At 45.8% G+C, this 144,179-nt stretch overlaps 1 long non-coding RNA gene across 1 annotated transcript; it reads left to right on the forward strand.

Annotated features, from left to right (window-relative positions):
• The first annotated feature begins 47,827 nt into the window (after positions 1 to 47,827).
• Positions 47,828 to 117,606, forward strand: LOC143975217 (uncharacterized). Its single transcript, XR_013272341.1, has 3 exons — positions 47,828 to 48,026; positions 106,169 to 106,241; positions 117,545 to 117,606. It is a non-coding gene; the product is annotated as an uncharacterized LOC143975217 (long non-coding RNA).
• The last annotated feature ends 26,573 nt before the right edge of the window (positions 117,607 to 144,179 follow it).

Raw genomic sequence — 144,179 nt, forward strand, 5'->3', positions numbered from 1 at the left:
AGCTTGAGCCATGCCCGCATCGCCCGGGGCCATGCCGATCGCTGCTAAACAGTCAAACCATTCCTGCCACACCCTCGAATAAGCCTTCCATGTAGTCCTGCTCACGGACAATTCAATCCACCTTGCTGCCACTCCAAAGCTATTCGCCACATCCACACCGGGCAGCTGATGCTCTGCCTCTGGTGCCAGTCCCCCGAAACCTGTCCCACTGAAAACGAGACAGAGCATCAGCCACCGTGTTTTCAACCCCAGGCAGGTGCACAGCATATATGAAGGCATTCACCTGTAAGCAACGCAAAACCAAATGGCGTAAAAGCCTGACCATCGGCCCAGAAGCCGCGGACAGCCGATTGACCACTTGTACAACCCCTTGGTTGTCGCAAATGAAGCACACTTTAAGGTTCCGAAACGACTTCCCCCAAATTTCCAATGCCACCACAATGGGAAATAGTTCCAACAACACTAGGTTCTTCAGTAACCCGGCCGCAGCCCACTCCTCTGGCCATGGTGCCGCGCACCACCGTCCCTTAAAGTAGGCCCCAAATCCAGACGACCCTGCAGCATCTGTAAACAAATCCAAGTCCCAGTTACTAATGGGACCTGCCATCCAAAGTGCCCTTCCGTTATATGACACTAAGAACTCTTGCCACACCCTCAGGTCTTCCCTGTGATCCCGCGTCAGGGTCACAAAATGCGTGATATCGGGATAATCCAACACGCAAAATTGAGCTTGCCCAAAAGTGATTGCAGCTGCCGCAACTGCAGCTTGCGGACCCCTATGGTCCCCCGTATTTCCTCCTGTAACGCCTCCAATTTGTCCGAGGGCAATCTGCATTCCATTTTGATCAAATCAATCTCAATCCCCAAAAACGTGATGCAGGCCTTGGGCCCCTCCGTCTTACCAGGAGCCAAAGGGATACAAAAACGGTCCGCCAGGTATTGCAGCGTTCCCAACAGGACCGCGCAGACGTTCGAGCCAGCCGGGCCCACACACAGAAAATCGTCCAAATAATCCCTAACCGCCCACTCCAAAAAGGAACTGAATTGTTCAAACAGGGCACAGGAAATCGAACAACCCATTGGAAGACAACGGTCCACATAAAACTCCCCTTCCCAATGACACCCCAGCAGCCAAAAGCTGTCCGGGTGCACTGGCAGAAGCCGGAATGCTGATTCGATATCCGACTTGGCCATCAGCATCCCTCAGCCGTACCTCCGAACCCACGACACCGCCACATCAAAGGAGGTGTACGTGACCGCGCATTCCTCAGGCGATATAGCGTAGTTTACCGACCCCCCTTTCGGAAAGGACAGGTGATGTATCACCCGGAACTTGTTTGGCTCTTTTTTAGGCACCATACCCAGTGGAGAAACCACCAGCTGCGGAAGGGGTGCCCAACACGACCTCTTTGCCCAATTTTTCTGACACCACCGACGCATGCTGCAGAGCCGATTTTAAGTTTTTTGCCAAGGGAGGAACTGATTTTAGGGAACAGGGAATCCGAAAACCGGAAGTAAACCCCGCCTCCAGCAATCGTGCCCCTGCCCTGTCGGGGTACCTATTGAGGAAAGGCAGCATCCTTTCCACCCGAACCGGAGTCCTCCCTTTTGTTGCCAGAATCTCCGGGACGCCCCTTCCCTTTCTTGAAACATTTATTAAGGGCGTGGGACCCACCGCATCCCAAGCACAAGTGCTTGAAACGACAGTTGGACCCAAATCTACAAGACCCCTCATTGAATTGCCAGCAATACCCCATCGCTTTTCGTCCGGTTGTCCTGGGGCGGCAGAACCTCCGACCCCTGGCTGAAAAAACTGGTTGGGAGCCCTCACTGCCGTCATCAGCTTCATCCACAAGCTAATGTCCTTATGGTCCCAGCGAAGAGAAGGTCGGACTGCCATCCGCTGTCTAAATTGTTCATCATACCGGAGCCACGCCGTGCCGCCATACGTACGGTGTGCCTCGCTAATGGCTTGCAGATAGACAAACAACGCCGAGCAATGTTCCCGCGCCTTCTCCCCCACCACACTTGCATATATGGCAAATGCTTGGAGCCAGTTCAAGAAGGTCCTGGGAATTAACCTGTACCTCCGCTTCTCCTCGTCTTTCTTCTTCCATCCCTCGGGCTTCACCCTATCAAGGTTGAATTTTTCCAGCTGTAGCAAGGTGAAGATCTCAATGTACTCACCCTTCCATATCTTCTCCTTCACTTCTGGCTTCTAACGGTCCCTCGAAGCATACGTATACCTCGCTCCTTGCCGCATCCGCTAACTGCACTTGTTCTGCACCTTTGTCGCCCGCCTTCTCAGCCTTTCCATCGGTCACAGGGGGAGAAGAACTGGCTGACTTTTCCTCTTCAGCCACCGGTGCCAGCGGGTCCACCGCGGGCGAAGGTGTCACGCCCTTCGCCCCCGTCATGGCAGCCGCCGTGACTAGGGCCGGTGTCCACGCCTGGGCCAGCTCCCGCTCACCGCCCCCCTCTCAAACCTCTGAACCAAGTCCTTAATGCCCGACAACAAATCCCCTAAACCTTCCTGCCCTCTTTCCCCCACCGAGGCCCCGGAGGCCGGGGGTTGCCCTGCCAGCCCTGCCGTCACGCTCCCCCTACTCCCCACATTCTGCCCCTGTACGCCACACCGGCCCAATAAATCATTTAACAACGTAGAAATCATAGAAGAAGGGTTACACTCACCGGGCTGCCCAGGAGCGGGCCTCGCAACCGCCGTTCTTGGACCCATCGCCGCGTCCTCTCCACGATCCGTACCACCATCCGACTCCGACAGCTCACCTTCCGATCGCCCACTCTCCACAGCCGACATGCTCGGTGAAGTATTACGCCCAGACGGGGCCCGCTCCACTGCCAGGGGTTTCCCGGTGCCGAGCCCTGGAGTTCCGGCTCCCCCTGCCGCCTGCTCTGTTTTCCTGTCCGGGTGAAGGGCTCCTGCGTCTCGCGGTTCCCCGACTCCTAGCTCCGCTCGTCCCCTCAGTGACCCCTACTGGGACCTGGCACTCCCTTTGACCACCTCCATTGCCCCTGGGACTGGGGGGCACCACACCGGGCCAAACCCTCACCCGCTGCACCTCTGATCCTCCCAGGCCACTATCCCCTGTTCCCGCCGCCTGGTCCAAGCACTGTCGCCGTACGGGGGGCGCAGACTCCAGCGACGCACCAGACCCCCCAGCCAGGCTCCCTTGTCCCCTCTTCCTTGTGCCACTCCTGGCGGCATACCTGCTGCTCCTCTCCCCTGATGAGGCGGAGGCCAGGGTTGTCCTCTCCCTCTGCGACCTCCGTGTCCTGCCTGTGTCCCGACCGGGGGTGCTGAGTGCCGTCCGCGGGGGCCCCATGTGGCCTGCATCTGGGCTGAACCGCTCTGGCGGCCTGGATGTGTCTCTGCCGTCCCCCCTCTCTGCTGCCTCCCATTCCGCCGCCACAGCCGCTACCTGTGCCTGAAGCCATGCGGCGCCTTCTCTCTCCATCGCAGCCCAGAGCTGTGCCACAAACTCTGCTGACGCCATGAGGGACTGTTGGAGCGGCGAGGGTGTGCGTGCAATCACTTCCTCCTCCACTCTCCGACTATCCCTGGCTTCCTCTCAGCCTCGTGATTCCTCTGCTGGCTCCGCCCACCGCTCGCCCACTAAACTCTTAAAGCAACCTCTTCTGTTCCTAAAAACGGCGACAGTGCATCCAAAGCATCTGTCATGCCGTCCTGCGCTCACAGCCTGCAGCTGCAGCTCCTTAACGCTCTTTGCGCCTCTACCACACAACTGGATGATTAGATAACTGCATGACTAAGTAGATGTATGCTTGTGCTAATAATTTTCTCAGTGCATACATTAACTTAAATACATAAATTGTAATATATGGTAATATGGTTGTAGCTGTATACCAAATGATACTTTAATACAAGAGATGCAAGTGCTGGTTTTAAAATGCTCCAATGTACTGTTTATTTTAATGCTGTGAATGTCAGTACTGCAATACATTTTTTGTGATAATAATGCACCAAAAACATAATGTATATGCTTGAAAAAATGTTCTCTTTTGGTTGGAGTTTATTGTAAGCATTGATTTAGCTGTGGATTGGCTGTTTAGCTATCTGAATAGAGCATATTGTGAATAAATATTCAAGCTAAAACTAACACAAGGAGGCTACAAAGGCAATATATTTAGGAAAGGTCACATGAGAACACGAACAAGGCAATAAAAAACGTATAGAACAAAACTCCTTAATGCTCTTCTGTGTCGGTAGTACTTGTATCCTGGCTATTGCTTCATTTGAAAAATGGTATTAATTATTAGGGGTACAATCAAATGAACACATCTGTGTATAAAGTGGTTGTAAAGGCTCAAGGTTTTTACCTTCATGTATTCTATGCTTCCCTGTGCGGCAGCCCTCCTAATACTTATCTGAGCCCCATCTCGATCCAACGATGTGCACTAGAGCAGCCGCTCTCTTGGTTCTCTCCCTCCTCATTAGCTGAGACATTGGCTCCCACTACTGTCAATCACAGCCAGTGAGCCAATGAGAAGGGGGCAAGGACGGGGCTGAGCCATGGTCTATGTGTGAATGCAAATAGAGCAGCGGCTGGGAGCGGGTCTGCTTGGGTGCCCCATGGCAAGCTGCTTGAATGGGGGCATAGAGAAGGTCTAGGAGCGCCTAGAGTATCAGAGCTGCTCTGTGCAAAACCACAAGTATGACATGTTTGTTTTTGTAATAAGAAAATAAAACAACGTTTTAGTATCACTTTAACACTTACAATCCTAAGGTTTCTTGTTTTTAAATGACCAGTTGATGTCATCTATTTACCAACTGGCCGACCGCCGCCTGTACATTTACGTCGACAGAATGGCACGGCTGCGTAAATGGGCGTACCGGTACGTCTCTTTGAATTTGCCACCATGCCATCGCGTGAGCACCGCTGGTGAGCTCCATGAGTAGGATCGCGGGATTCCTGCAGACTCAATGTCCGCAGGGATACGCGCGATGGTCTCACGGAGAGGAAAAACTTGGAGATGCTAATGTAAACAAGCATCTCCCTGTTCTGCCTAGTGACAGTGTCACTGATCAGCGCTCCTTGTGATCGGGAGCGGTGATCATTGATGTGTCACTCGTAACCACGTCCCCTAACAGTTAGAATCACTGCCTAGGATACACTTAACCCCTTCCTAGCCAACTAGTGGTTAACCCCTTCACTGCCATTTTTACAGTAATCAGTGCAATTTTATAGCACTGATCCCTGTAAAAATGTGAATGGTCCCAAAAATGTGTCTAAATTGTCCGATATGTCCGCCAGTCACGATAAAAATCGCAGATCGCCGCCATTACTAGTAAAAAAAAATTATTAAATGCCATAAAACAAACCCCATTTTGTAGACCCTATAACTTTTGTGCAAACCAATCAATAAACGCTTATTACGATTTTTCGAAATCAAAAATATGTAGAAGAATATGTATTGGCCTAAACTGAGGGGAAAAAAAAATTTAGATATTTTTTGGGGATATTTATTATAGCAAAAAGTAAAAAATTATGCGTTTTTTTTCTAAATTGTTGCTATTTTTTTGTTTATAGCGCAAAAAATAAAAACCGCATAGGTTATCAAATACCACCAAAAGAAAGCTCTATTTGTGGAAAAAAAAGGACATCAATTTTGTTTGGGAGCCACATCGCATGGCCACGCAATTGCCAGTTGAAGCGACGCAGTGTTTAATCGCAAAAAGTGCTTTGCTCTTTGGCCAGCCAAATGGTCCGGGGCTTAAGTGGTTAATGAAGCCTCTAAAGCAAATCCACAAAACAGTAAATTGCTGCAGCATAAGTTGGGTTCTTTTTTGTCCACACGGTACCAAAAACAACAAAAATGTTTACACTCCTGCAATTCAAACCAAATTCATAGGGAAAAAAAGAAAAAAAAAAGACTTGCGTCATTAGGGTTCACAAATGATTATTGTAATCTATTCGAAGACCTTGATAAGTCTCTTCTCCCACTGACTGCCGTATCTTGGACACCGAAACTTAAGAGTTTTGTTCTGGCCTTGATACTATTTTAGGCAATGGTATCGTGGCTGTGCATGAGTATAATGCACAACAGTATAATAAATGTTTCATATGCCTCTTATGCCTTTGGATGGGCAAGACAAAGTTCTCAAATAGACTAGGAAGAGTCTAAAGCCATGGTGCCAACCTGTGATCCAGGGCCACATGCAGCACTTTGGCACCTATTCAGCTGCCCTTGGGGCCCCAGTAGACAGTAGACTGTTTTCCTTGCCTAGATACTTACTACTGAAGGAAACATATTATTTAAACTGGATTGTAGTAGTTACATGGCTATCTTTTAGCTCTCACACTTGAGGGCCCCATATCACAAAGGTTGACCACCATTGTTCTAAAGGGTTGAATTATCTTGGGTACATAATAGGAAATCATATTGTCTTTTAGTGTACCTATACCGAAAAAATTTGAAGATCTACTGTTTTATAGGGGATATCTAGTAAGGTAAATTGCATAGTTGCCAACATTGTAAAAAAAAAAAATTCAGGACACTTTTTTGGCAGTAGGTGGAGTCGTGGTATAATTAGGGGGCGGTGTATGCGTTTTTTAGGTGTAGCATAAGAAAAGGTAAAAATGCGGCACGCTTCGCGTGGCGTGGCTTGCATGGGGCATGGCTCAAAGGGGTGTGGTTAGAGTCTGAGATGAATGCGGGATGGAGAGAGGGAAAGGAGGGGAATGGAGAGAGGGAAAGGAGGGGGGGAGGGAAAGGAGGGATAGCAGACCCCCAATCCTACACCACAATAGCAATATGTGATTTCCAGAGTTTGACAATCAGCAGATAAAGATACTCCAAATACCTGATGTTGGCGCTTCAATCATCCCGGCGCCATGATTGTTATGGTGTCAGGATGATTGAAGCGCATTATTTCTATTATTACATTGTAATATGAAATGAAATCATTCAACTCACCATAATGCAGAATCAGTGGGAGCCATGAGCGCGTCACTAGCCACGTTGCCTGCCACCAGATGCCATCAGGTGTCCAAGCGGAGTCTGTCCTTACATCAGGTGCCCCATCAGAGGTACCTTCCTCACATCTGTGTCCATCAGCGGAGCCCCTCCTTACATCTGGTGCCCCTCTGACATCCACAGACCGCCCCCCCCCCCCACATCCACAGACCGCCCCCCCCCACATCCTGCACAGACCTGCCCCCACATACTCCACAGACCTGCCCCCACATACTCCACAGACCTGCCCCCACATACTCCACAGACCTGCCCCCACCATCCACAGACTGGCCCCCGACATACCACTGGCCTCCGACATACCACTGGCCTCTGACATACCACTGGCCCCCAACATCCACAGACTGGCCCCCGACATACCACTGGCCCCCAACATCCACAGACTGCCCCGACATACCACTGGCCCCCGACATACCACTGGCCCCAACATCCACAGACTGACCCCTAACATCCACAGACTGGCCCCCGACATACCACTGGCCCCCGACATACCACTGGCCCCCAACATCCACAGACTGGCCCACGACATACCACTGGCCTCCGACATACCACTGGCCCCCAACATCCACAGACTGGCCCCCGACATACCACTGGCCCCCAACATCCACAGACTGGCCCCCGACATACCACTGGCCCTCGACATACCATTGGCCCCCAACATCCACAGACTGGCCCCCGACATACCACTGGCCCCAACATCCACAGACTGGCCCCTAACATCCACAGACTGGCCCCCGACATACCACTGGACCCCGTCATACCACTGGTCCCCGACATACCACTGACCCCCGACATCCACAGACTGGCCCCCCACATCCACAGACTGGCCCCTGACATACCACTGGCCCCTGACATCCACAGACTGGCCCCCGACATCCACAGACTGGCCCCCACCATCCACAGACTGGCCCCCACATCCACAGTCTGGCCCTCACATTCACAGACTGGCCCCCGACATCCACAAACTGGCCCCCGACATACCACTAGCCCCCACATTCACAGACTGGCCCCCGACATACCACTGGCCCCCACATTCACAGACTGGCCCCCGACATCCAACTGGCCCTCGCCCCGACATCCACAGTGACAGACTGGCCCCCTACATGCCGCCGTTGCCGCGCGGAGAGTCATTTAACTGTGGCCGCCCCCACTGCACTTTACACATACACACACTGGCAGCAGGGGTGGGCGGCGCCACAGGTACTCTATTGTAGACCAACTTCTGGTCTTCTTAAAAATGGCCGTGGACCTCTAGCGGCCGGTGGCAAAAAAACAGGAAATTAAATTTCCCGGAACAAACCGAATTTTCCGGGACATTTCCCGGGACAAAATTAATTTGTGACAAATGTCCTAATCCCGGGAAATTCGGGACAGTTGGCAACTATGAAATTGTAGTCAAGCAGTACCCAGAAAGATCTAATATTTGCTTTCACTTCTCTTGAGATGTCAATAAGCACTTCATTAAACGGGACTGTGGTTAGTAGGGATGGGTTGAACATCCCCCGGTTCAGTTCCCACCAGAACACCTGGAACAGGCAAAAAGTTCTAGCGAACATACGAACCCTATTAAATTCTAAGGGAAAAAACACAAAAGTCCTCATTTTAACCACTTAAGGACCGAGCCTCTTTCTGAGATTTGCTGTTTGCAAGTTAAAAAAAAATGTTGGGATAGAAAATGAACCCCCAAACATTATACTTTTTTTTATAACACCCTAGAGAATAAAATGGTGGTCGTTGCAATACTTTCTGTCACACCGTATTTGAGCAGCGGTCTTACAAGCGCACTTTTTTTGGAAAAAATACACTTTTTTGAATTCATAAATAAGACAACAGCCCAATTTTTTTTATAATGTGAAAGATAATGTTACGCCAAGTAAATTGATACCCAACATGTCACGTTTCAATATTAAGGCCGCTCATAGAAAGGCAACAAGCTTTTACCCTTAAAAAAAAAATATATATATATATATATATATATATATATATATATAAATATTGCTCTCGCTCTAACGATCATGGCGATACCTCACATGTGTGGTTTGAACACTATTTTCATATGCGGGCGCTACTCACGTATGCGTTCACTTCTGCACGCAAGCTCGTCGGGGTGGGGCGTGTTTAAAACATTTATTTTTTTCTTATTTATTTTACCTTTTATTTTTACACTGTTTTATTTTTTATTTTTTTTTAAATGTGTCACTTTTATTCCCATTACAAGGAATCCCTTGTAATAGAAAAAAAAAAAAGGCCTTTTAACCTTTTAAGACGTCGATTACGCCCTGCATTGTTATGGAGATGGATGTAACTTGCTCCCGGCTGTATTGCTGGCTTCTGGAAATATAGATGAAAAATCAATGAAAAAAACGGCGTGGGGTGCCCCCCTCACACAAAGCACCTTGTCCCCATGTTGATGAGGACAAGCACCTCTTCCCAACAGCCCTGGCCGGTGGTTGTCGGGGTCTGCGGGCAGGGGGCTTATCAGAATCTGGAAGCCCCCTTTGACAAGGGGCACCCAGATTTCTGCCCCCTCCCCCTATGTGAATGGGTATCAGGTACATTGTACCCTTGCTCATTGACCAAAAAAAGTGTCAAAAAGTAAAAACCACAAGAGACAGTTTTTGACAATTCCTTTATTAACCACTTCAATACCAGACACTTTTGTCCCTTCCTGCCCAAGCCCATTTTTAGCTTTCAGCGCTGTCGCCCTTTAAATGACAATTGCGCGGTCATGCTACACTGTACCCAAACAAATTTTTTATCCTTTTGTTCCCACAAATAGAGCTTTCTTTTAGTGGTATTTGATTACTGTTGGTATTTTTTTTTTTTTTGCAAACATTTTGAAAAAATTTAAACGTTTTTCTTTGTTTCTGTTATAAAATTTTGTAAATAAATACATTTTCTCCTTCACTGATGGGCACTATGAGGTGGCACCAATGAGTTGGCACTGATTATAGGCACTGATAGGTCACACTGGTATGCAGCACTGATGGGCATTGATAGGCGGCACTGATGGGTAGCACGGGTGGGCACTGATGGATGGCATTGATGGACATTGATAGATAGCACTGCTAGGCATCACTGATGAGAAGACATCTGGCAGGCAGACTGACTGGCACTGACTGGTAAGATGTGTGGGCATCCCTGGTCATCCGTCTTTTGTGGGCATGCATGGTGGTCCTGGCGGTTTACCTGTTGGTCCAGTGTGGGCATCCGCGAGTGGGCTACGCGCATCTGTCAGACGCAAGTGAGGAAAAAGCCGATCAATGGCTCTTCTTGTTTACATTGTGATCAGCCGTGATGGAGGCGCTTTACCGAGATCGGTGCAGCGGTGTGTTAGACTGACACTCCACACCACCGATCGCCGAACCGGCTGTTATCCTACTGGACGTCAAGATAACTGAACCACTGACCGGCTGTCATTCTGCTATAGGCTGGGCAGGAAGTGGTTAAAAAAGAAAAAAGAAAAAAAAAAACATCATCATGTAAGTCACATGATGTCAGAAGGGGGCGCACACCAAAGCACCCTCCCCATGTTGAGGGCCTGGTATGGTCCAGGATGGGGGGTGGCGCTTGTTCATCCCCTCCCTTTCCTGGCCTGCCAGGCTGCATGCTCGGTTAAGGGTCTGGTATGGATTTTGGGGGGGCCCCACTCCATTTAAAAAAAAAAATAGGATTTTTTAAAACAGCTTACCTGTAAAATCCTTTTCTTGGAGTACATCATAGGACACAGAGTCTCAAGTAATTACTTGGTGGGTTATAGGCCCACCTTCAGGTGTTGACACTGGTATAACCAATACAGGAAGTTGACTCCCCTATATAACCCCTCCTCCTTCCAGGAGCACTCAGTTTTTGCAGGCAAGCAATATAAGTAATATACTCTCAACCCATAAAACAGAGGGGTGGGAGCGCTGTTTCCTATGATGTACTCCAAGAAAGGGATTTTACAGGTAAGCTGTTTTAAAAATCCTATTTTCTTTATCGTACATCATAGGACACAGAGACTCAAGTAATTACTTGGTGGGATGTTCCATAGCAATGCTACTTGAGGGGAGGGAGACACAACCCGTAGGGTAACCCCCAGACCTGAGCACTTACTGTATACTGCTGCTTGAAGCACACTGCACCCGAAGGCGATATCCTAATTCCATCTTACATGCACTTGATAAAATTTTGTAAATGTATGTACTGAAGGCCAAGTATCGGCCTTGCAGATTTGAGACCTGGAGGCCTTGTGACGCACTGCCCAAGAAGCACTAACCGCTCTGGTAGAGTGCACCTTAACTTGAAAAGGGGGAATCTTTCCCTTTAAATCATAAGTTTGAATTATAACTTGCCAAATGCACTTAGCGACAGTGGATTTTGACGCTGCCTGTCCCTTCTTAGGACCTTCTGGCAGAAGAAATAAGACATCAGTCTTATGAATCGGAGCAGTTTTCTTAAATACATTTTCAGTGCTCTCACTACATCAAGACAATGTAGTGACCTTTCTTCCCTGGAACAAGGTCTTGGGGAAAAAACCCTGGCAGGACAATATCTTCATTCAGATGAAAGCCTGAAACCACCTTTGGCAAAAAACCTGGACGAGGGCGTAATACCACTCTGTCCTCATGAATAATCAAATGTGACTCCTTACAAGAAAGAGCAGCCAATTCTGAAATCCTCCTTGCTGAGGATTTAGCAAATGAAAATATCAGCTTCCTAGTCAGAAGGACTAAGGGAACATGCTGCAGCGGTTCGAATGGCTGTTTTTGTAACACTGACATAACTAAATTTAAGTCCCAAGGGCTTAAGAGTGATTTAACTGGCGGATTAATCCGCAGCACTCCTTGCATGAAACCCTGGACTAAAGAATGCATTGCACCCTTATAAGCATATCAATAAAAATTGATAAGGCTGAGACTTGGCCCTCAATAGTACTCAGGGCCAACTTCATCTCTACGCTTAATTGTAGAAAGGTAAGAATTCTGCCTATGATATATCTCTGAGGGTACCAACCCTTGGACTCACACCAGGAAACATAAGCTTTCCAGGCTCTATAATATATAGCTCTAGAAGCTGGCTTCCTAGCATTAATCAAAGTAGAGATAACTGACCTGGAAAGCCCACGTTTATTCAGAATGTGGGTCTCAATAACCAAGCTGTTAAATTTAGCGTTCGTAAAGTAGAATGGAATATCGGCCCTGAGATAGCAGGTCTGGCCTTAGTGGAAAGAGCCCTGGACCCTCCACTGCCATCCCTTTGATCTCTGCGTATCATGACCTTCTGGGCCATGCTGGTGCTACCTGTATTACCAATTTTCTTTCCAGCTTGATCCTGCAAAGAACTTGAGGTAGCAACTGAATCGGGGAAAAGTGCATAGATCAGTAAAAACTGATCCCACGGGGTCGCCAACGCATCTGTTCCATATGCGAGTGGGTCCCCTGTCCTGGATGCAAAGTTGACTAGCTTAGTGTTGAATCTGGACGCTAGAAGGTCTATCTTCGGAGTCCCCCATCTTTGGCAAACAGCCTGAAACACATTGGGGTGAAGAGACCATTCTCCTGGGAATAACTGCCGGCGACTTAGATAGTCCACCTGCCAATTCTCTACTCCCGGAATGAAAACTGACGATAGGAATGGGACATTCTCTTCTGTACAAGTTAGAATCTGGTTCACCTCTTGCTGAGCTGAGAGACTCTTGGTGACCCCTTGGTGATTGATATATGCCACGTCATGGCATTGTCAGACTGGATCCTGGCAGGACAATTCTTTAACCTGGAGGTCCAGGTTTCTAGAGCCAGATACACTGCCGGAATCTCTAGGATGTCGATGGGCAAGGCTCCTACTCCCCCCCCTTTCATGGAAATCCTTTTAATTATTGTGGGCAGGAGATGCAATTAGATTTCCCCAAGAACTTAGGTATTGATTATGGGTTGGGCTCTCTTCATTGTCTACCCCAGCATGGGTTCCTTTGAAGTGAGTAGGTGTAAAACAATGGAGTTGTCCATTGTTTGTATATACAAGCCTCGGTCCTGCATTGTCTGCTCTTAACAAACGCTTGGGGGAAGCCCTTTTTTCCCGGCTTTCATAGATGCAAGCCAAATGAGATATATTCATAATTACAATATTTTAAAGATATTAATGGAGATTCACATAAACTCATAAGGCAACACCGTGACTGGCGGCTCTCGTGGAAGTGACGTCACGCGACTCCGGCCAGTCACAGAGCCGGAGTTTGCAGCCCCGGAAGAGGGGTGAAGATGGAAGCTCCATGCGATGCATAGTTGCCCATTATGCTTTACCTTTGCAGGGAAATAATGAGGAAGTAAAACCCACCAGGGTTTACCTCCTCTTTAAAGCCCAAAAATAAAATTATAATATATTGCAGCTTGCAAGTCATTAGATGTTGTCAAATAACAGGTAGAGCTTAAAACAACCTCAAAGTGCCACATTTTGGACTCTGAGATGGTGGCAGTAAATTGGGCATTTTAAATGATCAGTAATATAATAAATTGTGCCTATGTATGAAAAAGTATTACAAATGTAAAAACAGAAAAAAAAAATAAGATTTTCTTTTCAAAGAGCTTGGATAAAGTGGGGCTAAAGCCCTGTACACACAATCGGAAATTCCAGCAGCAAAAGTACGATGAGAGCTTTTGGTCGGAAAATGCGATCGTGTATATGCTCCATCGGACTTTTGGTGGCGGAATTTCGGACAGCAAAAGATTGAGAGCATGTTCTCAATTTTTTGGACGGAAAAAGTTCCTATTCGAATATCCGTTCGTGTGTATGCAATTCCAACTTGCAAAAACTCATGCATGCTCAGATTCAAGTACGAGATGGAAGCGCTCGGTCTGGTAAAACTATCGTTCGTAATGGAGATGGCACCTTCGTCACACTGAAATAGTTTAATGCAGCGCATTCTCTTCTTCTTTAGAATGCTAGAAGAATGAAGTTGTTTTGCTGCTCATATTCATGCAGTTCTCACAAACTTCTTTCTTTATTATTTCTGGTGATCTCATGAATAATATTTTTTTTTGTCACATCTCCATAATAATGTTATGTTTTGTTTTTTTAATCAAGATCTGCATTTTTTTTCTAGTGATCTCCATAATATTATTTCTTGTTTTGTGTGTCAAGTTACCACAACACCATTATTATCTTGTATTTTTTTAACTCAAGGAAGTTGGTGTAGGTGTCCCTTGTTAATTTGACCTTGTATTTTTGAAATGTACCTGCCTACTCACAAACTTCTCTTTTTGAAGAAAAACACATAGGAAAGTATTTTCAGATAAAAAAAATCTCCATTTATTCTGGCTTATAACAAAATAAAGAGGAAGGCAACGCTGGAGAAACTGCTGGAATTTGTAAAGCCTTTCTACCCCAGGGCACACATCAACTATTTGGAAAACATAAATTGTTAGCTTGAGAAGTCCATATAATGGGGAGCACAGTCTGGTCCAGGACTCCCAGAGATCAAGAACAGTAGCAGATGACATATATGTCCCCAGGCTGTGATACTACAACAGCCTGTGTCTTCTGTCAGACCAGACTGAACCCAGGCAATCACTTTCTTGTCTTCCCTGCACCCTTCCCTCCACACTCCCCTGCAGCCTTCCTTGGAAGCTGTGGCTCTGGATGTGGACTTGTGGCAGGAAGAGGATGGGCAAGTGCACATAAGTGCATGTCATCACTTATTTGGCCACTAAACACCTTCTGAATGGCCTCAAAAATACATTTCTCCCACCTGAGGCATTGGCCCTCCTCCATTTGCCGCAATTTAGCAGCTACATAGCAGCCATAGGCCTCTTCAGCATCGGGGGGCTTTTCAGGACCGCATTAGCATCATTAATGAGGCCCAGTGCTGCCTCCTCCACGTTACTCCCCTTCTTGGCCCTTTTTGTTGGAAGGCGGAAGGGGAGGCACCTGGGATTGGGTGAGGTTACAGGGCCCCGCCACCTCCTGGCTCACACATTCCAGAGCCTCGTCCTGGCTGAGGTCTTCCTGTGTATGAAAAAGGGACATAGTTTTAGTTTTTGGTTCATCAATCACACACAATTTTCAGCTCATGACTATTGCAAATTCAATGTTAATAAATAGAAAAGACTATCATTCTGACCCCAGCATTTTTCTTTTTTGTCACACTCATTTTTGGCCCCTACTGTCTATTAATAAGTCAAACACTTTTTGTTAAATCATTCATTTGTTATCAATAATAACATCTAGTTAACAACAATCATTTTCAGACAAATAATATGTTAAAAAATACTATACTTGGCTCCAGCAAGGCTCCTCAACTTCTTCCAGAATGGAAGGCCCAGGTTGGTCCTCAGAAGCCTCAGCCGGTGTTGAGGAAAGGGTTGAGGGCAGGGTGGATGGAAGTGTCGAAAGTGATTCCCTGGCTTCACTCTGGTCTTCCATAAACCGCAGACTGGGTACATAAACATACTCTGCTGCTGCTCCTGATCTCATGGAAGCCTGGACCTTATTAAACTCCTTCCTATACGTGCTTCTCAAGCTACCAATTTTCTTCTCCACAAACTCGATGTCTGCATTGGGGACCTGCGTCTTCACAAATTCCAGCAGTGTCAGGTACTCACCAGGGGCCGAAGTGCTGAGAGCGGCTTCCCTTGCAACTGGGTGCACAGTACCCCTGAGGGTGGAACAGCGGGTACAGGGCACTAAGGGGCATGGGTTGCCAGCAGGTGACTGGTATGCAGGAAGTCTTCTGAGGGAAGAGATGCCCGTGCAGATGGCCTTGGGATGTACTTGAAGAGAACGCCCGGCAGGGGTTCTAACATCTGACTTGTGTGAAGGTCTGGAAGAGGGCTTGTGCAGGAACAGGCCGAGGGTCAAACACAAGTAATAAGTCCGGGAGCCAGCAAGGCTGAATGTAGAGGCTAATCCAGAGGCAGGCTGGGGGTCAAACACATGTAATCAGTCCGGGAGCTAGCAAGGCTAAATGCGGAAGACAGAGGGTATTCCAGAGGCAGGCCGAGGGTCAAACACATGTAATCAGTCCGGGAGCCAGCAAGGCTAAGAGCAGGAAGTCCGTTAAACAAGCCAGGGATCAGGTCAGGAGAGAATCAGAGTAGTCTTCAGGCAATCCGGGTCACAACAGGAAGTGGCAAACAGGAACAGGAAGCAGAGGAACACAGGTGAGCTGAGGAGACAAACCAGCAAAGACACAGAGCAAATGGTTGCCTTTTATAGGCCTGCCAGAGTGATCAGGTGATGTGCAAACCCACCGTATCGCGTACCCGTGTGCGCCTCTGCGCTGGTCTACCACGCAGGCGCACAGGGAAGCACCGACATTGAAGTCTGTTGATCCTCTGACAAGCAGTTTCTCCAGCGACGCCTATCTAGCTGGTTTATTGCGATAAGGGGTTTTTAACCGCCCACAAATTTTGCATATCCCTGTATTTGTCTATGAAGTGGCCCATGAAATCAGGTTCTTTAAATTGTTTCATATTTGCTGCAAGACAAAACACAAGACAAAAACACTAATATCAGGCTAAACTCTCCTAATCTTATGCCAATATAGGCCTCTAACTCGAATCAGTATAGGCCACTGATGTACCAAAGTTAAAATGTTACCTTTGTTAGAACGTTCGTCCTCCTTCCTCAGCACACCGAATGTACGTACAACACATGCGTGTTAACTTTATATACACTGTGCATGCATGACACTCCGTCCGCGTTGTCCGCCCCTGACATTCTTTATACAATATTTCCCGCCCCGTCTCTTTCATCGCAGTGCAGAGACACAGCAGGTGCTTACTGCTAATAGTAACGAGGAGGAAAGCCCGGAGGCCAAAAACGTCCCAATCCAGGAGAAGGTTTAAGGCCTCCAATATGTCCTTTGGTGAGATGGTGGAGATGGTCGACATATTGAAGAGGGCCGACTATGATGGCAAGCATGGACCGTAACTCAAATGTGAGAAAGACCAAAATCATGACTAAAGTTGTGAAGAATCTCCGAATTTTGAGGTACGACGATCCAAGGAGCAATTAAGGAAAACGCTGGTCAGACCTCAAATTGAGGGAGCAGGATCAGTACAGAAGGATCAAGAAAGTTCTTCTAAAAAGTAAGTACTTGTCGTGTGTTCATATTATGATTATTACTTGCATGCTGCTCCATGTGCTTTTCTTTACTGTTGTACAGTTTAAAATGGCTACTTTCCTGTTCGTGGGCACAGTAATCGTTGATAGGAAACATTGTTCATTTGCAAACTAAATACAATGTTTTTGGCAGATACAGGGTTAACAACAATTGGTGATGCTAATTTGTATTAAAAGAAGTTTAGGACATTGTTGTCTAGATGTCTTTGAAACTACAATGAATTGCAAACTTGATTCAGTGTAATGTAAGGAGAGGACACTCAGCAGCTGTTTACACATCTGGACTCAAGGGCACTAGTGTGGGACACCAGAGCACATTTTTTAGGGTGTCCCACACAGGTACTCCAGTGGATACTTGGGGTGTCTCCATATGTGAAACTTGTCCAAAAAGGTAAGTATTCCAGCTTGGTAAAAAGGGAATTAATCAATGTCTTCAACTTGGAACTCTGCCCAAACAGACAATTGTACCCCACTCCCAAGCAATGTTTCACATTCATCTTTCTGGCCACAAATATCTGTGTGCTAAGTATGCCTTTTGTTTCATTCTCATAGGAGAGAAAAGACTTGGGACGTCGGAGGATAACAGGAACCCCACACCTCCAAAAGAAGGGGAGCAGAGGTCATAACCACCTGAGGATGTGGAGGAAGGAGAGGTGGAAGAAGTGGTTGAGATTGTCACAACAGGTAAGTGTCTGACAACACAGATTCAGGTAATAGATATATGCCTGCACATTTATAATACATGGTGTGCATTTTTATTTTAGGTGATGTGCAGGTTGTGGAAGAACAATCTACTAATTTCACCAGTGACAGTGCACAACGGCTTATCCAGGACATAATGCATTGTAGTCGGGATTTAGACCTTATAAAAGAAAAAAATAAGGATATTGAACAAAGACTGAAGAACATGATTGTTGTACTAGGGAGAATCTAAGTCCAAAATGTCAGGTCAGGTGACAGATGCACTCCATATAAGTCAGAAGTGCACCGCTAAGGTAGTGGACTCTAGGACTGACTGCTGTGGATAGTACCCAGGGAGGTTCAGGAAGAAGGTCTACTGGATCACTAACACAGATTCCAGTGGGAGCTAGAGCATAGATCCCCCAAGATGCGGAGTCTGAGGCCGCGTACACACGCGCGGACTGTTTGCCCAACCTTGTTCGTCAAACAGTTTCGGCAAACAGTCCGCTCAAAATTTGCATGAGCGGACTTGCCCACACACGAGCGGACTGTTTCAGCAAACTGTTTGCCAAACAGTTCGCTCAACTTTTGAAATGAACGGACTCGCCCACGTAAGGAGGAGGCAAATCCGCCCATTTCGAGCGCGTGTACAGGTAGGCGGGGCCCGCGAAGGAGACGTCGCGGGCTCCGCCGCCTGGAATGGGCTTAAAGGGGAACCCCAACGCCGAAAAAAATCGGCGTGGGGGTTCCCCCAAAGTCCACACCAGACCCTTGTCCGAGCACGCTACCCGGCCGGCCAGGAAAGGGGGGCGAGCGAGCGCGCCCCCCCTCCTGAGCCGTACCAGGCCGCGTGCCCTCAACATGGGGGGGTGCCTTGGGGAAGGGGGGGCCGCGCGGCCCCCCCACCCCAAAGCACCTTGTCCCCATGTTGATGAGGACAAGGGCCTCTTCCCGACAACCCTGGCCGTTGGTTGTCGGGGTCTGCGGGCGGGGGGCTTATCGGAATCCGGGAGCCCCCTTTAAGAAGGGGGCCCCCGGATACCGGCCCCCCACCCTATGTGAATGAGTATGGGGTACAATGTACCCCTACCCATTCACCTGTGAAATAAAGTACAAAAAAAAACACAACACAGGGAAAAAATATTTTATTGCACAGCTCCGGGGGGTCTTCCGTCTTCGGGGGTCTTCTCGCCGGACTCCTCCGCTATCTGTGTGTAGCTCTTTTACTAGCGGAGGAGTCCGGCTTTCTTCCTCCCCGCCGCCGGCCTCTTCTCCCGACTTCGGGGGTCTTGTCCCCCTCTTCGGTTCTTCTGCCGGGCCACCGCGCCTTCTTCTAGCTCTTTTACAGGCGGTGGCCCGGTCTTCTGTCGCCGCTGCCTTCCGTTCTTCTGTCGCCGCCTTCGGTTCTTCTGCCGGGCCACCGCGCCTTCTTGTAGCTCTTTTACAGGCGGTGGCCCGGTCTTCTGTCGCCGCTGTCGTCGCCGCCGCCGCCGCCTTCCGTTCTTGTTCTTCTTCTTGTTCTTCTTCTTCTTCCCCAGGAGATGTTGACTCGACGAGCTCTCCGGCCGGAATGCCAGAGCCGCGCTGTGCGGTCACTTATATAGTGACAATGGGGCGGTGTCACATGGTATATGTCACATGGGTTGGTCACATGGTGACCCCGCCCCCTTACGATGTCATAGTCCCCATGTGACATCAACCCATGTGACCAACCCATGTGACATATACCATGTGACACCGCCCCATTGTCACTATATAAGTGACCGCACAGCGCGGCCCTGGCATTCCGGCCGGAGAGCTCGTCGAGTCAACATCTCCAGGAGAAGAAGAAGAAGAACAAGAAGAAGAACAAGAACGGAAGGCGGCGGCGGCGGCGGCGGCGACGACAGCGGCGACAGAAGACCGGGCCACCGCCTGTAAAAGAGCTACAAGAAGGCGCGGTGGCCCGGCAGAAGAACCGAAGGCGGCGACAGAAGAACGGAAGGCAGCGGCGACAGAAGACCGGGCCACCGCCTGTAAAAGAGCTAGAAGAAGGCGCGGTGGCCCGGCAGAAGAACCGAAGAGGGGGACAAGACCCCCGAAGTCGGGAGAAGAGGCCGGCGGCGGGGAGGAAGAAAGCCGGACTCCTCCGCTAGTAAAAGAGCTACACACAGATAGCGGAGGAGTCCGGCGAGAAGACCCCCGAAGACGGAAGACCCCCCGGAGCTGTGCAATAAAATATTTTTTCCCTGTGTTGTGTTTTTTTTTTGTACTTTATTTCACAGGTGAATGGGTAGGGGTACATTGTACCCCATACTCATTCACATAGGGTGGGGGGCCGGTATCCGGGGGCCCCCTTCTTAAAGGGGGCTCCCGGATTCCGATAAGCCCCCCGCCCGCAGACCCCGACAACCAACGGCCAGGGTTGTCGGGAAGAGGCCCTTGTCCTCATCAACATGGGGACAAGGTGCTTTGGGGTGGGGGGGCCGCGCGGCCCCCCCTTCCCCAAGGCACCCCCCCATGTTGAGGGCACGCGGCCTGGTACGGCTCAGGAGGGGGGGCGCGCTCGCTCGCCCCCCTTTCCTGGCCGGCCGGGTAGCGTGCTCGGACAAGGGTCTGGTGTGGACTTTGGGGGAACCCCCACGCCGATTTTTTTCGCCGTTGGGGTTCCCCTTTAAGCCCATTCCAGGCGGCGGAGCCCGCGACGTCTCCTTCGCGGGCCCCGCCTACCTGTACACGCGCTCGAAATGGGCGGACTTTCCGAGCGGGAACAGTCCGCTCATTTCGAAAGTACAGCGGACAGGCCCACACACGGGCGGACTGTTCGCTCAAACACAGTTTCAGCGGACAGTTTTTCGGAATTTCCGAAAGACTTTGTCCGTCCAACTGTCCGCTGAAACTGTCCGCTGAAAGCCCACACACGAGCGGACTGTCCGCCCAAACACTGTTCAGCGGACAAGGTTGGGCGAACAGTCCGCCCGTGTGTACGCGGCCTAAGAGCTAGCAGGTGTTCACCAGAGCCTCTAGTGGTGAGGATGGACTGCGCTGCAGTCTGTCTCCAGGTCACGGCCCCCAGGGTCTTCCAGCTCACGCACACGGTAGACTACAGGAGAAGGAAGCAGCAGACTGGAACAACAAGGATAGTAAGGGATAAGGCAGAGGTCAAGGTGACTAGCAGACAGGTACAACAGAGTACACGCCAAAGGTTCAGGGTCACAGGCAAACAGGGATATTTGGGGGACATGCCAAAAGGTCAGGGTCACGAGCAGACAGGAATAGTCGAGAACACGCGAAGGTCGTTAATGGAGAAAATGAAGAGCACACGGCAAGCAGGAAACAGGAAGCCAAACACACAATGAATACACAATGGTTGATCAGCACCACTGGCCAGCAGTGCACAGGTTAATATAGGGTTCTCCGATAGAGCCTGGGGTGGAGCCATGCTTAGAGGAGAGGTTATAAACACAGCCAGGTGAGAGTGGCTGGCCTCTTAGTCTGAACACATTAGGAGAGGTAAGCTGACAGCGAAAGATTTCTGCATAACCATGACACAAAAAAGATTACATTTTTTTTTCTAATGTTTTAATACAGTTTAATAGCTAAATTTGGAAGATGCACACAGTGTGTCAACATGTGCTATCTGCCATCAGGAGATTTCAATGTAGGCAGTTTGTGGGTGCAACCCTTTCCTTCCAACTCTAGTAGGTGAGAGGAAGTGGTTGCACCTCCAAAACACGTCCATTGATCCCCCATGATGGGAGATAGCACATGTTGACATGAGGTATGGGATCAGAAAGGAAATACCCATTTTGACTCACAATTTGTGTGCACCTTCTAAAGTTGGCTTTTAGAGGGATGACTGCACCCTTACCTGATGAAGGCAAAATCAAGACATTTTTGACACTATAATGTCTGATATTGCCTTCATTTTAGAACATGTTGAACTTTGTAAGTTCCAGAGTTGTCTATGTTTTGGACAGGTAAACCTCTTCACTTCAATTTGTAAAGCACAACAATGTAAAACACAACAATGAAGCTGACAAAATACATTGTTAAGTGACTAAGCTATAGGTGTGTATGGGCCCAGGATAGCATGCTGGGGAGATTAGTGAAGGGAAATATGCATGTAGGCCAAAAAAGGAGCATTAGAAAAATCCAGCATGCATGAGGATAAAGGGGACATTCACAGCATATTCCAATTCTGGTAATTAGGGAATGATGAAATAAATACAATATATTAGCAAACATTAAATACATAGAATGTGATGTTAAGAATAAGATAAAACTTACTCTAATATAGTCCTTCTGCAGGGCCTGAATGATGGCAGAACAGGTCTCTGGAATAATGATCACCACAGCCTGGGGGGAGATGCCTGCCGAGAACTTGAGGTCCTGCAGACTTCTCCCAGTCGCCAAGTACCGCAATGTGGTGACTAGCCTCTGTTTCGGAGCGATGGCTTGCCGCATGCAGGTGTCCTGCCTGCTAATATAAGGGGACAGCAAAGCCAAGAGATGATGAAAAAGGGGTCCGTCATCTGGAGATAATTCCTGAAATCATCAGGGTTGTTCTCCTGTATCTCGTGCAGCAAAGGCATATGAGAGAGAATTGGTCACTCTGGAGTAACCAATTCTTGGTCCATGAACTCCTCCTCACCCTGTTCATGGACTGGGCCTGGGTCAAAGTAAGAACCCCAACACCAAGCCCCCGCACAGCGCAAACTGTACACCGAGTACGTAACCGCAACATGGCTTCAAAGCAGTCGGCTGGTCAGAACGAACTAAACAGAATGCACTGAAGAACAGCAAGGCCTGTGAAAAGCGAGCTGAAAATCAGTAATGAGCGGACAAGAATGCACTGAAAAACAGATACGAATTGACTACACGCAATGAAAACCGATACAAACCCACAAGCACAAACTGAACAGCAATAGAACGATCTGAAAAGGCACGAGTCTGAAAAGCGTAAATCGTCTCTCACCAAACTTCTACTAACACGAGATTATCAGAAGGAGCCCAAAGAGAGGTGCACTGGCTATTGAACTTCCTTTTTCTAGTCCCGTCCTACGTGTTGTATGCCATCACATTCTTGGCAGTCGGAATTTGGTGTGACCGTGTGTACGCAAGACAAATATGAGCAGAATTTTGTTGGAAAAATCATCATAGCTTTTTCTGACCTAAATTCCGATCATGTGTACGCGGCATAAGACCTCTGAGCTGAAAGGTTATTATAATGTAGCTTTTTTCAGCTTTTGCTTGCAGCTGTTGCCCACTGCCATCTGGAGCTGCACTGTCCAGCCATATTTGTGGTTATTGTCTCTCAAATACAAATAATTGAATTTCTCTTTCAAGATAAAAACTGTTCCGTATTTCCCTCTTATGCCGCGTACACACGATCGGAACTCTCGTCGGAAAAAGCTCTGATGGTTTTCCTGACGAAAGCGGTCTTGCCCACACACTTTCACACCAAATTCCGACAGCCAAGAACGCGGTGACGTCCACCATGTACAACGAGACTAGAAAAGGGAAGTTCAGCACCATGTGCAGCACCCTTTGGGCTCCTTCTGCTGATCTCGTGTTTATCGCGTGTTAGTAGAATATTGGTTAGAGACGATTTGCACTTTTCAGACTTGTGCTTCAGATCGTTCCTGCTCTACAGTTTGTGCTTGTCGGTGCATATCTGCTTATTAGTAGGGATGAGCTTGGTGTTCGAGTCGAATGCATGTTTCGACTCGGACACCGACTGTTCGCCTGTTCGGCAAAGCCAAAACTCTGTGGGCCGTTCGCGCCAAATTCGTGTGGCGCTCATGGCCCACAATGCACTGCGCCATCGCAGTGCATTGCTGGCTCATGATTGGCCAAGCATGCACTGTGACCCTGCATGCTTGGCCAATCACAGCGCCGGCAGCGAGGAGAGCCATAATTGGCCACAGGCAGGATGCCTGTGGCCAATTATAGCTCAGGGGGTTTAGTACACGCCCCACACCATATAAGACCGCCAGCGCGGCGGCCTTGTGTAGTGTGTTCCGGCATGCAGGGAAAGAGCTAGATAGGCAGGGACAGTGTGTTCTTTAGTTAGTGGGTGTTGTGTGCCTCCAGCGCAGTATACACCTGTATCTACCCTTTATTGCTGTTGTTCTCTAATACAGCCTTCTGCAGGAGTTAGTGGGTGTTGTGTGCCTCCAGCGCAGTATACACCTGTATCTACCCTTTATTGCTGTTGTTCTCTAATACAGCCTTCTGCAGGAGTTAGTGGGTGTTGTGTGCCTCCAGCGCAGTATACACCTGTATCTACCCTTTATTGCTGTTGTTCTCTAATACAGCCATCTGCAGGAGTTAATGGGTGTTGTGTGCCTCCAGCACAGCACAATATACACCTGTATCTACCCTTTATTGCTGTTGTTCTCTAATACAGCCATCTGCAGGAGTTAATGGGTAGTGTGTGCCTCCAGCACAGCACAGTATGCACCTGTATCTACCCTTTATTGCTGGCGTTCTCTAATACAGCCATCTGCAGAAGTTAGTGGGTGTTGTGTGCCTCCAGCACAGTATACACCTGTATCTACCCTTTATTGCTGGTGTTCTATAATAAAGGCATCTGCAGGAGTTAGTGGGTGTTGTGTGCCTCCAGCACAGCACAGTATACACCTGCATCTATGCTTTATTGCTGGTCTAATACAGCCATCTGCAGGAGTTAGTGGGTGTTGTGTGCCTCCAGCACAGCATAATATACACCTGTATCTACCCTTTATTGCTGATGTTCTTTAATACAGGCATCTGCAGGAGTTCGTGGGTGTTGTGTGCTTCCAGCACAGTATACACCTGTATCTACCGTTTACTGCTGGTGTTCTATAATACAGGCATCTGCAGGCGTTAATGGGTGTTGTGTGCCTCCAGCACAGCACAGTATAAACCTGTATCTACCCTTTATTGCTGGTGTTCTCTAATACAGCCATCTGCAGGAGTTAGTGGGTGTTGTGTGCCTCCAGCACAGCACAATATGCACCCGTATGTACCCTTTTTTGCTGGTGTTCTTTAATACAGCCATCTGCAGGAGTTAGTGGGTGTTGTGTGCCTCCAGCACAGTATATACCTGTATCTACCGTTTATTGCTGGTGTTCTTTAATAAAGGCATCTGCAGGAGTTAGTAGGTATTGTGTGTGTACAGCACAGCACAGTATACACCTGTATCTACCCTTTAGTGTTGGTGTTCTCTAATACAGCCATCTGCAGGAGTTAGTGGGTGTTGTGTGCCTCCAGCACAGTATACACCTGTATCTACCCTTTATTGCTGGTGCTCTATCATACAGGCATCTGCAGGAGTTAGTGGGTGTTGTGTGCCTCCAGAACAATATACACTACCCAATTACTGGTTTTCCCATCTCCCTGCAGGCCATTACTGTGTCTGGAAGGCCAACAAGGAGAGGCAGACAGTCACTAGCCAATTAAAGAGGGCAAGCAGGCTCTGTGTCTAGAGACAACAGTGCTGGTCATGGACGCGGTGCATAGTCATCAGCACGTGGTCATGGGACACGCCTGTCCTTATTTTCGGCAGCTGGACGTGTTGAGCCGCATAATGCCGAAGACTTGGTAGAGTGGATGACCAAGCCCTCTTCATCCTCCTCATCCTCTCTCACCCAGGCTCAGGGTACTAGCAAAGCAGCTGCCAATGCATCCTCTTCCCTTGTCTCAATGTCATCATCAGTCACTCCTTCCCTAGACCCACCATGTCCTCCTGAGGAGTCCCCCGAACTGTTTGAGCACAGTGTTGCTCCAGGAGGATGCCCAGTGTTTTGAAGGCTCTGATGATGATACCCAGCTAGAGGAAGGCAGTAGCGTGAGCACAGAGAGAGGGGATGCTCAAGAAGGACAGCAATCTGACAGTCATGTTCCACCAGCTGCAGCATACTGCCAGGTTTGTTCCAGTGATGAAGAGGAAGGGGATGATGAGGTCACTGACTCAACGTGGGTGCCTGATAGGAGAGAGGAGGAGGAGGCACATCTCCAACGAGGCAGGATGCCCTCTGGGGGCCAGCTAAGGGGCAGCACACCGACTGAATCCTGTGCAGGACGCTGCCTCTGCGCGTTATTCCAAAAGTTCTTTGGTGTGGCTGTTTCTTTGAGGCAAGTGCATCAGATCACACTGCTGCTACTTGGAACATATGTCATAAGCGTATCTCACGTGGCCAAAACATCAGCCGCTTGGGCACCACATGCACCACATGCTTGACCAGACATAAGTTGACCTGCCATGCAGCTCGTTGGCAAGCGTACCTTAAAGACCCACACCAAAGAACAAAGCGGTCTTCTCCTTTCTCCTCATCAGCTGGGATCTCCAACCCCACAAGACCTTCAGACCTCTCGGAAACCATCACTGAGAGGAATGAAGGTGTAGAATTAGGTGTGTCACAGTCAAGTACTTGCGTTCACTCTACTAGCAGTACACCGACGTCCAATTGTAGCAGGCAAATTTCCCTGCCCCAGCGAAAGAAGTTCACTCCCAGCCATCCACATGCCAAGCGGTTGAATGCTAACTTGGTTAAATTGCTAGCACTTCAACTGCTGCCTTTTCAGTTGGAAGACTCAGCCCCCTTCCGTGAGTTTGTGCAATGTACGGTTCCTCAGTGGCAGGTCCCCAAATGCCACTTTTTCTCACAGAAGGCGATTCCTCTCTACCAGCATGTGAAAGGCAATGTTCTTGCCTTGCTGGACAGGGCGGTCAGCAGTAAGGTGCACATTACCGCTGACTCATGGTCTAGTAGGCATGGACAGGGACATTATCTATCTTTCACGGCCCATTGGGTCACTCTTCTGGTAGCTGGGAATGATGTAGGACAAGGTGCAGTAGTGCTACTACTGGTTGTGACACACCTCTCTCCTCCACCCCCTCCTCTTCTTCTTCTCCTCTTCTTCTTCCTCCATGGTCTCTTCCAGTGCTCTATCCTCAGAACCAGAGGTGCTCCGTAGGCGTTCAAGGGGCTACGCAAGTACGCAGGCAAAAAGATGCCATGCTGTGCTTGCGCTGGTTTGTTTGGGGGACAGGAGCTACACTGGGGCAGATATTTTATCAGCTCTGCAGGGGCAGGCCGAGAGGTGGTTGACACCAGCTTAAGCCAGGAATGGTGGTTTGCGACAATGGCACCAACCTCCTCTCCGCCCTTCGACAGGGACAATTGACCCATGTGCCCTGTGTGGCTCACGTCCTTAGCCTGGTGGTGCAGTAGTTCTTGGGCAGGTACCTGGGCTTTCAGAATGTCCTGAGGCAGGCCAGGAAAGTCTGTGTGCATTTCCGCCGATCATTTAATGCCAGTGCTCAGCTGGCTGAGCTCCAAAAGGAGTTGAACCTGCCCAAGAACCGCCTTATATGTGACATGCCCACCAGGTGGAACTCAAAGTTGGCCATGCTGCAGCGACTGCACACGCAGCAGAGGGCCATCAATGAGTACCTGTGCGACTACGGCACCAGGACAGGGTCAGGGGAGCTAGTTTTTTTCCCACCACGCCAGTGGGGCATGATCAGGGATGTCACAAACTCCTGGTCCTGGACAACGTGTTGCTGAGGCTTCGGTCAGTCACAGAAGGAACGGTGGAGAAGATGGCCGTCTGACCGATGCATTCAGACAATTTTTTAGTCCGCAGCCCCAAGGTATGATCGGTTCCAGCATCCATCGCCAGCGTCTGATTTACATGGTGCAGGAATACCTAGAGGCAAGGTCAGACTTGGACACCTTTCCCACCGAAAATCCTCTGGCTTACTGGGTCTTGAGGATGGATCACTGGCCAGAGCTTGCACAGTATGCAATTGAGCTACTGGCCTATCCTGCATCCAGCGTTCTTTCGGAACACACCTTCAGTGCTGCGGTGGCTTTGTAACCGAACACAGGGTGCGCCTGTCCACCCACTCGGTTGATCGACCGACCTTCTTAAAGATGAATCAGTCTTGGATCACCACCAGCTACCAAGCACCTTCAAGACTGCCTATGCTGATGCTGAGTGACTGTCCTGTTATGTTGGCTGACTATCCTCTTCCTCCTCAATGATCCCGCTGATATCTTGGAAGAACATTTTTGATTCTGGGGGATGCCACCAGCCCAATTTTTCAGACCCTGTTTAACCACTTAACAACCGGCCCATAGCCGAATGACGGCTACAGGGCGGTTGCTTAACTTCCCCTGGGGCGCGCACTCGAGAGCATCCGTGACCGCCGGGGGCAAAGGGCGTGGCGCATCACGGATCACTGTAAACAGCCGCAAATGACGGAGCGATCACTTGTAAACAAGCTTATTCCTCCCTCCCCTCTCTGTACCGATCGGTAAAGTGAGAGGGGAGAGATCGGTGTCAGCAGCGCTGTGGGCTGGATCTTCAGTGCCCACAGCGCTGCTCACCGAGAATTAACCCCTCAATTCCCTGGCAATACTCTGCAATACCCAGCAATTCCCTGCCAATACTCTGCAATACTCTGCAATGCCCTGCCAATACTCTGCAATACCCAGCAATGCCCTGCCAATACTCTGCAATGACCTGCCAATACTCTGTAATACCCAGCAATTCCCTGCCAATACTCTGCAATACTCTGCAATGACCTGCCTAAACTCTGCAATACCCAGCAATGCCCTGCCAATACTCTGCAATACTCAGCAATGCCCTGCCAATACTCTGCAATACCCTGCCAATACTCTGCGATGCCTTGCCAATACTCTGTGATGTCCTGCCAATACTCTGCAATACCCCGCAATGCCCTGCCAATACTCTGTGATGTCCTGCCAATACTCAACAATACCCACCAATGCCCTGCCAATACTCTGAAATACCCAGCAATAATCTGCTAAACCCAGCAATAGCCTGCAATACCCTGCCAATACTCTGCCAAAAATTGACTTACCCAGCCATACTCGGTGATACCCAGCCATACTCGGGGATACCCTGCAATACCTAACCATACTCGGTGATACCCTGCAATACCAAGCCATATTCTGCAATACCCAGCCATACTCGGTGATAACCTGCAATACCCAGTCATAGTCGGTGATACCCTGCAATACCCAGCCATACTCGGTGATACCCTGCAATACCCAGCCATAGTCGGTGATACCCTGCAATACCCAGCCATACTTGGTGATACTCTGCAATACCCAGCCATACTCGGCCATGCTCAGCCATACTCTGTGATACTCTGCAATACCCAGCAATGCCCTGCCAATACTCTGCAATACTCTTCAATACCCAGCAATGCTCTGCCAATACTCTGAAATACTCTGCAGTACAGCGCAAATACAAAATAATACAAAAAAATTTCATAGAGTGAGAAATAAAAAGTCCATATAGTGAATAATAAGAGAAGTTCAGAAAGAGTCCACTTGTGCAATGTGTCTTCAATCAATATATCAAGTGACGATGTGATCCCTTCACCATTGAGCAAGTTGAACTCTCACCTCAACAAGTGGACCCCTGATATATCAGATAGGTCAGAAACGCATGTTCCCATCAAGGGTAAATCATAAGGTTACAGCAGACCAAGCGGAAGCATTTCCAGGTGAGGTTCTCATCCGTATCGTCAGATCAATGTGATATCATATATGAAAAAGAACAGGCAAATCTAGTGCTCTCCGTTGATGCCAATTTATTAAAACAAATAAATTAAAAAGACAAATACCACTCACATTTGTAAGCACTGATCTCCAGTGCTGAGTGCTAAGACAGAAAAATACCATGCATGGATCAGTGTGTCAGCTGGCGGATGACGTCACGACGCAGGTTACGTGGTCCGTACGCGTTGCGTCCCAGAAGGTAGGCGGGACTTCATCAGCGGTGACGAAATGACGTCTGACGGCCGCTTTTATACCAACACACTAATATAGAACCAATCAAGAGCGGAGTTATGCGCAAGACAGATACCTTAGACAACACGTATCAAATGTGACACCGGAACATAAATCTGCGCTCACTCCAAACACAGGAAGGAGAGAGAAAATATTAAAAAATGCTATGGAGAAATGAAAACCAAACCAGAGAGAAACATAAATATATAGTCTGCTAATTAGCAACAAGATACAGTCCTCTAATTATTCTCACATAGACTACGTGGAGAAAGAAAGAGGATATTGCTTAAAAAAAGCAGTACAATATAATCTCCTGGTAAGTCAAATATAACCAAAATAAAAACCTAATAAGTATACCCGCAGTGCCGCTGACACCATCAGAAAGCTACACTGATCCACACATGGATTAATAAAAATGAATAACAAAATATAAATCATGACAAAATAATATGAAAATAAAAATAAATGTAAAAATGAAAATAAAAATAAAGATAAAAACAAACCAAATTAAGATAAAAATAAAAATAAATATAAAAATAAAAATAAAAATAAAAATAAAAGTAAATATACATAAAAATCACAAATACAAGTACAAAAGGAAAAAATTCTAATACAATAGAATAATTCAATTATCTGTCCGAAATGAAACAATTTAAATCAAAATCCACGTTTAGACCTCTCGGGGCAAGAACCCTTGTTTCATGGATCCAATAAGATTCACGTTTGCTTAATTGGCGTATGAAGTTACCTCCACGCCAATGTTTGGTTACCTTCTCAATCCCCCCAGAAGCTCAAACCTCTGGGATTCTGGGATTCATTTCAAGCCAACTGATCGGAATTCGTACATTCCCCTGGGGAGCTGCCACCATAAGTCTTGGTTATGCAATATCCCCAGGGGACAGTATGTAAGATTAAGACGGAACTGCTCTCGTATGGATGATTTTGTGCATCAAGCCCATACTCTATCCTCTAAATTCCAGGAAAAGGGATATGATCGCTCTGTTCTTGAACATGAAATTTCTTTGGTCCAACAGATGGATAGATCCCTTTTGGTTAGAGATAAGATAAAAGAATCAGGAGTGGAAGGGGTTAATTTTAGAATGGTTCTTGATTATAACGTACAGTATAAGAAATTCGAAAAAGTTGTTGCTAAAAATTGGTTTATATTGAAACAGGATCGAGTGTTGGGCCCTCTGTTACCTGCACGGCCCTCTTTCATATATAAGAAGGCTCCATCAATACGTGACCAAATAGCACCGAGTGTTATTGATCCCCCTGTACAAACTGAAAGTAGACTTTTCTCTTTTTTATCCGGCTTCTATGCGTGCGGTAGATGTACGGCGTGCAGACACTCCAGATGCAATGTAAAAAGGAGAAAATCTTTTATAGCTACAAGTAACAATAAGGAATATAAGATCGATAAACTTATTACCTGTTCTACCACAGGGGTGGTATACATGTTACAATGTGAATGTGGTCTCCAATATATTGGCAGAACCTCCAGACCCCTACATGTGAGGTTGGGTGAACACGTAAATAATATCAAAAAGGGTCTTAAGACCCACAATGTGTCTCGCCATTTCAAATTGGTGCATTCTCAGAATCCCAGAGGTTTGAGCTTCTGGGGGATTGAGAAGGTAACCAAACATTGGCGTGGAGGTAACTTCATACGCCAATTAAGCAAACGTGAATCTTATTGGATCCATGAAACAAGGGTTCTTGCCCCGAGAGGTCTAAACGTGGATTTTGATTTAAATTGTTTCATTTCGGACAGATAATTGAATTATTCTATTGTATTAGAATTTTTTCCTTTTGTACTTGTATTTGTGATTTTTATGTATATTTACTTTTATTTTTATATTTATTTTTATTTTTATTTTTATATTTATTTTTATTTTTATCTTAATTTGGTTTGTTTTTATCTTTATTTTTATTTTCATTTTTACATTTATTTTTATTTTCATATTATTTTGTCATGATTTATATTTTGTTATTCATTTTTATTAATCCATGTGTGGATCAGTGTAGCTTTCTGATGGTGTCAGCGGCACTGCGGGTATACTTATTAGGTTTTTATTTTGGTTATATTTGACTTACCAGGAGATTATATTGTACTGCTTTTTTTAAGCAATATCCTCTTTCTTTCTCCACGTAGTCTATGTGAGAATAATTAGAGGACTGTATCTTGTTGCTAATTAGCAGACTATATATTTATGTTTCTCTCTGGTTTGGTTTTAATTTCTCCATAGCATTTTTTAATATTTTCTTTCTCCTTCCTGTGTTTGGAGTGAGCGCAGATTTATGTTCCGGTGTCACGTTTGATACGTGTTGTCTAAGGTATCTGTCTTGCGCATAACTCCGCTCTTGATTGGTTCTATATTAGTGTGTTGGTATAAAAGCGGCCGTCAGACGTCATTTCTTCACCGCTGATGAAGTCCCGCCTACCTTCTGGGACGCAACGCGTACGGACCACGTGACCTGCGTCGTGACGTCATCCGCCAGCTGACACACTGATCCATGCATGGTATTTTTCTGTCTTAGCACTCAGCACTGGAGATCAGTGCTTACAAATGTGAGTGGTATTTGTCTTTTTAATTTATTTGTTTTAATAAATTGGCATCAACGGAGAGCACTAGATTTGCCTGTTCTTTTTCATATATGATATCACATTGATCTGACGATACGGATGAGAACCTCACCTGGAAATGCTTCCGCTTGGTCTGCTGTAACCTTATGATTTACCCTTGATGGGAACATGCGTTTCTGACCTATCTGATATATCAGGGGTCCACTTGTTGAGGTGAGAGTTCAACTTGCTCAATGGTGAAGGGATCACATCGTCACTTGATATATTGATTGAAGACACATTGCACAAGTGGACTCTTTCTGAACTTCTCTTATTATTCACTATATGGACTTTTTATTTCTCACTCTATGAAATTTTTTTGTATTATTTTGTATTTGCGCTGTACTGATATTTTTTAATACCCAGTAATGCCCTGCCAATACTCTGCAATACCCGCCAATACTCTGCAATACCCGCCAATACTCTGCAATGCCAGCTAATACTCTGCAATACCCGCCAATACTCTGCAATACCCGCCAATACTCTGCAATGCCAGCTAATACTCTGCAATACCTGCCAATACTCTGCAATACCCACCAATACTCTGCAATACCCACCAATACTCTGCAATGCCAGCTAATACTCTGCAATACCCGCCAATACTCTGCAATACTCACCAATACTCTGCAATACCAGCTAATACTCTGCAATACCAGCTAATACTCTGAAATACCCTGCCATAAATTGCCATTCCCGGAGATACCCAGCCATACTCAGAGATACCCAGCCATACCCAGCCATACTCGGCGATACCCATGCCCAACGGGGTGAGAAAATTTGAGGGGACTCGGACGTCTGCTTTCCTTTTTTTTTTTTCTTTCCCCCTTTGTTCTTCGTAACAAATTCCCCTACATCCCTTCTTTTTTGTAAATTTAATTGTATATTCCTTTTGATTTTGCTTATTTTGCGATATATATCTATATGACTGTATAAGTATATGAATAGGTATGAATTCTCTAATGTATATTTTAATTCTTAGACTACCTCCAGATGAAGCGGATAAAATTCAGCGAAACTAGTCGAGGAATCTCCAAAATGTACTCCTAGAACGGAACTCGATTATGAGAAACTGTACACAAGAAATCTGGGATACACTAGCTTTTTAAATATAATATGTTTCGCTGTATCAATATATTGTTTTTTGTTTGTAAAAAAATTATTTCCTTGTATTAAAATTTGTACTATTTTATTATATATTTTCTGAGTTTTATGTATCAAATTAAGTACCGGTATAGTCCAACATGTTTTTGGTATGATTGAATTTGGAATTGGTATAGGGAGCTCTTTACCACATCTCCCCTACCTTCACAATTTTCAATCTACCTCCTTTCCCCTTGGATACCCTGCAATACCCAGCCATAGACACCCCCCCTCCCTTTGCCCTCCGGTGCTTCTACCAACTCGCCAATACGATCAAAGCCAGAATCTTTTTTGTTTGTTTTTTTATTTCAGGCTTCCCAGCCTAGAGGTGAGATGTGGGGTCCTATTGACCCCATATCTCACTGTAAAGAGGACCTGTCATGCCTATTCCTATTACAAGGGATGTTTACATTCCTTGTAATAGGAATAAAAGTGATCAAAAAAATTATTTTTGGGGAGAAAAATGTCAAACTAAAATAAATAAAGTAAAATTAACAATAAGATTTTTTTTTTAAAGTGCCCCTGTCCCCATGTTCTCGCATGCAGAAGCGAACACATACGTAAGTCCCGCCCACATATGAAAACGGTGTTCAAACCACTCATGTGAGGTATCGCTGCGAACGTTAGAGCAAGAGCGATAATTCTAGCCCTAGACCTCCTCTGTAACTCAAAACATGTAACCAGTAAAAAAAAATTAAAGCACCGCCTATGGGGATTTTTAAGTAGCGACGTTTGGCGCCATTCCACGAGCATGTGTAATTTTGGAGAGTGACATGTTAGGTATCTATTTACTCAGCGTAACTTCATCTTTCACATTATGCAAAAATTGGGCTAACTTTACTGTGTTTTTTTTTAAACACAAAATTGTTTTTTTTTTCCAAAAAAAAGCATTCGAAAAATTGCTGCGCAAATACCGTGAGAGATAAAAAGTTGCAACGACCACCATTGTATTCTCCAGGGTGTTTGCTAAAAAAACATATATAATGTTTTGGGATTCTATGTAATTTTCTAGCAAGTAAATTATGATTTTTACATGTAGGAGAGAAATGTCAGAATTGTCATGGGTGCTCCAGAACGCCTGATGGTGCTCCCTGCATGTTGGGTCTCTGTATGTGGCCACACTGTGTAAAAGTCTCACACATGTGGTATCACCATACTCGGGAGTAATAGCAGAATGTGTTTTGGGGTGTAATTTGTGGTATGCATATGCTGTGTGTGTGAGAAATAAACTGATAATATGACAATTTTGTGGAAAAAACTCATCATGCCTCTTACTAAATACCTTGGAATGTCTTCTTTCCAAAAAGGGGTAATTTGGGGGTATTTGTACTTTTCTGGCATGTTAGGGTCTCAAGAATTGAAATAGGCCATCAGTACTTCAGGTGTGATCAATTTTCAGATATTGGCACCATAGCTTGTGGACTCTATAACTTTCACAAAGACCAAATAATATCCACCAATTTGTACTTATTTTTACCAAAGATATGTAGTAGTATAAATTTTGGCCAAAATTTATGAAGAAAAATTACTAATCTGCTAAATTTTATAACATAAAAATTTTTTTTACAGAATTTTCTGTCTTTTTTCTTTTATAGCACAAAAAATAAAAAACCGAGCAGTGATTAAATACCACCAAAAGAAAGCTCTATTTGTGTGAAAAAAAGGACAAAAATTTCATATAGGTCCAGTGTTGCATGACTGAGTAATTGTCATTCAAATTGTGAGAGCACCGAAAGCTGAAAATTGGTCTGGTTATTAAGGGTGTTTAAGTGCCAAGTGGTCAAGTGGTTAAAGGAATATTTCACTTTTTTTCACTTTAATCATCATTAAAATCAGTGCTCCCGAAAAAAACGTTGTTTTTAAAAACTATTTTGGCATTGCCCCATGTCCCCTGAGGCAGGAGCCAGGTCCCCAAACCCTTTTTAGGACAATATATTGCATATTAGCTATTAAAATTAGCACTTTTTATTTGGAATGTTTGAGTCCCATAGACTTCAATGGGGTTCTAAAGTTTGCACGAATTTTCGGTCCGTTCGAAAGTTCTGGTGCGAACCGAACCGGGGGTGTTCAGCTCATCTCTACTTATCAGTGCATGTAGTCAGTTTGCATTTGTTTTTCATTGCGGCCTATATATTTATATAGTACGCTTTGATTTTCAGTGCTTATTGTCCGCTGGTTGCTGATTTGCATTTCATTCTTTCAGGCCTTGCTGTTTATCAGTGCATTCTGTTAGTCTGTTCTGACCAGCCGACCGTTTTGAAGCCATGTTGCGTGTACATACTCGTCGTAGAGTTCGTGCTGTGCGGGGGCTTGGTGTTGGGGTTCTTACTTTGACACAAGCCCAGTCCATGAACAGGGTGAGGAGGAGTTCATGGACCAAGAATTGGTTGCTCCAGCGTGACCAATTCTCTCATTATTATTATTATTATTATACGCGATTTATATAGCGGCAACAGTTTATGCAGCACTTTACAATGTATAGGGGGGACAACACTATTACAGTACAATACAAAAGGTACAGGAGGGCCCTGCTCGTAGAGCTTACATTCTAAAGGGAGGGGGTGGTGGTACAAAAGGTAAGAGCTGCAGAGAATGATTTGATGGGGGTGGCTCTCATATGCCTTTGCTGTGTGAGATCCGTGAGAATAATCCTGATGATTTCAGGAATTATCTCAGGATGACGGACCCCGTTTTTTACCATCTGTTGGCTTTGCTGACCCCTTATATTAGCAGGCAGGATACCTGCCTGCAGCAAGCTATCACTCCGGATCAGAGGCTAGTTGCATCTTGCGGTACTTGGCGGCAGGGAGAAGCCTTCAAGACCTCAAGTTCTCGACAGGCATCTCCCCCAGGCTCCGGGGATGATTATCCCAGAGACCTGTTCTGCCATCATCCAGGTCCTGCAGAAGAAATATATGAGGGTAAGTTTTATCCTTTAACTTCACATTATATTTATCTACTGTTTGCTAATGTATTGTATTTCTTTCATCATTCTATAATTACCATAATTGTAATAAGCTGGGAATTTCCTCTTTGTCCTCATGTATGTTGGATTTTTGTATGCTCCTTTTTTGTCCTTCATGCATATTTGCCTTCACTAACCCCCCCCCCAGTATGCTATCTGGGGCCCATATACTCCTAGTCTAGTCACTTAATGTATTTTGTCAGCTCCATTGTAATGCTTTACCCTAAATATCCCCTAAAATGTGTACAAATGTTATTGTTGTCCTTAAATTCATGGAGAGTGCCAGAGGCTTTTTTTGGGGGGCCAAAAATCATTTGGAACCCCCAACCGCTAAGTCAGCTGATACCAATCCTCTATCTGCTGACTTTGCCAAACCCAAACACACTATATCTACCTCTTTTGTGGTCAGATTTATGGATGGAGTTCTCAAAGCATGTAGTGCAAGGGCCTGCCTCAATACTTTCAAATGCTACTGTTTAAATTTTTCTTCTCCTATTATTATCTTGATAGGTAATTGTAGAATCTAAAAATGTGCTTACATTTATTAATTTGTTTTTATGTCACTTCTTATTACCTGGCCAGTGGGCTGCCAATAGTGTAATTAAGGAGGGGCTGGCCAAAGTAACACACATTACTTTGTTACTCCATTATGTAGTGGAGAGGGTGGTTACCTGTCCAAAACATACCTCCTCCCCTAAAATATTTACAAGGGGCCATCAGAGGGGATGATGAATCTGATAAGTGGATCTTATATAGCCTTTAAATACTCTTTATGAGAAATGTTATACTGATGTTGGCCAACAATGTTTGTGTATAATCTGCTTGTAATGTTTCTTTGCAAAATTACTAATTTAATTTTTCTTGTTTGACTCCATAGTTTCCTTCAATGCCACAGGAATGGCAGACTGTGGCCTCCCAGTTTGCCCAGCGGTGGGATTTTCCTAACTGCGGAGGGGCGATTGATGGGAAGCACATCCACATCGCCCCCACCACCCCATTTGGGGGTCATACTAATTTAACTATAAGGGGTTTCATAGTATCGTGTTGATGGCGGTGTGTCGGCAACGTATGAGTTTCTGTATGTGGATGTGGGGAGGAATGGCCGGATGTTGGATGGAGGAGTATTTACCCGGACCGAGTTTTACCGACGTCTCGAGAGTGGTGGCTTGGGATTGCCACCCCCGGAGGAGAATGTCGAAGGAGTGCCATTTGTCTTCGTCACAGTTGAGGCTTTCGGTCTGGAAAACCATGTCATGAGGCCATTCCCCCAGAGGGTTTTTAATTTCCGGCTGGCCAGAGCCAGAAGAGTTGTGGAAAATGCGTTTGGGATTTTGGCTAGCCGGTTCCGCCTGTTTCAAACGGCCATTAATATGGCGGAATACAGACTTAATACCATTGTCTTATCTTGTTGCATCCTGCATAACTTTTTGAAAAGAAATAACCCAACTGATGTGGTCACAGTTGGGCCTGACGCCGGACTTCAGCAATCAATGACATCCCTGGAAGCGGCCCATCCTGGCTTGCCCCCCCCAAAGCACCCGTGAAATGCGACAAAACTATTTGGAATATTTTTTCGGGAGGGGGGCCATTGCTTTGCCAGCACATTTTGAATAGATATTACATCCAATCTGCTAAAATGTGGATTTTGATTTCCCACTTGTGTTTCTTTTTTGTGTCTCCTAGTGCACTTGTAGTGCCAAGTGGTTTGTACATTAATATATAACACCCATTGACACTGTAAACACCAATTTAAACAAAAAAAATGGTATTGATCATTGAAAGAAGAAGCCACACATTGTTGAGTAAAAATCCTTTTACTCCGTACACATTCACATGTGCATTGTAAAAATTTTTTGTAAAAAAGTATAACATTTTGAGTTATCTACATTTTTTTACATTGTTACACTTAATTCTGTACGTTTTAGTTACTATTATAATGTTAATTATTGCACTTTAAGTGCATTCTCCACTACCCCTGCTTAGTCCACGTCTTTATGAACCTTGCTTTGTGCACTGGTGCGCAGTCGTGTTGGAACAGGAAGGGACCATCCCCAAACTGTTCCCACAAAGTTGGGAACGTGAAATAGTCCAAAATGTCTTGGTATGCTGACGCCTTAAAAGTTCCCTTCATATATATGTCTGTTTGAGCTTTGGGGTGCACACCATAATGCAAGATGGTAAGATTATAATTAAAGTAGACCTACAGTTTCAAACTACCGAAAATATACTCGAGTATAAGCCGAGATTTTCAGCCCCTTTTTTTAGGCTGAAAGTGCCCCCCTCGGCTTATACTCGAGTCACGCAGATCAGGTAGGCAGACGGCGGCCATTCCACTATTCAAAAGCCGAGCCTCCCTGTCTGTGATAGGCGGAACACTCAATTTCCCAGCAGTCAGTGTTCCGCCTATCACGGACATCCGCTCATTCTCATACTACGGACGAGGATGAGAGGATGTCCGTGATAGGCGGAACACTGACTGCTGGGAAATTGAGTGTTCCGCCTATCACAGACATAGAGGCGCGGCTTTTGAACAGTGGAATGGCCGCCGTCTGTCAGACGAGGAGGAGAGGTGCGGCTTTTGAAACCTGGCATGGCCGCCGTATGTTTTTTATACATGCAGATCGGTGCAAAATGGCACACAGAGGCTGCAGAAGGACAAAGAGGCTGCAGATTGGCACAGGTAGGCTGTAATGGACACAGGGATGGACACAGGGAGGGACACAGGGAGGGACACAGGGATGGACACAGGGAGGGACACAGGGGTGGACACAGGGATGGACGGGACACAGGGATGAACACAGGGATGGACACAGGGAGGGACACAGGGAGGGACACAGGGATGGACACAGGGATGGATGGGACACAGGGATGGACACAGGGATGGACGGGACACAGGGATGGACACAGGGAGGGACACAGGGATGGACACAGGGAGGTATGCAGCTGCAGATGGGCATTGTTGACCCTGTTTTCCACTCTTTTAAGCTGTAACAGTAGCTGCTGCATGTCTCACCCTCGGCTTATACACGAGTCAATAAGTTTTCCCAGTTTTTTTGTGGTAAATTAGGGGCCTCGGCTTATATTCGGATCGACCTATACTCGAGTATATACGGTAGTTCTGGATAAAAAAAAGGGTTAAACTTTTTATTGCTGACTGTATTCCCCTTGGGAGCATCTGCACTCAATAGCTGTCCCAATGGTCACTGTCACTGGGACAGAAAGTGAAGAAAAGGTCTTTTACAATTGTCTCCAACACATGAGTAAAATATGCATTTTTCCATTGGGACCCCCTGTTCTGTTGACAGCTGTCGACGTTTGCGTTTCCCCGAATCCCCTCAATTGAATTTCTACTTCCTTCTAGTCATGTCTCTGAAACAGGAAGATAGGGGAAATCTCTTCAACAAAAACAATAAAAAACATGTAGCACTGAACCCCGAAGGAGCGGCTGATTTTATTGGGCTTACCGTTACCTTCTTCACCTTGTGTATGTCTAGGGGTTTCCCGAGGTTGATGGCCCAAAAGATTGCAGAAGCTGAAACTGAATCCAATTCAAGGATTTCTATTTACAAAAAGGGGATAAACAAAACACAGTCTCTCAATGAGGGTTAGAGGGTTTTAGGTAGTAAGTTCAGGTACTCTTGGAACTTAGTCAAATTAGGAAGTCTCTCACTATAGAAATTCAGAGAATAGTCATTCACAACTGGATCCTCACTGCTACCGGATAGACCTCCTCTCACTAGGCCTAGCAGCCGATAGAGTGTTCAGATAAAGCAAAGATTCTGCCACAGACTTGTTGTAGAAAACTTGAATAAACTGAAGGATGTAGACAAACTCAGAGAGCCCTCATACGGTACCAGTATCTTGCAGCCTGTTTGGCGATACCGTACGAGTGTAGATTCACTTGAGGTCTTTCAACTAAGCCTCCAGGCTCTTTCTGAGAAGCCAGCCTTCCACGTGGCCTTCTCCCGAAGAGTCCTCCCCTGGTTGCTTCCTCAGTTGCTGGGCCTCTCCCCAGATGAGACGGCACGGACCACCTCCGAATCCTCTTTCCAGTTACTTTGCCTCGGGCTAGCCAGGCCCGATACTCGGAATTGGATGGATCCCCACCCCAGACCATTAGAGCCATGGGGGCTGGTCAGGAGGACCAGGTCCAAACAGACAGAAAGCTCTTTTGGACCGGAACCCAGAAGCACGTGATATCAGTACCTTAAGTACCCTCTCCCAGAATGCAAAGCAAGATGACACTCCCACTGAGCTGGTTCCGAGAAATAATTGTCACTCAATGCGTCCAGCTGAACTGTGTTCTCACACTTGCCAGTGATGACAGAGCCACCTATGGCCAAGCAGAACACAGTGCAATCCATCTAGACTGGTACTGAAACCATAATTTGGTATAATTAAACCCAAAACCAAACTGCGGTTCTAGGAACTTTAAACATATAGCACGTGCTTTTTAGGAGCTGGCGCTACAAACATAAAAGACATTGTAAATCTAGGGAAAAAAGTTTTTGCTATTGTTCTACTTTAACCAGTTACCGACCAACGCACGCCGATGTATGTCGGCAGAATGGCACGGGCAGGCATATTGGCGTACAGGTACGTCCAATCTTTAATGCTGCCCTGCCATCACGAGCGTGCCACAGGCGGCGCGCGTGCATGCTAGTCGGGTCCCCCGTGAGTTTGGTCACGGGTCCCACGGACTCGATCGCCACAGCATACTCGCGATCGTCTCACGGGGTGGCTGAACGGAGAGATGCCGTTGTAAACAGCATCTCCCAGTTCTGCCTAGCAACAAGTGATGCTGATCTCAGAGATCAGTGTTCACTAAATGAAAGCCCAGCCCCCAACAGTTAGTAACACACCCCTAGGACACATTTAACCCCTACACTGCCACCCACTGGTTAACCCCTTCACTGCCAGTGTCATTTACACAGGAATCACTGCATTTGTATAGCAGTGATTGCTGTATAAATGACAATGGTCCCAAAGTCACAATAAAAATCGCTGATCACCGCCGTTATTAGTAAAAAATAAAATATTAATAAAAATGCCATAAAACTATCCTCTATTTTTTAAACGCTATAACTTTTGCGCAAACCAATCAATAATCGCTTATTGCATTTTTTTTACCAAAAATATGTAGAAGAATACGTATTGGCCTAAACCGAGGGAAATTTTTTTTTTTTATATATTTTTGGGGGATATTTATTACAACAAAAAGTAAAAAATAATGCATTTTTTTCAAAATTGTAGCTCTATTTTTGTTTATAGCGCAAAAAAAAAAAAAACACAGGGGTGATCAAATACCACCAAAAGAAAGCTCTATTTGTGAGAAAAAAAGGACGTCAATTTTGTTTGTGAGCCACGTTGCATGGCCGCGCAATTGTCAGTTAAAGCGACGCAGTGCCGAATCGCAAAAAGTGGTCCGGTCTTTTGCCAGCAAAATGGTCCAGGGCTGAATTGGTTAACCACTTTCAGACCGGACCATTTTGCTGGTAAATGACCAGAGGTCTTTTTACACTTTGGCACTGCGCTGCTTTAACTGATAATTGCGCGGTCATGCAATGTTGTACCCAAACGAAATTTGCGTCCTTTTCTTCCCACAAATAGAGCTTTCTTTTAAAGGTATTTGACTGACTCTGCGATTTTTATTTTTTGCGATATAAACGTAAAAAGACCGCAAATTTTGAAAAAAAATGATATTTTCTACTTTTTGTTATTAGAAAAATCCAATAAACTCAATTTTAGTCATACATTTAGGCCAAAATGTATTCAGCCACATGTCTTTGGTAAAAAAAAAGTCAATAACTGTATATTTATTGGTTTGCGCAAAAGTTGTCACATCTACAAGCTAAGGTACGTTTTCTGGAATTTACGCAGCTTTTAGTTTACGACTGCCGATCTCATTTCTTGAGGTGCTAAAATGGCAGGGCAGTACAAAACCCCCCCAAATGACCCCATTTTGGAAAGTAGACCCCCTAAGGAAATTGATAAGTGGCATGTTGAGCCCATTGAATATTTAATTTTTTTGCCTCAAGCGATTGAATAATGACAAAATAAATATTTTTTTTTTTTTACACAAAGTTGTCATTAAATGATATATTGCTCACACATGCTATGGGCATATGTGAAATGACACCCCAAAATAAATTCTGCTGCTTCTCCTGAGTACGGAGATACCACATATGTGGGACTTTTTGGGAGCCTAGCCGCGTACGGGGCCCCGAAAACCAAGCACCGCCTTCAGGCTTTCTAAGGGCGTAAATTTTTGATTTCACTTCTCACTACCTATTACAGTTTTGAAGGCCATAAAATGCCAAGATGGCACAAAACCCCCACAAATGACCCCATTTTAGAAAGTAGACACCCCAAGCTATTTGCTGAGAGGCATGTTGAGTCCATGGAATATTTTATATTTTGCCACAAGTTGCGGGAAAATTACAAACTTTTATATATTTTTTTTTTTTTACACAAAGTTGTCACTAAATGATATATTGCTCACACATGCTATGGGCATATGTGAAATGACACCCCAAAATAAATTCTGCTGCTTCTCCTGAGTACGGGGATACCACATATGTGGGACTTTTTGGGAGCCTAGCCGCGTTCGGGGCCCCGAAAACTAAGCACCGCCTTCAGGCTTTCTAAGGGCGTAAATTTTTGATTTCACTTCTCACTACCTATTACAGTTTTGAAGGCCATAAAATGCCAAGATGGCACAAAACCCACACAAATGACCCCATTTTAGAAAGTAGACACCCCAAGCTATTTGCTGAGAGGCATGTTGAGTCCATGGAATATTTTATATTTTGCCACAAGTTGCGGGAAAATTACAAACTTTTATATATTTTTTTTTTTTTACACAAAGTTGTCACTAAATGATATATTGCTCACACATGCTATGGGCATATGTGAAATGACACCCCAAAATAAATTCTGCTGCTTCTCCTGAGTACGGGGATACCACATATGTGGGACTTTTTGGGAGCCTAGCCGCGTACGGGGCCCCGAAAACCAAGCACCGCCATCAGGCTTTCTAAGGGCGTAAATTTTTGATTTCACTTCTCACTACCTATTACAGTTTTGAAGGCCATAAAATGCCAAGATGGCACAAAACCCCCACAAATGACCCCATTTTAGAAAGTAGACACCCCAAGTTATTTGCTGAGAGGCATGTTGAGTCCATGGAATATTTTATATTTTGCCACAAGTTGCGGGAAAATTACAAACTTTTTATTTTTATTTTATTTTTTCACAAAGTTGTCACTAAATGATATATTGCTCACGCATGCCATGGGCATATGTGAAATGACACCCCAAAATAAATTCTGCTGCTTCTCCTGAGTATGGGGATACCACATATGTGGGACTTTTTGGGAGCCTAGCCGCGTACGGGGCCCCGAAAACCAAGCACCGCCTTCAGGCTTTCTAAGGGCTTTACAGTTTTGAAGGCTATAAAATGCCAAGATGGCACGAACCCCCCCAAATGACCCCATTTTGGAAAGTAGACACCCCTAAATTTACGGGTACACTAGTGAGACTAGGTAATAAATGGCGGGTGCCCTGAAACTATAAAAAAATAACTAACCAACCAGCGTCACCTGTAACAGTTATATGGTGATCACTGGTGAAAGGGTTAACTAGGGGGCAATCAGGGGGCTTTATGCGGTAGTATATGGGGGTCCCTGGCGCTATAAAAAGCTGCGGCGAACCTAAATACCTACCTGCCTAACTAGCGTCACCTGTGACACTAATACAGCGATCAGAAAAACGATCGCTTATTAGGCTGGGTTCACACTGGAGCGATGCGGGAACGCCACGAATCCGCGGCGGGTTCCCGCATCGCATGCCTCCCGGCGGCAGTTCACACTGCCCTATGCGAACTGCTGGGAGTGTCAGTGAAATGTTAATGACACCCCCAGATCAGTTCGCATATCGCAGTGCGATCTGCAAACTCGGATCGCATGGTGTGAACACCCATGCGATCCGATTCTGCTGCGGACCAAAAAAAGGGTCCCGTGCGAATTTGCGGCGGGTGCGGCGGGTGCGGCGAATGGCTGAACTCGAATCGCAGAGATCGGATGTGATTTGCACTGCAGTGCGGTGCGAATCACATCCGTTCTCATAAACCGCTGCAATGTGAACCCAGCCTTAGTGACACTGGCGACGGGGGGTGATCACGGGGTTAAACCTTTATTGGGGGGGGGTTAGGGGGGTACATTAGAACTAAAGGGGGCTAACCCTAACTGCCCTAACAGTTATTACAGTCACAAATGACACCAATGCAAAAAAAAAAAAAATGCATTGGTGTCACTGTGACTGGGGGGGCAGGGGTAATTGGGGGGGTGATCGGGGGGTAAAGGGGGGGTGTGAGTGTGCCTGGCATGTTCTACTGTGAAGTGTCGTGTTGGTGCAACTCACCGATCCTCTCTCCTCGGTGCCGGAACGAAAAATACCGACACGGAGGAGAGATTACATCACTTCCTCTCCTGTGTTTACATTACAGGAGAGGAAGTGATGTCACGAAGGATTTCCATTCGTCGGGAGCGATCGCGAGGGGGTGGCCATGAATGAATGGCCGCCCCCTCATCCCGGATCGCTCCCGAATGAATACCGACCGCCGCAGGCACCGGGGGGGGGGCCGATCGGGCCCCCACCCGCGGGAAGGCAGGGACGTACAGGTACGCCCATATGCCTGCCCGTGCCATTCTGTCGACGTACATCGTCGTGCGGCGGTCGGCAAGTGGTTAAGATTACATTATTTAACTTCCAGCTTTACAATATCTAATCCCCCCCCCCCCCCCCAAAAAAAAAAATCCAAAAGGTGAAGTTCTCCTTTAGGATTTCATGTCTTATTAAGCACTGGATGTGTGAGGACTTAAATATTTACATAAAAGTAATTGCCAAATATTGTGGTTTCGCATACACTATTAAAGAGGCTGGCAATCATTTTCCATAAAAAATTAAATCTTGCAACGTATTGTGGGCTGCATTCCTCCAGACTGAGCACACTTCTTGACACTGTGCTTCATCTTCTCGGAACAAGCCTCTACAATGTTTCTGAAACAATGTAAGTACCTTGATCTCTGCTTTATATTAGCCTGTATATATGTAGTAAATGGGACTGTTGCTCAACCAGCTTTTCCCTGTGCAGATCCTGTGATTGAATAGTCTTCAAACTTTTATGGCACTTTATTCCAGCTGCCAAACACCCATATGGGGAAAGACTAACTCCTGGAAACCACAAGAAAAAGAAGGCTCAAACAAAGCTCTTGTAGGCCCCCCTACAATCAGCACAAATAAAAACTCAAGTGTGTTTCTTTAGTGCTACGTTTGTGCTGTTTTTTGCCATAAATATTTACATGTGTGCTGCTTTTATTTTTAAGATAGTAGCAATTGTTCTTTCCAGGCTATGACAACACCTAGCCCCCCTACAACAGCCAAATGGCACAAAATCGGTCTCTTCGGTTAGTGCTATGTTTGTGCCATTTAAATTTCCATTCTATCTTTTATAGTTTTTACGTTATTAATGATTTATTACAAGTCACCAAAGGTCACTTAGCCCCCCTCCAACACCCAAATGACACAAAACTGGTCGCATTGGTTAGTGCTATGTTTGTGCTGCTAAAAAATTTCATTTGTGCCGTTATGGTTTTTAAGTTATAACAGGTTTTTCTTTTTCTTTTTCAAACCCCAATCACCACACACACACACACACACACACACACACACACACACACACACACACATACATACACACACAATCAGCACAAATAAAAACTCAAGTGTATTTCTTTAGTGCTACATTTGTTCTGTTTAAATTTCCTTTCTATATTTTATCGTTATTAATGATTTATTAAAGGTCACCAGCCATGCAGCCCCCCTACAACACCCAAATTACACAAAATTGGACTGGTTGGTTAGTGCCTCATTTGTGCTGCTAAAACTTTTATTTGTGCTGTTATGGTTTTTTAGTTATGACAGCTTGTTTTTATTTGTGTGCTTTTTTTGTGTCATAAGAGCCGGTTCACACAGCGGGCGATGCGAGGCGACACGACTCGCCTCGCCTCGCTCTCGCAAGTCGCCCCCGTTCTGTACAATGGAACCGTTCTGAGAGGAGCGACTCGAGTCGCTCCGACTCAGAAAAAAGGTTCCTGTACTACTTTTGGGCGACCTCGGGGCGACTTGCATTGACTTCTATACAGAAGTCATTTGCAAGTCGCCGCTGAGGCCGCGGCAGGTCGCGGCGAGGCAAGTCGGAGTCGCCTCGCCTCGCCTGCAGTGTGAACCGGCCCTAAAAATGAAAATTTGTGCTGCTTTTATTTTTAAGATAATAGCAATTCGTTTTTTCCAGACGATAACATCAGCCCGCCATCCTGTCATGTACCTGGTTAGTGAGCTCCTGGTTAGACAGCAGCCATGAGAGCACAGCGAGGCATGAGTGCCTGTGATCAGTCTAGTAGAATGCATGGTGGCAGCAGTCAGCAGGTGGATGTGGCATCAGAACCGTTTGGTGTCAGAAGAGCTGGCCCTGAGCTTGGCTGGTGGCAGACTGTTGGTAAGCAGCTGGAAGCAGGAGACCAATGAGACCTTGCTGGACTTAAGAGCTGTAGCAGGCTGGATGAGCAGGATGCAGGGTCAGATGACCTGGGTCCATAATGGTCGGGCAGATCAGGCATAGACGGCAGACAACAGGATAGTTGGGTCACAAGCCAAGTCAGTAACGGGAGATGGTTCAGGCAAGAACAGAAGGTAGAAGCAAACAAGGGTCAGGAGCAAGCTGGGTTAGGATCAGAGGTCAAACACAGGAATCAGGAATGAACACAGAGAAGCTGCACACCAAACTGCAGCCTGTTTAAAAAGTCTAAAGCCTAAAGTCTAAAGCCGCGTACACACGGGCGGACTGTATGGCCAACTTAGTCCGTCAGACAATCCGACGGACAGTCCGTCCTACTTTTGAATGAACGGACTTGACCACACACGGATGCACAAACAGTCCGTCGAAAGTTTGCGCGATGACGTGTACAGCACGTACGACGGGACTAGAAATAGGAAGTCCAATACACAGCAATGCAACCTTTCGCCGTGTAAATCCTTTCTGAGCATGCGCCATACTTAGTCCGTCCAACTAGCCTACTCACGAGCGGATTGTCCGCTGAAACCAAAGTCTGACGGACAATATTACGGAAATTCCGAAATACTTAGTCCGCCAGACTGCACGCTGAAAAAGTCCACTGAAGCCCACACACGAATGTGTTTCGATGGACTAAGTTGGCCAGACAGTCCGCCCGTGTGTACGCGGCTTTAAGGAAAAATAATCACTTCATGCTCTCTTACAAAATGCCTTTTGTTATTCTGAAGTAATCCATGTATGTTTCATGGATTACTTCAGAATAACAAAAGGCATTTTGTAAGAGAGCATGAAGTGATTATGTTTGGGAACACCTCTCCTGTGTCATAAGTAGGAGTTCTTAGGTCATAAGATTACCAACAAAAGGAGTTGGGGTGCTCTGGTGCACGACAGTGATGACTCGATGAAAGACTGAAGTACTGAGCAGCCATTGATAGTATTTTTTGGGATCGTGGAATGAGATGTTTATATGTGAATGCTGCTTTTCACTACGGTCAGCTGATCCATTATAAGGAGGAGTAGACTGAGGAGACTGAGGATTTACTTACAACGCTTTAATTAAGCTTCCATCTGGTAAGCGCACTCACTTTATGGTGACGGGCACTTGTGCGCATCTTGTGTATGTGTAATCACCGTGGTGTCCTCATAAAGGATCGCAACTGTGGATTGTTTATGGACTTTTTTATGAACTCTCTAATTAAGAAATCATATTAATTGTCACTTTTTATTTTTTATTTTGAATGTATCAACCATTTATAATCTTTAAAATTTATTTTTACTCTGGGTAGTTAGGTATAAATTATTTCCCTGTTGGCACAGCTTTTTGTATTTCCTTGTTTAAAAAGTCTGTCTGGCGCCAGCATTGGTGACAGGCTCACGCTCATCTGTCTGGCCATTTGCCTGTCTGCGCATGTGCATATGTGTGCAGAGGGAGACATTATATTTGTTATGGGCAAGCCTTCTCTGATTTTTTTTAATTGTAAAAGTTTGTTTTTATTTGATCAAATCCCACCCACCCATCAAAACCCAGCCCCGCCCCCCCACCCCCAACCTTAAAAAGCATAAGGACGTGAAACTGGCTGATTAGTTAGTGCTGCTACTGTGCTGCTTAAAGTGGAGGGCCACCCTGAAAAACAAAAGTGCATTAAAATTTAGCAAAAAATCAGAAAAAAAAAATTATTTTTTTTTTTAAACTTACCAGAAATGCCTGTTGCTAGGCACATCGTCCTAATCTGCCTCTTCCTACTCCGCAGTGAGGTTTGGTCTTCTCTCCTCCGTGCGGCGTCTTCTGGGGAATGGGGCGCTGTGTGTTCTGGGAACCGCGTGTCCCAGAACACAGCGCGCCCCATTCACAAAGCACTGCACAACTCGCGCATGAGCAGTAGGAAACGGGCAGTGAAGCCGCAAGGCTCCACTGCCTGTTTTTCTTAGAATGGTGGCACCGAGACCCGAGAGCCAAGGGACGGGTCAGCCTCGGGCGGCCGACATAAGTTAAGTCTGCTTATTAAAAGTCAGCAGCTACAGTGTTTGCAGCTGCTGACTTTTTAAAAAAAATTTTTTAAACCGGCCCTCCTCTTTAAGGGTTATTTCCATGTGATCATTCCCTATGCAAGTTTGGTCTTCTCAATCTAACCAACAAAATAAGTACACATCTTTTTGTTTGGTGACAAAAGCTACCATTGTTCCAGTCTCTTTTAAGCTGGCCCTCCTCTTTAAATATCCATTCTCTCAGGTTTTGATATATTAACAGTTGCTTTTTTACATAGTATATCCCCTTCCCGCCGAGCGTACGCAGATGTGCGTACTGGGCTTCCGGGGGGTATACCGGGATGATGCCCGCACCTGCAGGCATCATCCCGGTACCGTTTTGTTCAGCTGGCGATTGGCTATCCAGGCATAACAGCCAATGCGGCTAAAAGCCGCTCGGCTGTTATGCCGGAGGAGCGGGAGGGGACGTCACCCCCTCCCGCCGCCTCCCGCCGCTGTTACCGGTGCTCCCGCTCGATCGGGAGCACCGATTCAAATTCTGCTGCCTTCGGCTGCTGGGCAGGGACTGGAATGAAGCCGTAATCGGCTTTGTTACAGTCTCCTCATCGTAAACACGGAAGCGACGTCATGACGTCACTTCCCGTTTACTCAGCTGCCAATGGCGCCGGTTTAAAAAAAATATCCGGTATTCAGAATCGCCGTTTTCGGCGATCTGAATACATTGAAGTGTAAAGGAGGGGTGGGGGGTCTTTTAGACCCCCGATCCCTCCATAAAGAGTACCTGTCACCACCTATTACTGTCACAAGGGATGTTTACATTCCTTGTGACAGCAATAAAAGTGATCAATTTAAAAAAAAAAAAAAAAAACAATTTAGTCATTTTAAAATACAAAATGCCTTTTGTTATTCTGAAGTAATCCATGTATGTTTCATGGATTACTTCAGAATAACAAAAGGCATTTTGTAAGAGAGCATGAAGTGATTATGTTTGGGAACACCTCTCCTGTGTCATAAGTAGGAGTTCTTAGGTCATAAGATTACCAACAAAAGGAGTTGGGGTGCTCTGGTGCACGACAGTGATGACTCGATGAAAGACTGAAGTACTGAGCAGCCATTGATAGTATTTTTTGGGATCGTGGAATGAGATGTTTATATGTGAATGCTGCTTTTCACTACGGTCAGCTGATCCATTATAAGGAGGAGTAGACTGAGGAGACTGAGGATTTACTTACAACGCTTTAATTACCGTATATACTCGAGTATAGGCCGACCCGAATATAAGCCGAGGCCCCCAATTTACCCCCAAAAAAACTGGCAAACTTATTGACTCGTGTATAAGCCGAGGGTGAGACATGCCTGTCCATCCCTGTGTGTGTGTCCGTCCATCCCTGTGTGTCCGTCCATCCCTGTGTGTCCGTCCATCCCTGTGTGTCCGTCCATCCATCCCTGTGTGTGTGTGTGTCCATCCATCCATCCATCCCTGTGTGTGTGTGTCTCCATCCATCCATCCATCCATCCCTGTGTGTGTGTGTCTCCATCCATCCATCCATCCCTGTGTGTGTGTGTATCCATCCATCCCTGTGTGTGTGTGTGTCTCCATCCATCCATCCATCCGTGTGTGTGTGTCTCCATCCGTGTGTGTGTGTGTGTGTGTGTGTGTGTGTGTGTGTGTGTGTGTGTCCAGCCTACCTGTGTCCCGAGCCTTTGTCCCGAGCCTCCGTCCCGTGTCGTGCCTTGCCTTCGTCCCGTCCCGTCCCGTCCCGTCCCGTCCTGTCCCGTGCCGTGCCTTGCCTTGCCTCCGTCCCGTGCCCTCTTCGTCGGCGGCCATTGTAAAATTCAAAAGCCGCGCCTCCTCCTTCGCCTGTGATAGGCGGAACACTGAATTTCCCAGCAGCCTGTGTTCCGCCTATCACGGACGTCGTATCATCCTCGTCCGTAGTACGAGGATGAGACGATGCCCGTGATAGGCGGAACACAGGCTGCTGGGAAATTCAGTGTTCCGCCTATCACAGGCGAAGGCGGAGCCGGAGGCGCGGCTTTTGAATCATAGAATGGCCGCTGTCTGTCTGCTCGACACGCTGATCGAGCGGGCAGACAGCGATGACTCGAGTATAAGCCGAGGGGGGCACTTTCAGCCTCAAAAAAGAGGCTGAAAATCTCGGCTTATACTCGAGTATATACGGTAAGCTTCCATCTGGTAAGCGCACTCACTTTATGGTGACGGGCACTTGTGCGCATCTCGTGTATGTGTAATCACCGTGGTGTCCTCATAAAGGATCGCAACTGTGGATTGTTTATGGACTTTTTTTATGAACTCTCTAATTAAGAAATCATATTAATTGTCATTTTTTATTTTTTATTTTGAATGTATCAACCATTTATAATCTTTAAAATTTCTTTTTACTCTGGGTAGTTAGGTATAAATTATTTCCCTGTTGGCACAGCTTTTTGTATTTCCTTGTTTAAAAAGTCTGTCTGGCGCCAGCATTGGTGACAGGCTCACGTTCATCTGTCCGGCCATTTGCCTGTCTGCCCATGTGCATATGTGTGCAGAGGGAGACATTATATTTGTTATAGGCAAGCCTTCTCTGATTTTTTTTAATTGTAAAAGTTTGTTTTTATTTGATCAAATCCCACCCACCCATCAAAACCCAGCCCCGCCCCCCCACCCCCAACCTTAAAAAGCATAAGGACGTGAAACTGGCTGATTAGTTAGTGCTGCTACTGTGCTGCTTAAAGTGGAGGGCCACCCTGAAAAACAAAAGTGCATTAAAATTTAGCAAAAAATCAGAAAAAAAAAATTAATTTTTTTTTTAAAACTTACCAGAAATGCCTGTTGCTAGGCATATCGTCCTAATCTGCCTCTTCCTACTCCGCAGTGAGGTTTGGTCTTCTCTCCTCCGTGCGGCGTCTTCTGGGGAATGGGGCACTGTGTGTTCTGGGAACCGCGTGTCCCAGAACACAGCGCGCCCCATTCACAAAGCACTGCGCAACTCGCGCATGAGCAGTAGGAAACGGGCAGTGAAGCCGCAAGGCTCCACTGCCTGTTTCCCTTAGAATGGTGGCACCGGGACCCGAGAGCCAAGGGACGGGTCAGCCTCGGGCGGCCGACATAAGTTAAGTCTGCTTATTAAAAGTCAGCAGCTACAGTGTTTGCAGCTGCTGACTTTTAAAAAAAAAATGTTTAAACCGGCCCTCCTCTTTAAGGGTTATTTCCATGTGATCATTCCCTATGCAAGTTTGGTCTTCTCAATCTAACCAACAAAATAAGTACACATCTTTTTGTTTGGTGACAAAAGCTACCATTGTTCCAGTCTCTTTTAAGCTGGCCCTCCTCTTTAAATATCCATTCTCTCAGGTTTTGATATATTAACAGATGCTTTTTTACATAGTATATCCCCTTCCCGCCGAGCGTACGCAGATGTGCGTACTGGACTTCCGGGGGGTATACCGGGATGATGCCCGCACCTGCAGGCATCATCCCAGTACCGTTTTGTTCAGCTGGCGATTGGCTATCCAGGCATAACAACCGATGCGGCTAAAAGCCGCTCGGCTGTTATGTCGGAGGAGCGGGAGGGGACGTCACCCCCTCCCGCCGCCTCCCGCCGCTGTTACCGGTGCTCCCGCTCAATCGGGAGCAGCAATTCAAATTCTGCTGCCTTCAGCTGCTGGGTAGGGACTGGAATGAAGCCGTAATCGGCTTCGTTACAGTCTCCTCATCGTAAACACGGAAGCGACGTCATGACGTCACTTCCCGTTTACTCGGCTGCCAATGGCGCCGGTTTAAAAAAAATATCCGGTATTCAGAATCGCCGTTTTCGGCGATCTGAATACATTGAAGTGTAAAGGAGGGGTGGGGGGTCTTTTAGACCCCCGATCCCTCCATAAAGAGTACCTGTCACCACCTATTACTGTCACAAGGGATGTTTACATTCCTTGTGACAGCAATAAAAGTGATCAATTAAAAAAAAAAAAAAAAAACAATTTAGTCATTTTAAAATAAATTAAAATAAAAAAATAAAACATTTTTTTTAAAGCGCCCGCCATCCCCGCGAGCTCGCGAAGCGAAGAAAACGCATACGGAAGTCGTGCCCGCGTATGTAAACGGTGTTCAAATCACACATGTGAGGTATCGCCGCGATCGTCAGAGCGAGAGCAATAATTCTAGCACTAGAACTCCTCTGTAGCGCTAACCTGGTAACCGTAACATTTTTTTAAAGCATCGCCTATTGAGATTTTTAGGTACCGCACTTTGTCGTCAATCCACAAGTGCGCGCAATTATAAAATGTGACATGTTTGGTATCTATTTACTCGGCGTAACATTATCTTTCACATTACTGTTTTGTTTTTTTATTTATTCATGAAAGTGTCCCTTTTCCCAAAAAGTTGCGTTTAAAACACCACTGCGCAAATACCGTGTGACATAAAATATTGCAACAATTGCCGTTTTATTCTCTAGAGTCTCTGCTAAAAATATATATATATATAATGTTTGGGGGTTCCAAGTAATTTTCTAGCAAAAAATATGGATTTTAACTTGTAAACACCAAATTCCAAAAATAGGCTTAGTCATGAAAGGGATATACTATAGTTTTCCACCATATTTTTGTACAATTTGTATGTAAATATAAGCAACTTTTGTTATTCCCTATGTCCCTTACGTAACTCTAACTCTATATACAATATATTGATATAATTACATGCTATAAAGGGTTATTTTTAGAAATTTTATTTGTGCTGCATTGTAACGATGTTCATGTGTCTGCACATAACAAAATTTAGTTTTAGACCCCTTTCACACATGCTGTCCGATCAGTTCCCCCTGTTCGTTTTTCAGGCGTACCTGATCAGACACTCCATTCATCTCTATGCCGTTATTTGCTCCAATCTGTTCCGCCAAATCCAGATGGATGGAGGTCCTATTTTACATCTGGCTGGCAGATCAGATCAAATAGGAGCAGGTGAAAATGGACAGCGTCCCATAGAAGAGAGTGGGGCTCTGACAAGTCCGTCTCAGCACAGTGAGCGGAGAAGGATCTATCATCGGTCTGCTCAGCGGGGATCAATTTATCGATCCCTACTGAGCGAGCAGAGTCCATCAAAACAGACGTGCCCCATGTTAAAAGGGCTTATGGGTTGTCTGTATCGATTGGGAAATGTGTCACCATAGTCTCCCTCTAATGGAGCAGGTGATAAGATGTGCTTATTGTTGTCTTATTTTACATTTTCATTTGCGCAGTAATGGATTATTTTCTTTTTTTCAAGAATAAATCAATAGCATGAGACTTAATTTTATGAATACCATTAACAGTGTTGAAGCATACCTTCATTACACAACTAGCAGACAGGGTAGTATGAACTGACTTCGCTTGAGGTCAGCATGATTATAGCAACAGCCAAAAGGAAATACTAAATACTAAATACTAAATACTAGATCTGAGCAACACATGTGACTAGTTTCTCCACACAGGAGCCTGTGTCTTGAAGCTTTTATTACCAACAAAGGATTTTGTACCAAGTATTAAATACATTTCAGTTAGCGGATTCAATACTTCCCCCCCCCCCCCCCCATGTCCTTCCATTTTATTACATAGAACTTCATTTCTGAACCGTTTTGTTTTGGTTTCTTTGTACTTATGGATTGCATGGGTTGTTACTGAAAAATACTTTATTTTACCCTGCACAGTTCATATGGTCACTAAGAGCACTAAGTATCATTTTTGCCCGCTGCCTTATTCATCTGCTGTCAACATGAATCACTTCTGACAAGTTTTCCTGACACCAAGAAAAAAATTGTGACAGAAGTGATTCATGTTGACAGCAGAGGAATAAAGCAGCGGGCAGAAATGACACTTAGTGCTCTTAATTTACATATGTACACACTAGAGAGGGATATGCTGTGTTCATATTTCATATCTGAGGTTTACAATCACTTTAAGACCCCTTTCACACCACACTGCCCATAGCGTGGGCGGTAAAACGCCGCTATTTTTAGCGGCGTTTTACCAGCAGATTTGCGCTGCATTTCGGGCGCTTTTACCCCCCAATAGCGGCCAAGAAAGGGTTAAAACTTCCGGCAATACACCGAATTAGCTGCGTTTTGATTTCAAAGGGGAGCAGCGGTGGAGGAGCGGTAAACATACCGCTCCTTCACTGCTCCAAAGAAGCTGCTGGCAGGACTTTTCCCTAACGTCCTGCCAGCGCACCGCTGTAGTGTGAAAGCCCTCGGACTTTCACATTACAGACAATGGTGCAGCTTCTTTAGGGCTGATTGCAGGCTATAGCGATATAGCGCATTTTGCAGGCTATAGCACCTGCAAAACACCCTGGTGTGAAAGTGGTCTAAGGCCCCGTTAATACCTGAGCTATTTGAAGCTCCACCAAAAGTGTTTTAATGCTCAACACTAGTATTGCTATTATACTGAAGGGTGCCCATTCACATCTGAGTGTCGTACCACTTGAAGGCAGCAGCTCACAAAAGTAGAAGAGTTTTTTTTAGATCAGAGTCGACTGTTTTTGCCCCAGTAGACTTCAATGGGAGGGTCTGAAAGGCATGTGTTTTTATCTGGTAGCTTTCAATTGCCTAAAAAGAATTATAAAAGAAAAAAAAAAGCTAGAAACTCACTATTATGCAGCACTGATGGGTGGCACTGACACTCATAGGTGGTACTGATGATCTGCACTGATAGGCAGCACTGATGGTCAATGCTAGGTGGCACTGATGAAATGCACTAATGAGCACTGATGGGCAGCACTAATAGGGCTCTGATAGGTGGCACTGACATGCAGCACTGATGGTCAATGATAGGTGGCACTGATGCGCTGCACTAATGGGCTCTGATAGGCGGCACTGACAGACAGCACTTATGGGCACTGATAAGGTGGCACTGGTGAGGTAGCACTATTATGCAGCACTGATGGGCACTTATAGGCAGCACTGATGGGTGGCACTGACACTGATAGGTGGCATTGATGAACTGCACTAATGGGCACTGATGGGCAGCACTCATGGGCACTAATTAATTGCACTAATGGGCAGCACTGATAGGGCACTGACAGGCAGCACTGATGGTCAATGATAGGTGGCACTGATGAACTGTACTAATGGGCACTGATGGGCAGCACTGATGAAATGCACTAATGGGCACTGACAGGCAGCACTGATGGCCAATGATAGGTGGCACTGATGAGCTGCACTAATGGGCTCTGATAGGCGGCACTGACATACAGCACTGATGGTCAATGATAGGTGGCACTGATGAGCTGCACTAATGGGCTCTGATAGGCGGCACTGACAGACAGCACTTATGGGCACGGATAAGGTGGCACTGGTGAGGTAGCACTATTATGCGTCACTGATGGGCACTTATAGGCAGCACTGATGGGTGGCACTGACACTAATAGGTGGCACTGATTATCTGCAGTGATAGGCAGCACTGATGGACAATGATAGGTGGCACTGATAGGGCTCTGATAGGCGGCACTGACAGGCAGCACTGATGGTCAATGATAGGTGGCACTGATGAGCTGCACTAATGGGCACTGATGGGCTCTGATAGGCAGCACTGACAGGCAGGACTTATGGGCACTGACAAGGTGGCACTGATAGGCGGCGCTGATGAGCTGCACTGTTAGGCAGCACTGATAGGTGGCACTGACACTGATGATGAGCTGCACTAATGGGCAATGATAGGTGGCACTGATGAGCTACACTGATAAGTGGCACTAGCATTGATTGTATGGCACTGGTGAGGTGCATTGATGGGCAGCACTGATAGGTGGCACCGATGAGCTTCACTGATAGATGGCACTGGCATTGATTGGATGGCACTGATGAGCTGCACTGATAGGTGTCACTGATAGAGGGCACTGATAGAGGGCACTGGTTCTGATAGACAGCACTGGCACTGATAGAGGGCACTGGTTCTGACAGGTGGCACTGACAAAATACACTAAATGGGCAATGATGGGCTGCCTGCACAGTCACTGATCTGATGAGTTGCACTTGTATAGCCAAGCCCCCCCCCCCCGCCCCAAAAAAAATTTAAGTTAACCACTTCACTTCAGCCAGTACAATGTCACAAATAGAACCTATCTGCTTGAGTCTGCCATTGACTTCCCCAGCGGGCCAGCCCAACGCTCATGGCTTACTTGTTGTGCTGTGCAGAAGCCTCCTTCTCTTTGCTCGCAGAACCGCCCACACACAGCATTCTCCAGTCCTTTCCCAGTCAAGCCTCTCAGGGCGCCGGGGAAGGCTTCTGGATGACGTCACGCCGGCCGGGACGTCAAGCTCCGCCTACAGGATGCGAGCAGCAGAGCGCGCTCAGCCTCGGCGGCGCACTGGTATTGGCCGCACTGTATGCATCAGCTGTCTCCTTAATATATTGCTGCAATTACAATTGAGCTGACTGATTATCATAGATATATGTGGGCCTATAAATAATTCAGCTGCCTGCCGATGTCAACATATATAGCGGCCAGCGGCCGGGCCGTGATGATTGACTAATTGTATGTGTCTGGACCTATAATATGATGGGGGCCTGGAGCTGCAGCTCCAAAAGCCCCTATGTTAATCCGGCCCTGACCCTAGAGTGCCCTTCACCCCACCTTATGGGTATCTGCTCACTTTAATTGTTGAGCCCCGACTGATAAAAGGAGGCCAACTGCACTTTCTTTACATATCTGAAAACTTAACTCTTCTCCAGTCTTCTGCTTTTCTCACAGACCATCTGCTGAAGGCAAGATAATATGTGAAAAGCAGAAAGACAATGATACTGCAAATGGTTCTCACGATTTTTATTGAAAATGGTAAAACACTTACCATACAAGCCCTTTTCCAATATGTCATATTCTACAACCCAGGGCAAAATAAATATGCATACATATATCCCCAATACCCCCTTAAAAAAATATATCAATATCAATATATCGTAAGATCCATATAAAAATCCACAGATATAAAAGAAACTTTCATTAGATAAAATTGTATAAGAACCCACCCCCCGGGTCCAATGTTTTAGTTTTATGAATCCACAATGATTCTCTTTTAAGTCTAAAGCCGCGTACACACGGGCGGATTGTATGGCCTACTTAGTCCGTCATACAATCCGACGGACAGTCCGTCATACTTTCGAATGAACGGACTTGACCACACACGGATGCACAAACAGTCCGTCGAAAGCTTGCGCGATGACGTGTACAGCACGTACGACGGGACTAGAAATAGGAAGTCCAATACACAGCAATGCAACCTTTCGCCGTGTAAATCCTTTCTGAGCATGCGCCATTCTTAGTCCGTCGAACTAGCCTACTGACGAGTGGATTGTCCGCTGAAACCAAAGTATGACGGACAGTATTACGGAAATTCCGAAATACTTAGTACGCCAGACTGCACGCTGAAAAAGTCCGCTGAAGCCCACACACGAGCAGACTGTCCGCTGAAATGTGTTTCGACGGACTAAGTAGGCCATACAGTCCGCCCGTGTGTACGCGGCTTTAGTTTCCTGATTCCCCACTCTCAGCAATGCTCATTACCTTTCGAAAAAGCTTTCTATGCCAGAGAAATTAAAGTAAACCGGTTAGGTTGGATCTAACCACTTTATTCCTCAGACAGAGCTCTCTTGTATATAAATTTAGGACACTCTGGTAATATCCATGTTAGCACTGAACCCCTCCTCAGGCTTACCGATGCTTTTCTATTATTCGTTCAATTATTTTATGTTGTACATGACTGAGGAACCTGCAGAGTGTAGAAGCTCCAATTATCAATAAAACATTAAACACTTGATCAATCCCACCTTCCAAAATGACCAGACGACACATTTTATTTGGAGTTGAATGGCCATAGCAGCCTTTTATCACAAACCATTAAATACAACAGTCATAAGAAAACAAGTTTAATGCATATAATACAGTCAATGCATAACAAATAAACCAACCTCAGCTTATGCCCGGTCTAAGGTCTTTGAATGCCTATATACTCACTATTAACTAGTTGTATCTGCCACCCAATCAAAGGCTCCCAGCTGCAACTACACCGGCTCAGGGACAATTAACCACTTACGTACTATCAGATACAACCTAATTAATACCCCGATGTTACCACTATATTGTTAGGAAGGGAAACCCATACCTCAGATGGGCCCAACCCATAATTTCCCACAATTTAACCAGCACAGCCTTCAAAGACCCAATAGACCCCCTGCCCTAGCACACAAGCGTGACACCTTACTCATGTGTTGTACCCCAAACTGGAAGGCCCGCTGAATACCCTCCTGCAAAAAAACTTTCTACCTTCTAGTTCACCTTTATCCTGGCTTTGTTGATCTTTTCAACAGAGCAAGCCATACGCCACACAGACCTGGCAACTATATCGGACCACACAACTTAGCCTGACCCAATTGATGAAGAAATGAGAAGAACAGTTGTCTGCACTCCAACCAGCAGACAACAGGCATTTCCTGAACACTGCCCTTGGCTTACCAATTCTCCCACCCGAAAAGCTAAAAAAGAAAAAAAAAAGCCAGCACAAAGACGACCCAGAGCAAGGTAATCTCATAGGTGGAGAAAACAAGTGTACATTATCGTTCTTATGAGAACACCCCCCATCCTCCTTCACCAGATCGCTCCATTCCTGACACACTCTACGGTATGAGGACCAAGTTGACGCACATACTGAATGACGAATTGAGAACTTAGAAGCGGCAATGCAATGCTCCACAGCTGCTTGAAGCATGATAAGGTGGCACTGGTGAGGTAGCACTATTATGCGGCACTGATGGGCACTTATAGGCAGCACTGATGGGTGGCACTGACACTAATAGGTGGCACTGATTATCTGCAGTGATAGGCAGCACTGATGGACAATGATAGGTGGCATTGATGAATTGCACTAATGGGCACTGATGGGCAGCACTCATGGGCACTAATTAAATGCACTAATGGGCAGCACTGATAGGGCTCTGATAGGCGGCACTGACAGGCAGCACTGATGGTCAATGGTAGGTGGCACTGATGAGCTGCACTAATGGGCACTGATGGGCTCTGATAGGCGGCACTGACAGGCAGGACTTATGGGCACTGACAAGGTGGCACTGATAGGCGGCGCTGATGAGCTGCACTGTTAAGCAGCACTGATAGGTGGCACTGACACTGATGATGAGCTGCACTAATGGGCAATGATAGGTGGCACTGATCAGCTACACTGATAAGTGGCACTAGCATTTATTGTATGGCACTGGTGATCTGCATTGATGGGCAGCACTGATAGGTGGCACTGATGAGCTGCACTGATAGGTGGCACTGTCATTGATTGGATGGCACTGATGAGCTGCACTGATAGGTGTCACTGATAGAGGGCACTGATAGAGGGCACTGGTTCTGATAGACAGCACTGGCACTGATAGCGGGCACTGGTTCTGATAGGTGGCACTGACAAAATGCACTAAATGGGCAATGATGGGCTGCCTGCACAGTCACTGATGTGATGAGTTGCACTTGTATAGCCAAGCCCCCCCCCCCCCCCCCGTCCCCAAAAAAATTTAAGTTAACCACTTCACTTCAGCCAGTACAATGTCACAAATAGAACCTATCTGCTTGAGTCTGCCATTGACTTCCCCAGCGGGCCAGCCCAGCGCTCATGGCTTACTTGTTGTGCTGTGCAGAAGCCTCCTTCTCTTTGCACGCAGAACCGCCCGCACACAGCACTCTCCAGTCCTTTCCCAGTCAAGCCTCTCAGGACGCCGGGGAAGGCCTCCGGATGACGTCACGCTGGCCGGGACGTCAAGCTCCGCCTACAGGATGCGAGCAGCAGAGCGCGCTCAGCCTCGGCGGCACACTGGTATTGGCCGCACTGTATGCGTCAGCTGTCTCCTTAATATATTGCCGCAATTACAATTGAACTGACTGATTATCATAGATATATGTGGGCCTATAAATAATCCAGCTGCCTGCCGATGTCAACATATATAGCGGCCGGCGGCCGGGCCGTGATGATTGACTAATTGTATGTGTCTGGGCCTATAATATGATGGGGGCCTGGAGCTGCAGCTCGAAAAGCTCCTATGTTAATCCGGCCCTGACCCTAGAGTGCCCTTCACCCCACCTTATGGGTATCTGCTCACTTTAATTGTTGAGCCCCGACTGATAAAAGGAGGCCAACTGCACTTTCTTTACATATCTGCAAACTTAACTCTTCTCCAGTCTTCTGCTTTTCTCACAGACCATCTCCTGAAGGCAAGATAATATGTGAAAAGCAGAAAGACAATTATACTGCAAATGGTTCTCACGATTTTTATTGAAAATGGTAAAACACTTACCATACAAGCCTTTTTCCAATATGTCATATTCTACAACCCAGGGCAAAATAAATATGCATACATATATCCCCAATACCCCCTTAAAAAAATATATCAATATCAATATATCGTAAGATCCATATAAAAATCCACAGATATAAAAGAAACTTTCATTAGATAAAATTGTATAAGAACCCACCCCCCGGGTCCAATGTTTTAGTTTTATGAATCCACAATGATTCTCTTTTAAGTCTAAAGCCGCGTACACACGGGCGGATTGTATGGCCTACTTAGTCCGTCATACAATCCGACGGACAGTCCGTCATACTTTCGAATGAACGGACTTGACCACACACGGATGCACAAACAGTCCGTCGAAAGCTTGCGCGATGACGTGTACAGCACGTACGACGGGACTAGAAATAGGAAGTCCAATACACAGCAATGCAACCTTTCGCCGTGTAAATCCTTTCTGAGCATGCGCCATTCTTAGTCCGTCGAACTAGCCTACTGACGAGTGGATTGTCCGCTGAAACCAAAGTATGACGGACAGTATTACGGAAATTCCGAAATACTTAGTACGCCAGACTGCACGCTGAAAAAGTCCGCTGAAGCCCACACACGAGCAGACTGTCCGCTGAAATGTGTTTCGACGGACTAAGTAGGCCATACAGTCCGCCCGTGTGTACGCGGCTTTAGTTTCCTGATTCCCCACTCTCAGCAATGCTCATTACCTTTCGAAAAAGCTTTCTATGCCAGAGAAATTAAAGTAAACCGGTTAGGTTGGATCTAACCACTTTATTCCTCAGACAGAGCTCTCTTGTATATAAATTTAGGACACTCTGGTAATATCCATGTTAGCACTGAACCCCTCCTCAGGCTTACCGATGCTTTTCTATTATTCGTTCAATTATTTTATGTTGTACATGACTGAGGAACCTGCAGAGTGTAGAAGCTCCAATTATCAATAAAACATTAAACACTTGATCAATCCCACCTTCCAAAATGACCAGACGACACATTTTATTTGGAGTTGAATGGCCATAGCAGCCTTTTATCACAAACCATTAAATACAACAGTCATAAGAAAACAAGTTTAATGCATATAATACAGTCAATGCATAACAAATAAACCAACCTCAGCTTATGCCCGGTCTAAGGTCTTTGAATGCCTATATACTCACTATTAACTAGTTGTATCTGCCACCCAATCAAAGGCTCCCAGCTGCAACTACACCGGCTCAGGGACAATTAACCACTTACGTACTATCAGATACAACCTAATTAATACCCCGATGTTACCACTATATTGTTAGGAAGGGAAACCCATACCTCAGATGGGCCCAACCCATAATTTCCCACAATTTAACCAGCACAGCCTTCAAAGACCCAATAGACCCCCTGCCCTAGCACACAAGCGTGACACCTTACTCATGTGTTGTACCCCAAACTGGAAGGCCCGCTGAATACCCTCCTGCAAAAAAACTTTCTACCTTCTAGTTCACCTTTATCCTGGCTTTGTTGATCTTTTCAACAGAGCAAGCCATACGCCACACAGACCTGGCAACTATATCGGACCACACAACTTAGCCTGACCCAATTGATGAAGAAATGAGAAGAACAGTTGTCTGCACTCCAACCAGCAGACAACAGGCATTTCCTGAACACTGCCCTTGGCTTACCAATTCTCCCACCCGAAAAGCTAAAAAAGAAAAAAAAAAGCCAGCACAAAGACGACCCAGAGCAAGGTAATCTCATAGGTGGAGAAAACAAGTGTACATTATCGTTCTTATGAGAACACCCCCCATCCTCCTTCACCAGATCGCTCCATTCCTGACACACTCTACGGTATGAGGACCAAGTTGACGCACATACTGAATGACGAATTGAGAACTTAGAAGCGGCAATGCAATGCTCCACAGCTGCTTGAAGCATGATAAGGTGGCACTGGTGAGGTAGCACTATTATGCGGCACTGATGGGCACTTATAGGCAGCACTGATGGGTGGCACTGACACTAATAGGTGGCACTGATTATCTGCAGTGATAGGCAGCACTGATGGACAATGATAGGTGGCATTGATGAATTGCACTAATGGGCACTGATGGGCAGCACTCATGGGCACTAATTAAATGCACTAATGGGCAGCACTGATAGGGCTCTGATAGGCGGCACTGACAGGCAGCACTGATGGTCAATGGTAGGTGGCACTGATGAGCTGCACTAATGGGCACTGATGGGCTCTGATAGGCGGCACTGACAGGCAGGACTTATGGGCACTGACAAGGTGGCACTGATAGGCGGCGCTGATGAGCTGCACTGTTAAGCAGCACTGATAGGTGGCACTGACACTGATGATGAGCTGCACTAATGGGCAATGATAGGTGGCACTGATCAGCTACACTGATAAGTGGCACTAGCATTTATTGTATGGCACTGGTGATCTGCATTGATGGGCAGCACTGATAGGTGGCACTGATGAGCTGCACTGATAGGTGGCACTGTCATTGATTGGATGGCACTGATGAGCTGCACTGATAGGTGTCACTGATAGAGGGCACTGATAGAGGGCACTGGTTCTGATAGACAGCACTGGCACTGATAGCGGGCACTGGTTCTGATAGGTGGCACTGACAAAATGCACTAAATGGGCAATGATGGGCTGCCTGCACAGTCACTGATGTGATGAGTTGCACTTGTATAGCCAAGCCCCCCCCCCCCCCCCGTCCCCAAAAAAATTTAAGTTAACCACTTCACTTCAGCCAGTACAATGTCACAAATAGAACCTATCTGCTTGAGTCTGCCATTGACTTCCCCAGCGGGCCAGCCCAGCGCTCATGGCTTACTTGTTGTGCTGTGCAGAAGCCTCCTTCTCTTTGCACGCAGAACCGCCCGCACACAGCACTCTCCAGTCCTTTCCCAGTCAAGCCTCTCAGGACGCCGGGGAAGGCCTCCGGATGACGTCACGCTGGCCGGGACGTCAAGCTCCGCCTACAGGATGCGAGCAGCAGAGCGCGCTCAGCCTCGGCGGCACACTGGTATTGGCCGCACTGTATGCGTCAGCTGTCTCCTTAATATATTGCCGCAATTACAATTGAACTGACTGATTATCATAGATATATGTGGGCCTATAAATAATCCAGCTGCCTGCCGATGTCAACATATATAGCGGCCGGCGGCCGGGCCGTGATGATTGACTAATTGTATGTGTCTGGGCCTATAATATGATGGGGGCCTGGAGCTGCAGCTCGAAAAGCTCCTATGTTAATCCGGCCCTGACCCTAGAGTGCCCTTCACCCCACCTTATGGGTATCTGCTCACTTTAATTGTTGAGCCCCGACTGATAAAAGGAGGCCAACTGCACTTTCTTTACATATCTGCAAACTTAACTCTTCTCCAGTCTTCTGCTTTTCTCACAGACCATCTCCTGAAGGCAAGATAATATGTGAAAAGCAGAAAGACAATTATACTGCAAATGGTTCTCACGATTTTTATTGAAAATGGTAAAACACTTACCATACAAGCCTTTTTCCAATATGTCATATTCTACAACCCAGGGCAAAATAAATATGCATACATATATCCCCAATACCCCCTTAAAAAATATATCAATATCAATATATCTTAAGATCCATATAAAAATCCACAGATATAAAATAAACTTTCATTAGATAAAATTGTATAAGAACCCACCCCCGGGTCCAATGCTTTTGTTTTATGAATCCACAATGATTCTCTTTTAAGTCTAAGTTTCCTGATTCCCCACTCTCAGCAATGCTTATTACTTTTCGAAAAAGATTTTTATGCCAGAGAAATTAAAGTAAACCGGTTAGGTTGGATCTAACCACTTTATTCCTCAGACAGAGCTCTCTTGTATATAAATTTAGGACACTTTGGTAATATCCATGTTAGCACTGAACCCCTCCTCAGGCATACCGATGCTTTTCTATTATTCGTTCAATTATTTTATGTTGTACATGACTGAGGAACCTGCAGAGTGTAGAAGCTCCGATTATCAATAAAACATTAAACACTTGACCAATTCCACCTTCCAAAATGACCAGACGACACATTTTATTTGGAGTTGAATGGCCATAGCAGCCTTTTATCACAAACCATTAAATACAACAGTCATAAGAAAACAAGTTTAATGCATATAATACAGTCAATGCATAACAAATAAACCAACCTCAGCTTATGCCCGGTCTAAGGTCTTTGAAGGCCTATATACTCACTATTAACTAGTTGTATCTGCCACCCAATCAAAGGCTCCCAGCCGCAACTACACCGGCTCAGGGACAATTAACCACTTACGGTACGTACTATCAGATACAACCTAATTAATACCCTGATGTTACCACTATATTGTTAGGAAGGGAAACCCATACCTCAGATGGGCCCAACCCATAATTTCCCACAATTTAACCAGCACAGCCTTCAAAGACCCAATAGACCCCCTGCCCCAGCACACGAGCGTGACACCTTAATGTGTTGTACCCCAAACTGGAAGGCCCCCTGAATACCCTCCTGCAAAAAACTTGCTACCTTCTAGTTCACCTTTATCCTGGCTTTGTTGATCTTTTCAACAGAGCAAGCCATACGCCACACAGACCTGGCAACTATATCGGACCACACAACTTAGCCTGACCCAATTGATGAAGAAATGAGAAGAACAGTTGTCTGCACTCCAACCAGCAGACAACAGGCATTTCCTGAACACTGCCCTAATCGAGACATTGCTGTCCCTTCCCCATGCATAAATGAAACTCCCGGAAGATTTTCCCAAAACCGTGAAAAAAAAAACACAATCCGCACAGGGCAAACTGGAGAAGAGGGAACCCCACAACTCAATCCAAAAAAAGCCTCCCCGACTGATCAGTGTAAGATTTTCTTAACAGAATACCCAAGTAATGTCCCGTAACCACACATCCTGTACACTCAAACCCCCCTCACCACGTTTGTTACGGCTTACCAATTCTCCCACCCGAAAAGCTAAAAAAGGAAAAAAAAAGCCAGCACAAAGACGGCCCAGAGCAAGGTAATCTCATAGGTGGAGAAAACAAGTGTACATTATCGTCCTTATGAGATCACCCCCCATCCTCCTTCACCAGATCGCTCCATTCCTGACACACTCTACGGTATGAGGACCAAGTTGACGCACATACTGAATGACGAATTGAGAACTTAGAAGCGGCAATGCAATGCTCCACAGCTGCTTGAAGCATGGAATTCCACACTGCTCTGCTTCCAGTGCCAACTGATGGAATCTGTCCCATTAGAAACGAGACAAAGCATCAGCCAGGAGTTACAGTAAGTGCCGCCGATATTGTGTTTCCAGCGTGATCCGTCGTGCTGGTGCCCAACAACAGGCTTCTCTAACCAGCGCGATCCCGCTGGTTCTTGCGTTGGCTGCAATAGGAAGATGTCATATTTTCCTATAGTAGCAAGCGCGAGAGATACAGTAGGTGCCCGCGATATTGTGTCAATCTCGCTACTTTTATTGGCGAGATTGACACTCTGCAAGCCCCGTCGCGGGAGCCAGCGCTGAGTCGGCTCGCATTGGGAAAGGAAAAATTTTTCAGCGCCTGGTATTGGCAGGAATCCAATTCGGATCCCCGCACCAGTGTAAACCCGCCCTCAATGTCAGCGATGCTTGTCGCTCATCAGGAAAGGAAAATAAAAAATGTTCCTTTCCCGATGTGAGCCGGCTCGGCGCTGGCTCCCACAACTGGGCTCGCAGGGTGTCAATCTCACTGATAAAAGTGGCAAGATTGACACAATATCATGGGCACCTACTATATCAACTTCTGGAACATGCACAATTCCATGGAGAGTACAAAACAGTTACCAAATAGCCAAATTATGCACTAAACCAACCTCCCTACATTCCACTGGCCAACTAACTCTCAGCACTTCAATGACCCTGACAGCAGATTCCTTAACCAGCAGTGCCCGTCACGGCAGCGAACAGGTCTAGATCAAAATTGGAAATCACCTGCTCCAGCCCAAGAGAGAGACCATTGTAAGAAACCAGAAATTAATCCCACTCTCGTAATTCCTCACACTGATCCCGCCCCTGCCCAATATAGAGATGTGGTGCCTTAAGCTAGCTGTAGAAGCTACCAGTCTACAAAAAAATTTGGCCCATGGGCATACTGCAACAACCAAAATTAAACTTGCCCAAGAGACATTGCACAGCATGAAGTGGATTTTTTTATTTTTTTGCCTTGCCCAGTGGCAGAAACGGTCCCTTTCAGATCTTCAAGTTTGTCCAAAGGCAAATTGACATTCCATCGCCACAGTGTCAACGGCAATACCCAGAAACCACAATTCAGTGGCTGGGCCCTACGTCTTGTTAGGGGCCAATGGCACACCAAAAAACTTGAAAACATGATGGACCATGGCCAAAAGTGAGGCATAGATAGTACTTCCAACAGACGCTATGCACAAGAAATCATCCAACCGACCATTCCTAAAAGGAACTAAACATTTCAAACAAGAAGTGGCACAGACCATTTGTAAACATCTATCAACAACTTTCTGCCCTTGCCATTTGGACCCCAGTAGATGGCAACAACTAGGATGTACTGCAACCAATGAAAGGCTGCCGCAATATCAGTTTTGGCCAACAACGTACCTTTACCATACCTAGCAAGCCACGACACTGTCATATCAAAAGAAGCATAGGACACCATGCAAAGCTCCGGATCAATGGCATCATTCACTGAACTTAGGATGCGACAAGTGATGAATGAGGCGTAACTTATTTGGTTCTTTTTTGGGGATAATACCCAAAGGGGAAATACTGGCGGTGAATCAAAAGGGGGCCAGCCATGTGACCCAAAGCAACTACTTTGAAAGGTTTTCCTGAAAACGACCGCTGGAAGTAAACAAGATGACTGCAAGCTATCAGCCATAGGAGGAACAACCAGCAATTGTCAGGGTATCAGAAAAACCCTACGAGAAACTCAGCTGCAACCCACAAGCTGCGTTCTTGTTAGAACAACACTTTATAGGAAAGGCGCCATCTTTTCTACCTCCACTTCCCTCTTTCCAGCGTCACCTCCTTTTTCTTTTCCATACTTGAAGCATCTGGACAGTGCATGAGACCCTTCACACCCTGAATAGTCATGACGGAAACAGCACATGGTTGTAAACTTGCAAGATCCAGCATTTAACTGCCAACATAACCCCCTGCGATTTGTGGCTGGTTGTGAAAAGGGTGCCAGAGACATCAGTTTCATTCAGAGAATGACGTTTTTTGTGGCCCCACCTCAAATTGCTCATCATAGAGAAACCCTCTGCATTGAACTCTTCAATCTGCTAAGCAGACTGCAGCATATCAAAATCACACACTAATCTAAGTAAAAAAAGAAAACTGAAAATCACCCACTAATATTCCGCCTCTTCTGTAGGCCCCAGTCATGCTGGCCCTCCTCCTAGTTTCACTCAGCTCCAGGCCATGTACTTTATACTCTTAAAAAAAGGCTGTATTAGAATTTTTCTTCTTCTCTACAGATTTCTCCTTTGCTTTGATCAGATCTTCTCTTTTTTAGACTTTTATGCTCTGTACACACAGCCAGACTTTCCGGTGACAAAATCCATCAGATTTTTTCTGACGGATTTTGGCCCAAACCTGTCTAGCATACACACGGTTGCACAAAGTTGTCGGAAAATCTAATCGTTCTGAACGCAGTGATGTACAACATGGATGGAGCCCACACACAATCGGATTTTCCGACAGCACGATCCGTTCGCACATTTTCAGTCGGAAAGTTTGACCGTGTGTACAGGGCATACACCTTCCCCACCTCAACCTCATTGAATATTCTTTCATAGCCTTTATCCATGAATCTTTTTCCAATAAACTTGGCTTTTTGTCCAAAAACCTCCTCATCTGTACATTTCCTTCTTATAAGGATGAGTTGATCCCTGGGTATATTCAGAAGCCATGACCGATGAAGACAACTCCCTTTTGGGATGTAGCTATTCCTATCACATGCTCTGAATAAAGTTGTCATGCTAAATCTATTAGGCTTGTGCAATTCATTTCGTAACGAATCAAAATTCTACCGAATTTTGCATCTTTCGGACATTCAGATGCATCCGAATGTCCGAATAAAAAAATAACGAATAACAACGAATACGAAAGAAATATAATGAATGAATTCAAATGAATTCGACATGATTCGGTAATTCTTTGCACATCTAATGAAACAAAAGGTCAGCTCAAAGTAAATCTTATAGTCCAATCAGCTAATAAATTTTGTGCCAGAGGATGGATTACTGGCAAAGTGCATTCCTGAGAACTGAGTTAGAAGGGTGTTGTATTGTATTTGAGCCGAGGAGAAGAGACATTGTCATTGTGTGTGTTAAATGATTCAATAAACAAATGACTTTCCAAACTACGAATCATTATCACGAATGTCTATACATACATAAATAGCGAATTTCAACTAATATGAATGAATGAATTCGACGCTCTACGAATAATAACGAATTATCCGAAAACGTATTAACGTAACATAACGAATATAACAGAACAAAATAATGTATTTTACGAATGACAAAGAACCGAAACTAAACAAAATTTTCCGTTGTGCACAAGTCTAAAATCTATCATCACGTTTCTCAATTAGTAGGTCCAAAAATTCAATATCCTTATCCTTAACCTTCCATTTCAATACTATATGAAGAAAGTGGAAGACTGGAGAGGAGATACATTTGTGCATATGTAAATAAAGTGCAGTTGGCCTCCTTTTATTAGTGGGGGTTTAACAATTACGGTGAGCAGATATCCATAAGGTGAAGTGAAGGGCACTATGGTGTGCATGGTGTGGAAACCATTGTTAATTTCGTCGACTAAAACATTTTAGTTGACTAAATGAATATTATTTTAGTTGCCTAAAATACAACTAAAACAACTGAAATTACTAAAATACAACTAAAACTAAAATGGGACTAAAACTAAAAAGCCATTTTAGTCAAAAGACTAAGACTAAAACCAAATTGAAATTTTACTTCAAAATTAACACTGGTCTGTAGTGCATGTTCATACCTCAATGTAATAATAAATAACATATTAGATTTTTCACTCCAGCAGTATATAATGAGCTTGCAAATTGTAGAGAAATGTTAAATAATGCATTACAATTGAATTACACCCATTAGATTTTAGATGACTAAAATTAGTTTTAGTCTACTAAAATATACTGGAGATTTTAGTCTACTAAAACGTAGGACATTTTAGTCAACTAAAATGTACTTGAGATTTAGTCAACTAAATACGACTAAAAATACAACTAAAACTAAAACAATTACAATAGACTGAAAAAAGAAACAAAGATACTCAAGCGCAAAAATGGATATTAAGTGCAAAATAAAGAAAACAGCTGCAAACACTCAAAACCGCCAACCAAAGAATAAGAATAATACAATAAATTATGTTGCGCTATCTTCAATAATCGAACCACTGACAAAGTGCAAAGTGCCAAATAAAATTATAAAAATTTGTCTCGGAAGACCTAAAATATGTATTGTGCTTACTTAGATGTTCCCACTACAACAAAAAGTGGCAAGTGCTAAAATATATATTCTAATTTTTCAAATATTTTCCAACTTCTCATAGGAAGTGACTGTAAACACTTAGATCGATATTCAGAGTGAAAGTGCACTGTGGGAAAAAAAATATATAAATATATAAATAAATAAAATAATAAAAAAATTATAAATGTCAAAAAAATTACATAAATTAAATAAATACCATAAAAAAAACAATTGTGCAATCAATCAAACTAAATTAATATAATTAAATAAACGAATGGTGAAAAGTGACATAACCACTGGGCCTAATAAATGATCAATATGGATTAATTGATTTTAATACCAGTACTATTAATCTGATACAGGTCCGCACAGTTAAAAAGTAATTAATATTAGTAAAAATGAGTTAAATTAGTTAAAAATTAGTTAAATTAGTAAAAATCCTTTTTAGATTGTAAGCTCTAACGAGCAGGGCCCTCTGATTCCTCTTGTACCAAATAGTAATGCAAATGTAATGTCTGCCCTCATGTTGTAAAGCGCTGAGCAAACTGTTGGCGCTATATAAAACCTGTATAATAATAATAATAATATATATAGGTAAATGATAATGTCAAAAGTACTTATCCAGGGACATCCACACTCAAGAGGGAAATTCGTCCTGGGCACCTAAATAGGTGATCTGACCATTCATTTATTAATTCAATGCGCTTTTATATTATTACACATGTGAGTGGCTCTCTTTGCTGATCCTGCTGGGTTCTGATTTAACAATATTGCGCAATGATTTTTTTCTTCCTTTTCTCACCTGGATCGTTGGAAGCAGGAATCCCCCCTTTTTTCGGCTCATCTTTCACAGAAGTAGGAGGATAAGTGTGGTGTTTTCCTGTGGTATCCCCATTAATCCGAAGCGCCTAAGGTGCCCAGGACGAATTTCCCTCTTAAATGTGGATGTCCCTGGATAAGTACTTTTGACATTATCATTTACCTACATACAGTATATATATATATATATATATATATATATATATATATATATATATATATATATATATATATATATATATATATATATATATATATATATATTTAAATTAAGTTTTACCTGTGCAGACCTGTATCAGATTAATAGTACTGGTATTATAATCAATTAATCCATATTGATCATTTATTAGGCACAGTGGTTATGTCGCTTTTCACCATTAGTTTATTTTATTTTTTTGTAAAATCTTTTTTTTTATTGAATTTTCGGTGTCATACAAAATCGCCCACGCAGGGGCCAAACATTTCCCACACAGGGGTAAACTTCCAAATGTGGCAACAGGCCACAACAAAGCACATTACAAAACATATATCCTGCCTCTGATGCGGCAACCGACCGCAACAGGGCAAATGAACACAAACATAAACTTGTCTATCTATACCCCACTGTGGGGAGAGGATATTGTAGGATAATTCGTGCTAAGTATTAAAATGACCGGATAAGGTGTCATAAGAGCAGGTGGGTCAGCCTATAACCATACTACATCCATAACGAACTATGGGTTATTTACTACATCCGTTGCCGTTGTGTTATCATCCAGCCAGCAGTTCCACACCTTCTCAAATTTCTGTGGGCAACCCCTGTTCAAGTAGGTGGCCCTATAGAGGGGTAAGCTAGCGTTCACCAGGTTTTTCCAGAATTTAATAGAGGGGGGAGACGATTGTTTCCAGGTCATGGTGATGGCCTTGCATGCATAGTAGAGCAACAGGGATATGAGTGTTTTCCTAGCCCTGAGGATCGACATTTGTTCCACCAGCCCCAGCAGGCAATATTTAGGATCGCAAGGAATATTAACCTCAGTGGTCTTAACTATCACCAGGAGAACCTCTTTCCAAAAACATACAATCACTGGGCAAGCCCAGAAAATGTGAATGAAGTCTCCCGGCTGATAGGAGCAGCGCCAGCACTCCGGGGAGTGTGTCGGCGACATCTTGTGCAGTCTGTGGGGCGTGTAGTGGACTCTGTGTACAATTTTGTATTGGACTAATTTGTCTCTGGCTGAAACCAAAGGGGAGAATGGAAAATCCCAAATCTCCCTCCAGTCATCGTCATCCAGCTCCGGTATGTCCACCACCCATTTCCTGCGGAGGGAGGACAGCTCGGGGACGGCAGCAACCAGTAGGGACCTGTAAATCAGAGACATGGGTTTCTCCAGGTCTTTTACCCGAAGGATGGACTCAAGCTCAGAGTACTCCAGTACGACCGGTTGTCCCAAAAATTGACATCGATAAGCATGCGCGACTTGAAGATAACGGAAGTGGGCCCATGTAGGCACATTACATTTGTCACGCAGGATATGAAAGGGAGCAAGTTCCCCGTTGATAACGACATGCTCGAGCATCAGTATTTTACACTTGGCCCAGGCCTGAGGATCTGGGATAGTATTAAACTGCGGAAGGCCATGATTCAGCCACAGGGGGGTGTGAGGAGACCAGGAGTTCGGCAGGGACGCCCTCAGTGCCTCTCCCGCCCTCCACACCCTTAAAGTTGTGCGCATAGAAGGGGTGAGGCAGTGAGGCGTTTTTGGCCCCCTGAAAACCAACCCCCTTAAGGCCTCCAGAGACCCCACTATAGCTGCCTCCAAGACCGTCGCAGCATTGGTCAGGTCCGGCTGCAGCCACCAGTGGACGGTTACAAGCTGGGTAGCTAGGAAATATTTGTGACAGTCAGGAAGAGCTAACCCTCCACTGCCCACAGGCCTGGTGAGCGTGGTGTATTTGAATCTGGGGGACTTGGGTCCCCAGATGAAGGAGAGAAAAAGTTGTTTCAGAGAGTTAAAGAAGGCTTTAGTCAGCCATTGTGGGGAGTTCCTAAATATGTATGTAAGTTTGGGAAGGACCTTCATTTTAAGAAGGTTTATGCGGCCAATAAGAGAGAGGGGGAGATTGCCCCAAGCCTTTAATTTGGACTTGATTTCTATCAGAACAGGTTCAAGATTGAGCCGGACAAAGTCCTTGGTCTCTCTTGAAATGACAATACCCAAATAGGTAAACCTATCCACCCATTGAAGCGTGGTGGAGGATGGTGAGGTCCTGGCCCCCTCGTCCACCGGAAAGAGCTGAGATTTATGCCAATTCACCTTCAACCCAGTGAAGGCAGAGAAGGCATCCATGATTCCAAGTGCGCCCCGCAGAGAGTCACCGGGATCATTTAAAAAAACACCATTAGTTTATTTAATTACATTAATTTTGTTTGATTGATTGCCCAATTGGTGTTTTTTATGGTTTTCTGACGGTCTTCTCGACGGATTTTCGATGGAGTTACAACGGACTTCCGAATGAACGGACTTGCCCACACGCGGACTAAAGTCTATTCATTTTGAACATGACTCCAGGTATGACGGGACTAGAAAAGGAAGTCAATCTCTCCGCTTTTATCGGCGAGATTGACACCTTGCCAGCCCTGTGGCGGGAGCCAGCGCCTGGTATGGATTTTAAGGGGAACCCCTACGCTGTAAAAACGGCATTGGGGTCCCCCCAAAATCCATACCAGACCCTTATCCGAGCATGCAGCCTTGTCAGAAACCATGAATCAGACCTAGACCGAAGTACAATTAAATCACACTTGTTTATTAAATAAAAATAAAAAAGGTAAATAGAAAAAGCATAGTCAAAGCATAGCCAGAGTCCAGTAACCATATCGAGTAGTCAGCCAGGTCAGAGTTCAATAACCAGATCGGGTAATCAGCCAGGCCAGAAGTCAGGGATCCAAGTAGAGCAACAGCAAGCAGAATAAGGAGCCAGAAGGGATGTCAGCAAGCCAGTCTTTAAACAGAACCGCAGAAGATGGTTTCTTGTGATGTGACCAAGGCGAAAGCAGAGGTGAAGTGAGCTGGACAAGTTTAAGTAGGCAGGTCAGACGAGCATGATCAGGAACAGCTGGTAACCGTGGAGAGAGATGAGACCTGGCAATTAACTGACAGCTGAGCAGCCAGCCCAGAGAAGGAAGGGCTAAGCTAGCCCTGACAAGCCTGGCCAGTCAGGAAGGGGGGTGGGGACAAGCGAGCACCCCCCTCCTGAACCGTACCGGGCCGCATGCCCTCAACATGGGGGGTGGGTGCTTTTGGGGTGAGGGGGTGCTGGGCGCACCCTTCCCCAAGCACCTTATCCCCATGTTGATGAGGACAAGGGCCTCTTCCCGACAACCCTGGCCGTTGGTTGTCAGGGTCTGCGGGCAGGGGGCTTATCGGAATCCGTGAGCCCCTTTTCATAAGGGGCCCCCCAGATCCTGGCCCCCCACCCTATGTGAATAAGTATGGGGTACATCGTACCCCTACCCATTCACTTGGGGGAAAAAAGTGTCAATAAAAAACACACTAGACAGGTTTTTAAAGTAATTTATTAGGCAGCTCCGGGGGTCTCTTCCATCTTCGGGGGTCTTTTCTAACTCCTCCGCTCTCTCCGGCCTCTTCTCCTGCTCTCTGGCCTTCTCTCCCGGTCTCCTCTCCCTTCTCTCGGAGTCTTCTCCTGTGCTCCTACGCTATCTTCTGCTCTTTTGACGCTCTTTTGCTAGCGATGGCCCGTTCTTTTCCATCGTCTTCTTCCCTGTTCTCTTCTTCCGATATTGACACAACAATCTCTTCTGCTGTAATGCTGTGTACACGGTGCGAAACGACTTATATAGGCATGGGGCCAGGTCACCAGGTGATGTCACCCAGTGACCCCGCCCCTTATGACGGCACAGTCCCAGCATGCCCCGGGCGGTGATGTCATAAGGGGCAGGGTCACCGGGTGAAAATTAAATGGTGTGTAGGACACACTTTATGTATGGTCTTTTTATTTTTATTTTTATCTATATAGATTTTCTTCTACCACTATTATACTTTATATTTACTTTGGAATAAATGTATTATTACTGTAACATATAGATTGATTATGCTATTATTTAATGATTTATTGCACATTCTTTGCACATTTTTATGGTTCATTGTAGATGTATTGAGGTTTGATCTACTAACTGATTTATCATATCTTAACAGATACAGTGCCTTGAAAAAGTATTTATACCCCTTGAAATTTTTAGCTGCTTCGGAGGGGACCGGGAGGGGGGTGGGACAAGCGCCATCGGATTACATACAGTGATAATCTCCTGTTTACTTGGTGGCCTCCATAATAGGAAGTTCTGTCTTCTGGCCTGTCATTGGACCACTGTTCTGTCTATCATAGGAGATTCTCACTGTATGTAATCTGTCGTCGCTCATCCTGCCCCTCCTCCCTGTCCCCTCTAGGCTGCATTGATGGCAATGGTGAGGCTGCTGCGTTGATGGCAATAGTGAGGCTGCTGTACTGATGGCAATGGTGAGGCTGCCGCATTGATGGCACTTGTGAGGCTGCAGATGGGCATTGATCAGGCTGCACTGATGGCAATGGTGAGGCCGTAGATGGGCACTGACCCTTATTTTGCTTCAAAGTTCCTTATTTAAAATTTTAGTTTTTTTTCCTGAACCTTCCCTCATAAAATGAATGTGCGTGTTCTACGCTAAATAAATATGGTAATTGTGAAGTGGAAGGAAAATTTTAAATGTTTTTCAAATAAATATATGAAAAGTGTGGCGTGCATTTGTATTCCGCCAATATATGAGATAGACTCATTACATGCAAAGCAAGATAGTTCAAGCTGTGATTTGTCATAATTGTGATGATTATGGCTTACAGCTCATTAAAACCCCAAATCCACAATCTCCGAAAATTTGAATATTGTGAATAGGTGCAATATTCTAGGCTCAAAAAGGTCCCACTCTAATAAACTAATTAAGCCATAACACCTGCAAAGGGTTCATGAACCTTTAATGGTCTCTCAGTCTTGTTCAGTAGAAATCACAATGATGGGAAAGACTGCTGACCTGACAGTTGTGCAGAAAACCATTATTTACACCCCCCAAAAGAAGTGAAAGCCTCAAAAGGTAATTTCAAAAGAAGTTGGATGTTCCCAAAGAGCTGTATCAAAGCACATTAATAGAAAGTTATGTGGAAGAGAAAAGTGTGGAAGAAAAAGGTGCAGAAACAGTAGGGATGACCACAGCCTGGAGAGGATTGTCAGGAAAAGCCCATTCAAAAGTGTTGGGGACTTTCACAAGGAGTGGACTGAGGCTGGAGTCAGTGCATCAAGAGCCACCACACACAGACGGATCCTGGACATGGGCTTCAAATGTCGTATTCCTCTTGTCAAACCACTCCTGAACAACAATGTCATAAGCGTCTTACCTGGGCTAAGGAAAAACAGACCTGGTCTGTTGCCCAGTGGTCCGAAGTCCTCTTTTCTGATAAGAGCAAATTTTGCATCTCATTTGGAAACCAAGGACTCAGAGTATGGAGGAAGAATGGAGAGGCACACACTGCAAGATGCTTGAAGTCCAGTGTAAAGTTTCCACAGTCTGTGTCAATTGGGGAGCCATGTCATCTGCTGGTGTTGGTCCACTGTGCTTCATTAAGTCCAGGCTCAATGCAACCGTCTACCAGGAGATTTTGGAGCACTTCATGCTACCTTCTGCAGGCAAGCTCTATGGGGATGCTGACTTCATTTTCCAGCAGGACTTGGCACCTGCCCACTCTGCCAAAAGCACCAAAACCTGGTTCAATGACCATGGGATTACTGTGCTTGATTGGCCAGCAAACTCGCCTGACCTGAACCTCATAAAGAATCTATGGGGCATTGCCAAGAGAAAGATGAGAGACTTATGACAGAACTATGCAGAAGAGCTGAGACCGTTATTGAAGTATCCTGGTCTTCCATAACACCTCAGCAATGTCAAAGGCTGATAGCTTCCATGCCATGCCACACTGAGGCACTAAATGCTGCAAAAAGCGCCCAAACCAAGTACTGAGTACATATGCATGCTTATACTTTTCAGAGGTCCGATATTGTTCTATGTACAATCCTCAGTTTATTGATTGCATGTAATATTCACATTTTCTGAGATTGTGGATTTGGGGTTTTCATGAGCTGTAAGCCATAATCATCACAATTATGGCAAATCACGACTTGAACTATCTTGCTTTGCATGTAATGATTCTATCTCATATATTAGTTTCACCTTTTAAGTTGCATTAGTGAAATAAATGAACTTTTGCATGATATTCAAATATTTCGAGTAACACCTGTATTTTATTTAGATAGTGTTTATGATTTATGGATTTGGGGTCTTTGTACTGATAGCGCTTCACTGTTTGTAATATTTTTTCTGTTGTAGTGTGATGAGTGCATATTTTGACATAATATCTGCTTTCTGATTGTTTTTTTTTTATATTTTTGAATAGCCCATAGGATTTTTATTACATAAAATTTTGGACATGTTACAAAAGACGGTCCCCGAATGACAACATACTATAGTAATAGTTGGAACCTGGAGAAATGCTGTAGCGGACACATTAAATGACAATGCTACAGAGCACCGATTATAGCAGGCATGTCCAAAGTCCGGCCTGTGGGCCAATCACGGCCAGCGGCCCGGTTTTGAATGGCCCGCCTGGTTATTTAGACATGCAAATCTTTTGTGGCCCCTGACGATCTCCCAGCGCCGGGGCCACAAAATATGTATACGCTTCGGAAGGGACAGGGAGGAGGCGGGACAGAGCGCCATACACAGGAGAATTTCCAGTTTATGGGCGGCCTCTGTAATAGGAAGTTCCGTCTCCGGCGCTGACATTGGACGATTGTTCTGTCCATCAAAGGAGGCGGGACTTTCTATTAAAGAGGCCGCTGTGTAAACAGGAGATTCTAATGAAATCTGTACCCACATACAGTATGTGACTGAGGAATATAGAAACCCAACTGTTGGCCACCTTTACCATGTATAAATTAAATAAATTTGATATGGGTCCCCAGCGCTTCTCCTCCTCTAGCATTAAATATAAGCCTCCTAAAGTTTTTACCTTCTTTAAATTCGCATGGGAAGGGGGAGGCGGGGCACTGGCAGCAGTCAGGTTTAAATGAGGTTCCACACTGGGAGGGAGCGGAGTTAGACAAACTATGGTTGGTTGGTTGATAGCAAGCAACCAACCACTGAGGAAACAGGTGGCAGGAGCCAGCCCAGGCCTGCATGCCAGGAAAGTTCCGCTCTCCGCTGAATGCCGGGGGCGGAATCACATTTTTTTTTTGATTGAAAATGTATACTTTATTTTCCAAGAAAATATACAAAAAACAAATACTTTAAACAGGGTACATTCCACTCTGTACTGCGACGCAGCGCATAAATACACTACATAACAATATGGTTCCAAGCATACAAATAAATTATATTCATCCTGCGGTATGATGCCTGATGTGTTGCGCAGAGTAGTGGTACCCTGAAACATCACATCATGCATGACGCCGCATTACCCTGAAAGCATTACTTCCAAAAACAAGTCATACTGTCAAATTAAATGGCATTTCAATGAGCAACAGGTGTGATGAGGGGGGGCGGAGAAGGTGGGGTAGGGAGGGGAAAAAGAGTTCACAGGCCCAAAGCTTTATTGAACTGTCAAAGGATACATAGTAAGGAGGGGAAATCTTCAGACCTCCTCTTTCTCCTTAAAAGTCCATCAAGTGATAGTCTCTGAGCAGACTGTGGACCAGTCTGCGACAGCCCTCGATGGACATCCTCTCCCTCTGGGGGATGAGGCGCTTTCTGGCGCACCAGACAGCGTCCTTAAAGCAGCACAGCACCCGCCAGGCACTATCAATGTTCTCCTGTGAATGAGTTCCACAGAAGAGTCCGTTCAACACACCAAAGTGTATGAAAGCAGTCTGTGGTACAAAGTCTTTGAGATCAGGTTCCAGAGCCCTCAACAGGCCCTGTGCAAAGGGACACTCCCAGAAAACATGCAAAGCAGTTCCGGGGATGGAATAACATGGTTGGTTGCTAGATGCTCAGTGGTCCTAGCAACCAACCACCACTGGAATGTCAGTCAGTGGCATAGGTATGCGCAGCCAATTGCATTAGAGTGTGCACCCCAAAACTCACACGTGCATACTGTATATTTTACATACACACACTCTATACACATACACACTTATAAATAAACGGCACCACATTAGTCTCAAAGCACCCTTATCTCTATATATTCACTTTGCCTGTAAGATGGTCATAATGCTATGGCTGATTGGTGTACAGTGCAAACACTGTTTGCAGCCATATCACCTGTGATTTACATAAAGAGGAAGAGAATGGGGGGGGGTGGAGTCATAAATCCTAACTAAATTACATTTAGCTTGCTAAAGTTCTGTGTATTTGAAGTAACTGATCAATCCAATCTATTATTATTATTATCAGTTATGTATTCCTTTGTCTAGTCCCTATAGTTCAGCTAGTCTATCAATACGCCAAGCACATGTTATCGTTAATATCACAATATTACCACCATTGGCTATGAAATCAATACACGGTCTAAGATCAATTAAATCTCATTTATTTCCCAAGGAAATAAGAAAGCGTGCATAAAGTATCAATAGAAGTTACAATAATACATAGCATACAATCAGAATACGATATAAGCCTTATACTTATCCGACCCTCGTGACTCGACCTCCTGATGGAATAGAGACCGAACTCATTGTTGCAACCCTTTTTGTTAAACATACCTCAGCCATACCACACTCTACTGCCAGTCCCATTTGCTTTGGACCAATCAGTGTTCACATGACAGCCCTCCTAATATTACTGACTGTCCTGCCATACTTGGCTTCTGTGGCCAGTATTGCAGTCGATGTGCCCTGGGCCGTCTTCGTCATCACTCTCTTTGAAGCTTTGTGCACACCAGGTGGGCTGAAGATAACTCCTTTGCTATGCAGATTCTGCCACATTCCTCTACACATTCTAAACATGTGGGACTGCAAACATCAATATGGCTGAGTTCAGTTGTACCAACAGATGTGTAGAACTTTAGATATATAACGTTACTTCTTGTTCACTTCCAACAGTATTATAAACAATGCTGTAATATAGTTCAGTGCTGAAAGATGTGGTTAACCTATGAAAATATAGGTGTTGTAACCCTGTGTTATCATGATGCACTCCACAGCATGACTAACAATAGATGTACAATGTGCATAAAACAACAACCATTTTCATGTGTTATCAAACAAAATATTACTCCACCCAAAACCAACATTCTGCATATAATCTGATATCAGTGTCCACATTAAAGTAGAAGTTCACCCTAATACTAAAATCTAGTCCTATAAAGAAGAAATTGCTATACATACCTTTTCTGAAGTTGATCCTGTCCGATATCCAGCAGTGGAAGCTCTGCAGAGGACACAGCCGACAATGGCTGGGAAATGAATAGGAAGTGACGTCACCCATAGACTTATTTTGGGGCTTCCATTGTTGATTGCTTCTCCCACATGATCCCACACAGAGAAGCTGCCACAGACAGCTCAGCATGGAACCAGAACGTCTTCGGAAAAGGTATGTATAGCGACTTCTTCTTTATAGGACTAGAAAGGTTAGTCTTAGATTGTGGATGCCTTTAGATTTAGAGATTTTAGTATTAGGGTGCACTTCTACTTTAATTACATGTGCAATACTATTTCTATATTACTGCAAGTCCACCAGTCTCTGGGTTTAGCAATGCCCTCAAATAAAGTGCTCTACTTAAGTGTAGAAATTCACTTCAAATTCCACCTTATTTCAGTTCCTCCCTTTTGGTATCAGATGTACAGAAATTAAGGTGAGATCACATCTAAAACCTAAAGAGCGCAACTGAAATAAGGTGGAGTTTGGAGTAATACCATTGCGGCTAGATGCACACATTGGGGTTGATTTACTAAAGGCAAATCAGTCTATTTGCCTTTAGTAAATCAACCCCATTGTTTCCAGCTGTGATCCTCACAGGTAATTGCTGGCTGTGTGAACAGCCATGAATAGCTTTGGCCATTGGCAGGCTGTCATTGGATTGTATGGGCTCAGTGGCTGCAGCTATCTGCTACCAGCAGTCAAATCCTGCAGAAGGATTCTATAGATTTTTGCTACTAGGAATTGCATCATGGCTAAACGCCTGTGTGAATTTACACATAGCTTCCATCAGAAGCATGTGCGAACGGTGAAGATGAAAACAACAGCTGCATTGCGAGACAGGAATAGAGGGCTGTTTCCCTATAACAGCAAGTTTCTAACCCCTAAAACCCTGCAACAGTGTACTGCTAATGTGAGCACTGCATTGTGTGGTGTTTAAAGTCAGCGAGTGTCTGTTCAAGGATGTCCTTGTTCAAGTATGGTCTTTTTTTGTCTGAACTCTCTGCTTTAAGGCCTCTTTCACACTTGTGTGGCTTGTACTGTGACTTGGGACTGCAAAGTCGCATGGTAAGTCATACTCCATGATTTTCAATGAGTAGGAAACAGTGACCATAGGTCAATTTGTTTTAGTATAAATCACATAAATAGGAAACATAAGGCTAATACAAAGACACTGAATTTCAAAAGAGCCAACTTCCAGAAACTATGTTCCTTGTTAAAAGATATTAAATGGGATAAAAACTTAGGAACAATGAACACGGAGGAGAAATGGGTGTGCTTAAAAGCATATTAAATAAGAGTGCTGGCCAGTGCATCCCAATGGGTAATAAATTTAAAAGAGCTAATAAAAATCCTCAGTGGCTTAACTCCAACAAAAAAATGCATATAAAAGCAAAGGAGAAGGTCTTCAAAAAAATACAAAGTTGAGGGTTCATCATCAGCCTTCCAACTGTACAAAGAATGAAATAAGACATATAAGGGTGCAATCAGGGTGGCCAAGATAGAACACAAAAGGCACATAGCAGAGGAGAGTAAAAAAAATCCCAAGAAATTCTTTAAGTACATGATAGTAAAAGAAGAAGGCCAGATCATATTGGCCCCATAAAGAATGATGAAGGGAATCTGATTTAAGGCTGCAACTAACGATTATTTTCATGTTTTGATTAATCAATTCATTGGATAATAACCTTAACAAAGTGTGGTATTTAATTTAGTTAATATGTAAAGTTTTAAATAAAAGGCACTTCAAAAAAATACAAGGCTGAGGGTTCATCATCAGCCTTCAAACTGTACAAAGAATGAAATAAGACATATAAGGGTGCAATCAGGGTGGCCAAGATAGAACACAAAAGGCACATAGCAGAGGAGAGTAAAAAAAATCCCAAGAAATTCTTTAAGTACATAAATAGTAAAAGAGGAAGACCAGATCATATTGGTCCCATAAAGGATGAAGGGGATCTGATTTAAGGCTGCAACTAACGATTATTTTCATGTTTAGATTAATCAATTAATTGGATAATAACCTTAACAAAGTGTGGTATTTAATTTAGTTAATATGTAAAGTTTTAAATAAAAGGCACTTCAAAAAAATACAAGGCTGAGGGTTCATCATCAGCCTTCCAACTGTACAAAGAATGAAATAAGACATACAGTATAAGGGTGCAATCAGGGTGGCCAAGATAGAACACAAAAGGCACATAGCAGAGGAGAGTAAAAAAAATCCCAAGAAATTCTTTAAGTACATAAATAGTAAAAGAGGAAGACCAGATCATATTGGCCCCATAAAGGATGAAGGGGATATGATTTAAGGCTGCAACTAACGATTATTTTCATGTTTAGATTAATCAATTAATTGGATAATAACCTTAACAAAGTGTGGTATTTAAATTAAGTTAATATGTAAAGTTTAAAATAAAAGGCACTTTATTCTTAAATATCGCTATGCAGTGGTATATATAAATAACCAGTTATATGGTTAGGGAGTAGGGATGAGCTGAACACCCCCAGTTCGGTTCGCAGCACAACTTTCGAGGGCCAAAAATTTGTGCGAACTTTAGAACCCCATTGAAGTCTATGGCACTCGAACGTTCAAAAAAAAAGGTCTTATTTTAATGGCTAATATGCAAGATATTGTCCTAAAAAGGGTTTGGGAACCCGGCTCCTGCCCCAGGGGACATGGGTCAATGGCCCAATTTTTTTTTAAAATGGGCATTTTTTCGGGAACACTGATTTTAATGACGATTAAAGTGAAAAAAAGTGAAATATTCCTTTAAATATCATACCTGGGGGGTGTCTATAGTATTCCTGTGAAGTGGCACGTGTTTCCTGTGTTTAGAACAGTCCCTGCACAAAATGCAATTTAACGGAAAAAAAGGTCATTTAAAACTGCTTGCGGTTTTAATGTAATATCTGGTTCCGGCAAAACGGATGAAAATCATTGAGAAAAATGGCATGGGTAGCCCCTCCCCCCTGCCCACTACCAGCCCCTTTGGGATATTAAGGGGAACCCCGTACCTAAATTAAAAAAAGGAAAGGCGTGGGGCCCCCAGGTTCTATATATTCAGAACAGCAGTATACAGGCGAGGCAAACAAAACAGGGAGGTTTGTTGTGTTAAGTAGAATCCATTTGTAATTTTAAACTGGTAAATTTTTAAAGTGTAGCTCCAGTCAAAAAATTTATTTTCAAGCTTTTTGGAAAACATAGGGAAGGGTTATCACCCCTCTATAATTTTTTTGGCCGTCCATTTTTTTTCATCTCACTTCCTGTTGTCTCCTTCCATTTGTAAGTAGGAGACGTTTGTAAGTTGGATGTTTGAAAGTAGGGGCCTGCCCTATATGCTCTGCAGAAATGGGGGCCTAAGGTGTTGGTGTTGCCACAACACTGTAAGCCCTCAAAGTGACTCTTGCTGGAGCGCCCTGCTGTGAACGATTATATCAAGAATTGTAATTGCATGCCATCGTTGAACAGTAGTAGAAAAATTGGGCCTTTGGTGGTTGTGGTGGTGGTGCTGGTGCCACAACACTCTTAGTCCTCACAGTTACTCTCAGTGGGTGCAGGAACAGGCCCTGCTGTGAAATATTATATCAAGAATTGTAATTGCATGCCCCTGTTAAACAGGGGCTGAAATATTGGGCCTTAGGCACTGCTTGCTGGTGCCACAACACTGCAACCTCTCCCAGATGCTCTAGTTGGAGTGCAAGAATGAGCCCTGCTGCAAAGCATTGCATCAAAAATTGTATTACATGCCCCTGTCAAACAGGGGCTGAAAAATTGGACTGGTGGCGTCACCCAGAACCAAAAATGTTCTTCCAAGCTATCAGCAGGATCATTGAGGAGGAAGAGGATAGTCAGTCAAAATAACAGGACAGTCACTCAGCATCAGCATAGGCAGTCTTGAAGGGATGTGACATTTCAAAAAAAAAAAAATTTAGTTACATAAGCTTCAGGTGCCTGTTAGCTGGTGGTGATCCAAGACTGATTCATCTTTATGAAGGTCAGTCAATCAACCGAGTCGGTGGACAGGTGCACCCTGTGATCGGTTGCAAAGCCTCCAGCAGCACTGAAGGTGCGTTCTGAAAGAACGCTGGATGCAGGACAGACCAGTAGCTCAATTGCATACTGTGCAACCTCTGGTCAGTGATCCATCCTCAAGACCCAGTAACCCAGAGGATTTTCGATGAGAAAGGTGTCCAAGTCTGACCTTGCCCCTAGGTATTCCTGCACCATGTAAATCAGACACTGGTGATGGTTGCTGGAACCAATCATACCTTGGGGCTGCGGACTAAAAAATTGTCTGAATGCATCGGGCAGACAGCCACCTTCTCCACTGCTCCTTCTGTGACTGACCGAAGCCTGAGCAACACGTTGTCCAGGACCAGGAGTTTGTAACCTCCCAGTCTCTGGGAAGGCGTTGCACAGACCTTTTTGCAAGGCCTCCTGGAGATGTCTCATCCTCTGCTCCCTCTGCGATGGCAAGATAAGGTCTGCATCCTTACCCTTGTACCGTGGATCAAGGAGAGTGGCCAGCCAGTAATGGACCCTTGCCTTGATCCGAAGAATACAAGGATCCTTCCGCAGGCTTTGCAGGATCAGGGAGGCCATACAGCATAGGTTAGCTGAGGCATTCGGTCCAGAGTCCTCTGGGTCACTAATGACAATATGATCCGCAGCCACCTCCTCCCAGCCATGTACAAGTCCACGAGTTTCTTGGGACTATAAATCATCCCTAAAAGACTGCTGCTGCTGATGCTGAGTGCCAGGCTCCACCTCCATGCTGACACAAGCCTCCTCCTCCTCCTCGTCCTCTTCCTGTGTTATGGGTGGGACAGCAGGAACACTGTCTGGATCAAGGGGGCCTTGAGAGGCAAGGAAGTCCTCCTCTTCCTGCCTCTGTTCTGCCTCAAGTTCCCTGTCCATTATTCCACGCAGCGTATGCTCCAACAGGTGGACAAGAGGTACAGTGTCACTGATGCATGCACTGTCACTGCTCACCATCCTCGTGGCCTCCTCAAATGGTGACAGGACAGTGCATGCATCCCTGATCATGCCCCACTGGCGTGGTGAAAAAAACCAAGCTCCCCTGACCCTGTCCTGATGCCATAGTCACACATGTACTCATTGATGACTCTCTGCTGCGTGTGCAGCCGCTGCAGCATGGCCAACGTTGAGTTCCACCTGGTGGTCATGTCACACATAAGGCGGTTCTTGGGCAGGTTCAACTCCTTTTGGAGCTCAGCCAGCCAAGCACTGCCATTAAAAGATCGGCCAAAATGCACACAGACTTTCCTGGCCTGCCTCAGGACATCCTGTAAGCCCGGGTACCTGCCCAAGAACCGCTGCACCGCCAGGTTAAGGACGTGAGCCAACACCCACTTTAACTCCTGCAGATGCCTGTATTAGAGAACACCAGCAATAAAGGGTAGATACAGGTGTATACTGTGCTGGAGGCACACAACACCCACTAACTCCTGCAGATGCCTGTATTAGAGAACACCAGCAATAAAGGGTAGATACAGGTGTATACTGTGCTGGAGGCACGCAACACCCACTAACTCCTGCAGATGCCTGTATTAGAGAACACCAGCAATAAAGAGTAGATACAGGTGTATACTGTGCTGGAGGCACACAACACCCACTAACTCCTGCAGATGCCTGTATTAGAGAACACCAGCAATAAAGGGTAGATACAGGTGTATACTGTGCTGGAGGCACACAACACCCACTAACTCCTGCAGATGCCTGTATTAGAGAACACCAGCAATAAAGGGTAGATACAGGTGTATACTGAGCTGGAGGCACATAACACCCACTTTAACTCTTGCAGATGCCTGAGAAAAGAAAACACTGTCCCTGCCTATCTTGCTCTTACCCTGAACACCGGACACACTACACAAGGCCGGCACACTAGCGGCCTTATATAGTGTGGGGCGTGTACTAAACCCCCTGAGTAGGGATGAGCCGAACACCCCCCGGTTAGGTTCGTACCAGAACTTTCGAACGGACCCCACGTTCGTTACGAACGTTAGAACCCCATTGAAGTCTATGGGACTCGAACGTTCGAAATGAAAAGTGCTAATTTTAACGGCTAATATGCAAGATACTGTCCTAAAAAGGGTTTGGGGACCTGGCTCCTGCCCCAGGGGACATGGGTCAATGCCTAAAATGTTTTTAAAAATGGCCATTTTGGCGGGAGCACTGATTTTAATGACGATTAAAGTGAAAAAAAAAGTGAAATATTCCTGTAAATATGGTGCCTGGGGGGTGTCTGTAGTATGCCTGTGAAGTGCCACATGTTTCCCGTGTTTAGAACAGTCCCTGCACAAAATGACATTTAACGGAAATAACACCATTTAAAACTGCTTGCGGTTTTAATGTTATATCTGGTTCCTGCAATATGGTTGAAAATCATTCAGAAAAATGGCATGGGTAGCCCTCCCTGCCCATTACCAGCCTATTTGGGTCTTGTACGCATATTAAGGGGAACCCTGTACCCATATTAAAAAAAGGAAATGCGTGTGGCCCCCAGGCCCTATATACTCAGAACAGCAGTATACAGGCGGTGCAAACAAGACAGGGACTGTGTAGGTTTGTTGTGTTAAGTTGAATCTGTTTGTAATTTTCAACTGGTACATTTTTAAAGTGTAGCTCCAGTCAAAAAAACTATTTTTAAGCTTTTTGGAAAACATAGGGAAGGGTTATCACCCCTGTATAATTTGTTTTGTCGTCCATCTTTTTTCATCTCACTTGCTGTTGTCTCCTTCCGTTTGCAAGTAGGAGATGTTTGTAAGTTGGATGTTTGAAAGAAGGGGCCTGCCCTATATGCTCTGCAGAAATGGCGGAACAAGGTGTTGGTTTTGCCACAACATTGTAAGCCCTCAAAGTGACTCTTGGTGGGCGCTGGAGCGCCCTGCTGTGAACGATTATATCAAGAATTGTAATTACATGCCATTGTTGAACAGTGGTAGAAAAATTGACCTTTGGTGGTTGTGGTGCTGGTGCCACAACACTATAAGTCCTCACCGTTACTCTGGGTGGGCACAGGAAGGGGCCCTCCTGTGAAATATTATATCAAGAATTGTAATTACATGTCCCTGTTAAACAGGGGCAGAAAAATTGGGCCTTAGGCACTGGTGCTGGTGCCACCACACTGCAACCTCTGCCATATACTCTAGTTTTATTGCAGGAATTAGCCCTGCTGCAAAGCATTGCATCAAAAATTGTAAACGCCCCTGTTAAACAGGGGCAGAAAAATTGGGCTGATGGCATCAACCAGAACCAGAAATGTTCTTCCAACATATCAGCGGAGGAAGAAGAGGATAGACAATCAACATAACAGGACAGTCACTCAGCATCAGCATAGGCAGTCTTGAAGGGATGTGGTATTTGAAAAAAAATTATTCTGTTACATCAGCTTCAGGTGCTTGGTAGCTGTGGGTGATCCAAGACTGATTCATCTTGATGAAGGTCAGTCGATCAACTGATTCGGTGGACAGGCGCACCCTGTGATCGGTAACAAAGCCACTAGCAGCACTGAAGGTGCGTTCCGAAAGAACGCTGGATGCAGGACAGACCAGTAGCTCAATTGCATACTGTGCAATAGACATGTGCAGAGTAAAATATTTCGTTTCGGAATTTCGTTTTCGTCCGAAAACGTAATTTATTTAGTTACTCCCGAAATTCGTTTTTATTTATTTCGTTTTTCGTTCAAAAATTGCATTCGTCCGAAAATCCACATGAATTACGGTCGAATCTGTCTTGGAAGGCTTATGGTGTCTGTCGAATGTATAAAGAAGATTCGACGGAGCTAACTATATAGCATACTTTAGAACCCTATTAAAGTCTATGGGACTCCAACGTTCAAAATCTAAAGTGCTAATTTTAAAGGCTAATTTGCAAGTTACTGTCCTAAAAAGTGTTTGGGGACCCGGGTCCTGCCCCAGGGGACATGTATCAATGCAAAAAAAAGTTTTAAAAACGGCCGTTTTTTTCGGGAGCAGTGATTTTAATAATGATTAAAGTGAAACAATAAAAGTGTAATATTCCTTTAAATTTCGTAGGGGGGGGGGGGGGTGTCTATAGTATGCCTGTGAAGGGGCGCATGTTTCCCGTGCTTAGAACTGTCCCTGCACAAAGTGTCATTTATGCAGGAAAAAAAGTCCTTTAAAATCACTCGCAGCTATTATGAATTGTCGGCTCCGTAATACAGAGAACACTCATTGAAAGTCATTGATAAAAAAATAAATAAATAAATAAAAAAAAAAGCGTGGGGGTCCCCCAAATTCAATTACCAGGCCCTTCAGGTCTGGTATGGATATTAAGGGGAACCCTGCCTCAAATTTAAGAAAAAATTTGACGTGGGGTTCCCCCTAAATATCCATAACCAGACCCTTCAGGTCTGGTATGGATATTAAGGGGAACCCCGCATCAAATTAAAAAAAAAATTGACGTGGGGTTCCCCCTAAAAATCGATACCAGACCCTTTATCCGAGCACGCAACCTGGCAGGCCGCAGAAAAAGAGGGGGGGACAAGAGAGCGGCCCCCCTCCCTCCTGAACCGTACCAGGCCACGTGCCCTCAACATTGGGAGGATGCTTTGGGGGTCCGTGACCCCTCAAAGCACCTTGTCCCCATGTTGTTGAGGACAAGGGCCTCATCCCCACAACCCTGGCCGGTGGTTGTGGAGGTCTGCGGGCGGGGGGCTTATCAGAATCTGGAAGCCCCCTTTAACAAGGGGACCCCCAGATCCCACCCCCCCCTGTTTGAAATGGTAAGGGGGTACAAAAGTACCCCTACCATTTCACAAAGAAAGTGTAAAAAATGGTTAAATAAAACAAGCACACTTTTGAAAAATTCCTTTATTAAAAATAAAAAAATAAAAAAAAGATTCCAGCGGCGGTAATCCACTCTTGCTGTCCAGCGACGGACGGTCATCTCTCCAGCGATGTCTCATCTCATCCAGCGCAGCGCAGCATCCTTCTTCTGTCTCCGTGGAGGAGACACTACAGGCATTCCGGCGGCTGACGTTTCTTATATACGGAGGGCGGGGCCACCCGTCACCTGACCCCGCCCCCCTCTGACGCAAGGGGAAACCCGGGGTTCCCTGTGACGTATGGGTGACCCAGCACCCCTCTGATGTAACACAGGCAGGTTTCCGTTACATCAGAGGGGGGCGGGGTCAACCATACATCACGGGGAACCCCGGATTTCCCCTTGCGTCAGAGGGGGGCGGGGTCAGGTGACGGGTGGCCCCGCCCTCCGTATATAAGAAACGTGGCCTGGTAATTGAATTTGGGGGACCCCCACGCTTTTTTTTTTATTTATTTTTTTATCAATGACTTTCAGTGAGTGTTCTCTGTATTACGGAGCCGACAATTCATAATAGCTGCGAGTGATTTTAAAGGACTTTTTTTCCTGCATAAATGACACTTTGTGGAGGGACAGTTCTAAGCACGGGAAACATGCGCCCCTTCACAGGCATACTATAGACACCCCCCCCTACGAAATTTAAAGGAATATTACACTTTTATTGTTTCACTTTAATCATTATTAAAATCACTGCTCCCGAAAAAACGGCCGTTTTTAAAACTTCTTTTTGCATTGATACATGTCCCCTGGGGCAGGACCCGGGTCCCCAAACACTTTTTAGGACAGTAACTTGCAGAATCTTTTCTCTCTGTCAAATCTTTTTTCTCTGTCGAATATTTTCTATATAATCTTGGACTAATAGAGGTAAAGTTAGGCACATTCGACCACAGGTTCTATAGACACTATAGAATGACAGATTGTTGTCAGAGTCATGTCGAATCTCCTATTCTATATCGAACTGTTATAACAATGAAAACGAAAATAAAGCATTTATTTATGTCGGATCTTTCGTTTTTCGGATTTTGTGCTTTCGTTATCGTTTGTCAAAACGAAAACGAAAATAGCTGAAATTCGGACGAAAATGCATTCGGACGAAAACGAATGCACATGTCTACTGTGCAAGCTCTGGCCAGTGATCCATCCTCAAGACCCAGTAAGCCAGAGGATTTTCGGTGGGAAAGGTGTCCAAGTCTGACCTTGCCCCTAGGTATTCCTGCACCATGTAAATCAGACGCTGGCGATGGGTGCTGGAACCGATCATACCTTGGGGCTGCGGACTAAAAAATTGTCTGAAAGCATCAGTCAGACGGCCACCTTCTCCACCGCTCCTTCTGACCGATGCCTCAGCAACACGTTGTCCAGGACCAGGAGTTTGTAACCTCCCAGTCTCTGGGAACGCGTTGCACAGACCTTTCTGCAAGGCCTCCCGGAGATGTCTCATCCTCTGCTCCCTCTGCGATGGCAAGATAAGGTCGGCAACCTTACCCTTGTACCGTGGATCAAGGAGAGTGGCCAGCCAGTAATGGTCCCTCTCCTTGATCCGAAGAATACGAGGATCCTTCCGCAAGCTTTGCAGGATCAGGGAGGCCATGCAGCGTAGGTTAGCTGAGGCATTCGGTCCGGAGTCCTCTGGGTCACTAAGGGCAACATGATCCACAGCTACCTCCTCCCAGCCACGTACAAGTCCACGTGTTTCTTGGGACTGTAAATCATCCCTACAAGACTGCTGCTGCTGCTGCTGATGCTGAGTGCCAGCCTCCACCTCCATGCTGACACAATCATCCTCCTCCTCCTCTTCCTCCTCCTCATCCTCTTCCTGTGTGATGGGTGGCACAGCAGGAACACTGTCTGAATAAAGGGGGCCTTGAGAGGCAAGGAAGTCCTCCTCTTCCTGCCTCTGTTCTGCCTCAAGTGCCCTGTCCATTATTCCACGCAGCGTATGCTCCAAGAGGTGGACAAGAGGTACAGTGTCACTGATGCATGCACTGTCACTGCTCACCATCCTTGTGGCCTCCTCAAACGGTGACAGGACAGTGCATGCATCCCTGATCATGCCCCACTGGTGTGGTGAGAAAAAACCAAGCTCCCCTGACCCTGTCCTGGTGCCGTAGTCGCACAGGTACTCATTGATGGCCCTCTGCTGCGTGTGCAGCCGCTTCAGCATGGCCAATGTTGAGTTCCATCTGGTGGGCATGTCACATATAAGGCGGTTCTTGGGCAGGTTCAACTCCTTTTGGAGCTCAGCCAGCCGAGCACAGGCATTAAATTATCGGCGGAAATGCACACAGACTTTCCTGGCATGCTTCAGGACATCCTGTAAGCCGGGGTACCTGCCCAAGAACCGCTGCACCACCAGGTTAAGGACGTGAGCTACACAGGGCACATGGGTCAGTTGTCCCTGTCGGAGGGCGGAGAGGAGGTTGGTGCCATTGTCGCAAACCACCATTCCTGGCTTAAGCTGGCGTGGCGTCAACCACCTCTCGGCCTGCCCCTGCAGAGCTGACAAAACATCCGCCCCAGTGCGGCTCCTGTCCCCCAAACAAACCAGCGCAAGCACGGCATGGCATCGTTTTGCCTGCGTACTTGCGTAGCCCCTGCAACTCATACGGAGCACCGCTGGTTCTGAGGACAGAGCACTGGAAGAGGCCATGGAGGAAGAAGAAGAGGAGGGGGTGGAGGAGAGAGGTGTGTCACAACCAATAGTAGCATTTTGGAGGCGTGGTGGCGGAACAACCTCCAACACTACTGCACCTTGTCCTGCATCCTTCCCAGCAGCCAGAAGAGTGACCCAATGGGCCGTGAAAGACAGGTAACGTCCCTGTCCATGCCTGCTGGACCATGAGTCAGCGGTAATATGCACCGCTGACCGCCCTGTCCAGCGAGGCAAGGACATTGCCTTCCACATGCCGGTAGAGAGCCGGAATCGCCTTCCGTGAGAAAAAGTGGCGTTTGGGGACCTGCCACTGAGGAACCGCACATTGTACAAACTCACGGAAGGGGGCCGAGTCTACCAACTGAAAAGGCAGCAGTTGAAGTGCTAGCAATTTAGCCAAGCTAGCATTCAACCGCTGGGCATGTGGATGGCTGGGAGTAAACTTCTTCCGCCGGTCCAGCAGCTGGGGCAGGGACATTTGCCTGCTATAATCGGACGTGGGTGTACCGCTAGCAGAGTTCCCGGAAGCACTTGGCTGTGACACACCTAATTCTACACCTTCATTCCTCTCAGAGCAGGTTTCAGAGAGGACTGAAGGTCTAGTGGGGTTGGAGATGCCAGTTGATGAGGAGCAAGGAGAGGTCTGCTTTGTTCTTTGGTGTGGGTCTTTGAGGTACGCTTGCCAACGAGCTGCATGGCAGGTCAACATATGTCTGGTCAAGCATGTGGTGCCCAAGCGGCTGATGTTTTGGCCACGTGAGATACGCTTGAGACATATGTTGCAAATAGCAGCGGTGCGATCTGATGCACTCGTCTCAAAAAAGGCCCACACCAAAGAACTTTTAGAATAACGCGCAGAGGCAGCGCTCTGCACAGGCGGAGCTCTGCGGTGTGATTCAGTCGGTGTGCTGCCCCTAAGCTGGCCCCCGGAGGGCATCCTGCCTCGTTGGACATGTGCCTCCTCCTCCTCCTCCTCCTCCTCCTCCTCCCTCCTTCCAGGCACCCACGAGGAGTCAGTGCCCTCATCATCCCCTCCCTCTTCATCGCTGTAGCAAACCTGGCAGTATGCTGCAGCTTGTGGAACATGACTGCCAGATTGCTGTCCTTCTTGAGCATCCCCTCTGTTTGCGCTCACGCTACTGCCTTCCTCTAGCTGAGTGTCATCATCAGAGCCCACAAAACACTGGGCATCCTCCTGGAGCATGTACCCAACACTGTGCTCAAAGAGTTCAGGAGACTCCTCAGGAGGACGTGGTGGGTCTAGGGAAGGAGTCACTGATGATGACATTGAGAGGAGGGAAGACGATGCGTTGGCAGCTGCTTTGCTACTACCCTGAGACTGGGTGAGAGAGGATGAGGAGGATGAAGAGGGCTTGGTCATCCACTCTACCAAGTCGTTGGCATGTTGCGGTTCAACATGTCCAGCTGCCGAAAAGAAGGACAAGCATGTCCCATGGCCACGTGCTGATGACAATGCACCGCGTCCACGACCAGCACTGTTGTCTCTAGACACAGAGCCTGCTTGCCCTCTTTTATCGGCTCGCGCCTGTCTGCCTCTCCTTGCTGGCCTTCCAGACATGGTAATGGCCTGAAGGGAGTTGGGTAAAACAGCAGTTGGGTAGTTTATATTGTGCTGGAGGCACACAACACCCACTAACTCCTGCAGATGCCTTTTTTATAGAACACCAGAGATAAAGGGGTATATACAGATGTATACTGTGCTGTGCTGGAGGCCCACACAACTTCCAATAACTCCTGCAGATGGCAAGTGGGCTCAAATAGAGAAGAGCTATGTAGGTGGATATAGCGGTATGTACTGGGTACAGAGCATGCAGACAGCACGCACTATCTCCTAACACTACTGACTGCAAGCTCTATTATTAAAGATAGATCACTAGCTATATAGGTGAGGTGAATATCGCGGTGTATACTGCGGTCAGGGCACGCAGACAATAACCAGAAAACAGCAGAGATAAAGGGGTATATACAGATGTATACTGTGCTGTGCTGGAGGCACACACAACTTCCAATAACTCCTGCAGATGGCAATTGGGCTCAAATAGAGAACAGCTATGTAGGTGGATATAGCGGTATGTACTGGGTACAGAGCAGGCAGACAGCACGCACTATCTCCTAACACTACTGACTGCAAGCTCTATTATTAAAGATAGATCACTAGCTATATAGGTGAGGTGAATATCGCGGTGTATACTGCGGTCAGGGCACGCAGACAATAACCAGAAAACAGCAGAGATAAAGGGGTATATACAGATGTATACTGTGCTGTGCTGGAGGCACACACAACTTCCAATAACTCCTGCAGATGGCAATTGGGCTCAAATAGAGAACAGCTATGTAGGTGGATATAGCGGTATGTACTGGGTACAGAGCACGCAGACAGCACGCACTATCTCCTAACACTACTGACTGCAAGCTCTATTATTAAAGATAGATCACTAGCTATATAGGTGAGGTGAATATCGCGGTGTATACTGCGGTCAGGGCACGCAGACAATAACCACTACACAACAGCAAGATAGAAAATCGGCCGAAAACGATCGGTGTGTACTGTGTTGAAGGTACACAGAACACCCACTGCTTCAGACGCCAACACACTACACGAGGCCGCCGCAATGGCGGCCTTATATAGTGTGGGGCGTGCACTACACAGCCTGAGCTATGATTGGCCACAGGCATCCTGCCTGTGGCCAATCATGGCTCTCCTCGCTGCTGGCGCTGCGATTGGCCAAGCATGCGGGGTCACAGTGCATGCTTGGCCAATCATGAGCCAGCAATGCACTGCGCCATCGCAGTGCATTGTGGGCCGTGAGCGCCACGCGAATTTGACGCGAACGGACCAAAGTGTTCAGATTTCGCCGAACGGACGAACAGCCAATGTTCGAGTCGAACGTACGTTCGACTCGAACACGAAGCTCATCCCTACCCCTGAGCTACAATTGGCCACAGGCATCCTGCCTCTGGCCAATTATGGCTCTCCTTCCTGCCGGTGCTGTGATTGGCCAAGCATGCGGGGTCACAGTGCATGCTTGGCCAATCATGAGCCAGCAATGCACTGCGATGGGGCAGTGCATTGTGGGCCATGAGCGTCACACGAATTTGGCGCAAGCGGCCCATAACGTTCGGTATTCGCCGAAAGTGCGTGCAGCCAGTGTTCGAGTCGAACATGCATTCGACTCGAACACCAAGCTCATCCCTATTAGGGAGCAAAATCTCTAATCCACTGAGAATATCAGACAGAAGAGATATAATGTATATACTATTAGAGGTTGAATCTGGTAAATATCATCAGACTCAGATCAAATTTTTTATTTAGACGGAACTGTAATATATTATGTATGACAGACTCCCTTGTCATAGGCAGGTGGCTTGATAAAAGCTACCTGCGCCTGTTGTCACTTATGCTGGCCCAAGCCGATCCGCCCTATACGCTCACTACGCAAGCTGTGTAGGGCCCCGCCGCTGTGTGGGACCCCCAAGGGTGGATCAGCTCTGCTCCCGAAGCTACGCTGGGCTTTTGGGGGATTATACCGGGATGATGTACGCAGCTGCAGGCATCATGCTGGTACCTTTGTTTAGAGCGGGCGATTGGCTTTCCAGGGATAACAACTGATGCAGCTAAAAGCTGCTCAGCTGTTATCCCGGAGGAGCGAAGGGGGACTTCCCCCCCCAACCGCCTCCCGCCGCACTGACCAGGCCTCCCGTCCCACCGGGAGACCTGATCCTCAGTCCACCACTTCCAGCAGCTAGGGACAGACTGTCACGAAACGGCTTTGTTCCAGTCTCCTGATTGTTAACACGGAAGCGACGTCACTACGTCACTTCCTATTTACTCGGCTGCCAATGGCGCTGGTTTAAAAAAAAATACGGTTTTCAGAATAGCCGAAAATGGTGACCTGAATACTTTGAAGTGCAAAGGAGGGATTTGGGGTCTTTTAGACCCCTGATCCCTCCATAAAGAGTACCTGTCACCACCTATTACTGTCACAAGGGATGTTTACATTCCTTGTGACAGCAATAAAAGCGACCAAAAAAAAATATTTTTTTTAAACACAATTTAATTATTTAAAAATAAATAAAATAAATAAGAACATTTTTTTTTAAAGTGCCCCCTGTCCCCGCGGGCTCGCGCAGCAAAGAAAATGCATAAGGAATTCGCGTCCACATATGTAAATGGTGTTCAAATCACACATGTGAGGTATCGCCATGCTCGTCAGAGCAAGAGCAATAATTCTAGACCTCCTCTATAACTCTAATCTGGTAACCATAAAAAAAATTTAAAGCATCGCCTATGGAGATTGTTAGGTACCATAGTTTGTCGCCATTCCATGAGTGCGTGAAATTATAAAGCATGACATCTTTCATATTATACAAAAAAACTGGGCTAACTTTACCGTTTCGTTTTTTTTTAATTCATGAAAGGGTCCCTTTTCCCCAAAAATTGCATTTAAAACACCGCTGCACAAATACCGTGTGACATAAAATATTGCAAGAATCGCCATTTTATTCTCTAGATTCTCTGCTAAAAAATATATATATAATTTGGGGTTCTAGTAAAAAATACGGATTTTAACTTGTGTAGCGGCGAGCTCCTGAAGAGCACGCGCTATGTTTTTCAAAGTTAAAGCTTTACCCAAACTGCAGTTTGGTTTGGGCCTATTTGACTAAATTTGGCTTCTGTGTGAATCTGACTGGACTGTGAGATGTTCAGTCTGGCCATAGGGGGCACTGTCTCTAGTGGCAGGCGTGGAACTATGGTCTGGTTAGGCGCTTGAATTATTCCCTCTCGGAGTCAGGTCAGGGGGAGTTTCCCTCCCACTGTGCCCTCTGGGAGAGGGTATTTAAGACACGGACGTCATGTGGGCCTGTAATCCTGATGGACGGAGGTGGAGCAGGACGGCCGGTTCGCCGCGGCTCCATCGGGAGGACCGGTCTGAATTGCGGTCCAGATCTGTGGCTAGGCAGGCTTCCCTGGCCCGGCCCAGGGCTCGTCGTTGTGAAAACTCTAGGCGGGGGGTGCGGACCCCCACGGCGCGCAGTGCGGACGGCGCTGCAGGGCGCTCTACGCCGCCGAGGAATCCTGACCCACGGCCTGGTGTGGCGGAGCGATCGGAGGCTGAGAGTTCCCAAGACAGCTTGTTGGAGGGGGAGCTGGTCAAGCCGGAGGAGGAAGAGGTACCGAGGACAGCGCGGGGCAGGGGACCTACGGCTGGATGTCCCCTTGGGCAGCGGCAGCCAGGTAAGAGACCTTCTACTCTGTCTTCTTCATCTTCTTCTGTCATTCCTGAGGGGGGTCCTTCGGGAGGGGTGGGGGGTGCTGGGGCATCCAGCGTCCTAGGGGTCAGCCCTGGGGGGGTGAATCTGGGGGCGCGTTCCCTGTCCTTGGGGGTAGCGGGTTCTCAGGATGTGGGGGTAGTACAAACCTTGTTGGCGGGTTTGCGGGCGGTCCTGGCGTGCTGTGAGGCTGGTTCACGGCCGGTGGCTGAGGCATCTCCAGTTGCTGCGTGAGCATTGGGTGCACAGACTGGGGTTCGTGGCTTGCCGTCGCGGGTTCCCCCGGTTGTGGTGGCCGTGGCAGACGGGCCGGCGATTGGCCCGCTGGCAGCTGCTACTGGGCCGGCCGTTTCGGGGGTTGTTCCTGCGGCTTCTACGGCAGTAGTTGCTGCGCCTGCAGCAGTTGGGGAGATCGCGGTGACTACTAAGGGGGTAGCGGGAGGGGATGGCTTGCGTCTGGCAGACGCGGCGAAATGTGAGGTCTACGTCTATTTTGAGGGGCCTTTGGGCGCTCATTTGAAGACTGAGGTGACAGACCGCATTTGGAAAGGGGAATATGTAGAGATTTTTTCCTTGTTACCTTTGGAGAAGTTTAACTTGGACAAAGTTAAGCCAGATGAGAGCAAGAAGGAGGAGGAAGTGAAGCTGCGGTACAGGCTGATCCTGCGCACGTTTGCAAACTGGTTGCAGGCGTTTGCGATTCTGGCAAGTGTTATTGGGGAGAAGGTGGCGGAAAACTGCTTGCCGCTTTTCTGCTACCTCGATTCCGGCACGTGCGGGGGTTCCCATTCCCAGTCCCGGTGCTTCAAGCAGGGACGGGGAAAAGCGGGGGACACTGGAAAAGGGGGTGACGCCGGTGAGGGTAGGAAGGATGGTGACTTTTCTACGGTGCTATTCAGATCAGGTTGCAGCCAAGTTGCTGGAGTTGGGTTTTGCTGAGGGTTTTCGGTTAAATAGTCAGCTTCAGGTGGTTCCGCTGGTTGCGAACAATTTGAAGTTGGCTAGGGAGCATGCGGTTGTTGTCAAAGAAAAGTTGCTCAAAGAAGTTGCATTGGGGCGCATGGCGGGTCCATTTGGGGATCCATCCATGTCTAATTTAGTGGTCTCCCCGTATATCGTAGTTCCTAAGAAGGAGCCGAACAAATTTCGGCTCATTCATCATTTGTCCCATCCGTGGAGGGGATCGGTTAATGACTCCATTGATCCCGGCCTCTGCACGGTGTCTTACACTTATTTTGATACGGCGGTTGAATGGGTGCAGCGTTTTGGCAAGGGGGCATTGTTGGCAAAAACGGATATAGAGGCGGCCTTCCGCCTCTTGCCGGTTCATCCGGATTGCTGCCACTTGTTGGGTTGCCAGTGGCAGGGCACGTTTTACGTTGATAGATGTTTGCCCATGGGGTGCGCAATTTCCTGTTCATTGTTTAAGCAGTTTAGTTCTTTTTTTAAATGGGCGGTGCGGAATGTTTCGGGTTTATCATCCGTCATCCATTATTTGGATGACTTTCTGTGTATTGGGCCTGCAGACAGCCACGTTTGCGCGTCTCTCTTGGCTACTATTCAGCAGTTGTTTGAGGTTTTTGGGGTCCCATTGGCCCCGGATAAAAAACAGAAGGTCCGACAACGGAGCTGCGTTTTTTGAGGATTGTCATAGACACCATGGCAATGGAGTGCCGTTTGCCGATGGACAAGTTGGAGGATCTGCAGTGGGACGTGGTCTGGGCATTGCAGGCAAAGAAGATTCAGCTTCGGCCCTGCAATCGCTCTTGGGCAAGTTGAATTTGGCCTGCCGCAGTAAGCCAATGGGGCGTGTGTTCTGCCGGCGCTTGGCGGCGGCCACAGCCGGCGTGCGGGCTCCTCATCATTTCATCCGCTTGGGCCAGGAACACAAGGCTGATCTGTTGGTGTGGGATTCTTTCTTGGCCAGTTATAACGGCCACTCGCTTTGGTTGGAAAGGGTGGTTTCTAACTTTGACATGGAACTGTTCACAGATGCGGATAGTTCAGGTGGTTTTGGGGCTTTCCTTCAGGGTAGGTGGAGTGCTGGGGAGTGGCCGGTGTCTTGGAGGGAAGCAGGCTTGATTCGCAATTTGGCGGCACTGGAATTGTTCCCCATTGTACTGGCGGTCGAGCTGTGGGAGGGGGATTTTCAGAATCGTCACGTTCGCTTTCATTGTGATAATCTGGGGGTGGTGCAAGCCATTAATAACAACACTGCGTCTTCTCCTCCTGTGGTGCGTTTGCTGCGCTATCTGGTTCTTAAGTGTTTGTGTCTTAATTGTTTTGTGACTGCTGTGCATGTTCCTGGAGTGCAAAATTCAGTGGCTGATGCGTTGTCTCGTTTCCAGTGGGACAGATTTCGTCAATTGGCACTGGAAGCGGAGGCGCACGGGCTTCAGTGCCCCGAGAGGTTATGGAGGATCGCATTACCACTGCACAGCTGTTGATTCATAAGTCAGTATCGGCGGCTACTTGGTCAGCGTACAGTAAGGTCTGGAAGGAATGGGGTGCTTTGGTGTAGGAGGTGGGGGATTGCAGTAGCGAGGAGGGTAGGGTTCATTTGCTGCTCTATTTTATTGGTCGGAATTTTGAAAGTAAGGTGTCGGCGTCTTATATGTCGCAAAAGCTGGCCGGGCTGGCTTTTATGTTTCAGTTGGCAAGCCAGAGGGATGCTACTAAGGTTTTTATGGTTCGGCGCGCTATGCGTGGTTACCGCGCAGGTCGCTCGGCGGCTGATACCAGGTGACCAGTTTCGTTACAGCTTTTGGGCGAGGTGTTGAAACAGTTGCAACGTGTTTGCGTTTCACAGTTTGAGAGGATGCTATTCCGGGCGGTTTTTGTTATGGCCTTTTTTGGGGCATTTCGGGTGGGGGAGATTGTGAGTAGGAATAAAAAGGGTGATGGGGGGGTTTAGACGTGAGAGAGGTGTTTGTGCAGGGTGGGGCGTTGGGTGTGTTCTTGCGCAGGTCCAAGACGGATCAGTTGGGCAAGGGTGTGTGGGTGGAATTGAGGTCGATTCCGGGTTCCCCTGTGTGTCCGGTGGCGTCTGTGGGGGAACTTTACATTATCAGACCCCAGGGGGAGGGGGTTTTCTTCCTACATGAGGATGGTACGGCCTTGTCTAGATTTCAATTTCAGGCAGTATTTAAAAAGTGTTTGGTGGCCGCGGGGTTGTCGGTAAAAAATGATTCCTCTCACTCTTTCCGCATTGGGGCTGCCACTGAGGCGGTCCGGTGGGGATTGGATAACAAAGCGGTTCAGAGCATTGGGTGTTGGAAATCGGCGCGATTTAGGTTGTACGTTTGCCCTCATTTATTGTAAGTACGGGGTGACGATAGGGCTAAGCCGGATTGGGGGGTGAAGTTTTTTCTGGGGGGGCCGGGATGGTACGTTCTTTTCTTCAAGAAAGCGTTGTGCAACCTTATTCTCCTCCCATCCCACCCTGCCACTCTATTCCTTTGTGTTTTTTTTTTTTTCTTTCAGAATCGGAGGCCTGTCTGGTGTGCACTGTTGCCACAACACTCACAGAAACTCTAATTGGAGAGCAGAAATTAGCCCTTTCTACCACTGTTCAACAATGGCATGTAATTACAATTCTTGATATAATAGTTCACAGCAGGGCGTTCCAGTGCCCACCAAGAGTCACTTTGAGGGCTTACAGTGTTGTGGCAACACCAACACCTTAGGCCCAAATTTATGCGGAGTATATAGGGCAGACCCCTACTTTCAAACATCCAAATTACAAATGTCTCCTACTTGCAAACGGAAGGAGACAACAGGAAGTGAGATGAAATCTACCCCTAGGAAGGGAAATTCTCTCCTGTAAGAGTTGATATGGGAAAAACGAGTCTCCTCTCCACTGATGCTTTAACCCAATCCTTGTTTTACTAAAAAAAAAAAAAAAAATTTCAAAAAACATTGGTCATTGGGACAGAAAGTGAGGTGAAATATTCTGAAGAGGTTCACAGACGGAAAAAAATGTTATAGGGGTGATAACCCTTTCCTATGTTTTCCAAAAAGCTTAAAAATAGAGTTTTTGACTGGAGCTACACTTTAACCATTTGTTTACTGGGCACTTAAACACCCTTCCTGCCCAGACCAATTTTCAGCTTTCGGTGCTCTCACACTTTTAATGACAATTACTCAGTCATGCAACACTGTACCCAAATGAATTTTTTGTCCTTTTTTTTCCCACAAATAGAGCTTTCTTTTGGTGGTATTTGATCACTTCTGGGGTTTTTATTTTTTGCGCTATAAATGAAAAAAGACTGAAAATTTTGAAAAAAAACGCATATTTCTTTGTTTCTGTGACAGAATTATGCAAATTATAAATTTTTCTTCATAAAATTTGGCCACAATTTATACTGCTACATATCTTTGGTAAAAATAACCCAAATTAGTGGATATTATTTGGTCTACAAGCTGTGGTGCGAATCGCACAAAATTGATCACATCTGATGTACTGGTGGACTATCTCGCTTCTTGTGACCCGAACAGGAAAGTACAAATACCCCCCAAATGACCCCTTTTTGGAAAGTAGACATTCCAAGGTATTTAGTAAGAGGCATAGTGAGCTTTTTGATGTTGTCATTTTTTCCCACAATTCTTTGCAAAATTAAGATTTTTCATTTTTTTTTTCTCCACAAAATTGTCATTGTAATAGGTTATTTCTCTCACATGGCATGTGTATACCACAAATGACACCCCCAAAAAATTCTGCTACTCCTCCTGAGTATTACAATACCACATGTGTGGGACTTTTTCACAGCCTGGCCACATAGAGAGGCCCAACATGCAGGTAGTGCCATCATGTGTTCTAGGAACATAAATTACACATCTAACTTGTTGACTATTTATTACACTTTTGAAGCACCAGAACAATGACATGTGACACGTGACACGTGACACTGATGACAGATGGTACTGATACGTGGCAATGATGACACTTATACGTGGCACTGATGACACGTGGCACTGATGACAGATGGCACTAATATGTGGCACTGATGACAGATGCACTTATACGTGGCACTGATGACACGTGGCACTTATACGTGGCACTGATGACACGTGGCTAATACGTGGCACTGAAGACACGTGGCACTAATACGTGGCACTGATGACAGATGGCACTAATACGTGGCACTAATACGTGCCACCGATGACAGATGGCACTAATACATGTCACCGATGACGCGTGACACTGATGACAGATGGCACTGATAAGTGGCATTGATGACACGTGACACTGACAACAGATGGCACGTGACACTGACAGGTGGCACTGATGACAAATGGCACTGATACGTGGCACTGATGACAGATGGTACTAATACGTGGCACTGATGACAGATGGCACTATGTGGCACTGATGACACGTGGCACTGATGACAGATGGCACTTATACGTGGCACTGATGACAGATGGCACTGGGGACAAATGGCACTGACAACAGGTGGCACTGGGGGCAGGTGGCACTGGGGGCAGGTAGCTCTGGGGGCAGGTAGAACTGGGGTGGATGGCACTGGGGTGGATGGCACTGGGGCAGGATGGCACTGCTGGGGGAGGATGGATGGCACTGCTGGGGGAGGACGGATGGCACTGCTGGGGGAGGATGGCACTTTTTTTTTTTACTTTTTTTTATCAAGACAAAGGAAAGCAGAACGGCTGCCGCTGCAGCCATTCATCTCTCCCCTCTCACACTCGGTCTGTGTGAGGAGGGAGAGCGGCGCTGAGAGATGATCTCATATGTTTACATATGAGATCATCTCCCATTGGACACGCCGATCGCGCTGTAAACGGCCGCTGTAATTGGCCGTTTACAGCGATCTGTGTTTGCCTGTCCCCGGGGGACACGGCGAACACAGAACTTAAACTTAAAAGAAGTAAACATTAGGACGTCCAGGGACGGCCTCCCGGACGAACGCGCCTGCCCTATGGCCATCATTCGGCTATAGGGTGGGCGCGAGGTGGTTAAAAATGTACCAGCTCAAAATTACAAACAGATTCTACTTAACAACGAACCTACACAGTCCCTGTCTTGTTTGCACCGCCTGTATACTGCTGTTCAGAGTATATAGGGCCTGGGGGCCCCACACCTTTCCTTTTTTAATTTGGGTACGGGGTTCCCCTTAATATCCGTACAAGACCCAAAGGGGCTGGTAATGGGCGGGGGGGATACCCATGCCATTTTTCTCAGTGATTTTCATCCATATTGCCGGGACCAGACATTAGATTAAATCGCAAGCAGTTTTAAATTACTTTTTTTCCATTAGTAATTTTCTGCAGGGACTGTTCTAAACACGGGAAACACATGCCACTTCACAAGCATATTATAGTTTTTTTTTTTTTCACTTTAAGCGTCATTAAAATCAGTGCTCCCGAAAAAAAGGCAGTTTTTAAAACTTTTTTTTGCATTGATACATGTCCCCTGGGGCAGGAGCCGGTTCCTCAAACCCTTTTTAGGACAATAACTTGCATATTAGCCTTTAAAATTAGCACTTTTGATTTTGAGCATTCGAGTCCCATAGACTTTAATGGAGTTCTAAAGTTTGTGCAAATTTTCGGTCCATTCGCAGGTTCTGGTGCGAACCGAGGCTGCACTTGAGGCCACTTAGATCAAAGATTTGCCCACAGAAGATTTATAGTGTAGTGGTCATATTGCAGAGGTAAAAACTATAGAGGTCAATGTTTATAATTAACTCTTTAGGTTGGTGCTCAGTAGTTTTTCCCCCTTATTATATCAGTGGTCTGTAGTTTGTGCCCCTTTCCTCAGTGGTCAGTGGTATGCTTCCCTTTCATTGGCGATCAGTTACCTGTGTCCCTTTCATTGGAGATCAGTGGTCTTTTGTTGGAGGGAAGTTCAAGCTTCATTATTTACTTACCCGTACTTATCCCCTATTGGTGGGTGGACTGGGGAAAGATGGGGGGGAGGGCTACGGCAGATTATATGAAGGTTCCTATATTACAAACAACCATTGGAAATTGTACTATTTGTAATAAAATAAAAAAATATGCAACATACATTTGCAAAATGTGACAATGAATTGAAGTGTTTGCTCACCATTGCCCTCATCCTTGGAAAATTTGGTCTTATAAAGTTAAGTGTTTTTATATTAACTGTATGTGTGTGTTGTTTACAGCTAACATTAAATTAAATCATGTTATGTTCACTGCTACCCAGATGTTCTTTTATATGAATATTGGCAAAAAGCTCTGCATGGTTTGAGTGTGCTGTCAGTGCCGCAAGTGGGGGGGGGGGGGGGGATGGGTCAAGGGTGTGCTGTCTGAGCTGTGGGTCCTGTGCTGAACTGTGATGCTGAGCTGTATATCCTGATCTGTGAGACTGAGCTGTATACCCTGAGATATAGACCCTGATTTGTAAAGATGTGTCCTGTGATGCTGAGCTGTATACTAACACTATGGGTGGAATCAAGTGGAATACAGGGGACAGAGTGGTTGGATTCTGTAAGCGGTGGGGCTTATGAGAAGTGGGAGGGGTCAAAAAGGAAGGGTGGGGTCTGGTGCCCCCCATCCTAAAACTTCACCAGCCAACACTGGTACTAACCTTTACAGGTAAAGTTGATCCAGGGAAAATCTCGGGGATAAGGAAGGAATTTTTTCCCCTGCTGTAGCAAATTAGAGAATGCCTTGCTGGGGTTTTTCGCCTTCCTCATGATCAACTGTGGGTGAAGGATTGTACATATGGAATTGTATTATTTTTTTTTTGGTTGAACTAGATGGACTTGGGTTTTTTTTTTTCATCCTTACTATGTAACCTGAGAAAAGCTGCAGATATTTCATGCCACCACCTACCACTTTTATGGGGTGGCATTGGGCTAAACTTGTACAGGCTGCCTTAGGGTAGATATTACTATGTCCAATGTTTTTGGTATACCGCATAGAATGTCACTGACAGTCAACCAGTAATGAACGGTAGACTGCTTGACTGTCTACATAAAGACAGGTGGAATAGTTCTTGCTTGAGATTCTTTTAAACAATGACTGAAGAAGACCATATCAAAATAAAAATACGTGTAAATACACTGAGAACACAGAAGAGATGAGAAGATATGACACAGAGCTTGAAGGTAACATAGATGATTGAAAATGCAAGCTAATAATATATGTTAGGTTTCTTGGGTAGACATGTAAAAATGTTAAAGAGGGCATCAGCTAAATAAAAATAAAAATAAAAAATTGCTTTAACAAATAAAATCTTGCACGTTCAATACTCCAAACACATTAATGAAACGCCTTTGCATTGTGCCCATCCCTGCTTACCTTGTTTAATTCCATCTCCCCATATTTGCTTTTGCAGTGTGCACAGCCAGTCCAAGGAAACTGCGTGTTTTTGTGTTTCTTCCCTGCGTAGTTCTGCTTTCACTAACCTGGTAAGTAATGAATTTTCAATCAATTGCGGCTTGGATGATGCTCACATACATGTCATGTACACTCATGAATAACATAAATAAAAAGGTAATGGGGTTAAGCAATATACATATACATATATATATATATATATATATATATATATATATATATATATATATATATATATTGCATAGAGTATATCAAAGTTGCCCGATTCAAAAATTGCGATCTCGATTCAATCCCCCTCACGATCTTAATCCTGCATTTCCACGATTCATGTAACAAGTGCAGAGCCATTCTCTGCTCACAGCTCTAAAAAAATTAAAAAAAAGGCGGCAAAGTTTATAACAAGATTGCTCAGCGCCGGGAGATAAAAAGAAACATTGTATCATTTGGTTATTTTAGATCAAAGTGGTGAACTTCGGTCTGCAAATGAGGGCAGTTTAACCACTTAAAGACTAATGCCGCGTACACACGACCGGACTTAGGTCCGACAGACTTTCGACGGAGTTCTGACGGAGTTATGACAGAGTTCTGACGGACTTTCCGAATGAACGGACTTGGCCACACACAATCACACCAAAGTCCGACGGATTCGAACGTGATGACGTACGACCTTACTAGAATAAGGAAGTTCATAGCCAGTAGCCAATAGCTGCCCTCGCGTCAGTTTTTGTCCATCGGACTAGCATACACACGAGCAGATTTCTCGGTAGGAACTGGGTCCAGCGGAGTTCTGGCGGAAAAATTTGAAACATGTTCCATTTCTAAAGTCTGTCAGACTTTTGCAAATCAAAAGTCCGCTGCAGCCCACACACGATCGAATAGTCTGCCGGAATTGTTCCGTCGGACCTTTGATGTTGAAAAGTCCGGTCGTGTGTACACGGCATAAGCCTTTTTCTGACACTTTTTGCTTAAAATCAGTATTTTTTGCTACAAAATTACATAGATCTCCCAAACATTATATATAATTTTTTTAGCAGAGACCCTAAAGAATAAAATGGCGGTTGTTGCAATATTTTATGTCACACAGTATGTGCATAGCGGTCTTTCAAAAGCAATTTTTGGGGAAAAAATACACTTCAATGAATTAAAAAAAAACTAAACAGTAAAGTTAGCCCAATTTTTTTATTTAATGTGAAAGATGATGTCACGCCAAGAATCGCTAGAGAATCTTTATTCCAAGCAAAAAAATTGTGATTTTCATTTTATCCACAATCGTGCAGCTCATATATTATATGTATATATATATATATATATATATATATATATATATATATATATATATATATATATATATATGATATATGATATATGATATATTATATGTATATATATATATATATATATATATTTATATATTTATATGAAGTCTTTAGCACTGAAACTGTTTAATTTAATACAATATTACTGGAAGAATGTAAGAGGGTAAATTCTTCCAGGGCTGAAGTGGTTGACATTAACCACTTCAGCCCTGGAAGAATTTACCCTTCCTGACCAGAGCACTTTTTGCGATTTGGCACTGTGTCGCTTTAACTGACAATTGCCGGTCGTGCAACGTGGCTTCCAAAAAAAATTGACGTTCTTTTTTTCCCCACAAATAGAGCTTTCTTTTGGTGGTATTTGATCACCTCTGCGGTTTTTATTTTTTGTGCTATAAACAAAAAAATAGAGACAATTTTGAATAAAAGCATTATTTTTTACTTTTTGCTATAATAAATATCTCCAAAAAATATTCAATATTCATTAAATTTTTTCCCTCAGTTTAAGCCGATACGTATTCTTCTATATATTTTGGGTAAAAATAAAAATAAAATCGCAATAAAGCATTTATTGGTTTGCGCAAAAGTTATAACGTCTACAAAATAGGGGATAGTTTTATGGCATTTTTATTGATAATTTTTTTTTTTTACTAGTAATGGTGACGATCAGCGATTTTTAGTGGGACTGCAACATTATGGAGGACACATTGGACAATTTTGACACATTTTTGGGACCATTGACATTAATACAGCGATGCTAAAAAATTGCATTGATTACTGTAAAAATATCACTGGCAGTGAAGGTGTTAACCACTAGGTGGCGCTGTAGGCGTTAAGTGTGTCCTAGGGAGTGATTCTAACTGTGGGGGGGGGGGGCTGTGTGTGACAAGTCACAGATCACCGTTCCCGATTACAAGGAGCGGTGATCAGTAACAGTGTCTCTAGGCAGAATGGGGAGATGCTGGTTTACATTAGCATCTCCCCGTTCTTCCTCACCATGGACTGTATGGCCGCGGGTATGCCCATGGCCATAGAGTCCGCCGGACCCACAATCACAGTCACGGAGCTCCTGGTGGGCGTGCAAAAGCTGCCTCTTAAAGGGCAACGTACAGGTATGTTAATCTGCCTGTACGTGCCCTTCTGCCGCATTATATCTGCGTGAAGCAGTCGGGAAGCATTTAACGGCTCATACACACGATCAGATTATTGGGCAAATTTTGATTTTTTGTTGCTAGTTTCATGTCGAAAGTGAAGAGGTTACTTTCTCATATGACAGAATTCAACTTCAGAAGTGATGTCATGTGTTGAATTGCTTTCCATGTATTTTTTTCATTTCTGAGCATGCGTAGTCTTGCTCTTACATTTTTTTTTACGGACGAAAACTGTCCTAACTATAGGAAAATCAGACGTTGTGTTCACATACAATAAAAATGTTATAACCTGCACATACAGTTTTTATCATCCGAAAATTCTAAAGCACCATACTAACGATCCGAAAATCGTCAGATCGCTCGGACAAAATTTTACTACCGATTTTCGGGTCGTGTGTACAGGCCTTAAGATCCCTTTGCATATGGGTGTGCCTACCTGCACAGCATGCATCCTGGCACTTTAGTGCAACTTTTAATCCAGTCTAGCCACGGCCTGCCATATATTTGGAAAGGCTACAGGCAGCAGGGCTGGAGGCTGCACCTGAGCCTCCTGGGCACATTAAAACACCAGAATGCACCCTGCGCAGCTAGATGCCCAACTGTTCAAGGGGCCTAAAGGTAATATAAAGAAAAAAACAAATACATTGCAGACCACAAATCGTTAGGTGTGATGACTGTACTAGTTTTCTTTTTTTTTTTATAAAGGCCAAGTACATTTTCTACAGCTACATAGAAATACCGGTTAATCCTGCCTGAAACCGTTTGTCTTTGTAATGCGCGTTATCAGCTTCTCAGTTATCTTTTATGAACTACAAATTACTACTTCTATGTATAATGGAGATGATTAGAGGAGAAGTGTTTTTAGTAGAGTGGGAGAGCAGCCTAGAGTAAAAACATTGTTTTCCTCAATGAATACGGTACAGTGAGTGTTGTCACCCTGGGACAGAAAGACTTGTATTGGCAGAAACGCTAGGTGAAATATAAAAAAAGGTAAAGTTTTAAATACTAAAAAGTGAATGCAGTTATCACAGGAGTGTGAGGTTGCAATATACACTCACCAGCCACTTTATTAGGTACACCCGTTCAATTGCTTGGTGACACAAATTGCTAATCAGCCAATCACATGACAGCAACTCAATGCATTTAGGCATACAGATGCGGCAAAGACAACTTGCTGAATTTCAGCTGCGACATTCAAATGGTAGGGCCAGAATTTGGTGTAAACAACATCAAAGTAAGGATCCATCCTGCCTTTTATCAATGGTTCAGGCTGGTGGTGGTCGTGTAAGGTTGTGGGGGATATTTTCTTGGCATACTTTGGGCCCCTTAGTACCAACTGAGCATCGTTTAAACGCCACTGCCTATCTCATTATTGTTGCTGACCATGTCCATCCCTTTATGACTACAGTGTCCTTCCAGCAGGATAATGCACCATGCCACAAAGCTCAAATCATCTCACCACTGGTTTCTTGAACATGACAATGAGGTCACTGCACTCCAATGGCCCCCACAATCAGCAGATCTCAATCCAATAGAGAACCTTTGGGATGTGGCGGAATGAGAGATTTGTATCATGGATGCGCAGCCAACAAATCTGCAGCAACTACGTGATGCTATCCAGGGCTGGACTGGGAAAGAAATTTGGCCCTGGACTTCATCCAGACCGGCACACTTACATTTTGAGTGTCCCATCAGCGGCCCCTTACATCAGAGTGTCTCATCAGTGCCCCCTTACATCAGAGTGTCTCATTGGCACTCCCTTACATCAGAGAGTCTCATCGGCGCCCCCTTACATCAGAGTGTCTCATCGGCACCCCCTTACATTAGAGTGTCTCATCGGCACCCCCTTACATTAGAGTGTCTCATCGGCACCCCATTACATCAGAGTGTCCCCTGAGCAGCCCCCTTACATCAGAGTGTCCCATCAGCACCCCTTACATCAGAGTGTCTCATCAGCACCCCCTTACACCAGAGTGTCTCATCAGCAGCCCCCTTACATTAGAGTGTCCCATCAGCGCCCTTACATCAGAGTGTCCCATTAGCGCCCCCTTACATCAGAGTGTCCCATCAGCACCCCCTTACATCAGAGTGTCCCATCAGTGCCCCCTTACATCAGAGTGTCCCATCAGCACCCCCTTACATCAGAGTGTCTCATTAGCAGCCCCCTTACATCAGAGTGTCTCATTAGCAGCCCCCTTACATCAGAGTGTCTCATTAGCAGCCCCCTTACATCAGAGTGTCCCATCACCAGCCCCCTTACATCAGAGTGTCTCATTAGCAGCCCCCTTACATCAGAGTGTCCCATCACCAGCCCCCATATATCAGAGTGGCCCACTGAGCCGTCGGCCCACCGGGAAACTCCCTGTAGCCCCAATGGCCAGTACATGCCTGATGCTATCATGTCAATATGGACCAAAATCTCTGTTTCCAGCACCTTGTTGAAATTATGCCACAAAGAATTAAGGCAGTTCTGAAGGCAAAATTGAGTCCAACTCGGTATTAGAAAGGTGTACCTAATAAAGTGGCCAGTGAGTGTATATTAGTATTACATTTAATTTTTTTGGGTGTTCACACACACAGTGACCACGTTCTTGTGATTATTTCAGCTCCTCCAAGCCACTGTTGGAGCCATATCTCATTGTTCTCCATCATAATCAGCAAACCTAATGCCAGTTGAACAATCTAAGAGACCCATTATAGCTTTACAGATCAGATGAATAATAATGTCAGATTTCACTATAGCTGGTAGTGAGATCTCTAATATCAGCTGCTGATGGTGATAAACAACTGTAGACATGTCACTGGAGAAGTGATCGAGGGGGTGTACATCTCACCTAGGTTGCTACACAGTGTGAGATGGTAAATCCAGGATGGATCAGTTTCTCAGCAGCGATATGCTGCTGAGTTGTTATTTAATTTTGCCGGGCCTGGGTTTATATGGAATGGCAGGTAGGTTTGGTAGAGGGACCTGTCATTCCACATCCCCCGATCCAGTTCTGGGTTTGGGATCAGGTGAGCTTGGATCCTAATTAGCCTGGGAAGCTAAAGGCTCTGTAGGGTCTGCAGGTGATTGCTTCTCAGCCAGGGAATGAACAATCTGTGTGTTGAAGGAAGCTGCAAGCACAGCCACTGCTGGAGCTAAAATTCACCCTGCGATATCCAGGCGAAAGACGCTGTGTTTGTAAGTGTCAGATAGGTGAGCAGAACCTGTTAGTAAGCGCCCAGCCGGGCTAGGACTTTTATTTTTGTTGTACTTAGAAAGCACGGTGTTGCTGTATATTTTGTTTGCTGGACTGTTTGTACCACGAATAAACGCCAAGATCTGCTTTATCAAATCCCAAGTCTGCTGTGAACTGTGTCCAAACACACCCTACCCCGGGAAGATCCCTTACAATTGGTGGAGGTAGCGGGCAACGCGGTTGCTAGGGGCAACGGTGTGGACAGACTTGGCTACAGCTGCTGATGTCCTGGGTAAAAGCTGCAACTACACTCCAAAAACAGTCCAGCAACATGGAGGAGATGCTGAAGCAGTTTATGCAAGTGAGTTTGCAACAACAGCAGGCTCAGACAGAGGCCAATAGACGACATGAACAGTCCATGGCTGAACAACAGCAGATGATCGCTGCACAACAGCAGGCTCAGATAGAGGCCAATAGACGACATGAACAGTCCATGGCTGCACAACAACAACTTATTGAGCACCTGATAGCAAATCGAGAGGCGCCTGTGGTGATGGGAGCCGCTCCAGAGATTTTTTCTGGGAGAAGGACTGTGCAGAAAGCGCTGCAAAAGATGACTGCTGAGGACGATGTTGAGGCCTATCTAACAGTATTTGAGCGCGTGGCTGAGCGAGAGAAGTTACCAGCCGCTGAGTGGGCAGAAGTAATTGCGCCCTATTTAACAGGTGAACCCCAAAAGGCCTACTATGACCTCAGTGAGCAAGAGGTTAAGGACTATACTCGGCTAAAAGAGGAGATACTTGCCCGACTAGGAGTTACTACTGCAGTCCGTGCCCGGAGGGTACGCAACTGGAGCTACAGTCTGGACAAATCAGCGAGGTCCCAGATGTATGACCTAATCCATTTGGCAAGAAAGTGGTTGGAGCCAGACACTTCTACTCCTGCACAAATCCTAGAGAAGGTCGTGATGGATCGCTACCTCCGAGCGCTTCCTACTGACCTGCAACGCTGGGTGGGACAAGGTGATCCTAAGAATGCAAACGAACTTGTCAACCTTGTGGAAAGGTTCCAGGCGACTGAGGACTACCTCCGTGATGTGCCTGCAGCATCTTCACCTCCCCGGAGCGCCAGATCTGTGCCGTCAGCTGGTAAGAGACTTCCATCTATTGGGGGAGTGTGGAGGGGTGCTGATGGGGGGAAAAGGGCTCAAGTGGTGTCTCAAGGACAAAAGACTGGTGATGGTCCCGGGTGGCTAAGGGGCTCTGAAAAGGACTCCTTGCCAAAGAGACCAGGCCCTATCCAGTGTTGGAGATGCCATGAGGCGGGACAGGTGTCGGCCCATTGCCCTCTTACCTCTGAACCCATGGAATGTGACGCTAGCCGGCGTCAGTCGCTATTTGCGGAACCATCTTGTGCTGCAGTTCCTGGACTAGAGACTGAACCGCAAATCTGTAACATCACAATCAATGACTTTCCTGTTAAAGCGTTAATGGACTCAGGAAGCCTTGTAACCTTGGTGCATGCTAGCCTGGTGACTGGGGACTTAGAGTCTAAAAAGCATATGAGCGTTGTGTGTATACATGGTGATACAAAAGTGTACCCTATAGTGCTGGCTAAAGTCGGGACTGAACAAGGCACAGTACAATATGAAGTGGGTGTGGTTAAAAACCTCATGCATAATGTAATATTGGGGCGCGATTTTCCTTTATTCTGGGCTCTCTGGGAAAAAAAGAAAAATCCCCAAAAGGAGTGAGGATACCTCTAAGGTGGTTGCCTTGTCCACTGTGAATGATAAAAGTGTACAGGATGAAAATGATTGTTTTCCTTTGCAGGTCCTGGCTGGGGAGGAGGAGGCTCCTCCCACTGAGCAAAATATACTAGACTTAGAGGTGTCTAGCGATAATTTTGGGACTGCACAATTACAGGACCCCACTCTCAAAAATGCGAGAGAGCAGGTTGCTGTTATGAACGGGGTACCTCAGGAACCAGATGCTGAAAAAAGATTTCCACATTTTTCGGTGACTAATGATCTTTTCTATAGAGTCAATAAGGTTAAAGATGAGATTGTGGAACAGCTTCTGGTACCTAAGCCGTACCGGCGTCAGGTGCTTGACATGGCACATAACCATGTTCTTGGGGGACACTTGGGGACTGACAAAACGCGAGAGAGGGTTCTCCAGAGGTTTTTTTGGCCGGCCATATATGATGACATTAAAAAATACTGTGAGTCGTGCCCCACATGTCAGGTTAGTGCCCCAGTGTCACATTTTCGCAGTCCGTTGGTTTCGCTCCCTATTATAGAGGTGCCTTTTGAGCGTATTGCCATGGATTTAGTGGGTCCCATTGTAAAGTCAGCTAGAGGACACCAGTATATTTTGGTAGTCCTGGATTATGCGACCCGCTATCCTGAGGCTGTACCCTTAAGAAACACTGCATCTAAAACAATTGCACGTGAGTTGTTTTATATGTTCTCTAGGACTGGGATCCCCAAAGAAATCCTAACTGACCAAGGTACGCCATTTATGTCGAAAGTAATGAAGGAATTATGCAAACTATTTAAAATCTCACACATCCGTACCTCTGTGTACCACCCCCAGACGGACGGATTGGTGGAGAGATTTAATAAAACTTTGAAACATATGTTGAAGAAAGTGGTGGCAAAAGATGGTCGTGACTGGGATCATTTATTACCCTACCTCATGTTTGCTATTAGGGAGGTGCCCCAAGCGTCCACAGGGTTCTCACCATTCGAGTTGGTCTATGGTCATCACCCTAGGGGTCTACTAGACATTGCAAAAGAGACATGGGAGAATGAGTCCACCCCATACAAGAGTGTTATTGAGCATGTAGCACAAATGCAGGACCGTATAGCCACTGTAATGCCCCTGGTAAGGGAACACCTCCAGAGGGCTCAAGAGGCCCAAAGTAGAATTTACAACCGGTCCGCAAGAATCAGGACATTCAACCCAGGCGATAGGGTCCTTATACTAGTCCCCACTGTTGAGAGTAAATTCTTGGCGAAGTGGCAAGGTCCCTATGAAATTGTTGAAAAGGTCAGTGAGGTGAACTACAAGGTGCACCAACCAGGTAGAAGGAAGCCTTTCCAAGTTTATCACATAAACTTGATCAAGCCCTGGAAAGACAGGGAATCCTTGGTGGCGACAAATACTGTTAATAATTTGTCACCACCAATCCCTCCAGTCAAGGTAGGTGATACTCTATCAGTGTCACAGAAACAGGAGGCTCAGGAATTTTTACAGAAAAACAAAAACAAGTTCTCTGACCTCCCAGGGCGTACACACCTCATCCATCATCACATTGAAACTGAGCCTAGAAGCAGAGTAAACCTTAAGCCCTATAGGATACCCGAGGCACGTAGGGAAGCCGTATCTGCCGAGGTAAAACGTATGCTTGCTCTGGGGGTAATTGAGGTGTCACAGAGTGAATGGTCCAGCCCAATTGTGCTAATCCCAAAGCCCAATGGAACTTGGAGGTTCTGTAACGATTTCAGAAAGTTGAATGAGATCTCCAAGTTCGATGCGTATCCTATGCCCAGGGTAGATGAGTTGATTGAGAAGTTGGGTAACGCCAGGTACATAACCACCCTCGATCTCACAAAGGGCTATTGGCAGATTCCACTTTCTGACGAGGCTAAAGAGAAAACTGCTTTCTCCACCCCTGATGGGCTATTCCAGTATGTAGTGATGCCGTTCGGGTTACATGGAGCGCCTGCAACTTTCCAGAGGTTGATGGACTTGATTCTGCGACCACATCGTGATTACTCAGCCGCCTACCTCGATGATGTGGTCATTTTTAGCCCTGATTGGGAAAGTCACCTCTGTAAGGTACAGGCCGTGTTGGATGCCATAAGTGATGCAGGGTTGACCATAAATGCCGAGAAGTGTGCTCTAGCCCTAGAAGAGGCCAAATATCTGGGCTACATTGTTGGAAGAGGATTGGTTAGGCCACAGCTAAATAAAATTGAGGCAATACAGAATTGGCCTAGACCCCTGACAAGGAAACAGGTTAGAGCTTTCCTGGGTATTACGGGTTATTACCGTAGATTTGTGCCGAACTTTGCCTCAGTTGCTGCTCCGCTAACTGACTTGACAAAGGGCGGAAAGACAGCAATGGTCACGTGGACCCCAGAGGCCGAGGAGGCTTTCCAAAGCCTTAAGTCTGCCTTGTGCCAACCACCTGTGTTAGTCACCCCCGATTTCAGGCGAGAATTTCTGGTCCAGACAGATGCCTCTAGCACAGGCTTAGGTGCAGTACTCTCACAAGTAGTGAATGGTGAGGAGCATCCGGTGACGTACTTGAGTAGAAAACTAACCCCGGCCGAGAAAAATTATGCCATTGTGGAGCGAGAATGTTTGGCAGTGAAGTGGGCCCTAGAATCTTTAAAGTATTACTTGCTAGGCAGGAAATTCAAGTTGGTGACAGACCATGCCCCCCTAACATGGATGAAGTTAAACAAGGAGAGAAATGCAAGAGTGACTAGATGGTTTCTCTCCCTACAAAACTTTAATTTCACTGTGGAACACAGGCCAGGGAAATTACAGGCAAATGCTGACGCATTGTCAAGGGTAAGTTGTCTGTGGGGACAAAAGGCTCAGCCCTCCGGTCTGAAAAAGAGGGGGGGGATATGTAGACATGTCACTGGAGAAGTGATCGAGGGGGTGTACATCTCACCTAGGTTGCTACACAGTGTGAGATGGTAAATCCAGGATGGATCAGTTTCTCAGCAGCGATATGCTGCTGAGTTGTTATTTAATTTTGCCGGGCCTGGGTTTATATGGAATGGCAGGTAGGTTTGGTAGAGGGACCTGTCATTCCACATCCCCCGATCCAGTTCTGGGTTTGGGATCAGGTGAGCTTGGATCCTAATTAGCCTGGGAAGCTAAAGGCTCTGTAGGGTCTGCAGGTGATTGCTTCTCAGCCAGGGAATGAACAATCTGTGTGTTGAAGGAAGCTGCAAGCACAGCCACTGCTGGAGCTAAAACTCACCCTGCGATATCCAGGCGAAAGACGCTGTGTTTGTAAGTGTCAGATAGGTGAGCAGAACCTGTTAGTAAGCGCCCAGCCGGGCTAGGACTTTTATTTTTGTTGTACTTAGAAAGCACGGTGTTGCTGTATATTTTGTTTGCTGGACTGTTTGTACCACGAATAAACGCCAAGATCTGCTTTATCAAATCCCAAGTCTGCTGTGAACTGTGTCCAAACACACCCTACCCCGGGAAGATCCCTTACACAACTTAAAGGTGACCTCCACTCTGCAATTCTTCTTTGTTTCTCCGTGCAAAATCACCCCCTCCACAAATTTAAAACAATTATTTTTTTTTCAAAAATCTGGTCCGGTCTTCAGCCTCCATTCTGGACTGGGTAAGATTGATGTGTCTCTGCTCCCGTAGCCTCCTGGCATTTCATCATCACATATCCAAGGAGGCTGCAGGAGCAGAGACATAGAGTTGTATGGGGGCTGACTGTATCAACCCAAAGACAGCCGGGCTCCCGGAGATATCACAGAATAGGTTGGTGGTGCAAGGTCCGATGTGTGCCAGTTGTACAGCAGATCACAGAAGGACAACTCTTAGTTCGCTGGGTAGGTATTTGAATTGAGGACTATGATGCTTAACAGACAAGTGGATAAAAGTTCCTTTTTAACTTTACAGTATCCTATAAACTACATACACTTAAGTTGGAGAAACTAATTTATGTGATGATTGTCTAGGAACTTCATAAAAAATAAAGAATGCCGGTACACTATTACCCTGCCTTGTGACAAAACACAGTGAGTACATTTTTATTTAATCTAATACTCTTATTTTTATGATGTATATTTGTGTTTGTCATGGTTGATCATATGGCATGACCCTGGTGCATGAACCACATTCAGAACTGTGAATTTTTGTTTGTTGCTTAATATTTTGTGAACAATTCAAAATCCTTACAGGCAACATGAGGTGTCTGGAATCATTGGACCAAATTGAAAGACCACTGGTGTGCCAGGGGGTAAATGCCTTTATTTATCAATGAAAATATTCCCAAACTCATTATCTTTATTCTTGGCCACCACAGTGGAGATGGTCAGTTGTAGAAGTTAACCCATATCAGCGTATTCCATATATTCCCTCTGCTTCATTATTTGCATATCACCCAGTATAGCCAGTATTCTTGCTAAACAGTTCATTAAAGCGGGAGTCCACCGGGACTCCGCGTTTTTTTTTTTTTTTTAAAAGCCAGCAGCTACAAATACTGCAGCTGCTGACTTTTAAATAGTGACACTTACCTGTCCAGCGCGCCCGCGATGTCGGCACCCGAAGCCGATCGCTCGCTCGGCTGCCGGGTCCCGCCGCCATCTTGGGTATGGGAATCAGGAAATGGAGCCTTTCGGCTTCATTTCCCGGTTCCCTACTGCGCATGCGCGAGCCGCGCGGCGCAATCCGGACGGTCCCCGCTGCCTCTGGGAGCTGTGTGTTTCCCAGCAGGCAGCGGGGCACTTGCTGAAGGGGGCGGGCGCTTGCGGAACGTACGCCCCGTTCCGCAGAGAGCTAGCCCGGAAGTGGGTGCAGTTACCTGGATTATCCAGGTAACTGCACCCCCCTCCCCCCTGAAAGGTGCCGATTGTGGCGCCGGAGGGGGGGGGGATTCCGATGAGCGGAGGTCCATTTTAGGGTGGACCTCTTAACGTTTGGTGTAGAGTAATAACATTCACCTGGACAGTGTATGTTTTCTAGGCCACAGGCATAGCTTGAGCTAGAAAAGGTCAACACCATAGACTTTCCTGAAATAGCAGGATAGTTACCAACACAGTGTTGCCTACCTAGACAAAGGGAACACAATTCATTGTCACTCTTATATTAAGAGGGTGAAGAAATTTAACACAGATAATTTTGTAATAATCTTTTCTGCTGTAATTTTTATCTAGGTCTGTCATTAAGAATGTTTTTTACAACCAACAGAAGTGAGCATATCTATCCATTTATCTGTAGCACCACCCACATAGGGGTTTCTGGAACATAACTGTCCCCAAAGGTTGCCCTGACCCACAAGCCTCCCGACATCTGACAATCCTGGGTTTTGACATTATTCAAGGAAACATTACAAATGCACAAAACACCAAAAAAATACAGTGGAACTTTGGTTAACATGTAAATAAAGGGGTGAAAATACTACGATAAACCCGGCGTGAGGAAAAAATGCACAAATAATGAAAAAAGCTGCTAGCACACGAACAAAGTCCAAAAAGCAATAACAGGTAAAAAGTGTAGCGCTAAACCAATGTGACTGAGTGAAATGACAATTAAGTCAGCTCAAATAATCAAAAATGTAACTAAAATGAATTTATGTGACATAAGAACATACACCAAAATGTATGGAGTAGTTATAATGAACCACAATAGTCCTATAACCAAATGTCCACATATAAAGTGTCCAATGAATGGAAAACTCTCTTTTCAATCTCCAACTGAAGTAGTGAACATGTGGTCAAAATGGATGGATTAGAAATGGAGATGGATCGCATATACACTTATAAACATCTGAAAGATACTCATATGTGAAGATGGGTACTCTTACCACACCAGGTGGACGCACATGCCATATGGTGGTGCGTCTAATGTGCTTGTAATACTGGATCCCCAGTGATGAGATGGTGCCACGAAGGATGGTAATACAACGACTGAGGCCGCGTACACACGCGCGGACTGTTCGGCCAACTTTGTCCGTCCAACAGTTTCGGCAAACAGTCCGCTCAAACTTAGCATGGACGGACATGGCCACACACGACGGACGAACAGTTTGCTGAAACCGTGCGCGATGACGTGAACGGCACGTACGACGGGACGAAAAATACGACGTCCTATACACTGCATTATAGCTTTCGGCGTGAAAATCCTTTCTGAGCATGCGCGCAACTTTGTTTGACGAACAAGCCTACACACGAGCGGACTGTTCGCTGAAACAAGGTTTCAGCGGACAGTTTTACGGAATTTCCGAAAAACCTTGTCCGTCCAACTGTCCGCTGAAACTGTCCGCTGAAAGCCCACACACGAGCGGACTGTCCGCCCAAACACTGTTCAGCGGACAAAGTTGGGCGAACAGTCCGCGCGTGTGTACGCGGCCTGACTCCAATCCACTCATGGTTGGGTGATAATCCCAAGTAGGTGATTCCAGGGAGGCAGCAGAAGAGCCGGTCCACACAATAGATGATAGTCAGAGGATAATCATCAGTGCCCGAGCTCTGCAGGGGAGCCACATCTGGCTCCTCTGGTGGTGGCAGCGGAATGCGGCTCCTCTGCAGAGCTTGGAGACTGATGATTATCCTCTGACGATCATCTATTAAGTGGACCGGCTCTTCTGCTGCCTCCCTGGAATAACCTACTTGGGACTATCATCCAATCGTTAGTGGTTTGGAGTCAGTCATTGTATTACCATCCTTGGTGACACAATCTCATCACTGGGGAGTCAGCATTACAAGCGTATTAGACACATCACCGTATGGCATGTGTGTCCAACTGGTGTGATAAGAGTACCCATCTTCACATTTGAGTATCTTTCATATGTTTATCAGTGTATATTTGATCCATCCGCATTTCTCATCCATCCATTTTGACCACATGTTCGCTACTTCAGTTGGAGATTGAAGAGAAAGTTTTCCATCCATTGGACACTTTTTATGTGGACATTTGGTTATTGGCCTATTATGGTTCATTTTAACTACTCCATACATTTTGGTGTATGTTCTTATGTCACAAATTCATTTTAGTAGAATTTTTGCTTATTTGAGGTGACTTAATTCACATTGGTTTAGCGCTACACTTTTTACCCGTTAGAACCTTGGTTAACGAATAACAGGGTTAACGAGCGTTTTGAAAGACGAGCAACTTTTTTTTTAAATTCTGACTCGGTTTGCGAGTGTTGTCTTGCAAAACGGGCAGAATTCAAGCTAAAGGGGTGTGATGTATCGCATTTGGCCAGAGGTGAAGAGGTGCCGCTGACACTTGGAATGGTTCGGAGCCGTTCAGAAATACTCGGAATCACTCAGAAATAATCAGAAACACTGAAATATACTCCGTTCCCGAGTGTTTCCCAGCCTAGCCGTCCCCGAGTATTTCCGAGGCTCTCCGGGGCCCCCCACCTCTAGCCACATGCAGTATTGTTTCTATTGACTTCTATGGGGAAACTCGCTTTGATATGCGAGTGCTTTGTATTACAAGCGTTCTCCTGGAACGGATTGTGCTCGTAATCCAAGGTTCCACTGTATCAGAAATTGCAAATGGATACTTTATTGGATATTATTGAGCCAACAATGGAAAGACATGTAGAATTTTTTTTTTTGTTCCCAAAGCGCAACTTTTACCATAAAGAAAAACTACAGAGCTATACAAAGAAATGACAGTCACATAGAACCTGGTGGTATACACCAACTGATCTAAAGGAGACCCATGACCCCAGGTACAAGAGGGAGAAGAATATCATTTTTGTCAATTAGCTCCCTCTAAGCCCTGATACCACGGGCATAAAGAAATAACAAAAACACAAAAATGTACAATCTGAGTAAGAGTTACCCCTTAACCACTTGCCGACAGCTGCCGTCGTTATACTGTGGCAGGTCGGCATGTTCCTGCAAATCACCATAGGTGTAAGTCAGCTCCCGCTGTATGGCGGGGGACCCCATGTGCATGGCCGCCGGCCATGATGGCCACCAGCCTCCCACGATCACAGGGACCAGAGTCCTGAATGGGGATCTGTCAATGTAAACAGAGAGATCCCCGTTCTGACAGAGGAGTTAGAGAGAGATTTACTGTTCCTAGTGATTAGGAACAGCGATCTATGTCCTCCTCCAGTCAGCCCAACCCCACATACAGTTATTAACACACTTTACCCCTTGATCGCCCCCTAGTGTTAACCCCTTTCCCTGCCAGTGAAATTTATACAGTAATCAGTGGCTATTTTTAGCTCTGGTCACTGTATACATGTCAAAGGTCCCAAAAAGTGTCAAAAAAGTGTCTGATCTGTCCACCGCAATGTCGCAGTCCCATTAAAAATTACAGATCACCGGTAATGTTACATACATCAAGTAAATTACTTTTACTTGGAGAGTATATTTTTTCTAGGCCATGGCATAGCTAGAGCTAGAAAAGGTCAACACTGAATACTGAAATAACAGGATAGTTACTGACACACTGCTGTCCACCTAGACAAAGGGAACACAATTCATTGTAACTTTTATATTAAAGCAGAGCTCCACCCTAAAGTGGAGCTTCTGCTCATTTGATCAGGTATCTGCACCCACTTCCGGCATAGATATCTGCAGAATCTACGCCCCTTTCCGCAGAATCTACGCCCCTTTCCGCAGGTCCCCCGCTGTCTGCTGGGAAACACACGGATTCCAGAGACAGCGGGGACCATCCTTATTGCGCAGCATGACTCGCACATGCGCAGTAGGGAACCGGGAAATGAAGCCGCAAGGCTCCACTTCCTGATTCCCATAGCCAAGATGGCAGCGGCAGCACCCAAGAGACGATCGAGAGATCGGCTTCGGGTGCCGACATCGCGGGCGCGATGGGCGGGTAAGTGTCCTTATTTTAAAAGTCAGCAGCTGCAGTATTTGTAGCTGCTGGCTTTAAAAAAAAAAAAAAAACAGCGGAACTCCGGCTTTAAGAGGGTGAAGAAATGTATTACAGATGGCATTGTATTAATCTTTTCTTCTGTAATGTTTATCTAGGTCTGACATTGGGAATGCTTCTTCCAACCAACATAAGTGAGTATCTATATCTATCTAACCACCCTGTAGGGGCTGTTGGAAGATACTATAACTGCCCCCAAAGGTTGCTCTGAGCTTACAAGCCTTCTGACACCTCTGACCCTGGGATTTTACATTATTCAAGGAAAGATTATGAATGCACAAGAAATCAGAAATTGCAAATGGATGCTTTACTGGATATTATGTCATACAATGGAAAGAAATGTAGAATATTTTTTTTTTTCTCAAAGTACAACTCTTATCATAAACAAACTACAGAGCTATACAAAAAATGTCAGTCACTGTAAACCTGGCAGTATAAAACAACAGATTGAAAGGAGACCTATGATCCCGGGTACAAGAAGGGGAAGAAGATACTTTTTGTCAATCAGCTCCCTCTAAGCCCTGATGCCACGGACATTTATAAAAAAATACAAAAATGTACCTTCGAAACACGGCTACATCGCGGACTAAAAGGGATTGTAAAGGTTTGTTTATTTTCTAAATAGGTTCCTTTAACCACTTGGGTACCGCGCTATTGCCGAATGACGGCATTAGCGCGGACCTAGATTGCCGGGACTACGTCTATTGACGTCGTCCCAGTTACGAGCGGCCTGCGCGCCCCCTGAGGGGCGCGCGCGGCACGCTCTGTGATCGGCGAGTCCGTGAGACTCGCCTGATCACCAATCCGTGTAAGGGGTCGATCCCGACCCCTTATCACGTGATCAGCTGTCAGCCAATGACAGCTGATCATGTGATAAAACGGAGCCGGTAATCGGCTAGTATTCCTCCTCGCGCTGACAGCGCGAGGAGAAAAAAAAAAAGCCGATCGCCGGCGGCCGTGTTCGGGACATCAGTCCCGATCACGGCCAGCAATTCAAGCGGACACCTGCCCCCTGCCAGTGCCCACCTGCCACCCGCAGTGCCATCCTGAAATAAAGTAAGTGCCCCCCTGTCAGTGCCACCCAGCAGTGCCCATAGTGCCCACAGTGCCACCCAGCAGTGCCCACAGTGCCACCCACAGTGCCACCCAGCAGTGCCACCCACAGTGCCACCCAAAATCTGCCTCAAAGGTGCTGCACCCCAGTGCCGCCCATCAGTGCCCAGCAGTGCCGCCCATCAGTGCCCAGCAGTGCCGCCCATCAGTGCCCAGCAGTGCCACCTATCAGAGCCACCTATCAGTGCCACCTATCAGTGCCCATCAGTCCCATCTATCTGTGGTACCTATCAGTGCCCATCCGTGCCACCCATCCGTGCCACTTATCCGTGCCATCTTATCTGTGCCCATCTTTGCCCATCAGTGCCGCCTTATCTGTGCCCATCGGTGCCGCCTTATCTGTGCCTATTAGTGCCGCCTTAACTATGCCTATCAGTGCCCACCAGTGCAGCCCATCAGTGCCCACCAATGCAGCCCATCAGTGCCCACCAATGCAGCCCATCAGTGCCCACCAATGCAGCCTATCAGTGCCGCCTAATCAGCGCACTTCAATGAAGGAGAAAAATGACCCGTTTGCAAAATTTTATAACAAACTATTAAAACATGATTTTTTTTTTTTTGCATCTTTTTTTGTTTGTTTAGCAAAAAATAAAACTCCGAGCTGTGACTAAATACCACCAAAAGAAAGCTCTATTTGTGGGAAAAAAATGATAAAAATTTCATTTGGGTACAGTGTTGTATGACCGCGTAATTGTCACTCAAAGTGCATCAGCGCTGAAAGCTGAAAATTGGTCTGGGACTGAGGGGGGTTTAAGTGCCCAGTAAGCAAGTGGTTAAGCTAGTGCATTGTTGGTTCACTTACCTTTTCCTTCGATTTCCCTTCTAAATGTTTTTTTTTCTTTGTCTGAATTTCTCACTTCCTGTTTCTCCTCAGTAAACATCACACCATCATCCGAGCAGTGTTTAGTCAGCCAGAACAGCTTACTGAACAGCTTACTGAGGAAGTGAGAAATTCAGACAAAGAAAACAAAGAAAAAAAACAATTAAAAGGGAAATCGAAGGAAAAGGTAAGTGAACCAACAACAATGCACTAGCTTAAAGGAACCTATTTAGAAAATAAAAAACAAACCTTTACAACCCTTTTAATTTGCCGGGAGGGTATCGCTGGATGTGACTCGGCTGATCACAGACCGTAGTAAGGGGTGGATCCCGAACCCTTACCACGTGAACAGCTGTCAGCCAATTACAGCTGATCATGTGATGTAAGCACTGCAGTGCCGTTAATCGGCTATTTTTCCTCCTCGTGCTGAATTGTTCAGGGAGACATGTTAATTTTTCACTGACGGGTTTTTATTCTGTATCCACATCCATATGTATTTCTGTACAATTATTAAATATACTTTTTTGATATGTGTTTTCTTTTGGAATAAAATTTCTATATTTAATTTTTTTTTTTCTTATTGTGGTAGTGCCTTAAAAGTCCCACCCCAGAGGTATCCCCTTTCTTTCTAGAGGGAGCAAAGCTCAATGCAGTCCATGTTAAAGAGTTTCCAATAGACAGGTGCACTGCCGAAAAATGTGTTTGTTTTAGTTTCATTGGGTTTTGGAAATTCAAAAACAATTGGAAATTTGATAAGTCGTAAAATTAACAAAAAATAAAAAGTAATTTGGAAATTTGAAAATAAAAATCCCAAATTTTAAAACCCGAAAATTCGAAAATCTGAAATAATAACTAATAATAACTTAACTATTACTAACTATTTAAGGGTAAGTTTACCTTTACAGAAAACTCTGTAAGGTGAACTTACTCAGGTCCCCCTCCTCACCCCCCCATCCCGCTGACCTGGACTGGTGGAATCTCCGGTTCTAAGCTCCGGTATATCAGCATCAGGAGTTTGGGGCTTAGAGGTGAACTTATCCTTTAAAAATTGTACGTATTAGAATCTCCTTTCAAATTCGGCTGTTAGTGAACGCAACGAGTACGAATTTATCCAAAATAATGAAAAAATGGCACGGAAAAATAATAATAATGAAATGTTTATTATTTTTATTGTTATTATTATTAGTTACGTTCCATTTGTTTAGATGCGGCATTCGTTATTTTGGATAATTCATAACTTTGGATAAATTCGTATTTGTTACGTTCACTAACAGCCAAATTTGAAAGGAAATTCCAATACCTATAATTTATAAGCTAGTAATAGTTACGTTATTAGTTAGTTATTATTTCTGATTTTCGAATTTGAGGTTTCAAATATCTGTTTTCGAATTCCAGAATTTACGATTTTTTTCAAATTTACGACTTTTTCCAAATTTTCAAATTTTAAAAAAAAAATGTATTCCCGAATTTGTTTTTTTTCTAATTTCCGAATTTTTTTTGAATTTACGATTTTTTTTCGAATTTACATTTTTTCCGAATTTCCAAACTTTTTCGAATTTACAAATTTTTGAATATTCAGAAAAGTTTGTTAAATGTGTTTTCGAATTTGTCGAAATTAAAAAACTAAATTTGGAAAGAAACTAATTGCACATGCCTAGTGTCCCATCTATCTATCCATCTACAGCGGATATAAAAAGTACACCCCTGTTAAAAGGTCATGTTTCTGTGATGAAAAAAAGAGACAAAGATGAATCACGTCTGGATTTTTCCCATGAGTGTGACTTCTAAACTGAACAACTCAATTGAAAAACAAACTGAAATCTTTTAGGAGGGGGAAGTAAAACTAAAAAAACTAAAATAACGTGGTTCCATAAGTGTGCACATGTTCTTATAACTGGGTGGACACCTTCTTATAACTGGGGATGCAGCCGTGTCCAGAATTAAGCAATCACATTCAAACTCATGTTAAATAGGAGTCAATACACGCCTCCCATCACTTAAAGTGCCTCTGATTAATCCCAAATAAAGTTCAGCTGTTCCAGTAGGTCTTTCCTGACATTTTCTTAGTTGTATACTACTATACTACAGAAAAAGCCATGGTCTGCATAGAGCTTCCAAAGCATCAGAGGGATCTCATTGTTAAAAGGTATCAATCAGGAGAGGGTACAAAAGAATTTCCAAGACATTAGATATACCATGGGACACAGTGAAGACAATCATTATCAAGTAGAGAAAATATGGCACAACAGTGACATTACTAAGAACGGGATGTCCCTCCAAAATTGATTAAAAAACAAGAAAACTGATCAGGGAGGCTGCCAAGAGGTCTACAGCACCATTAAAGGAACTGCAGGAATATCTGGCAAGTACTGGCTGTGTGGTACAACAATCTCCCATATTCTTCATATGTTTGGGCTATGGGGTAGAGTGACAAGACGGAAGCCTTTTCTTATGAAAAAAAAAACATCCAAGCCCGGCTAAATTTTGCAAAAACACACCTGAAGTCTCCCAAAACCATATGGGAAAATGTGTTATGGTCTGATGAAACCAAGGTTGAACTTATTTGCCATATTTCCAAAAGATATGTTTGGTGCAAAAACAACACTGAACATCACGAAAAGAACACCATACCCACAGTGAAGCATGGTGGTGGCAGCATCATGCTTTGGGGCTAATTTTCTTAAGCTGGAACAGGGGCCTTAGTCAAGTTAGAGGGAATTTTGAACAGTTTCAAATACCAGTCAATATTGGCACAAAACCTTCAGGCTTTTGTTAGAAAGCTGAACATGAAGAGGAACTTCATCTTTCAGCATGGCAATGACACAAAGCATACATCCAAATCAACAAAGGAATGTCTTCACCAGAAGAAGATTAAAGTTTTGGAATGGCCCAGCCAGAGCCCATACCTGAATCTGATTGAAAATCTGTTGGGTGATCTGAAGAGGGCTGTACACAGGAGATACTCTCGCAATCTGACAGATTTGGAGTGTTTTTGCAAAGAGAAGTCAAGATATGCCATGCTGATACACTCATACCCAAAAAGGGCGAGTGCTATAATAAAATCAAAGGGTGCTTCAACTCCAGGTCCAAGGCCCCAGGTTCAGATGGGTTACCCATATAATTTTATTCCCAATACAGCGGGAAACTTACTCCCAAGTTATTGTCCCTCTATAAACCACCTATTCGATAGCTTCACCGTACCCCCATCGATGAGCGAGGCGGTCTTTATACTCATACCTAAACTGGGCAAGGACCTGGGCCTTCTGGAACCTTACAGACCCATATCACTTCTCCAGGTAGATATAACGATTCTGGCCCAAGTACTTGCCCTCCATCTTAACCAAGTGATATTAGCCCTGATCCATGCAGACCAAGCTGGATTTATGGCGGGACGTAACACCTCCTTAAACCTCATAAAATCATATATTAACTTACAAGCGACACATACAAATGTTAGGTCCCAGGTAGTGGTGGCTTTGGACACCACCAAAGCATTTAATTCAGTGGAGTAGAGATACCTTTGGGGATGCTTACATAGATTTGGTTTCGGACCTAATTTTATTAAGTGGCTTAAATTATTATATTTGGCGCCCAAGGGTAAAGTAGTGGCAAACAGGATGACCTCCCAGACATTTGACTTATCCAGGGGCACCAGGCAGGGCTGCCCACTGTCTCCCCTTCTTTATGCCCTGGCAGTGGAGCCCCTTGCAATTTCCATTAGAGAAGACCCCGGGATCCAGGGTCTCTGCCTTGGATCCCTGACTGAAAAAATTTGCTTATACGCAGACGACACACATCTCTCCAGAAGGCATTACATACAATCAAACACTTTGGTCAGTTCTTCGGCCTCAAAATAAATTGGAAGAAATTCCAAATACTACCAATGGACAGCTTCCCCTCTCCCAAGCTACAGGAGCAATTACTGCTCCAGTGAGTAAACCCCATCAAATATCTTGAGTACTGGTGAATAGGACGTGGGCTGACTATATATCCCTGAACATAGAGCCCCTTTTTAATCTCATCAAGTCTAAAACTTAGGTGTGGACGAGACTGCCGTTCGGTGTGTGGGGCTGCATTAATATCATTAAAATATTACTACCCAAAATGTTATACATGCTCTGGCACACACCCATATACTTACCCTTAAAAAAACTTTTTAAATCAATGGAGGCCATACTCAGGACATTCATTTGGGGTACCAACAGACATAAGCTGGCCTGGAGAGTTCTTAAGAACCCTCCTGATCTGGGCGGAATGGCCCTCCCTGACCTGAATCTCTATTACCTTGCATCCCAACTATCTCAGCTATACCACATAGACAAAACTGACAGACACAGACTGCTCGTGCTCCTTTGCCCACAGTGGGCGTAACAAACCACAGATCCACTTACTGCAATCACAGTGGGTCATAGTGGGAATAACTCTAAGCCCTTGTACACACGGTCGGAGAATCCGTGGGAATGTGTCCTATCGGACCATGTTGTCGGATAATCCGACTGTGTGTGGTATGCATCGGACTGTTTCCGTCTGAATATCCGTCGGACAAAATTTTACAACATGTTGGAAATATTTTCGGACCAACTGGTCCGATAGGACATACTCCGATCATGTGTAGAGAATTTCGATCAGACAAAGTGCCGCGCATGCTCAGATTAAATTCCTACATCAAAGCTATTGGCTACTAGCCTGAACGTAGTCCCATCGTAACTAAATGACGTCATCACGTTCTGAAAGATCGGATTTTTCGACAACTTTGTCCAACCGTGTGTATGCAACAGTTTCGGACAAGATCCGATGGACAGAATTCGACGGACAAAATCCGACGGATTTGGTTGTCGAAATGTCCGACCGTGTGTACAAGGGCTCAAAGAGATTGTGTGTCTCGCCTGTACCAATATAGGTGCATATGGGACATTGTCACTAAAATGTTAACAACCCCCAAACCAGATTATACCCCCCTATGGCACAATAAATTACTCTCAGAGTTCCTTTCAATCCCTGACACAGAGATATTGAGTAAACATGGGATATATTACGTACACCACATAATTTCTGATGGCACACTTAAAAACTTTGAGGGCCTCCAAAATGAGTTCCTGCTGCTCAATTCCCTACTCTTTAGATTCCTTCAAGTGTGCCACGCAGCCCAGACTCAGTTCCCTGAACCTTTACCACAGTCTACCCCCAATGTCATTATGGCAGTAGTTAAGGGTGAGGATCTACGAAGGCTAATTTCTGATTTTTAGGTTATGCTCCTAACCCCATCATCAACCACGCAAGCTTACAGCCTTAAACCAAGATGGGAAAGAGAGGTAGGTCCGTTAGAGGATGAGAAGTGGAGCACTAGATTCATGCAAGACTGTATCCCCCAAACTTTCTGACAGGTTGACCCAGTTGTATTTTGTGCACCGAGCATACCTTACCCCCCTAAGAGCCGCCCGCTTTAGGCAACAGCCTTCTACCTTGTGTACAATGTGTAACCAGGCAATAGGTACATTCTTCCATTAAATTTGGGCATGTGCGATCCTCCAAAGTCTATGGAAGCAGATTGTAGCTTTCCTAAATGATGACATGGGATCCCCTTTGACCCTAGACCCCAAACAATGCCTACTGAGGATATTCCCCGACTCCAAAATAGACAAATTCATTAAAACATTCCTCCATGTTTTCTGCCCAAAAAATTATAGCCAGACAGTGGATGAGACCCATTCCCCCCAGCTTCAACGACTGGAAAATAGATATAAATAACACACTTCCCTACAAGAAGACGCCCTTTTTTCCTTCCCACAAACAGAGCTTGACTAGTGTAGATAAGATGCACCTCCTCGTTTTTCCCCACTGCGGCCCCACCGTTACACCCTCCAACCTGTCTCCCGTTTCTTATCTATAGAAATGAGACCACACCTTTTATGGGGTATAACCGGCCACAGCAGCCTTTTATTTATAAATATATAAATATATATAAAATATATATCAAACTATCAACATATAACAATTAACCATTTAAACCATTTTAACCTCGATAAACCTCCATATAACTCTGAAACCTCCTCAGTTTTCTGAACCCGGTGGCTTGTATGGCACTTTCCCAACACCATCTCACTTTGTTACACTGCGGGCAAGCTAACCGTACTAGGCCTCCGGCCGTGATAGCATCAGCCCGGAGACAACTCCCTACCCGCAGTGTCCACTATCCCATAATCAGCTAACCCGCGTTAGCTGTAACCCAAGGAGCCCATGTCCCTAATGGGCCCCCCAACACTTCCATTTCCTGGGTCAGTTACCACCATACAAGCCACCACCACCGCCTGCAAAAACAGCTGCCATGACGAAAAAACTCCACCTGTAACGTAAAGTAATTAGTTGTCCCATCAACCCCTAAACCAAAAAAGGGGAGGGTGGGCGGGAAACTTTCCTCTCCTCGTGCTCCTACTGTTGTTACCTCTCCTCTTCCTGTTCTAATCCTTTTAAAGACTACCCACCCCTTCTTCTAACCACCCCCCTTTCCTCTCTATTTACTTTACTTAACCCTTTCCTGTGCCATCATCACCCTGTCATGCTGTCCCTACACTACCATTCGTTTCCCTCTTTCTCGTTCCCGGGACTTTCTTGACTAGTGTAGATAAGATGCACCTCCTCGTTTTTCCCCACTGCGGCCCCACCGTTACACCCCCCAACCTGTCTCCCGTTTCTTATCTATAGAAATGAGACCACACCTTTTATGGGGTATAACCGGCCACAGCAGCCTTTTATTTATAAATATATAAATATATATAAAATATATATCAAACTATCAACATATAACAATTAACCATTTAAACCATTTTAACCTCGATAAACCTCCATATAACTCTGAAACCTCCTCAGTTTTCTGAACCCGGTGGCTTGTATGGCACTTTCCCAACACCATCTCACTTTGTTACACTGCGGGCAAGCTAACCGTACTAGGCCTCCGGCCGTGATAGCATCAGCCCGGAGACAACTCCCTACCCGCAGTGTCCACTATCCCATAATCAGCTAACCCTCGTTAGCTGTAACCCAGGGAGCCCATGTCCCTAATGGGCCCCCCAACACTTCCATTTCCTGGGTCAGTTACCACCATACAAGCCACCACCACCGCCACCAGCTACCAAGGGAGACCCCCTCACCCTTGGGAGCCCCGCCACACTCTCAGAGCCCGCTGTATCCCCTCCTGCAAGCCCAGGGCCCAAAGATCCATCCCAACATCTGAGAGATGTACACCATCTCGCAACAGATACAGCCCAACATCCCTTTCCAATTCCCGATGACGAACCACCAAACCCCCATTCCTGAGATCAAACTGGCCCACCCTCTTGTTCACCTTAATTCTGGTTTTATTCAGGCTCGCTACGGACCGGGCCAACCGCCAACACGTCCTGGCCACAATGTCGGACCATACGATTAGCATTCCGGGGAAAAGGGTGCTCAAACGCAAGAAATCCAACTTAACGTCACGAATGAGCTCCCTGGCCGGCCGGCCTCCCAGATCGTTGCCCCCCACGTGGAGCACCAGCACGTCAGGCGGCCTATCCAAGCACGCCACGTGCAGCACCTCCAGCAACACCCTGCCCCACAGCATGCCCGGCCTCCCAATCCACCGCACACAAGCCTCCTCCCGAGGAACCCCCAACTGCCTGCCATTCTGCCGCATGTCTGCCCTTCTGGCCCCCCGGAACACATAAGAGTGCCCCAATATCCACACGAGGCCTATCTGGAATCCATCTGCAACAACATAGAAAAAAACATAGATCACAGCAGGCTTGAAGAAAACACACAGACCCCAACACAACACACACCCCACAGAAAACCTCCCCCACACATCCGGCCACGGGCCCTATTCCACCGCCAGCTCCAGCCGAACGTAAGACCGAAAACAAAGCGAATCTCAACACCCTATCCTCTGGACCGCTGCCTCGTCCAACCCGCAATGAGCGGCTTCCGTAGCCGCCCCAATACGGAAGGAGTGCGAGGCAAACTGCGAGCTATCCAAGCCGGCCGCCGTCAAGCATTTGCGAAAAACTGCCACAAATTGGAATCTTGACAGCAAAGACCCATCCGCGTGAACCAGCAGCGTCCCGTCCCCACCGGCCTGAACACCCAAAAACTCCCCCACCGCCTGCACGGGGGACAGTGGCGACCCCTCCAGCCGATATAGGCAGACGCGCACCCCTCTACCCAACTGATCCGTCTTAGACCGCCGTAACAAAATCTCCACCCTATCGCCCAACAGGCGCACATCCTGTGCCAAAATCCCCCCAGGGAGCGTCCTCGACGGACTCACCAGTTTGCTAACCCTGAACGCGCCAAAAAAGGCCAGCGCAAAAGCCGCCCGAAACAACAACGCCTCAAACCCAGAGGAGCAGATCGACCCCAGCCTACCCACCAACCCCAGTAAGTTGCCGAACGTCACCGGCCTCCTGGTATCCCTACGTTTTCGCGCACGACGATAGCCCTTCATCGCCTGCCGAATGCAAAAGCCTTTGGTAAAATCCGCATACCCATGCAACTTAAACCAGAAGGCCAGCCCTGCCAGCTTCCGATCCATGGCGGAGACCGACACACCACGTTCCAGACCCCGGGCCACAAAATAGAGAACCAACATCTGCAGCTCATCAGCAGCCGTCTCCCCGCCGACCTGGCCAACAAACTCCCGCCACTCACACCACACCTTACCGTAGGCCCGCCAAGTGGCGGCGCTTACCGACCGTCGATCCACCCAGCGAGGACTCCCAGACCATCGACCACATCCAGCTGGGGCAGGGGACACCCTCCCTTTCGGCCGCCGGCGCCAACTCTCGAAACCTGACCCACTGGAAACGAGACAAGGCGTCAGCCAATGTATTCTCAACCCCCGGCAAATGCACTGCATATAAGAAAATGTTCAGCTCCAAGCAGCGCAGCACCAAGTGCCGCAGCAACCGGACGACATGAAGGGAAGACGCCGAGATGCGGTTAATGACCTGAACCACGCCCAAGTTGTCGCAATTCAACCTAACCTTCATATCTCGGAACGCCGCCCCCCAAACCTCCACCGCCAAAACCATCGGAAACAATTCCAGCAGCACCAGATTCTTGCACAGCCCCGCCTCCACCCACTCCACCGGCCAAGGAGCCGCGCTCCACTGACCGCCAAAGTACGCGCCGTACCCTGTAGAACCCGCTGCATCAGTGAACAAATCCAAATCCCAATTGCTCACCGGCCCACCAGGCCAGAGGGAACGGCCATTGTACTGTGCCAAAAAGGTGTGCCACACCCTCAGGTCTTCCTTGTGTTCACACGTCAGCCTGATGAAATGAGTGGGCGATCGAACCCCCGCCGTGGCCGCCGACAAACGCCGACAAAAAACTCTACCCATAGGAATGATCCGGCATGCAAAGTTCAGCTTCCCCAGCAACGACTGAAGCTTCCGCAGCTGTACCTTGCGCAACCCGGCCACCCCTTGAAGTTCGGCCCCAAGTCTTCCAGCTTCCCCTCCGGGAGCCGGCATTCCACGGCCTCAGAATCGATCACGATCCCCAAAAGACTAAGGCGCACCGTCGGGCCTTCCGTCTTGTCCGCCTATAACGGGATACCGAACCACTGGGCCGTCTGTTGCAACGTAGCCAGCAACACCGCGCAAGTGTTCGTTCCAGCCGAGCCCACGCACAGGAAATCGTCCAGGTAATGAATTATCGAATTCAAACCTGAAACGTCCCGAACCACCCACTCGACGAACGAACTGAAGGTCTCAAACAAGGTGCACGAGATCGAGCACCCCATGGGAAGGCAACGATCCACATAAAATTCGCCTTGCCAACAGCAACCCAACAAGTGAAAGCTGTCGGGATGGACCGGCAGCAAGCGGAACGCCGACTCCACGTCCGCCTTCGCCAGCAAGGCCCCCCGCCCACACCTGCGCACCCACGACACAGTGGCGTCAAAAGACGTATAAGACACCGCACAAGCCGCCGGGTCAATCGCGTCGTTGACGGAGCCCCCTTTTGGAAACGAGAGGTGGTGGATCAACCGAAACTTATTCGGCTCCTTCTTGGGCACCACCCCAAGAGGGGACACCACCAAATCCGCCAGCGGTGGCTCCCGAAAGGGGCCCGCCATACGACCCAGCGCCACCTCCTTCCCCAATTTTGCCCCAACCACCCCCGGGTGCAACAACGCGGAACGTAATTTCTGCGCCACCGCCGGAATCGCCTCCAAAGCACTAGGGATCCGAAAACCCTCCTCAAACCCCTCACGCAAAAGCCAGGCAGCCGCCCGGTCCGGGTATCTACTTAGGAAAGGCGCCATCCTTTCCCCCCTCACCGGCGTCGTCCCTTTTGTTCGCCAACTCTCCCGGACGCCCCTTCCCCTTTTGAAAAACACCGGGAACCCGGGTGGGAGCCGTCGCAGCCGGAGCACTCGTGTTTGAAGCGGCAAGAACTTCCAAACTTGCAAGTGCCGTCGTTAAACTGCCAGCAGAGTCCCCGTTTGCTGGAGGCCGGCTGTCTCGAGGAAGAGGAACCTCCGGCCCCCCCTGGAAAAAACTGGGAAGGGGCCCTCGCCGAGGACATCAACCTCATCCAGAGGCTAATGTCCTTATGGTCCCACCGCAACGAGGGCCTCACGGCCCTCCTCTGACGGAACTGCTCGTCGTAGCGAAGCCACGCAGTGCCTCCGTACACCCGGTACGCCTCCCCCACGGCGTCCATATAACAGAACAACGCCGAACAGTGTTCGGGGTTCTTCTCCCCTATGACGCTGGCCATAATGGCGAAAGCCTGCAGCCAATTCGCGAACGTGCGCGGAATCAACCGATATCGCCGCTTCTCCTCATCCTCCTTCTTACTATCGTCAGTTTTTACCCTGTCCAAATTAAACTTCTCAAGGGGGAGCAGCGAAAAAATCTCCACGTACTCCCCCTTCACTATCTTCTCCCGCACCTCCGGCTTCAAGTGCGAACCCAACGGACCTTCAAAGCAGACATATACTTCGCATTTCGCCGCATCTGCTGTACCACCGCCATCCGGGGACGCCACCTTCTCCCCCGCCCCCGTCGCTACAGCCGAAGCGACCTCAGCAGCCACCGGGGGCACCACCACGGCAGGAAGGTCAGCCGCCGCTCCGCTCGCCTCCACCGCCGACGGACGCTCCTGCTGACCCTCATGGTCGGATTCGCTCAGCTCCCCCTCGGACAGGACCACGGGCGTGCGCAGGGGCTCCGCGCTCTCCACCTGAGCCAAGCGAGTAGCAGGTCCACCAGGCCCCATCCGACCGCGACGTCCGTCCGGATCACCGGTCCGTCTGGCTCCTCCGGGGATGACATCTGCCGCCGCCACTGTGCTCCTCAGCCGCCGCCGGCCGCCATCTTGACCACGCTGTCTCGCATCTGAACCGCCGGCCGTGGATGGGGAAGGCCCGGCGGTCGTATTGCATGCTGCCCCGCGCCGAGGCCTCCCCCTCCCCACGCGTGGAGGGGAGAGGGAGCCCGGATTCTCTGGAGATCTCCGCCGAGCGGGCGGGGGGAGGGGCTAGCCCGCTCCGAAGCCCCGCCCACCGAGCGCCGCTGCAGACGAGGATTCCGTCCAGGCACCGGACCAGCGGAAGCAGGTGTGCGCTTCGCTGGCGGGCCTGACGGGTCCCTGCCGGGGGGGCTCCTATCAGTGCGGGCAGCTCGAGGGGACAAATCCGGCAAAAAACGCTCCGGAGGCCGAGACCTCCGGGCGCGTGGCGTGGCCGATTCCCCCAGCCTCAGCCTGGACATTGAGAAGCGGCGCCACCTGCCGCTCTAGCCACTCCGGTCCGTGGCAGGCGGCAGCCGCACGTAGTTGTGTAAAGATGGCCTCAAACGCAGCCATCACGCTAAGGCTAACTAACCTACACTCACAGCCAACTCTCCAAAACTTTCCTCTCCTCGTGCTCCTACCGTTGTTACCCCTCCTCTTCCTGTTCTAATCCTTTTAAAGACTACCCACCCATTCTTCTAACCATCCCCCTTTCCTCTCTAGTTACTTTACTTAACCCTTTCCTGTGCCCTCATCACCCTGTCATGCTGTCCCTACACTACCATTCGTTTCCCTCTTTCTCGTTCCCGGGACTTTCTTTCTTTTGGTGGTATTTGATCACCCCTGCGTTTTTTATTTTTTGCGCTATAAACAAAAATAGAGCGACAATTTTAAAATAAACACATTATTTTTTACTTTTTATTATAATAAATATCCCCCAAAAATATATATAAAAAATTTTTTTCCCTCAGTTTACGTATACAGATACGTATTCTTCTACATATTTTTGGTTAAAAAAAATCGCAATAAGCGATTATTGATTAGTTTGCACAAAAGTTATAGCGTTTACAAAATAGGGGATAGTTTTATGGCATTTTTATTAATAATTGTTTTTTACTAGTAATGGTGGCGATCAGCGATTTTTATTGTGACTGCGACATTATGGTGGACACATCGGACATTTTTGACACATTTTTGGGACCATTGTCATTTATACAGCGATCAATGCTATACAAATACATTGATTCCTGTGTAAATGACACTGGCAGTGAAGGGGTTATCCATGGGGTGGCAGTGTAAGGGTTAAGTGTTCCTAAGGGCGTGTTACTAACTGTGGGGGGCTGGGCTTTGTGTTGGTGAACACTGATCTCTGCTCCAATCACATGGAGCAGAGATCAGCGTCACTTGTTGCTAGGCAGAACGTTCAGCCACCCCGTGAGACGATCGCGGGTATCCCCGCGGGAATGGAGTCCACGGGACCTGCAAGCGGACTCACGGGGGTCCCCGACTGGCACGAAAGCATGCCCCCGGCGGCACGCACGCGATGGCAGGGCGGCATTTTAAAATGGACGTACCTGTACGCCAATATGCCTGCCCGTGCCATTCTGCCAACATACATCGGCGTGCGCCGGTCGGGAAGTGGTTAACAGAGGTTGTCCAGACAAGTAGAATAAAATCGGGGATAGGTGGCTTGCGTCTGCGGACACATGCACTGGGGGATCGTAAAGCCGTAACCCCTCCCAGCGCGGAATCTCATGAATAGTATAGACAGAAGTTTTCCATCCAATCGATCGTAGCCGAGTCCAAAGTTCCTGTCATGTTGTGTTCATGTGTACATAAGCCACATATCTTTGTTATTTGCATTTCTCCAGTATTGCCTTATAACCTGCAGAAATATGTTCAAACTGTAAATTGTTCAATGAAAACTTTTTTTTTTCCCAAAAAAAAAAACCCAAAGTATTAGTTTAAGGGTGTGCACACTTCTGCAACCATATTATTTTCGTTCTTTAATTTTACTTCCCTCCACCTAAAAGATTTTGGTTTGTTGTTCAACTGATTTGTACAGTTTATAAGTTCTGAAATGATTTATCTTTGTCTTATTTTTTTACATCACAGAAACCTGACATTTTAACGGGTGTGTAGACTTTTTATATCCACTGTATCTGTCTGTCTATCATTTAATAACATGTATCTCATTCTTCAATTGTAGAAATATGTTGTGCTGGGATCCTTTAAAGGGAGTATTCCTTGACAGGTAAGAACCAGTTCTCTATTTACTACTTAGTTTAACATGCTAGCTACCAGTTAAACATATTGTAAATGACAGCAACTATTTATGTTTTAAATAAACTTGTGCTCTGTCCATGCATGTTAAAGTAACAGGTTCACAACTTTAATGGCGGCCCCACCAGCTGCACACTCACATCTTCCCTTCACATCATCGACGTTCTGTTCAATTGCTGGGAGTGGAAAAAGGAAGGCCTGTGTGACTTGAAGCTTACACAGGTCTACAATCTCTGCCTGTCCCCAATAGTGATGTCCAGTTCATGAACGAATCGTTCTTTTGAACCGGTTCTTTTTAGTGAACTGGATGAATCGATTCTTTTCAGTGAACTGATTCGTTTGAAACAGTTCACTCTGCACTCAGTACATAGCAGAGCAGCAGAGCTGGCAGTGGTAATATGATCCTAGAGTGAGAGAGCTCGGCCCCTCCCTGCAATCAGCTGACTCAAAGCACAGTGACACTCAGGAACTGGATACAAACTTAAAACAAGAGCCAGGAGTACACAGTACACCGAGTTAAAGAATCGAACTTGTTACCGAGTTAAAGAATCGTACAAGTTAACGAGTGAAAGAATCATATCAGTTTTTAGAACACAGTACACTAAAAGAACCATGAGTCACCACCAGTAGAGAACACTACACTAAATCAATGATCAGCTAGCAGTAGTACACTTACAGACTGCTTTATAGACAGAGAGGACAGAGTCAGGATAAGAAGATATCCTCATTCAGATTAATTATTTAACCCTTTAATATTTAGTTGGTTTATGCTAAAGAAGATATTCATGTTAAGAAGGACAGGAATGCCTTCTGGGACATGTGTCTAATTTAGTAGCTATATAACTGAATGAGAGAGCTGTCTAATTTTTATAACACAAAAATACATTTTATCCTGCTTTATGGTAATATTTTTCTGCGTTCTGGTCCTGAGATTTCTATGCCCCCTGGATCCTTAGATTATTATTATTTTTTTTTTAATTCCTCCAACCATGACCATTTTTTAAATAGTGGTATAAAAAATAACACAGACAAAATAGGAAAAAAATCAACAGTTTTTAATAGAACAATATAAAACTATTTGAAAGTACTGGAATAATTACGATAAAAAAAAACATTTATTCACATGCAGATATCGGGGTTGGTGGGGATGGTTTTAGTTTTTATTTTATAAATTTTTCACTTAACAAGCCCCTATGTGATCGTTTGTTGAAGTGACAGGTTCTCTTTATTGCATATGGGGTCTGGTATATGATTATATGAGTATAGGATTGTGCTCAGTGACCTGGGTAGCAGGTGTTCTGTCAGATCAAGCGATCTACAGGAGCAGCCAATATTGCGACTTTCGGTGATGCACAAACAGTCGTGTAAATGAAAAGCGTGTTTTTGTGTGTATTTTCTGCATTCTGATGGGCCAACTTCACAGGTAAGATTGCTAGCTATCAGATTTGTCCGTAGTCTTTACAGTGCATAATGAGGCTCCTTTTACACTTGTGTGACTTATCATGCAACTTGGGACTACAAAGTCGCATGACAAGTCGTACCCCAAGATTTCCAATGAGTACCGTTCATATCTGTGGGTCTTCCAGTCACAGCGACTTCAAAGTAGTTACTGCACTACTTTGGTACGATTTTGATGCGACTTGAGGCAGAGACCTCAAGATTACATAAGTATTCCTTCAAGTCACATCAAAATCGCATCAAAGTCACGGTAAAAATCGTGGCAAAAATTGCATGACTTTCAAGTCGCACAAGTGTGAAAGGAGCCTAACGATTGGATTTTACTACCGTGGACACTTCACCTGCACGCGGAAGTAAAATACAATCATTTTTCCTGTGAATGCGCTGTAAAGAGAACGGAAAAATATGTCTAGCAATGTTAACTGTGTAGTTAGCCCATCATATGCACAAAAATCCGCTTTTCATTTTCACAGCTTTATGTGTCACCAAAATTGATGACGCGGCTGATCTGACAGAATAATAGGATTGTGCTACTAGCAAGGAACTAAATGCAAATAAACCTCCCAGGACCTGCCAGCCTTCTGAGAAGAATCATTCTTTTGATTCTAATCATTTAAGAAGGCTGAGTCAGAGCTTCGGTTCACTTGCTTGTCAGTAGACTCAGCAAGTGAACCGAAGAACCGAAGAATCGGTTCATTGAATCGGTTCATTTCACTGAGTAGTTCGAAATGAACCGATTCAGTTAAAAGATCCGGACTTCCCATCACTAGTCCCCAAGGCCTGGGAAGCTGAGCAGCCAATCAGCAAGCTCCAGCGCTTTCCCGTGGGAGGAAGGGGAATGACTTATATGCTCCTCCATACCTGGAAGTACCAGGCATATATCTTTATTTTCAGTTATTCAATAGACCTGTAATTATAGAAGTAGAAGTAAGTATTAGCAAACAGTAGGACTACCCTTAGAATGAAATTGTTCCTTTTCTCTGCATGTAAAGAACACAAATACACTTCAAGTAGAGTGGATTGTACAAATACTTTTAGGCTCCATTCACACCAATGCATTCTTTTCATGCTTTTTGAAGAAACACAGGACATTATTTTGAACATGGGTTCCTATGGAACACGTTCACATCAATGCATTTTTGTGCCTCTGTGTTTTTGGAAAGGGTCGGGGACTTTTTTAAATGCTAAACGCTGCTTTTTTTGGTTCAATAGACTTTAATGGAGAAGCTGCAGAAAAGCACGTAGTTCGTTTTTACAGTATTTTTACCTCTATTTGACACATTTTAAAATCTTCCCAACAAATTTGCCATATAAAAAAAAAGCATTAAAAAAAAGGAAATCGCTGCAAAATCGAGGTAAAAAACACGGCAAATAGCTCTGCAGAAACGCTCAAAAGAAACATGCATAAGGCCCCTTTCACACTAACGTCCCGTTCAGGCCCGCCTGTCAGTTTTTCAGGCGGACCTGAACGGGTGCTCCATAGAGCTCTATGGAGCGTCTGATGTCAGCGGTGACATGTCCGCTGACATCCGACCCGCTCCGATCCGAAAAAGTGTGACGGAGGAAAAAGCTATTTTTCCATCCGTCTGCGGATCGGATCGGGTGACGACAGGCACTGCGGTCCGTCGTCATCCGATCTCCCATAGGGGAGAGCGGCACTGTGACAGGTCCGTCCCTGCGCAGTGTGCAGAGACGGAGCTGTCATCTCCCTGCTCAGCGGGGATCGGCGGAGTGATCCCCGCTGAGCAAACGGATATCCACGGGGCGGATCAGAACTGATCCGCCCCGTGTGAAAGGACCCTAAGTGTCTATGGAACCTTAGTTACAATGCTGCTGAATGGGTGACTGGTTTCAAACTCTAGCTTTTTAAATACAGATCCTAGATCTTGCCTGATCTCACTACAGCAGATATAAATATTAAATAAACAGTTTGACAATCTATTTTATTGAAGGTTTTTTAAAATTAACCACCTCACTACTGGACATTTTCACTCCTTTCCTACCCTGGCCAATTTTCAGCTTTTTTTTCCCAAACTGTGGTGGTGTGTGTGGACTTATTATTATTACTATTATTATTTGACCCTGCTCATGGTGAAGATTGTTCTAACTGTGACTGCTGTCCCAGTCTGTCAGTCTCTTTACTGGCTTCCCCTACCTCATCGTATAAAATTCAAAATACTAACCACAACATACAAGGTCATCCACGACAGCTACATCGCCAACCTCATTTGCAGATATCGCCCAACTCGTCCTCTCTGCTCCTCCCGGGACCTACTGCTCTCTAGCTCCCTTGTTACCTCCTCCCATGCTCGCCTAAAGGCCTTCTCTAGAATCTCTCCCATCCTCTGGAACTCCCTGCCCCAATATGTCCTGTCAGCTCCTACTCTGTGTGCCTTTAGGCGATCCTTGAAAATCACTTCTTCAGGGAAGCCTACCCAACCTCCACCTAAGAGCTGTACCCGAGTCACCTCCATCAGATCATCCCCTGCAGCCATTACCTTTTGTACCACCTCCCCCCTCCCTTTAGTTTAGATTGTAAGCTCCATTAGCAGGGCCCTCCTATTGCTTCTGTTTTGAACTGCATTGTAATTGTATTGTACCCCTTTTTGCTGGAAAGCGCTGCATAAACTGTTGGTGCTGAATAAATCCTGTATAATAATTTTAATAATAATATTATACATTAAACTCTGGTGTGACTTGGATGTTATTCACTGGGACTGTAGATTGGACTGATTCACGTATTTTGTGATTGAGGATGCTCACTTACGCACTTTATGTGATTTGTCAAACTTTATTTATACACTGTTTTCGCAAAAAAATAATTATTTATGAATTTACATTGTTATGTGTTCATATAATCATATATACAGTGTTTTCATATTTATTCTATATATTTTTCAGTGTCTAATTACCTCTTGATAGGTGGAGTGCTTCACTATATTGCACATGTATAACATTAGCTTATGTGTGTGGTGTAACACAGGCCATAAAGTCACACACATTATTTTCTTCTGCTCCAGCATCTGAGGAAAATACACCGGCCTAGTGAAGAATGCTTCTGGAGAGAGAGGGGTGGGGATGGTAGACTTATGGCAAGGTTCATGCCTAGTCTTGACCCTACTTTGCATGGCCCCATGTTTTCCCCAATTGAGGTTCAAGGTAAAAAAAGTCCTTAAAAAGCTTTATGAAGCTATCCTACCTATCAATTGATGCACCAGCTGTTGCAGTGGATGCCGATAAATCTTGTGGAGGGGGAGCTATGGAAGTGAGCAGGGCCTGTGTAAAGGGGTGGGCTGAAGGAATGACTGCCCTGGGCACTGTGGTATCATATGAGCTGGGGCCCACCTCAAGGCGATTAGGGGTGCTGCTTTGTACTATGAGGGGGAATTATGGGGAGACAACAGGGGCTAAGAATTGTTTTAGCGGGGGAAATTGAGAGGGTGGTGCTAGGAGTGATTTGGCAGGGATTTGTGTTGGGGGGGGGATATGGGAAGGAGGATTTGTGCTGAGAAGAGACATTGGGGGGGGGGGGGGGGTTGTGCTAGAATAGATCATATGGTAGAGGGGGAGGGGATTTTTGTTAGGAGGAGGGATTTGGGGGTTTGTGCTAGAAGAGATCATATGGTAGAGGGGGAATTTGTGCTAGGAGGGTATTTTTTTATTTTTTTGTGCTGGGAGGTGAGCTTTGGAGTGGGGGGGGGGGGGGGTATTTGTGCTCAGAGGGGAAATTTAAAATTATAGTGAGGAAGATGGTACATAGCAAAGACCAATTACTGGCCAATTCAAACCACCTGACCTAAGTTTAAAGTCCAAGGTTGGGCTCACATCTAAGCCACATGCGACTCACAGCAGAGGTCTGGGGCGTACCTGTTCTCCGTTTCAGCGATGAATCAGGGCCAAATTCTTGGCTGAATTCGGTCCTGAAACTGATCCAAAGAGGAACAGCACTCCTGTGCAAGCTGCTCCATAGCCAACCCAGAGATATGAGAACCAGCTCCATAGAGAGCTGGTCACATTCTTCTGTCATGCGAATTGGATGCAGGGAAAAGAAGTGCATCATTGGTAGTTGGTGGAGAATGACCACATTAATTGTCATTTTATTGGTTGGGTTTGTCAAAATCCATACTCAACTAGAAGCCACAGCTCACCCCTAGTTCTCTGTTGATGTTCCATTGATTGTGCCTCAATCTTAGTATATAAATCATTTATCCAGAAACAAGCATTGTGAATGAATGAATGAGTGAATGAAATACTTGTATAGCGCACAATGCGAACTGAATAGCCTCTAGGCCTTGTGGACCTGTTTGATATTTATATCTGGAATGTGCACTATGTTAAATGAAATAACACTTTTTTTTTCTGCCTTCAGAATGTTATATGAGATACCAGAAGTTACAAAACCCAAGTGAGTTTTTTTTTGTCTCCCTTATTACACAATTTTACCCATATTTTCTCAGTTCATAGAGCCAAATGGAAAAGCTCCAACAGAAGGTTAACATCTTCTTAAACTCAGTAGTAAACATAGCCTGCAAGGGGGTTAAGATAGATATTAGGGTTGTCCTGTAACAGCAACTTTTGATTTGTCTTTTGGGTGCTGCCTGTCATGGTCCTAATCCTCAGCAAATTGTCCAGGATGCTCTTCCAATTCTAAAAGTAATTCATTTGTCTTGCTTGTGATGTTATACCTTCATCACATCCTATGAAGGTATCAGTGCACTAGTGAGTACAGTCCATGCCAGAAATTCTGTCTTAGGGCTTGCAGGCCCACTTTTATTTAAACG

Source organism: Lithobates pipiens, unplaced genomic scaffold (assembly GCF_037356315.1).
Source record: "Lithobates pipiens isolate NorthernLeopardFrog02 unplaced genomic scaffold, aLitPip1_a1.2 Scaffold_1, whole genome shotgun sequence".
Taxonomy (NCBI): domain Eukaryota; kingdom Metazoa; phylum Chordata; class Amphibia; order Anura; family Ranidae; genus Lithobates; species Lithobates pipiens.